We start from the raw sequence: 134,502 nt of genomic DNA, 5'->3' as shown, positions 1-134,502 counted from the left end.
GTTATGATATAACCCATGACCCAGTCAGCAGATTTCAATATGCCCCTCCATCCCATAATATGCAGGGAGGGCATCAGGGTGGGCATCAGGGAGGAGCATTAGAGAGGGCATCAGGGAGGGCATCAGGGAGGGCATCAGGGAGGGCATCAGAGAGGAGCATTAGAGAGGGCATCAGGGAGGGCATCAGGGAGGGCATCAGAGAGGAGCATTAGAGAGGGCATCAGGGAGGAGCATTAGAGAGGGCATCAGGGAGGGCATCAGGGAGGGCATCAGAGAGGAGCATCAGGGAGGAGCATTAGAGAGGGCATCAGGGAGGGCATCAGGGAGGGCATCAGAGAGGAGCATTAGAGAGGGCATCAGGGAGGGCATCAGGGAGGGCATCAGAGAGGAGCATTAGAGAGGGCATCAGGGAGGAGCATTAGAGAGGGCATCAGGGAGGGCATCAGGGAGGGCATCAGAGAGGAGCATCAGGGAGGAGCATTAGAGAGGGCATCAGGGAGGGCATCAGAGAGGGCATCAGGGAGGGCATCAGGGAGGGGCATCAGGGAGGGCATCAGGGAGGGGCATCAGGGAAGGCATCAGGGTGGGCATCAGGGAGGGGCGTCAGAGAGGGCATCAGGGAGGAGCATTAGAGAGGGCATCAGGGAGGGCATCAGGGAGGGGCATCAGGGAGGGGCATCAGAGAGGGCATCAGAGAGGGCATCAGAGAGGGGCATCAGGGAGGGCATCAGGGAGGGGCATCAGAGAGGGGCATCAGAGAGGGGCATCAGAGAGGGGCATCAGGGAGGGCATTAGGGAGGGGCATCAGAGAGGGCATCAGAGAGGAGCATTAGAGAGGGCATCAGGGAGGGCATCAGGGAGGGGCATCAGAGAGGGCATCAGAGAGGAGCATTAGAGAGGGCATCGGGGAGGGCATCAGGGAGGGGCATCAGAGAGGGGCATCAGAGAGGGGCATCAGAGAGGGGCATCAGAGAGGGGCATCAGGGAGGGCATTAGGGAGGGGCATCAGAGAGGGCATCAGAGAGGAGCATTAGAGAGGGCATCAGGGAGGGCATCAGGGAGGGGCATCAGAGAGGGGCATCAGAGAGGGGCATCAGAGAGGGGCATCAGGGAGGGCATTAGGGAGGGGCATCAGAGAGGGCATCAGAGAAGAGCATTAGAGAGGGCATCAGGGAGGGCATCAGGGAGGGGCATCAGAGAGGGCATCAGAGAGGAGCATTAGAGAGGGCATCAGGGAGGGCATCAGGGAGGGGCATCAGAGAGGGGCATCAGAGAGGGGCATCAGGGAGGGCATTAGGGAGGGGCATCAGAGAGGGCATCAGGGAGGAGCATTAGAGAGGGCATCAGGGAGGGCATCAGGGAGGGCATAAGGGAGGGGCATCAGGGAGGGCATCAGAGAGGGCATCAGGGAGGGGCATCAGGGAGGGGCATCAGAGAGGGGCATCAGGGAGGAGCATTAGAGAGGGCATCAGGGAGGGCATCAGGGAGGAGCATTAGAGAGGGCATCAGGGAGGGCATCAGGGAGGGGCATCAGAGAGGGCATCAGAGAGGAGCATTAGAGAGGGCATCAGGGAGGGCATCAGGGAGGGGCATCAGAGAGGGCATCAGGGAGGGCATCAGGGAGGGCATCAGAGAGGGGCATCAGGGAGGGCATCAGGGAGGGCATCAGGGAGGGCATTAGGGAGGGGCATCAGGGAGGGGCATCTTAAGGGACCATGGAGAAGTGGGTTGGCTGTCACAGCCAGAACTATCCAGATTCTGTTTACTATGAAAGTAGGTCAAGGATGCACACACACACGCACGTATATGTACACACATGAACACACACACACATATATGTATATACACACACATATGTGTATACACTATCCACAAACACACACAGATATAAACACCCACATATATATACACACACTCATGCACACATACCCACGCACACACACGCACACATTCATTTACATTTTGACATTTAGTAATTTAGCAGACTCTCTTATCCAGAGCGACTTACAGTAAGTACAGGGACATTCCCCTGAGGCAAGTAGGGTGAAGTGCCTTGTCCACGGACACACACACACACACACAAGCACACATACCCACCCACGCCCACATGCATACACGCAGGCATGTAGATGGTTGCCTACAGCCAGAGAGAACTGGCTGTGAAACAGCTTCTCCTGTTACCTGAGCTGTGCTGGGGAAGTCAGAGGAGCCAGAGGCCACAAACATGTGTGAGTGTGTGAGTGTGTGAGTGTGTGAGTGTGTGAGTGTGTGAGTGTGTGAGTGTGTGAGTGTGTGAGTGTGTGAGTGTGTAAGTGTGTGTGTGTGTGAGTGTGTGAGTGTGTGAGTGTGTGTGAGTGTGTGAGTGTGTGTGAGTGTGTGTGTGTGTGTGAGTGTGTGAGTGTGTGAGTGTGTGAGTGTGTGTGAGTGTGTGAGTGTGTGAGTGTGTGAGTGTGTGAGTGTGTGTGTGTGTAAACTTGACCTACATTTTAAATGTTATTAAATTACACAAAAAACACTGAATGACTGAAAACACTCCTTCAAACAGGCAGGGTGGAAATCAAGCTTGCCTGTCCAGGAGTCATGTGACAGTCCAAAACAACACAGTCATACATGTGATATCTGGTCATACATGTGATATCTGGTCATACATGTCATATCTGGTCATACATGTGATATCTGGTCATACATGTGATATCTGGTCATACATGTGATATCTGGTCATACATGTGATATCTGGTCATACATGTGATATCTGGTCATACATGTCATATCTGGTCATATATGTAACAACTGTCTAGCTGTGGTGTCCTGCAGTCATAATGTGCTACTTTCCAGTTGTCATGGGAAGTTGGAGACAGATGATTTGAGAGGGGATCCTCTCTCTGAGCTGTGGTGTCACCCAGCTGGGGACAACATGGACCAACTGCAAACATACAGCAGACACGGGAAACTGATGACATTGCACCTTTAGACTGTTCGGACACACAGGCAGACAGGCAAACAGGCAGACACACAGGCATACAAACAGGCATACAGACAAATAAACTATAAATGTTATCCACTTCCCACTGCCCACATACTTTCCTGTTCATCATACGTTTGTAAAACATCAAACAGTAACCAGACTTCAGACAGAATCAGACCTCAGTACAGCACAGCGTTGATCTAAGCTCGTTTATTAAAGCAGCAACATAACAAGAGGTCAGGAGACAGGACGAGGGCAGACCTTCTCTAAGCACAGTGCTAACACACACGCACACAGGTTACCAGTCTGTGCCTCACTCACGTCCTAACTGCTGAGGAGAGATGTTTGCCAGGAGCTCTGACTCAAACCTTCTCCTACTCAGGAACAACATCAACACTTAAGAACATCCAGAGATCATTCAGGGGATCAAACATTATATCTTGTCTTTTTACAGATCACTGATCACAGACACACACAGTCATGACACCATCTCATCATGCCTCACACCTGAGACTAGTATTCTGTCAAATGAACATTTGACATACAAAACATTGACAAAGGCATTTTTAAATATTTTCATTAAAATGTCATATCTAGTACACCCTTTGATCTGGTTGATGAGGGCCGGACTGTTAAGGTCACTTCTCTCGGAGGTGCTGTCCCTTCTCTCGGAGGTGCTGTCCCTTCTCTCTGAGGTGCTGTCCCTTCTCTCGGAGGTGCTGTCCCTTCTCTCGGAGGTGCTGTCCCTTCTCTCCGTGCGGTAAAATAGAAACAAGCCAGGAGACTTCTTCACCCCAGCGCTCCCTCCCTCCTCCCCATCCTTTTGTCTCTGTGCGAAATGGGCTGATTTTGGTGATGCATCACTGCCTGTCCAATGGGATGTCTTGGTTTGGGGTCGTGTCCTGTCCCGGCATGAGGGACTCAGGACTTGGGTGTTTTTCTGCCCAGTCATGTGGAGGTGGGCGTGGCAACAGGGCGGAGCCTGGACTATGGGCGGGGCTGGAGAGCAGAGCTCAACGAGGCTTGAGCCTGTCACACGGCATCACATCTGTCCCAGCACGAGCATGCGCCCAACTCTCCCTCTCCCCAACCTCTCCTCACCCCTTCCCCTCCCCCCTCCTCTGTTTCGTCTTGACATTACATGCATCTCTGGTTCTGAAGGTGCTTGCAGTTCCTTTATTGCCACCGTTCATTAGGCACCAGCCACTAAACTAACACTGACAGTACAAAACATAAAATACTAAAACAACCTCCAATAGGTTGAATCCTGTTGTGGAAGCTAAACAAATTGTACTTGAAATGTTCCAACATCACACAGACTCTCTCTTAATTGTGACTTACATCCCTGACAAAGCAAGCAAGCAACGATCCATTTCATTTCAACTTTCTGATATCATTCATATGCCTCCACAGCTCCACATCAAACTCTTCCAAAGTATTAAAACATCAAAAACGAAATGGGTGATGATCAACGAGGGCTCAGTTGAGGTAGAAAATGCATAATGTCCTCCTCATGTAGTCCCCATAACCCTTGTACATCTATAGCTATAGAGAACTGTCTCCACAGCACTTATATATCTGCAGCTATAGAGAACTGTCTCCACAGCACTTATATATCTGCAGCTATAGAGAACATACACACTAGTAGGCCAGGCTGCTGTAGATAGCATGCTGGCAAGATAACATTAGGCAGACAGGGAGGGTCACAAAATGATAACTAGCTGATACTGCTGCTAAACACCCCGACCTGTTCTACCCAGCCAGCCAGCCAGCCAGACAGCCAGCCAGCCAGCCAGCCTGGACTGCACTGAAAGCCCTTCTATACGAAAGACCCACATTCGTTGTCAGTCAGCCAGATGAGTGAGGCAAGAGGGTTTGCGGGCAGACTGGCACAGATTGACACCCCAGCGACAGGAAGACATCTGCTGTCTGGTCTGACCACTTCCTGTCGTGTGCAGAAGACACACTCCTGTTGATGGTAGAACTACCAATACTGGAAGTGGCTGTGGAGTTTGATCTGCCAGCTCAGCAGAAACCAAACGGAGCTTAGTACGAGAGAAGCACAGAACCTGACTTCTTATCAGGAACAGGATCTATAACCAGCAGGTTTTCCTCAGACTTTAGCACCCAAAATCATTACTGAAGTGCCACTGTACTTAGGGTCATTCAAATAGTCACAGCTTTATTTAATTATAATAAAATAAAAAAAACATTACAGAAATATACATTCATCTTATCGTTATTTAAAAAACCTAACAGACAGCAATTTGAAATCTGACGCATTAAGCTCCACACCCATGCAAAGTTTACTGATGGTTAGAAAGTGTTATAGCCTAGTGAATACTGGAGTTATAGGGATTATTTCAAGAAAGCCATATATCTTGAACAAGACTTAAAACGATTAATGCGTTACTTTTTGAAAAAATAATTGAAAACAAACAAAAACAAGGTAGTATTTTGGATCCTTCTACCTCCTGATGGGAAGTTACTAAAGTGAGTTTCACCAGTTGTGTTTGACTGTTTGCTGCCTACTAGATACTGAGCATGCCATGTCGAAAGCCTGCCTTCCATCATTCCAAGACACACAATGAGGAGAGCCTTCCCTTTAGAACTACTGTTGAGTTTCTCGCACTTGCTTTGAGCGTTGGCGGGATTCACAGTTACTTCAGAATAACCTTTTTTCCTGAGCTTTTTATTTATTTTTGCCGCCCCTTTTAGCTCAGAACAGTATCGACGGCGTCTCTCAACTTGTGTGTCTCTGCAACGACAGCAGCGCAAGCCCGGCTCCCTAAACCCAGGCCCACTAGGACCCTGGGGAACTCCCCCACGAGCCCGCCTCCCGGGGCCAGACCCTGACAAGCTAAGCTCCAGAAGCAGCTGCCCCCTCCCCCCACATGGTGAATTAGTGATCCAACAAAATCCAGTGTGAACTTGACTACGGCTGTGTGAAAGGTGCTGGTCTAGACCACTTCATTTCCTCGTCTTCTCCCTTCATCTGTCCTCCTCCTCCTCCTCCCCACCGAGGCTTTGGCTCGTTGTCTTAACGCGGGCACCAGGCAGCCCTGCTGGGGGGTGTTCAGGGCCCGGGCTGGACACGGACCGTCTCGGTCATCTGCCGTGCGCTGTAGTAGGACAGGCTGAGCCCCATGATGGCCAGCATCATGGCGATCTGGTTCACAGCCCGGTCCTGAGGCTGGGTCTGCACCTCACCTGCCACCTGCCTCTGCAGGGGAGCACAGCAGGGGAGCACAGCAGGGGAGCACAGCAGGGGAGCACAGCAGGGAACACCGTTAATAACAACAATAATCATAATAACAACAATCATAACAATCATGACCAACCATTTTTATAATACAAAAAAAATGATAATCGATTATTAGTACAAGTCATAATATACTACTGCTGCTACTGCTACTACACTACAGATAATAAAACCTTGTTTTTATTTAGCAGATACTTGTATAGAAAAAGCAACATAGGGGCAAGAAGAACTTGACCTCATCATCTACAGTGAAATACTCCAACACTGAGCAATACCCACCTGCTTAGCTGAGACATTATAACAAGGGACCAACACTGCATTGCTGCTTGATAAAAAAAAACGTTAAACTTAGATCAATATTAGTTATTAATCTTGCAGGAGACCTCAGAGTACCAGAGTCATGTGGACTCAGCCCCCTCCCCCCTTTCCCCCTCCCAGGAGGGGCCAGAAAGATACAACAGCAGCCATTTTGAGCTCATGTCTGGAATCTACCAACATTCCTCCTAAAAAAATGCCTCTGGGTCAAATCTCAACCGAATAAGGAGTCGTGTCATGACAACCATGGTTACATTCTCCATTATTGCTTTAAGGCAGACTGTGGGGTTGTCTTACGAGCTGAAAATGTTTCCAGTTTGTGACAAATCCCCCCAAAAAATCATCCGGAATGTTTTATAAAGTATTTAATATTTATAACTTCAGACCTGATGGATGTTGGCTACTTCCAACGTGTAAAAAACTGATCACATCACCAGGAAATATGAGCGATAACCCTAACCCAGCAAACATGAGCGATAACCCTAACCCAGCAAACATGAGCGATAACCCTAACCCAGGAAACATGAGATCCCATCATGGAACCAGTCGCTTTCATGAACACTCCGCTGGTCGTCATGGCATCCGGCGGTCTGAACAGGGGGCAACCATTGTCTTTCACTTAGCAGGAACATGAGGATGAACGCTGCAGACAAAGGCCGATGGGCGACCACATCCACGAGAGGCTGGCGACCAGCATTGAGAACAAAAGGAGTCAGGGAATATTATCGCTAGCTTTAGCGTCAGCGCTAATCATATCACTGGCTGCAGGGATGAGACGATGACGGGACACAGATGGGGGGTCCCCATACAGAGCTGCTACCCCCAATAAGACCCCATTATACAGCAGGCTGGGTCACTGCTGGCTAACGGTTTGAAAAGCCTAATCCAGTTTTAACAATTACTCCTGTTAGCCTGCTAGCATAGCTTCCGTTAGCCTGGCTAGCTACCGCGTGAACGCAGCCTGTCAGCAGGAGTTACCTAACAGTCTCCATTAGACGTCCACTCTGCCTCTGAAATTAGCAGTGTTTGATAATGAGGAAGTATTGTTCAGTAAGCGGTGAACACCAACACATAACCCCACTTCCTGTTGCTCCAAGCGTCCCATTCCTGTGGTGGGAATGTTTTTACACCATTTACATCAACTCACGCGAACAAAGACTTGATGAAGTCTGATCTGGCATTTCCTATGTCACATGGATTATAAAAGTTGTACCCTTCATAATGACTGAACACACAGACTCATCACAGTATTTCAGTCATCAAAGAACAGGGAAGTAAGACATTGGCAATATGCCAAATGCCTGATGGTGGAGGCACATGCATACAGGCCCATCAAGGACACTTACTGAACATGATCAAATATTCATGGAGCCAGCCAGCCATTCTGCAATATGTTCTACACTGTAGCATGAGTGTCCATTCAAATACAGCACTTCTCATTACTGTGCTTGGCATTCACCCCTCTGTAAACCTGCATTCAAGATCTCACAGTGGGACATGAATCAGTGGCAAATAGAGTCGTAAAGGTCTGTCCCTGATCTTTAAGGAGAAGGAAACCCTTTTAAGATGTCTGACAGAAGTGACTATACAAGTACACCGCTCATCACAGTTTAGGTTGTAGGTTTAGTTAAGGACCAAGCTGAGCTGATCGACAGCCATGGATGCAGGACATACCTGGAGGAGGCGGAAGTATCCAGGGGTCAGTCTGCCCAGTCTGATGATCATGTCTGGGAGGTCTGGGACGCCCAGGAGGGGGCTGCTTACACAGCACTGGAGACCTGCAGACAAGAGAAGAAGAAAATCTGTAGTTTGGTGGTGGTTTTGTTTCAGTTTATTAAGCAGGGGGTGGTGCCTCCTTTGTGTTAAGGTTAGAGCCATAGAAAGATGGTATTTTGAATACACACGACAATAAAGTAAAACTTGAACTAACTGAATTAGTTGTGAAAGGCAATCAGACGAAGAGACACTATCAATGTGTAAGAGAAACTCCAAGGCTGCCAGCGTGTTCAAACTGCAAAACTTCCAGAACCATGCATCCACAGAGTACACACACACACATGGAGCTGGTAACTGAGGTATCCCACTAGGAGAGGAGACCGAACCAGGAGCAAGGCTCTGGCCAGGAGACAAACTAGAAGAGTCTTAGTGTTTTATAAAAGACAGGAACTCTTCAAGCCCAAGAATGCAATAACCACAATCCTTGTTTCCCTGATTCAGCCTCGTCCAGTCAAACTGCCCTCACCCAGACCAGACCCGATCAAGAGGCAGCAAAATAGCTTTCTACATCTGGTAGAAACGTTCTGGATCGACCTACTTGGGAATGTTTCTGAGTCTATTATTTCAGTACAGCCCCTGGTTATTGAACGAGTCTGAACCAGAGCTACAGAGATTCTATTCACAGCGCCTTCAACACCATAAGCAGATCGTTTTTTTACATTAATTTCAGGTCCGTTAAAACTTTGAACATAATTAGATGTAACGAGCAAGCCTTAAACGATCACCTCTAGACTTTTCTTTCTAACTTACACAGCATTCCATGTCACCATATGTTACAAACGACGGGCGTTAAGGAACGAAAGCAAGTCTGAACAGTGTGAGGTGATGTTTGGAAAATGGTGGGACTCGCTACACTTTGACAGGAAGAGGTTTAGGTCAGGAACCAGACAGGGGAGAGGAAATCACCGATACAAATGACTGGTCTCACAACAACAAACTCAAAGCTAAAAGTAACAAGTCGGAAGTTGTCCGGACTTTACAAATCTCTGAACGTTACAACAGCTGGATAAGAGGAGATCGACAGGTGAGGAGGGGTTGTGCAGGGAAGGGCTGTGTCTGAGGGGTTTGTCTGCCAACCTGGTTGCGATTACACTCTTTAGTTCAGGTGGAAAAACTCAAAAACACCAGGTTTCCAAGTTGCTCCAGGGCAAGTGTCTGTCCGGAACGTGGCAGTCCACTGCGAGATCCTCCCCTCTCAGGGTCCCGGGAGAATAACCAGTAGATCTGATCCCAGTCTCAGAGCCAAACATCCACAGCCAAATGCCAACTCAAAGTAGTTTGGGTTTCTGAACCTGTGGGATGGAGACTGAGAGCTTCCCCTCTGTGCTCCTCCCTCTTATACTGCTGCCTCTCACCCAACCAGATCTACTGGCTTGCCCAACACACACCCCCGCTCCAAACCTCACACATGCGCACGGCCCCTTCCTCAGGGCTTTCACTCGCATGTCTACCCCATCTCACGCCACAACACAGCTACCAAACTGTCAGATGCAATTTGTTCATCCGGGCAGAAAACAGGAACAAGAGAAAAAACTGTTCATAAACTCTGTGTGTGTCTCCGTTGCAGCGCCGGATGACATGACTGCTTTGACATGCCCAGTTCATCTCCAACTGTAGCTGATATCAGTAAATCCAGAGGGGTGGGTTCCTATTCCAGGACCGACCAGCCCTCATCCCGAGGAGGTCTGGAAAGATGGAGGGTCTGTAAGGACACTAGGAACCAGCGATGGTTCCTGTCTTATATAAACCCCTTCCATTCCACCGGACTAATACTGTTGTTCCAGTGCCATCCGTAGATATCCCAAAGGGATGATGTAATCTTTGTTTGCTTTGCATAATCACTGAGTCTTCCTCTACAGATGGTAAAAAAGTGCCTCGGCGTTCATTCTCCAGACCGCCTCTGGAAATTTTCAATCAAATACAATTTGTTGAGCAAAATACTAATAATATCTACCAATCAGATTTGAACATCTTGGTGTACTGAAGTGTTTCATGGCCGAGGAGCGTGGAACAGCACGGGAGCGAGTTCTGACCAGACATACAGTCTGTTTTTAACCTATTGCAGCTGTCAGTGTTGTGAAAAGAGATGATGGAACCTGAAAATGCTCAAACCATTATTTGCTACAGGAAATGTTTATTCCTCTTTTCTTTTCCTTTTTAAAGAGATTTCAACTACTAATAATCATGACTCGGATAAACTTTATAGGCTGCGTCCTGCGATAGCCTACTGCATCTGTCCTGCACTTTAACAGCCTGGCTAGCGATCTAGCTAGCTAACCTTCACACTCAGTGTGAACAATAGAACTAAGCAAACTAACATCCAACACGACACATACCAAAATAAACACAAGTTTAACAATAGAAACTTAAACAATGCTTCCGTCAACAAAATTACCCCCCCAACTGACCCCCGTTCTGTCCTACCACAAGCCATGCTGAAAACCAAGAGCACAGTTGCGACCCTACATGAACACCGGTGCGAATACAACATAAAAACTACATTTCCCATTAATGAGTAGTTTGAACCCATCCACCATAGAGGACCTCATTCAGATCAGTACAGAGGCCCCCTCCCTGGAAATGTTTGATGCCTCTAAAGGTGCTGAAAACTGGCTGTCAGCTGGTAAAAGATCAAGACTCACATGCTACAAAGTTTGGCCAAGCCAGTCAGTTTAAAACAATGTTACAACGAATACAAAAAAGTAATAATGACTATGTAATGAGTAAGTAAGAAACCAATCCTGTTTACGGTCAATTTTGTGTCATCGGTTCAATAGTCTAATAATAATGAAATGTTTTCAAAAACAGAAACTGACTGTGCCCCTAAAGTTTTTCACTTGGGGGCACATGTGCTCCAGCAAAAAACAAGTTAGTGTAGAGCCCTGCATGGACCTGATCCCATGAAAGACCTCCGTCCTCTGGCTGTTAAAGCTCCCGGCAAAGCAGGGGCTGATAAACAACCTTAAATAAGCTGATTGCTCTGGCGTCTCAGGAACAAGCCGATTAAGAAGAAGTGAATTAAGATCACACCTTTCTCTGGCGTTAGAAGGAGCTTCCACACTCCAGTCCGGACCACATGCTGGCAGGAGATAGAGATCAGCTGAAGCCCAGACACAGACAAGGTGCTGGAAAAGGCTCTCCATCAGGGAGTGACCCAACACCACACAGACTCAGGGAGTGACCTAACACCACACAGACTCAGGGAGTGACCTAACACCACACAGACTCAGGGAGTGACCTAACACCACACAGACTCAGGGAGTGACCCAACACCACACAGACTCAGGGAGTGACCCAACACCACACAGACTCAGGGAGTGACCCAACACCACACAGACTCAGGGAGTGACCTAACACCACACAGACTCAGGGAGTGACCTAACACCACACAGACTCAGGGAGTGACCTAACACCACACAGACTCAGGGAGTGACCTAACACCACACAGACTCAGGGAGTGACCTAACACCACACAGACTCAGGGAGTGACCCAACACCACACAGACTCAGGGAGTGACCTAACACCACACAGACTCAGGGAGTGACCCAACACCACACAGACTCAGGGAGTGACCTAACACCACACAGACTCAGGGAGTGACCTAACACCACACAGACTCAGGGAGTGACCCAACACCACACAGACTCAGGGAGTGACCTAACACCACACAGACTCAGGGAGTGACCTAACACCACACAGACTCAGGGAGTGACCCAACACCACACAGACTCAGGGAGTGACCCAACACCACACAGACTCAGGGAGTGACCCAACACCACACAGACTCAGGGAGTGACCTAACACCACACAGACTCAGGGAGTGACCTAACACCACACAGACTCAGGGAGTGACCTAACACCACACAGACTCAGGGAGTGACCTAACACCACACAGACTCAGGGAGTGACCCAACACCACACAAAGACTCCCAGTGTGATGGAACAGAGCCTTGTTAAATCAAGGCACAGTTTAAAAAGTCTTTCCTGGCAGTTCTGAACTTTAAAAGAAAAAACGCCCTAATTTTCATGGCATTTGTAAAGTTTCTTAGCAATTCAAAGAAAGTAAAGTAGAATTTGCAAGTCTTTATGTTCACACTTATATTTACATGGAAAGCTTTGTATTTGTGTTCTTAGATCAACATACCATCCATCGTCATCAATATATATTGGATTTTATAAATCAAGGAACTGGTGATCAAACTGCTAAAACCAACGCAAAGTGAAAATCTATGACAATCACATTCCATCTCTCCACATCAACAACTACAGGACAACACAGTTAATCCTGATGACACCACACCTACATACCAAGTCATGAAGTCAGCGCATTCACTCCTCATGATGACTCAGCAGTACATGTCCTGTATGGAGCTAGAAAGCTGACAAAAGTATCTGAATTTGAATGTGAAAGATCTGAATTATTTGTATGTCGAATTTCATAAAACTGAAATATTTTACTGTTGAACATATAATATCTGAATTATTTGTATGCCGAATTAAACAAAACAGAATTATTTTGATCCAGAAATACAAATATCTAAAATTCAGATTGCAGGAATTCGTATTCTTGAAATTCAGATTGCTGAAATACAGATTGCTGAAATTCAGATTCAGATTTTGTCTGAACTAGGCCAAAGGTGAAACAGCTTGCCTTCACAGGGAAAAATAGACGATTTCAGAACGACCAAACTTTACCTCAGAACAAACCGAGTTGCTAGTTGGAGGAAGACCCAGATCACACATACGTTTCTGGGATAGCACACATACGTCCCGATGTGTAGAAGATACGTCGGCAAGATCTAGTATGGCATTTGATCGAAACTGACTTCCAGACGATGTGTGGACGATGAATCAAATCACACCCGGCCGCACTACAGATATATCCTGTTAACCATAGATAACTCCTTATATCTATGCTGTTAAATACTATGTCCGATCTCTCAGACAGCAAATATTTCACTATCCATAACCGATCTGAAATGTCACTTAGGAAATGAACATAGCCTATAGGCTGAACATTGACTTTGATAGGAATAAGGACAATGGCGGAGCCAGGGGGTGGCCAGGGGTGGCCACGGCCACCCCCCGTAGAATCTCGGCCACCCCATTGGCCACCCCAAGCACCACATCAGAGCGGTTAAAAGTTTTGACGGCTGTGGAAAAATGCGGAACCTTTCTCGCACCACTAGTACACTGTCGGACACTTGTCGCCATAAACTGAGGACATCTCTACTATAAAATAGAGTACCTTACTGTCATTGCATATCTCTACAACCATTGTTCGACTCAGTCGTACAATACAAAAAAAAACAAATAGCAATCGGTAAATCAACACAGTTTAAAACCAAGTATGAATACAGAATAAGTGTATTCTTTTTTTTCACCTGAATTCCGAATAATGTTGAGATGTTTCCTATATGTGTCTTAAATAGCTCTGCATCGCCTGGTGAGACACATGCTTGCCACCCAAAAATTATCACTGGCCCCATCCTGGCCACCCCAATGGAAATTCCCTGGCTCCGCCACTGAATAAGGATCAATAAAGAACATTCTTGACCATCCAAAATTGGCTATTAGCAATACAGTAGCTAGCTAGCGTGACTTGATTTAACCTCTACCCAGACGCTCCCACGTTACCCCGCTCCTCATCTCCCTCCACTGGCTACCCATAACGGCCCGCATCAGATTCAAGACCCTGGTACTGACCTTCCGAGCAGTGAACGGGACTGCGCCCGACTACATCAAGTCTCTCCTGCAGCCTTACACCCCCACCCGCCACCTACGGTCTTCTTCAGACAACCGCCTGGTGGTCCCACCTCTCAAGACCGCCCGGTCCCAGCACAAGCTCTTCTCCTGCCTGGCACCCCAGTGGTGGAATCAACTCCCCACCTCCATCAGAGACACGGACTGTCTCTCCACCTTCAAGAGAAGGCTCAAGACGCACTTGTTCCGGGAGTACAATGGTACTTAGGAATGGTTTGCTGAATCCAACGCTAGTTCCCTCAAGGTTCACAATGACTCTTGCCTAGACTGTTGCTCTTGTTGGTTAGTGGTAGCTGATTTAAACTGTTGTATTCTTCTTTTTTAGTTAATCCTATTTTTATTGCTTTCCTACAGGTACACCTGCACTTAGAGATTAATGTTGTGTAATTTTAACTTATTTAAGTACATGCTCTTATGGTTTCTTCCCTTTAGCACTATTTTTTGGTTGTTCACAATATGTACTTCTTGTTTTTTGACTACCCGCAATGCTGTGGGGCTATCTTGTTGTTATTATCAGTGACCTATGCACTTTGTGAAGCTCTCTCTTGGAAGTCGCTTTGGATAAAAGCGTCTGCTAAATGAATAAATGTAAATGTAAACCTGTATTTTCTGTGTGGATGTAATCATTAAGAGACACAATTGAAATTCATGATTTTATATCAGGCTGGATGTTGATGCCATCAAGCTCTTAAAAGAACTCCAACACAGAAAAAGAGAACAACGGAACATAAGTTGTTCCGCGTCTTCCATCGGTCTCCGCCGCCCTCCGACTGTCTCGACTCACTTGGTAACAGTAACTGCCGATTTTGGCAGAGGAGAAGACACAAGTTTTTACAAGTTTCATAAGCACTTGCTCCATACTCTTCCTCCAATGAGCAACTCTTCGTTTTTGTTCTGAGGTCAAATTCGGTCAGAAAATGTCTAGATTCGGTCGTTCTGAAATAGTCTACTTTTCCCTGTGAAGGCAAACAGTTTCACTTTTGGCCTAGTTCAGACAAAATCTGAATTTCCGCAATCTGAATTTCCGCAATCTGAATTTCAAGAATCTGAATTCACGCAATCTGAATTTCAAGAATCTGAATTCCTGCAATCTGAATTTTAGAAATGTGTATTTCTGGATCAAAATAATTCAGTTTTGTTAAATTCGGCATACAAATAATTCAGATATTATATATTCAACAGTAAAATATTTCAGTTTTATGAAATTCGACATACAAATAATTCAAATCTTTCACATTCAAATTCAGATACTTTTGTCAGCTTTCTAGCTCCATAGTCCTGCTGGCAACAGAAGGAACTGAGGACGCCTGGGCCTGCAGACCTCTCCTCACAGCTAGCTAGCACTACCTCCTTACAACAGCAGTCACAAGAAGACATGACTGGGAGCCACCTGACACCTGCGCCAGCCTCTACCTGGGTGCTGCTCGTAGAGAGTCCATGTCGACACGTTGGTAAACACGCAGTGCGTCTTTCAGATGCTTTCGTTTGCCGATTGTGGGAAAGCGACAGCAGATCACGTTCAGTGTTGAGGAGAAACCGATCCAGATTGAGCATTAAGGGATATTTGCAAATGAATCAGTCGATATTTGACCACATAATACTCTTTCAGGGAACGTAGAGGCGGTTCCTCTGGTTCAGGAAGAAGAAGGCCTCAGCTTGGCTTTCAGAGCACAGAGCCAGAGCGGTCTCAAACACACAGGATGGGAGGGAGGGAGGGAGCAACTCTCCACATATATAACCTCATTATCATCCCGTCATTCAACGCTAGCCCTTACTGCACCAGTCGTGTGAGTATTCACTAATCACAGCGTCACACTAAGCTATTAGCCAATGGCAGGCTGTCTGTGCTCCTTCAGCCCGCCCCCCTCCCCACCCCCCCCCGGAGCAGGGGGTCTCCGCTGGGTGCATCCTTACGCTGGAGAGGCGAGCTAGAAAGTCGGTCGCTAGGCGATTGAGCCGCCAGCAGCTGTGCGGGTGCCGTCACCGCTCAACACTAATCTGCCCTTGCTGCCTCCCATCTGATAGGCCAGTCTCTGGCTACATCACTCCATTAAATCACTGGCCGGACAGAGGATTGCACAACTGCACAGTCATCCTGAAGCTGGGTTTAAGACCCTCCCCCGCATCAGACATGACTGTAGCATGTGTGCGTGTGTGTCTGTGAGCACGCTAGCGCTTCCATGGTTTCCTAACATGGAACATTGGCATCCAGGAATCCCAGTTCCCATGATGCCGTTTGCACCTCTGACATTGGAGAGAGGGCCTCTATTAACCTCACAGGCCCCAGTCCCACAAAATGGCTGTTCAATTAGGTTCAGGAGGATGAGATTCCCTGGCCAATTGTGGGATTTGACACCTTCAACGCCTTAGAAAACCCCCCAAATCAACCTGATTTACACACAAGTCTTTTGTGTTTCCTCCGACACCCTGATGAGATTGGACACCTCCCTTGTTGTCGGAGGAGTGTACAAACAGCAGGACGACCAATGATGTGACTGGTCCCACCTCTCAGGGCACTGGTCACACCTCTCAGGGCACCGGTCTCACCTCTCAGGGCACCGGTCTCACCTCTCAGAGCACCGACAGACACATACTCAACTGGTGGAGAGGTCTACTACTACAGCCCACACACACTGCAGCGGACAGGAGCAGCCAGCGAGGCAGCAAGAGATGAAGAGCTTCCTTCCATGATGGAACAGAGTGTCCTCAGGGCAGTTCAGGGTCACACACACACACACACAACCCGGAGACACACACCCAGGACCCAGAGACACCAGCACACTGCTCCAGAAAACACAGAGTATGAGCAAACTAGGGCATGTTTTAGGGACATTCAGGCATGTAACATGTCAGATTTACATGTAACATGTCAGATTTACAGGAAAACTGTTTATACGACTGTTTATACTACAGCCAGGCCAGACGTGTCATCGGGCCAGCAACCACCACCAGCACCAGCACCAGCAACCACCAGCAGAACCAGCAGACACTGCTCGACACACCCTCTGGGCGCCCCTTTACGAGACCAGTTCATATTTAATAGTCTTTGTTCTCTACCCGCTTCCAATTCAGCGGTGAGTATCCAGCTGCTGCCCTCTGGCTACTGCTAGATGTGCGTGAAAGTCGTGGACAGTTGAATTAACGAAACTCTAACTCGCCCCGTCAAACTAACAGTTTCAATAGATGATGGAAATATTATAGGGAGCGAACGTAAAATAGAAAGAGAACATTTGAAGTTTCAAGGACTAGTCATTAGTTTTTGTTCTCCATCAAACTGAACTTAAACATTTGCAAGTCTAAAAATGGTGCCAAAGGATTCCTAAATGTTTATACCATACTTTGATATATTAGACAGACAACAGCTGAAGATACATTTTACATACATTTCAACAATCCCAATTTTGTCAGATAATTTGATCAAAGTTAGTTCTTTTAAGAGTATATATCCACCCATGCACCCCACAACTCAATATCAATTCAAACATGTCGTGGTAAGTCAGTGTGACCACAATACATTTGACCTATAGCTCAGTAAGAGTGCGTTTGTTCAACAGAATCCGACAATTGGTCAAAGACTAAGAATTTCAAATTGCTAATTACTTTTTAAATTAGAGGATATGTTGGGCAAACATGTAATTAAAGGTAGCAGTTAAACCTTACCTGCAAACGTGCTCGGTTTGAGCTCGTTAATGTGTTCCCAAGCAAGCTGAGAAGTAAAAGCACACAATGTTCATGTGGCAGACTATATAGGAACCCTGTCCTATAGACACATGAAGGGGGTGGGAGCTGCACGAGCCATTGAGCACACGCGCCAGTTGGGTGTGCATGTTAAACGTGTGCAGTGTTATCGTCTCGTGAGCGATATATGCAGTTTGTATTTGGTTTTCCTTAGTTTCATGAAATCATAACCTTTGACCATAATCCGTTTTAATAGTGGGGTTTCCAAACGTAAGAAAAGGTCAATACAATTTTTGGGAATGCACACTTGGCCCCAGAGACAATTCGTAACGTCAACCTTTGTAAAAAAAAAAAAGGTTTTTCCGCTTTTTATTCTTGAACTCCTCGATTATTTCGATTCGTTTCGTTCAGAGACAGTTAGACGTGACCCAGTGTGCAGATGTTGATGTAAATATTGTAAGTGCACGTGTAGCTCAGTCTCACTGGCTGCTTGATATGACATCGACCCCTCGCAGCCATATGATCTGCGTATTGAGCTGGAAGGTTGGTGGTGTTGTCAACACGAACCTTATACAAACCGCTGAACTCTGCCCCAGTCTCCTATACATCTCCAAGGCTTGTTGACTCCCCTTCACGTACAGGATCTTCTTCCAGCCCCCTATAACTGGAACTTACCCTTAGTTTGGTGTTTTGTGGAGTAGAGAGCGCCCCCTGCTGGGAACACAAGCCGCTTTAGCTGATTTCAGGAACTGACATAAACGGTTTATGCTGGTCTGACAGCTTAGCTCTGGGTGGACGCTGCCCCCTACTGGAGAGGAACCAGAACAGCACCTCTGTCTAGGCCCTGATGCTGCTAGCGTCTGGGCTGGTGTCCCACCATCTGGAGTCCCAACATCATGTGATCCCATCAGATTGACCTACCAGGGCTTGGGTGTGCACACCAAGGTGTAGGTGTAGGTCAGCTACACGGTAGGACAAATTGGACACAGTCGACCACCTCAGAGCCTAGACCAGGTTTTTGAGCAGGTGGAGCTGAGACCTGTCTTCTGACCTGTCTAATCTTTTGTACCTTAGCCGCATTCAGCTCATCACCCATCACAACACTCTCATACAAGCATTACAGCTCATCACCCATGTAAAATGTATATTTGTAGTGATGTGTAAGATACACACAATATTAAGAATGCAGTCAAACTGACTATTTTTTGATCATTTTATTCAAGAACATACATAACATTTGAATTCAAAGCTTCCTTCTTTTACAGAACATTATTTAATAAAACAAACAACAGAACATTTTCATCAGATTTAACAAATGATTACGTTCACATTATACATTTTATCTGGGTTGGATTTGGACTGTTTACCTAAAATGTGAATTATTGATAATCTTTTAACTGTTTCTAAATGTCAAGATCTCATGTTGGTACAGTTTTTTAAAACATTTTGGTTTGAATTAGAATATTAATATCAATATTACATGTAAAAAACTATAAGAGAGAGTGGCAAAACCCCTTCTCCCCTTAAACATTTTAGAAACACACTTTAGCTGCCTTATGATGCTATTTTGGTTTTAAAAGTAAATTTAAAATCCAAAATGTAGGAAAATATTTATGATATTCAGCAGTTAAAAAAAACGGGATTAGTTAAAATGGACGGAAGTCATTTTCTGAACATGGATATGGATGAACCCCCCCCACCACCCGGAACAGCTTTTATACATCAAGTGTAAGCCCACAATGAACTATAAATGATATTTAAATTTAATATAAAACTTGGTAAAAAATACTTATTTTAAACTGTACAGTCACCAAGTACACAGCAAGATCAACCGTTCCTTATTTGGCGTCGCCAGTTGCCTCAACTTTTGGTGCCTGTGAGTGAAGGAGACACAAGTTACTCAGTAATAATAGTAGCCCTCAGAGGTTCTGCTTAAACACACAGGACTCCTACACAGCACATACTAGGTATCATCATCAATCAATATCTTCATCAAGTAATCAACATAACTTGAAATGGACTGAACGTCTATAGCAGAAATGCATTTAGCATTATAAAACAAGGTGTTCTACACCACAGTAGCAGTCTCTCTGAGAGAACCAGGGTGTGCTACCACAGTAACAGACTCAATGAGAGGACATGGGGGTTACATATCACAGTAACAGTGAGAGGACCAGGTGGTTATACATCACAGTAACAGTGAGAGGACAGAGATGTTATATATCACAGTAACAGGGAGAGGACAGAGATGTTATATATCACAGTAACATGGAGAGGACAGAGATGTTATATATCACAGTAACAGGGAGAGGACAGAGATGTTATATATCACAGTAACAGGGAGAGGACATAGATGTTATGTATCACAGTAACAGCGAGAGGACAGAGATGTTATATATCACAGTAACACACCTGGTCTGACTTGGTATCCCCGTTCTCAGCTGGGCTCTTCTTTCCTTTGGGCTTCAGAAATAAACCAGTAAATACACTACATTACTAATGTCTGCTTTAGATACACTACATTACTAATGTCTGCTTTAGATACACTACATTACTAATGTCTGCTTTAGATACACTACATTACTAATGTCTGCTTTAGATACACTACATTACTAATGTCTGCTTTAGATACACTACATTACTAATATCTGCTTAAACAGGCCCTGAACAGGGCTGAACAGGACTAAGGCCTACTATCAACTGACCCTACATCACCTGAACAGGGCTAAGGCCTACTATCAACTGACCCTACATCACCTGAACAGGGCTAAGGCCTACTATCAACTGACCCTACATCACCTGAACAGGGCTAAGGCCTACTATCAACTGACCCTACATCACCTGAACAGGGCTAAGGCCTACTATCAACTGACCCTACATCACCTGAACAGGGCTAAGGCCTACTATCAACTGACCCTACATCACCTGAACAGGGCTAAGGCCTACTATCAACTGACCCTACATCACCTGAACAGGGCTAAGGCCTACTATCAACTGACCCTACATCACCTGAACAGGGCTAAGGCCTACTATCAACTGACCCTACATCACCTGAACAGGGCTAAGGCCTACTATCAACTGACCCTACATCACCTGAACAGGGCTAAGGCCTACTATCAACTGACCCTACATCACCTGAACAGGGCTAAGGCCTACTATCAACTGACCCTACATCACCTGAACAGGGCTAAGGCCTACTATCAACTGACCCTACATCACCTGAACAGGGCTAAGGCCTACTATCAACTGACCCTACATCACCTGAACAGGGCTAAGGCCTACTATCAACTGACCCTACATCACCTGAACAGGGCTAAGGCCTACTATCAACTGACCCTACATCACCTGAACAGGGCTAAGGCCTACTATCAACTGACCCTACATCACCTGAACAGGGCTAAGGCCTACTATCAACTGACCCTACATCACCTGAACAGGGCTAAGGCCTACTATCAACTGACCCTACATCACCTGAACAGGGCTAAGGCCTACTATCAACTGACCCTACATCACCTGAACAGGGCTAAGGCCTACTATCAACTGACCCTACATCACCTGAACAGGGCTAAGGCCTACTATCAACTGACCCTACATCACCTGAACAGGGCTAAGGCCTACTATCAACTGACCCTACATCACCTGAACAGGGCTAAGGCCTACTATCAACTGACCCTACATCACCTGAACAGGGCTAAGGCCTACTATCAACTGACCCTACATCACCTGAACAGGGCTAAGGCCTACTATCAACTGACCCTACATCACCTGAACAGGGCTAAGGCCTACTATCAACTGACCCTACATCACCTGAACAGGGCTAAGGCCTACTATCAACTGACCCTACATCACCTGAACAGGGCTAAGGCCTACTATCAACTGACCCTACATCACCTGAACAGGGCTAAGGCCTACTATCAACTGACCCTACATCACCTGAACAGGGCTAAGGCCTACTATCAACTGACCCTACATCACCTGAACAGGGCTAAGGCCTACTATCAACTGACCCTACATCACCTGAACAGGGCTAAGGCCTACTATCAACTGACCCTACATCACCTGAACAGGGCTAAGGCCTACTATCAACTGACCCTACATCACCTGAACAGGGCTAAGGCCTACTATCAACTGACCCTACATCACCTGAACAGGGCTAAGGCCTACTATCAACTGACCCTACATCACCTGAACAGGGCTAAGGCCTACTATCAACTGACCCTACATCACCTGAACAGGGCTAAGGCCTACTATGTATTTAAGTATTTCACTACTTCCATCTATGCTGACTCTGAGGCAGACAGAGAAACACACTACTGATTCTGAGGCAGACAGAGAAACACACTACTGACTCTGAGGCGGACAGAGAAACACACTACTGACTCTGAGGCGGACAGAGAAACACACTACTTCCTGGAGGATAAACTGATCTGAGTTTGCGTCCCACCTTTGGTGCAGCTTTGTCCTTCTTCGGCTTCGGGGCTGGTTTGGCAGCTGTAGGTTTCTAAAACATTAAATAAACATGTGTAAGTTACACGCATATTTACTACATTTCAGTGCAAAGCAATCCATGAAAATATAATGAGTCTTCACAAACAAAATTATTCACAAACACACAGCCTATAGACAACTGCTTCAACATTCTAAACATGATGCTGATATCAGCGAACATTCTAAACATGATGCTGAATTCAGCGAACATTCTAAACATGATGCTGACACAGAGCCGCTGGCACATGTGTGGTGAGCATGCATTTGCCCCACTACTTTTCAAAGTGGTAGGGCCTTGCCCCACCTCTTTCCACTCAGCTGAGTATTGAGCGCATTCAATGTATCTACTATTAAAAGACGTTCTTTCTTCTTGCAATTGAACAAGTTGATAAAATACTTCTCCAAATTTTGGCCCGTCTACTCTTGACTATAAGAAACTACTTCAAACGCTGACTGCAATAAGTGATGCACCTGTCAGTCACAGTGATCTCCTAGCTACAGCCAACCCTGGCCCAGAGGCAGAGCATCGACCACCCCTCTCAACAACTCATTACTGCTAACGCCATCGAGCATAGACTGTATTAAAAAACGAGTCAGTGCAGATAGTTCCCAAAATTTACCCCACCACTTTTGGACCTGTGGTGCCACCTCTGTGCTGACATCAGCGAACATTCTAAACACGATGCTGATATTCAGCGAACATTCTAAACATGATGCTGACATCAGCAAACACAGTTAAAACTTTGAAGGAACTTACAGCTGACAACCGTGCAGAGCGTCTGGAAGGCTGAGAGCAAAAGAAAGAAAGAAAAACAGTCAATTAAAAGTGTAAAAGTTACTCAAATGTGACTCAAACATATTAGATGATGAATCACAGCTTCAACAACACTTACCTCCTCCTTGCTCTTGGCTCCATCAGCCTGTTCAGAAAAAGAAGAGAAAAAACATTTTGTTTTGAATTAGGTTGGGGGAGAAAAAGTGACAGGAGTGTAAAGTACTGACTTAATCAGTGTTTGTTTACAGTGAGACTATGGACTAACCTACACCCTAGGCCAACAGGCCTTTGTACAAACTGACATTATGAGTCTAAGCCAAACAAGTGCACATCCCAAAGGAACACTTGCAACAATTGTTTATAAAGCCTGTTTATAAACATAACGACTATAATGACGTAATCAGACCGGCAAGTCGAGCTTTCCTGGAACAACTTCCGCTAATGCATGGTTTTGGCTCAGCTTTTTCTACAAGAACTTCCCGCGCTTATTCAAATTCAAATCTTGCTGTCATGACGACGTAACGCGCTTGACAGTTCGGTTCCTTTGTTTGCGTCAGCGCGCGTCGGACAGCTGTCATGAGATTACCATGTAGCAAATCTTTCCATCATCTTGTTGTGTGTTTTTAATGATCGTGTACGTAGGTATCCCCCCTCCTTCCACGTTTCCCACTCGCTGTTATAATTCAACAGAGGCTGATCTGATCGCGTCGTAGTTTGAACGACAACCAGATCCCCGCTGCAGGCAATGGCTATGCTTATCCCAATCGTGATGCGCAATTACGCATTGGTTGAGGATCTAGATCCATCTTAAGGTCTGGGGTAGAATATGAAATATTATGCCGTCAGTAATCACATGCCCCGAGTATGTATCTTAGAGCTACAGTTTAGCATGTTATATGCACATAGTCAGCTAACTTGCTTCCTAGTTGAAGACGGAAATAGGTTTCCCGCATATTTTCTTAATTTCTTGGAGGTTCACTTCTGGGCCTTAACTTCTGCCGTAAACATACAAAACCACGAGCTTTAGTTTCTCATTTTATTACATTTGTACATAATTATTGTCGAAAAGGAATGCGGTGTTGAAAACAATAAATATTTGGTAGAAAGTTCAGTTCAAGATGCGCATCACTGGCACAATCTGTCAAGCACGGAGTCAATCAAGGGGAAGCAGGGCGCGAGAATTGTCCTCGCCTAGAGACAGGTCACTTAACGAGCTAGCAAGCAAGTTTAAGATACATATACTTGATAAAAAATTATATTCATATAATTGCACTGCTTCAGGACTACTTTAGTATGTTGGCTAGCCGATTTGTTAAGTCGAAAACTTGTTAAATTCAAGGATGTCATCTGAAACGCTTGACCGCCATGTCTGCGATGACGTTCTTCTGATGCAAAATACAAACGGAATGCAACATACTCTGGCTAAAATACATGGCGGAGAATTTACCTAGCATTTTGTTAGTAAAAAAAAAACATTCTTACCTTTCTTTTGGGCATGTTGATTACAGTTTTGGAGTCGAAGTAGTAATTAAAAAAACTGTGTACCAAGAAGTTGTTTTTTCGCAAAGGGCTATGTGTGTCACAACGTGCCTTGTGTGCAAGTACAATGGTGAATGTTTAAGGCGACAGAAGGTTTATTAGTTTTTATATTGAAATATAAGATCGAAACCGGTTTGATCCAGTTCTGTATTTTGAAGCCAGGCATTGGATACAAATAAAACCACATGTTTGCAGGCGTCACCAATTTCTTAAAGTGACAGTGTACTCAATATTGAGATCAAGATGGCGTAGTTTTTCAAAATAGTTTTATGAATCATACAAGGAAAATGTATAATGAATGATATCGTTCCTGGCAGTTTGAACCAGATTAAACAAAACGATTGACAATGTGTGAAAAAAAGTATATTGGTTTTGAATGATAAAATTTAATATTTGAATGCGAGCTAATTTCTTTTTTGAATTCTTAATGTTTAATGAAAGTGCATTTCAATTAACATGACTGTGTTGAATTAAATACATTATTGTATGTTTAATTACATGTCAATATTAAAATAAAACTGGAGAAAGTATTTCACTAATGCAATTGTGTGACCTTACAATACATGGTAACTAGTAATCTATGGAGTCTGGTGAAAGTGTTGAAACCCCCGTGTCAAAAACCAGATGCTGGTCTATTACTATACCAGCCTGGTCAGGGATCTGTTACTGTACCAGCCTGGTCAATGATCTGTTACTGTACGAGCCTAGTCAGGGGCCTGTTACTGTACCAGTCTGGTCAGGGGTCTGTTACTGTACCAGCCTAGTCAGAGGTGTGTTACTGTACCAGCCTGGTCAGGGGTCTGTTACTGTACCAGCCTAGTCAGAGGTGTGTCACTGTACCAGCCTAGTCAGAGGTGTGTTACTGTACCAGCCTGTTCTGGGGCCTTTTACTGTACCATCCTGGTCATGGGTGTGTTACTGTATCAGCCTGGTCAGAGATCTGTTACTGTACCAGCCTGGTCAGGGGTCTGTTACTGTACCAGCCTAGTCAGGGGTGTGTCACTGTACCAGCCTGTTCAGGCTGTGTGTCACTGTACTAGCCTGTTCAGGGGTCTGTTACTGTACCAGCCTGGTCAGGAATCTGTCACTGTACCAGCCTGCTCAGGGGTCTGTTACTGTACCAGCCTGGTCAGGGATCTGTTACTGTACCAGCCTAGTCAGGGGCCTGTTACTGTACCAGCCTAGTCAGGGGTCTGTTACTGTACCAGCCTGGTCAGGAATCTGTTACTGTACCAGCCTGTTCAGGGGTCTGTTACTGTACCAGCCTGGTCAGGAATCTGTTACTGTACCAGCCTGTTCAGGGGTCTGTTACTGTACCAGCCTGGTCAGGAATCTGTTACTGTACCAGCCTGTTCAGGGGTCTGTTACTGTACCAGCCTGGTCAGGGATCTGTTACTGTACCAGCCTGTTCAGGGGTCTGTTACTGTACCAGCCTGGTCAGGGGCAGGGCCCGCAACTAACCTTTTTCCTCACTGTCCCAGTACCGTCCCAAAGTGCAAAATTAACCATCCCAAACTAAACTTGGCCTGTCCCAAAATGAAAATTATTGTTTTTGCATTTTGCCATTCTGACAAGGGTCTTGATTATTTGCAACACTATTTTAGTAATCCATACAGTCGTGGGGCTCAAATCAATATCTGAATTTCAATGTGAATACATACACAATAGAATACACAATTTTCTTGCTTCTTTCATGGTGTGGCTAACACAGTTCTTGGTGTGGCTAACACAGTTCATGGTGTGGCTAACACAGTTCTTGGTGTGGCTAACACAGTTCTTGGTGTGGCTGTAGTAGATAAGTTTCTAAAGGTTTTTAAAACCTGATGGGGGGTAAAAGTTTTGAAAGGTTGAAAAAATATTTTTGAAATCATTATTTAACAAAAATGTTTTGAAAAAGGTTTCCGAAAGTAAAAATTAGTGCTGTCAGTTTAACGCGTTATTAACGGCGTTAACGTAAACCCAAATTAACGGCGTCAATTTTTTTATCGCGCGATTAACACTCTTTTTGACCTAGCAAACTTTGTAGTTTTTTTTCACATTCTGTTGCAACAACCACTGACGTTAGAAAAACTACAATACCACACCGGATCTAGCTAGACCGGAAACAAAGCAACAGGCACGCCACACCCACTTGTTTGGGCTTGCGAGCCGGCTAAACAGTCGTAGCAGAGCCCGTTTACGGATATTAGACATTCTCTGGTAGTAGGCTAACGTTATGTTTTGAGTTGATTGCCAGCGCCAGACGCCGAAATGGATGCCAATAAGATTCTGAATGGAAAGTTTACTTTTAAAAGGTTGCCAAATGGTTCCATTGACAAGAACAAAGTGATCAGTGTGTTCTGTCGTTGTGAACTGAGCCGGAGGGAATGAGCTATCATCGCAGCACGTTGTGGAGTCGAAAATATAATTTTGATGGCACACAGCCAAGCACACAGCTGATGCGAATTCTCCGCCTGCTCGTCAAAGCCAGGCGATTGCAATGTTGTTTTCAATTTAAAAAAAAACATTTGCACAAAGCAATCCGAACCACTTTTCCATGTCGATAAGAGCATCACAATTTGAAAAAAGAATGGATGAAAAAGAAATCAAGGGACATTTAAAATAGATACAAATGCGCGATTAATTGAGATTAATCGCGAGTTAACTATGGCATTAATGCGATTAATCGCGATTAAATATTTTAATCGTTTGACAGCTCTAGTAAAAACATTTTATACAAAAAGTTTCAAAAGGTTGAAAATTTATTTGCACTTTCTTTTTAAAAATAGGGTTGCATCATTGATGAGTACTTGATGAGGACTCTACTAAAGCAGCACGCTAGTAGACAAAGGTGAATGCTGCCGTGTACCAGTGTCTACCACACTACTGAACAACAGACATATCAACTTAACCAGATCTTTTCTGTTTATTAGACTTATTTCGACTAAATACATAAATATTCCACATAAACTATAGCCCCATAGGGGTAGAAATTGCGCTCTCATCTTTGTACAAATAATTTATACAACATCCCCCCTTCTCCAGAGGCCTTGTTGGAAGATGCGGGTGGCGAGAGGAGTGTTCAAATCCAGCCATGTTGATGTGAGTCAGGGTTCTCCAGGTCAGAGTTCCCCGGGTCAGGGTTCCTGGGGTTTCTAGCCCTGTGCTGCGAGGGTGCTGAGGCTGGTGAAGAACAAGTCTCTCTTGAGCTGCAGTGCTCCCAGAAAGCTCTCCACCCTCTCCTCCCGGCTGGCCGTGTAGCTCCGCACGGCTTCCTGTCTTCTCTGTGCGTCCAGGGGCCCACCCTTCCCATGATGCACCAGGAGCTGTGCATCCAGGGGCCCGTCCTTCCCATGATGCACCAGGAGCTGGGACACGCAGGCTCGGTCCGCCTCCAGCTGCCAAAGACTCTGCTCCTCCAGGTGGAGTTCTCTGGCCTTCTGCAACACACACACATACACACACAGGCAGGCATGCACAAAGACATACATTAGCTATTCACAGTGTTCAGCATCACACACACATTCCCTCAACAGGAAAGTGACTATATTTCTGTCTTTAGACTGAATTGTGTCTCCTTTCACCACAATGCTGGAATGGTTTCCATAAATACAGCAGTTGCTATTAGTGTGTCTCAGGTATGCAGGTGTGTTCAACATTCCCTCCACAGACCTGGATAGATCTGTAGTTGAACTGGTACTGCAGGATTGCCTCACACAGGTTCCAGAAGGAGTACTCAGGCCACAGCACGGTCTGGAACACCAGGCAGGAGTGGGAGGTCTGCAGAACATGTTTACACTACAACATTACCTCACGTAACACTACAGTCTGCAGAACATGTTTACACTACAACATTACCTCATGTAACACTACAGTCTGCAAAACATGTTTACACCACAATATTACCTCACGTAACACTACAGTCTGCAGAACATGTTTACACTACAACATGACTTCACGTAACACTACAGTCTGCAGAACATGTTTACACTACAACATGACTTCACGTAACACTACAGTCTGCAGAACATGTTTACACCACAACATTACCTCACATAACAATACAGTCTGCAGAACATGTTTACACCATAACATTACCTCACGTAACACTACAGTCTGCAAAACATGTTTACACTACAACATTACTTCACGTAACACTACAGTCTGCAGAACATGTTTACACTACAACATTACCTCACGTAACACTACAGTCTGCAGAACATGTTTACACTACAACATTACTTCACGTAACACTACAGTCTGCAAAACATGTTTACACCACAATATTACCTCACGTAACACTACAGTCTGCAGAACATGTTTACACCATAACATTACCTCACATAACACTACAGTCTGCAGAACATGTTTACACCACAACATTACCTCACGTAACACTACAGTCTGCAGAACATGTTTACACTACAACATTACCTCACGTAACACTACAGTCTGCAGAACATGTTTACACCATAACATTACCTCACGTAACACTACAGTCTGCAGAACATGTTTACACCACAACATTACCTCACATAACACTACAGTCTGCAGAACATGTTTACACCACAACATTACCTCACGTAACTAGTGTTGCTTTCGTCAATGAAACGCATGAGACGCAACGTAAATGCTGGTCATGTGACGATGACAATAATTAAAGGTATAATGCAATATTGTTGACCAATAAAAACGAGACTAAATGTGGTTTACAAAATATAAACTATGCAAAGTTGCATCATCAGTCGCATTATCAGAGTGTCTTCCGTGTCTGGAATGGACGTGTTCTTGAGTCTATAAAATAACAATAATATAAGATAACCTTGTTTGAAATGGGTTTGGCAATAAAATGTTCTTTGTTTCGTCTATACTACTAGGTACTTGTACTATATTGACTGGGTTAAATAGAATTGCATTACTAAAAAGAAACGAAAATACAATTTTCATTGACCAAAACTAGACTAAAATATGATCAGTTTTTGTTGACTAAAACTAGACGGAAATAGTCATGTAAAATTCAGACTAAAATAAGTAACTAAAATTACTATACTAAAACTAAAATTAAAACGGACCGCCAAAAACAACACTGCACCTAACACTACAGTCTGCAGAACATGTTTACAGTTTACTCATTTATCAGACACTTCGATCTGGAGTGAGGGTACAGCAGGAAATCAAGGCTCAGAAGTGCACAGTTCTAACAATATTTAGGTGGTTAAGAGTCAAGGAGTGATCTACGTTTACTGGGCAACATCTCAGCAACACAACATTACCTCATGTAACACAGGATACAGTATGAGCAGTTGATAAGCATCATTAGTATGTCAGGTCTACATTATAAAGGTGGTTAGGGCTGGAGGAAGATACTTGTGTTAGTCCTTGTGTTAGTCCTTGGAGGATAAACAGGAAGTTGTTACCTGCCAGAGCAGGAAGTCGCTGAGGCGGACCTCTCCTGAGGTCCTGATCAGCAGGTCAGGGTTGGGGGAGTTTCTGCTGTACAGACACTGGCTCAACAGGCCCTCCGACACGTCGCTACACAAAAACAATCATGGGTTTGATTTAAAGATCCTGCAAAGCAAATTCCATGATTTGCTTCTCAGTACATTATATACGTGTGAAATTAGTTCCTGAAAGCATGTGCAAAGCGAGAAAACTTTGTCGCACTGAAATGTGGAGTTAGACCGTTGAACAGTCTCTCTTCCGTTTTCAGCTCAGGTTTTGTATAGGCGGAACCAAAACCTAACCTATCCACGTCACAGCGACCTATCTACGTTAGATCACAGCTGGTTACATTCTGTTACTCAGCTGGTACGATGCAAAGACAAAGTAATTAACACATAAAACACTCAGAAACTGCAGGTATGGCTGTTCTGATATCTGCAATTGATTTAGTTAGTGTTGCTGTAAATTCAATAAATTCAAGGGGGCGGAGCTCCAGCTCCTTCAGACGACACGCCCCCCCAGTCTCAAGCAGAGAAGACTGATGATTTTCTCACGATTTCAAAGCCACATTTAACATACTTTTTCATTCGAATTTGGATGGGTAGTAAACAACACATTCTTCTGTGGTGTGATAAACTTAAAACCTATTTTCAATTCCACTTTACAGGATCTTTAAAACGACGTACAGGAGGTTTGAACCTGACATTTTATTTTATTGTATATTTTATTTTATTGTATATTTTATTTAAATTGTATTCCACTTAGTATTGCTAGTTTATGTATCCTTAGTATAGTTAGACCATATATCTAAATTTAAGATTCCTATATGTTTATTGTATGCACCTTCCTGCCAAAGCAAATTTCTTGTCTGTGCAAACTTTCATGGCGAATAAATCCCTTTCTGATTCTGATTTTCTGATTTCTGACAGCTTTTGTTCTGCAATCAAATGCTCTAGAAAAGCTGTACCCATGTTCTACCACTGAGCTATACCCATCCCCATGTTCTACCACTGAGCTATATCCATCCCCATGCTCTACCACTGAGCTATAACACTGAGCTATACCCATCCCCATGTTCTACCACTGAGCTATACCCATCCCCATGTTCTACCACTGAGCTATACCCATCCCCATGCTCTACCACTGAGCTATACCCATCCCCATGCTCTACCACTGAGCTATACCTAACCCCATGTTCTACCACTGAGCTATACCCATCCCCATGTTCTACCACTGAGCTATACCCATCCCCATGTTCTACCACTGAGCTATACCCATCCCCATGTTCTACCACTGAGCTATACCCATCCCCATGTTCTACCACTGAGCTATACCCATCCCCATGTTCTACTACTGAGCTATACCCATCCCCATGTTCTACCACTGAGCTATACCCATCCCCATGTTCTACCACTGAGCTATACCCATCCCCATGTTCTACCACTGAGCTATACCCATCCCCATGTTCTACCACTGAGCTATACCCATCCCCATGTTCTACCACTGAGCTATACCCATCCCCATGTTCTACCACTGAGCTATACCCATCCCCATGTTCTACCACTGAGCTATACCCACCCCCGAGTTCTACCACTGAGCTATACCCATCCCCATGTTCTGCCACTGAGCTATACCCATCCCCATGTTCTACCACTGAGCTGTACCCATCCCCATGTTCTACCACTGAGCTATACCCATCCCCATGTTCTACCACTGAGCTATACCCAGTGCCAGCTGAGGCAGGGTGTGTCTTGGCAGAGGCAGCTGAGGCAGGGTGTGTTGGCAGAGGCAGCTGAGGCAGGGTGTGTGTTGACAATGGGAGCTGAGGCAGGGTTGGCAGTACCTGGACTTGAGGAGGCCCTGCTCCACCCCCCAGGCCATCTCCCGGACGGCGTTGGTGATCTCGTACCTCGAGGTGTAGGCAAAACACACGTTCAGGAAGCATCTGGAGGAGGCGGAGTTCACATCATGTTTACTTACTTACTCACACATCATGTAAGTAGTACTTACATGACATTTCACTGCAATGTTTTTTTTTTGTGCTTTTCATATTATATCCTTGTGTATATTGGTGTTTTTGTGTATGTGTGGTATAAGCTATTGCATGCTTAAATTTTCCTTGGGAGGGACAAAGAAAGATTATTTCTGTCTTTTTTTCTTTCGATTGACCAGACTACCTCTGGGTCAGCCAAACAGCACCTCTTCTTCATCTTGAGGTGCTTGTGAGCGCAGCGTGGGAGCTTCCGGTCTGTGCAGGAAGCATGTCTGGGGTGAGAGGAGGCACGTACTTGTTGTGCGTCCTGGTGGACACCACAGCTCTGGCGATGGCTTGCTGTAGGTCCAGAGGCAGCATGTTCAGGTCTCCCAGCACACGGATGCACACACCATGCTTCTCTAGGTTTTCCCTGGTGGGCACACACACACACGCCAACACATACATTTAGCAGACGCTCTTATCCAGAGCGGCTTACAGTAAGTACAGGGACATTCCCCCCTAGCAAGTAGGGTGAAGTGCCTTGCCCAAGGACACGCCATTTGGCACGGCCGGGAATCGAACCGGCAACATTCTGATTACTAGCCCGATTCCCTAACCGCTCAGCCACCTGACTCCCTACACACACACACACACACGTTAACAGCCATGCAGATAACCCTTACATGATCTAGGTGTCAAATCTAGACCAACTTAATAAATAAGATATACATTTTAGGGGTGTAACGATACACTCAGCTCATGATTCGATCATGATACGTATTACAATACTGGGTTCACGTTAGGATATGTATCTAGATATGTTGAACCCCCCCAAAAAGTTTTAATTTAACAACTTCAAGAATGTGCAATATTTCAGGATTTTATTTATGTATGTTAAGTTACTATGTTTGTGTGTTAATTTGTGTTTCACTGAGCAACAAAACTGATATTTTACATGAAATTAGAAGACAGCTGCATGGGTTCTAAATATTTCCAACGGTCCCCACAGCGCAAGTTATTTTCCCAAAACGGTAGCTAGCTTTAGTTAGCTTCTGGCCTTTGTTACTTAGCCTAATTCTCGTAGCAATGCTACTACCATGCTAATGTTACTTGTTAGCCTTCTCATTAGTAAGCCATACTAAAGCGTTTGTCGCATAGTTTTTGTCTATCGGAAAATATTCAAAATCACATATTTGTGATATTACGCTGTGGGACCCACATTCGAACGATAACATATTTGTGACGCAACTCATTAATGGGTTAAAGCAGTAAAAGAGAAAAAACTGTTCTGTTCAAGTACCTTAGTTCGATCAAGTAAGTTAAACTCAACATAAAAGGCTTTCAAGCATTGGGTTTGTTTGTTTGGGTTACGTACTGGTTACATTTTTGCACCACAATGTATCGTACCACGATACACCCTAATAAATATGTAATGAATCTCACAGTTAATCAGATCACTGCCACACAGCCTTTCCTGTGTAAAAGACCCTGAATGACTCACTGTTCTTCCAGAAGCTTTAGGAACTTCTGCTTGGCCAGCTCCATCAGCCCGTCCACTTCCTCCTTGGAGCGCTTGAAGTTTTCGATGCTGAAGGCGTAAACCGTCACCTCCGGGATGTTCAGGTGCAGACACCAGCGGAGCGTCTGGACACACACACACGTCAGGTGAACACACACACATCCGGTGGACACACACACCCTCGCCAGTCCCCACTCTCATCTCCTAGGGCCCTCACCTTCTCCCTCCCATCCTACCTCCCTCCCTCCTAACTCCCTCCTCCCTCCTCCCTCCCTCCCTCCCTCCCTCCCTCATCCCTCCCCCCCTCCCTCCTCCCCTCATCCCTCCCCTCCTCCCTCCCCTCCTCCCTCCCTCCTTCCCTCCCCTCCCCTCCTCCCCTCCTAAGTCCTCCCTCCCCTCCTCCCCTCCTCTCCTCCCCCTTCCCTCCCTCCCCTCCTCCCTCCCTCCCCTCCTCCCTCCTTCCCTCTCCTCCCTCCCTCCCTCCCCCCCTCCTCCCTCCCTCCCCTCCACACTCACCTCAGCCAGCTTGTCAAAACCCTGTGTGTGCCCATCCTGCCGCTCCACATGTTGCTTGCGTGCATAGCGACGGTTGCCATCCATGATGAACGCTACATGTTTGGGCATACTGGGGCCTGCCTAGGAGACACACACAACATCAACAAACACAACATCAACACACACACAACATCAACACACACACACAACATCATTTCACACACACACAACATTAACCCACAAAACATCAACACACACACAGCATGAACTCACACACAGCATCAACTCACACACACAACATCAACACACATATCATAAACATGGGGACTGCTTGTGACTGCATGGAGACAACATCAACACATCACAACAGCAACTGGTTGGCTAAGTCTGTGTTCTGTTTTATAAGGCAAAATATATAAACATAGATTCATATGAATTACATTTGCTTTAAATCACTTCACATAATTTAAATAGTACACTACAAGATGTACTTGAAGGAACTTAAATGGTATTCTTCCTACCATCAGTATGTTGGCTGAAAGCTTTTCAAGGAGGTTGAGTTCGCCTTCCCTTATCCACGACATCTTGAGTCTTTAAACCTGAAAATCAGAGCGGCATCAGTGGGTATTTCAGCATCAGTTATGAAGCTTTAAACGGCTAGTTGTTTTTCTAGGCAGTCCGACGAATTACTGTACGCCTGTACCATATTACAAAGAACACTTAGCTAAAGCAAAGCGTTGACATGCGTGTAGTGAGACTAACTGTTATAGGAAAGGATAGTGTTGTTACCCCGTTAAAAGAAAATAACTCACACGAGAACGGTTTGAGACTCGATCGGTCTAAATCTAATCGGGGCGATAGCTACTATGTTCCAGTTTAATTCATTAACAAGCCTGCTGCGGTGTTTTAGTCCACAGCCAGGCGGCTTGCAAGACGTTGCTCATAGCCTGCTAGCCTAGACTAGAGAATGTCGCAATGGAACTACACACAGGAACAAATAACACATTTTACGATTTTAAGATTTTGCTAAATGTACATTTACGGGTAAAGATGTATGAGCAATAATAATTGCCGAGTTTATTCAATCCAATGAGAGAGTCACTGATTTGGCGATAGTAAAACTGATAGTTTGACATTTTTCAGACCTTCCAACTCACAGTTTATGATGACGTCCTCTTCCTCATCACGAAGTGACGTAAGACGGGGAATGATCACTTCCTCCGTTGAGAGTGAACGGTTTATAGATTTAGAACATAATGCGGATTGATAAAAAATATAGCACACTCTTTTATCTTATAGAAAAAAAAGACAATGCTTGTGTTTTGACAGGGATACGTGAGAAGTAATTATCTTTATATACCACACTGAGGATCTCGAGCCACTTGATATTTGTATGTCACATGTGCAGTCGCTTAATCCATTACGGCCGCCAACCGTTGGAGGGCGACTGCAACATGATCGCCCTACATCCATCAAGGGCGGAGAAGAAGTTTCAGAATTAGGGGTGAGGGCTGGCCTTTTTTGTTCCGCTGAAGAATCCTGCTCGAACGGTGAGCAGGAGCAGATCAGACTAGCAGGAACAATACGACCATTCCAGCCCTGCTGATTTATATCGACGCCAAATACAGAAGAGAGGAGAGCAGCTTCTACCCATCTCTCTGACAACTGCACCTGGATCCCTACACAGCTACCGTCGTTCACCGTGCGGGTCTGGGGGTTCCAGTAGGGGCAGGGGGCGGGGGTACAGCGAGTACGGGAGGCTGTTGGGAGAGGAGAGGGGGCTGGAAGTCTGAAACGCTTCCAGCCTGCGGGGCCGGCGCTGTGGCCACATAACCCTGGTCTAGCTAGTAACGGCACGGCCAAGTGGATGGGATGGAGCCGGGACCGTCAGGCGCTGGTAGGTCTCTTGCTCTTTCTTAATTTCAATGGTGGTATTTGGGATGTGAACATCATGCTTTGAAGATGGATCATTACGACCATAAATCTCTAGAATTTGAAATTGGGGCACCTTGGCCTCGAATCACAGAAGCCAGAGGTGAATTTGAGATTGGGGTCTAAAACCATATACGTTAACGTGCTGTTGGCTCTTTTCAGGCGCATCTCTTGCACTCAACAGAATTAGTTATCTGAATTTATAGCGAGAGACGGGTCTTTTGGTCCTCTGACAATGTACAGGGTCAGGGGCGGGGGCAGCGGGGTCGTGGGAATCTCTAGCAAGGATACACGAGGTAAAGCCCGCCTTCTACCACCGCAGCAGCTGGCTCAAAGTCCCACACAGCCCAAACCCAGCCCAATCACAGCCCCACGACCCCCGCAGCGCGGCACGGCTTTACGGCAGAAAAGGCAGCATGTGTGATGCCTTTCGAAGCCGAGTTTTAAATTATAGATTTTCCTTCAACCAAAAATGGAAAATAATAAAATAAATCTTTCACATGACAAAATGTGTTAGACCTGGCACTATTCCCATGTAATTCCCATTGTGGAACGGCACCTGCCTGTGTTATGGGTGTGACGTCCCTAGATGTTAAATTAGCCAGCACTTTCCCTATAGTTTGCTTCTGATATCGTGAAAAGCTTTAATGTCCTCTGCCGACTCGCTGTTGCCCATTCATGTAGATACTATAGACATCACTATGACCTGGCTTCCCCTGCTGTGTGAACTAAAGTCCAGTCTGTCTATAGAATACACAATAAGCAACTTGGATAAAAACTGTCCTTCAAAATGTGGTTGGTTTTCTGAAAACTTTTCAGTTTAAGAAGCTGGTTTGATGATGATGAGTGGTTATGTCATAAGTTAGTTAGTACACAAATGCTGGTTTGGAACACAGTCTGGCCAGTCTGAATATCTAAACTAAAGGTTTCTGAACACCCGAGTTCTGTATGGAGTCTTGTACAGAGTCCTCCTAGCTCTCATCAACACTGAGGCTGGAAGTTTGACCAGGATGTTTTTTCACAGCTGAAATCAGACATTTAGAAAGAGAAGATACTTCATCCAGTAGAGTAGAGGTGGGGCAGTAGATGTGGGGCAGTAGGGTAGAGGTGGGACAGTAAGGTAGAGGTGGGACAGTAGAGTAGAGGTGGGGCAGTAGATGTGGGGCAGTAGGGTAGAGGTGGGACAGTAGGGTAGAGGTGGGACAGTAAGGTAGAGGTGGGACAGTAGAGTAGAGGTGGGGCAGTATAGACAGGACCGTAAAGATGGGGGAGTAGAGACAGGGCAGTAGATACCAGGTGGGGCAGTAGAGATAGGACGGGGCAGTTGGGTAGAGATGGGGCAGTAGAGACAGGACAGTGTGTGCAGACAGGGCAAGCAGCTTCTGAAAGCAGAGGGCTGTTTAGTCCGGGGAAACACTGCTGTTGTCTGGGCATGTCCTGGCTCAACTTCTCACCATCTGCCTCCCCTGGCATGGGAGAGACGTGTGTGATCACGTGTGTGTAGTGCACGTGAGCACAGAAACACACACGTTGCACACGAGTAGTCTGTGCTGGTCGTGACTGTTGAGGTATGTGATGCTGCAGCGATACTTCACACAAACCTCACTGCCTGTCATCTTCCCAGGAATGTGGGATGGTGTCATTCTGCCCGCAGGACTAGCGGTGTGGAGTGCTAGCCAGCTGTATGGAGAGCTAATTAGCTAGCTGTGTGGAGGACTGCATAGCTATATGGAAGACTACATAGTTGTGTGGAGGACTACATAGCCGGGTGTGTGGAGTTGTGTGGAGCGCTACATAGCTAGCAGTGTGGAAGACTTGTAATGGGGTAGGAGACACAGCTAGTCCTTCACTCAGGGTAGGAGACACAGCTAACGCTAACCCTTTACTCAAGCTAGGAGACACGGCTAACGCTAACCCTTTACTCAGGCTAGGAGACACGGCTAACGCCAACCCTTCACTCAGGGTAGGAGACACGGCTAACGCTAACCCTTCACTCAGGGTAGGAGACACGGCTAACGCTAACCCTTCACTCAGGGTAGGAGACACAGCTAACGCTAACCCTTCACTCAGGGTAGGAGACACGGCTAACGCTAACCCTTCACTCAGGGTAGGAGACACGGCTAACGCTAACCCTTCACTCAGGGTAGGAGACACGGCTAACGCTAACCCTTCACTCAGGGTAGGAGACACGGCTAATGCTAACCCTTCAGGTAGAGATGGATGACAGGAGCCTAATGTGGAAACATGAACTCTCCCTGCTGCTGCCACCCCCAACAACCATTTTTATTTGTCCGGCCACACACACACACACACACTCCCCCCTAACACTCACATGGGTATCCTGATCTCCATGACAATACTATGTTGCTGTGGTGTCTCCATGGTGAGACTGGGAATGTTGGGGGCCCCGTGTGTGTGAGGAGCAGGGCAGCTGGGGTCTTTGTTGTGGTGGGGTCTGTTCTCAGGGGAGACAGAGGTTAGGTCTGAGGCCCCTCAGACAGGAGTCATGGCAGGCTTGGAATCTAGCAGGACCCCCTCTCTGACCTCCTCCCACTCCTGAACTTAGATGAACAACTTTTTGCGTAAATATGCTGAACTGCTACTTCTCCAGATGGCAGGCCGCTGGCTGTAGGCCTCTGTAGGCAGCATGTAGGCAGCATGTAGGCCTCTGTAGCCCTCTCTGCTACTTGTTGTTTTACTAAACGTGTTATCCAGGAACACCTTCTAAAGTAGTGGTCATCATTTTTCTATGGTATTCACAGTATCATCACCAGCTAGCTCCCAAATAAAATGTGGAATTAAATTATGTAATCTTAGCTGGATGCAGACTAACTCGATTTTTATCTTGAAAACTGTATTATTATTTATATTGTTCTCTATCTCTGCCTGGCCTTGAGTAGAGCATTATACTAATGTATTCTCGTTCTCCCCTTGTCCATTAACTCTCATTCAACTACTCCTCTTTTCTGTCCCCTTTCATTCATTCACACCCTCCCTCTCCTCCCTAATCTCTTGGTTTCTGCTCCCTCTCCCCCTCTCATCTTCCCTTCCTCTCCCCCTCTCTTCTCACCCCTCCTCTCCCCCTCTCATCTTCCCTTCCTCTCCCCCTCTCTGCTCACCCTCCCCCTCTCATCTTCCCTTCCTCTCCCCCTCTCTGCTCACCCTCCCCCTCTCATCTTCCCTTCCTCTCCCCCTCTCTTCTCACCCCTCCTCTCCCCCTCTCATCTTCCCTTCCTCTCCCCCTCTCTTCTCACCCCTCCTCTCAACATATTCCTGTCTTCATAAATTGTTTTACTTTTCATCTGCATCCTTCTTCTGCATCCGTCTCTTCCTGTTGCTTGACTTCCTGTTGCTATCTTTACTGCACTCTCTCTCCTCCTCACTGCCCTCTTTCTCTCACACCTGCCTCCTCCCCTCCTCTCTACTTGCCCTCCTCCTCTCTACTTGCCCTCCTCCTCTCCTCTCCCTGCCCTCCTCCTCTCCCTGCCCTCCTCCTCTCCCTGCACACTCCTCCTCTCCCTGCCCTCCTCTCCCTGCCTTCCTCCTCCTCTACCTACCTGTATCTGCTATCTGCCCCCCTCCTCCCCTTCCTGCCGCCTCCCTCTTCTATCTACCCTCTCCTCCTCCCCTCCCTCCTCCAGTCCCCGGGGGGCCGTTCCCCCCCCCCCTGCAGCAGGTGTTCCAGGCACCCCGGCGTCCGGGCATGGGTACTGTGGGCAAGCCCATCAAGCTGCTGGCCAACTACTTCGAGGTGGAGATTCCCAAGATGGATGTCTTCCACTATGAGGTCGACATCAAGCCTGACAAGTGTCCTCGCAGAGTCAACAGGTACTGAAACACTTTACCTGAAGGTTACGTTAACCACCATGTAACTGCATAGCAGCACTTTACATTAAGGAACCAGCCCATTCCCCAGATCTCACACCAGCCCTCACACCAGCCCTCACACCAGCCCCACACACCAGCCCACACACCAGCCCTCACACCAGCCCCACACACCAGCCCACACACCAGCCCCGCACCCCAACCCACACACCAGCCCTCACACCAGCCCCACACACCAGCCCTCACACCAGCCCCACACACCAGCCCTCACACCAGCCCCACACACCAGCCCCGCACCCCAGCCCCGCACCCCAGCCCCGCACCCCAGCCCCACACACCAGCCCACACACCAGGCCCACACACATGCCCCGCACACCAGCCCCACACACCAGCCCCGAACACCAGCCCTCACACCAGCCCCACACACCAGCCCTCACACCAGCCCTCACACCAGCCCACACACCAGCCGACACACCAGCCCTCACACCAGCCCTCACACACCAGCCCCACACACCAGCCCCACACACCAGCCCTCACACCAGCCCTCACCCCAGCCCTCACCCCAGCCCCGCACACCAGCCCTCACACCAGCCCTCACACCAGCCCTCACACCAGCCCTCACACACCAGCCCCACACACCAGCCCCACACACCAGCCCTCACACCAGCCCTCACACCAGCCCTCACACCAGCCCCACACACCAGCCCACACACCAGCCCCGCACCCCAACCCACACACCAGCCCTCACACCAGCCCCACACACCAGCCCTCACACCAGCCCCACACACCAGCCCTCACACCAGCCCCACACCCCAGCCCCGCACCCCAGCCCCACACACCAGCCCACACACCAGGCCCACACACAATCCCCGCACACCAGCCCACACACCAGCCCCACACACCAGCCCCGCACACCAGCCCTCACACCAGCCCCGCACACCAGCCCTCACACCAGCCCTCACACCAGTCCTCACACCAGCCCTCACACCAGCCCACACACCAGCCCACACACCAGCCCTCACACCAGCCCTCACACACCAGCCCTCACACCAGCCCTCACACACCAGCCCCACACACCAGCCCCACACACCAGCCCTCACCCCAGCCCTCACCCCAGCCCCGCACACCAGCCCCACACACCAGCCCTCACACCAGCCCTCACACCAGCCCTCACACACCAGCCCCACACACCAGCCCTCACACCAGCCCTCACACCAGCCCTCACACCAGCCCTCACACCAGCCCCACACACCAGCCCACACACCAGCCCCGCACCCCAACCCACACACCAGCCCTCACACCAGCCCCACACACCAGCCCTCACACCAGCCCCACACACCAGCCCTCACACCAGCCCCACACACCAGCCCCGCACCCCAGCCCCACACCCCAGCCCCACACCCCAGCCCCACACACCAGCCCACACACCAGGCCCACACACAATCCCCGCACACCAGCCCACACACCAGCCCCGCACACCAGCCCTCACACCAGCCCCGCACACCAGCCCTCACACCAGCCCTCACACCAGCCCTCACACCAGCCCACACACCAGCCCTCACACCAGCCCTCACACACCAGCCCCACACACCAGCCCTCACACCAGCCCCACACACCAGCCCACACACCAGCCCCGCACCCCAACCCTCACACCAGCCCTCACACCAGCCCTCACACCAGCCCACACACCAGCCCACACACCAGCCCTCACACCAGCCCTCACACACCAGCCCCACACACCAGCCCCACACACCAGCCCCACACACCAGCCCTCACCCCAGCCCTCACCCCAGCCCCGCAGCCCCACACACCAGCCCCACACACCAGCCCCCACACCAGCCCCACACACCAGCCCCCACACCAGCCCCACACACCAGCCCCACAAACCAGCCCCACACACCAGCCCCACACACCAGCCCTCACACTAGCCCACACACCAGCCCCACACACCAGCCCCACACACCAGCCCTCACACCAGCCCCACACAGCAGCCCCACACACCAGCCCTCACACCAGCCCCACACACCAACCCCACACACCAGCCCCACACACCAGCCCTCACAGCAGCCCCACACAGCAGCCCCACACAGCAGCCCCACACAGCAGCCCCTCACACCAGCCCCACACACCAGCCCCACACACCAGCCCCTCACACCAGCCCCACACACCAGACCACACACCAGCCCCGCACACCAACCCCACACACCAGCCCCACACACCAGCCCTCACGCCAGCCCCACACACCAGCCCTCACACCAGACCACACACCAGCCCTCACACCAGCCCTCACACCAGCCCTCACACCAGTACTCACCCCAGCCCCACACACCAGCCCCACACACCAGCCCCACACACCAGCCCCACACACCAGCCCCACACACCAGCCCACACACCAGACGGAGTCTACATTTGTTTTGTTGGCTCAAGACCAAAAATGTGGAACTCAGCTGTTTTATTTCCGACCATAAAAAAACTCCTGACCCAGAAAAGCAGCCCTTCGTACATCCCTCTCTCCCTCTCCATCTCCCTCTCTCTCCTACTTACCTGATTAACTAACGAACGGCGTCCCAGCCCTGGGAGTGGTGGTGGGGGCAGGGGATGGCTGGGGCAGGGGAGGGCTGCGGGTTTGTTCTGGGGGGCAAAGGTCTACTCCCAGGGTCGGACAAAGGCTCTTAGGAGGAACCCAGGGGTCAAACTCTGGTGACCTCTCCCTTTCAGTTGGCTCTCCTCCCCCTCGCTAATGTGAAGTGCAAGGCAGCTTCTATTGAGGTGTGAGTCCCTGAACCTTCTGTCGTTTTCCCTCCTCCTCCCCCACACCCACCTCGCTCCTCCTCCCCCACACCCACCTCGCTCCTCCTCCCCCACACCCACCTCCCTCCTCCTCCCCCACACCTCCCCCACACCCACCTCGCTCCTCCTCCCCCACACCCACCTCGCTCCTCCTCCCCCACCTCGCTCCTCCACCCACACCTCCCCCTGCCCCACCTCGCTCCTCCTCCCCCACCTCGCTCCTCCACCCACACCTCCCCCTGCCCCACCTCGCTCCTCCTCCCCCACCCTGTGTCCTGCATGATCAATAATAACCAACAAACTCTCTACCCCGGAAACAAGCATCCTGATGGCGCAGAATTTATTTAGGAGATCTGTTGTGCTACTGTGTGTGTGTGTGACAGGGCAATGGTGTGATGATGACCCTGCTCTGTGTGTGTGAGATGGTGCGGTAATGACCCTGCTCTGTGTGTTCGATGGTGTGGTAATGACCCTGCTCTGTGTGTGTGTGTGTGTGTGAGATGGTGCGGTAATGACCCTGCTCTGTGTGTGTGTGTGTGAGATGGTGCGGTAATGACCCTGCTCTGTGTGTGTGAGAGGAGATGGTGTGGTAATGACCCTGCTCTGTGTGTGTGAGAGGAGATGGTGTGGTAATGACCCTGCTCTGTGTGTGTGAGAGGAGATGGTGTGGTAATGACCCTGCTCTGTGTGTGTGAGATGGTGTGGTAATGACCCTGCTCTGTGTGTGTGAGAGGAGATGGTGCGGTAATGACCCTGCTCTGTGTGTGTGTGTGTGAGATGGTGCGGTAATGACCCTGCTCTGTGTGTGTGAGAGGAGATGGTGTGGTAATGACCCTGCTCTGTGTGTGTGAGAGGAGATGGTGTGGTAATGACCCTGCTCTGTGTGTGTGAGAGGAGATGGTGTGGTAATGACCCTGCTCTGTGTGTGTGAGATGGTGTGGTAATGACCCTGCTCTGTGTGTGTGAGATGGTGCGGTAATGACCCTGCTCTGTGTGTGTGTGAGGAGATGGTGCGGTAATGACCCTGCTCTGTGTGTGTGAGATGGTGTGGTAATGACCCTGCTCTGTGTGTGTGAGAGGAGATGGTGCGGTAATGACCCTGCTCTGTGTGTGTGTGTGAGATGGTGCGGTAATGACCCTGCTCTGTGTGTGTGAGAGATGGTGTGGTAATGACCCTGCACTGTGTGTGTGTGAGATGGTGTGGTAATGACCCTGCACTGTGTGTGTGTCTCCCCCTGCAGGGAAGTGGTGGAGTACATGGTGCAGCACTTTAAGCCTCAGCTGTTTGGAGACAGGAAGCCTGTGTACGATGGGAAGAAGAACATCTACACAGTGCTAGCTCTCCCTATCGGCAGTGAGAAGGTGTGTACTGGCGGCTGGCAAATTAATGGTGGATTTTCAGAGTGCTTCAAAAATACACCCCCCCCACCTCTTTTAACCCCTTCCCTGTACCCCTCCCCCCTGTCTCCTCGACCTCCCCCCTGTCTCCTTGCCCTCCCCCCGGGTGCAGGTGGACTTTGAGGTGACCATCCCAGGTGAGGGGAAGGACCGCATCTTCAAGGTGTCTATCCGCTGGCTGGCCAAGGTGTCATGGCGTCTGTTACAGGAGACGCTGGTCAGTGGACGACTCCCGGTGCCTCTGGACTCAGTCCAGGCCCTGGACGTGGCCATGCGACACCTAGCCTCTATGAGGTACACACACACACACATAGACATGCGCACACTCATAAACACGCACACACACTCTGACCCTGTGTAGCTTTTCCCATACGATCAGATGAGGCAGATTTCCTGGAAACCCTGAGGTCATGCCGAGTCATCTTGACCCCCCCCCGTCTCCCCCTGACCAGGTACACTCCGGTGGGGCGCTCCTTCTTCTCCCCCCCTGAGGGGTACTACCACCCTCTGGGCGGGGGCAGGGAGGTCTGGTTTGGCTTCCACCAGTCTGTACGGCCGGCCATGTGGAAGATGATGCTCAACATCGATGGTGAGTCACACCAGGATGATGTCACCAGTCCAGATCTTACCTCCTGACAGAGGGTGACCACTAAGTCTATCAATGATTCATTTGGCACTTTTATTCACTTAGCAGACCCTTTTATCAGAAGCGAGGTACAAATAAGGCACATAGCAAGTACAGCAGAAGTGCAGAGTTCTAACAGTCTGTATTTACCATAGACAGAGTAGAGTAACCACAAATCAGCTACAAGGCACCAGTGCTGAGCACCCCTTCTGTGGTCTGTCGCCCCCTAGTGTCGGCCACAGCCTTCTACAAGGCCCAGCCCGTGATTGAATTCATGTGTGAGGTTTTGGACATCCGTAACATCGACGAGCAGCCCAAAACCCTGACTGACTCCCAGAGGGTTCGCTTCACCAAGGAGATCAAAGGTGGGCCACTGAACAGTGAGTGAGTACCTTCAACACACCATGCAGCCTCTCCACCTTCCATCCCCTCTCTCACATCTCCTCACTCCTCCCTCACCTCCTCACTGCCTTTTAGTCTCCTCTGTCTTCCCTCACCTCCAGACCTTGCTCCCATCTCCTCACTCCTACCTCACCTCCTCACCACCTTTTAGTCTCCTCTGTCTTCCCTCACCTCCAGACCTCGCTCCCATCTCCTCACTCCTACCTCACCTCCTAACTCTCTCTCCCCTCACGCCTCTCATCTTGTCTCAGTCCTCTTCTCTTTATCTCACCTCCTCTTCAGTGCCCTCTCTGTTCCTCCCTGTCTCTATGGTCACCCCAGATTCAGACTGAGTTGATATTCCTGGGGAGACAGACCACTGTTTGAGTTACTCATCCAGAAAGTTCTACTTCTAAATTATGTCTTAGATTTCTTAGTGGGACCTCGGTAGGCTAGACTGGTGCTTATTTGAGGTTCTTCCTGGTGTGTGGGTTACAATCTGTTTGTGTTATAATATGTGTGGGTTACAATCTGTTTGTATTATAATATGTGTGGGTTATAATCTGTGTGGGTTATAATCTGTGTGGGTTATAGTCTGAGTGGGTTATAGTCTGTGTGGGTTATAATCTGTGGAGTAAGATTAGTTCCATAATTCACAAACAAATGTAAAACGATTCACAAATTTATTTTGTGATTCACAAATAAATGTATTTCGTTATTCACAAATAAATGACCCCATTGCTTTTTTTGCAACCTGAAGAACACGAGTTACAAATCGGACGAGCACGAGTTACAAATCCCTGCAATTGTGTGGATTTTTGGAACTTTCCTGACGCGCTTAGATTTACAAATGCATTTTTTCTAAAAGATATTCTCTGCAGCCCATCACGTGTCTTCCAATTTTAGCCAATCACATTAACGTGTCTATGTGGACTTCAAGAACCTGCCATAATAATGGACATAGTCTCCTTCAGATTACGAGCAATGTCGTCTGGTAGCATGTTGGTGAAATATTGCTGGTTAATCTTACTAAACCGATTAAAATACGTGATTGAATATTCTTGAGAATGGCAGGATCCATGTTTAGTCATTTTAAGTGTTTCCTAGGCTACTGTTTAGCAAGCCAGCTGTGATTGGCTAAAATTGGAAGAGACATCTGATGGGCTGCAGAGAATATATTTGTGAATCCAGTTATGTTTGTTTGTGAATTATGAATCTAATCTGACTCCATAATAGTTTGTGTGGGTTAGGAGCTCCAGTGTGAGTTGGTACCCTGCTCTCCCTGAGTCTGTGTGGAGTCTTATCTGTGTGTACCTGTATGTCTACGTGTGTGTGTGTGTGTACGTGCGTGTGTTTGTGCCCCGCTGTCGGTGGGCGTTGCCAGGCCTGAAGGTGGAGGTGACGCACTGCGGCCAGATGAAGAGGAAGTACCGTGTGTGTAACGTGACTCGGCGCCCGGCCAGCCACCAGACGTGAGGGTCCAGCTTTGATTAACCCTAGTCTTACGTTATGTATGTCCATCTGGGTGATGTAGAGGGGGGAGCTTCTTGGCAGGAACATTAGGTGTGTTTGACTTCATGCAGCGCTGGCGTCGCCTGCAGTCGCCTGCAGCCTGGCTGACTTGAAGCAGCCAATGGCATTCTCAGCTTCAAGGCAGCCAGCTGTGTGCACCGCCGGCGCTGCATGAAGTCGAACACACCTAATGTTATTATGGGATGTCAGCCAGCAGCCCATGTGACTGATGCTCACTTCCTGCTTCCTGATCATGTGACGTCTGCCCTGCCCCGCCCCCAGGTTCCCCTTGCAGCTTGAGAGTGGCCAGACCGTAGAATGTACGGTAGCCCAGTACTTCAAACAGAAGTACAACCTGCAGCTGAAATACCCCCACCTGCCCTGCCTGCAGGTGGGCCAGGAGCAGAAGCACACCTACCTGCCCCTGGAGGTGAGGCCCTGGAGGAACTCTGCTCTGCCCTGCCCCACACTCTCAACACCTTGTTCTGCTACCTTAACACTGGGTCTCCTGTGTGTGTGTCTCTTTTCAGGTGTGTAACATAGTAGCAGGGCAGCGGTGCATCAAGAAGCTGACAGATAATCAGACCTCCACCATGATCAAAGCCACAGCTCGCTCTGCCCCCGACAGACAGGAGGAGATCAGCCGGCTGGTGAGGAGCGCCCCCTGGTGGCTGGAGGCTGCTGTGCTGCAGCGTCTCTGAGGCTAATGTCTCGTCTCTCCACAGATGAAGAATGCCAACTTCAACCTGGACCCCTACATCCAGGAGTTTGGGATCAAGGTGAAGGACGACATGGCGGAGGTGACCGGCCGGGTGCTTCCTGCTCCGATCCTGCAGTACGGAGGCCGGGTGAGGCACAACTGCTACCCCACGACTCTCATCTCCCTCAGCGGCTAACTCTGTCAACAGACTAACCCTGTCAACAGACTAACAGTTCCTCCCTCTTCCCTTTTCCAGAACCGCGCCATAGCCACTCCCAACCAGGGTGTGTGGGACATGAGAGGGAAGCAGTTCTACAACGGCATCGAAATCAAAGTGTGGGCCATCGCCTGCTTCGCCCCCCAGAAGCAGTGCAGGGAGGAGGTCCTCAAGTAAGACCTGAAGAGACACGGGCAGCTCTAAGGCCCGTTCCAGTCCTGTAGAACAGACCTGTAGACCAAGGACACCGGAACGGACGGACGGACAGAGGCAGACACAGACACAGACACAGAGAGAGAGAGAGGAGAGAGAGAGAGAGAGAGAGAGAGAGAGAGAGAGAGAGGAGAGAGAGAGAGAGAGAGAGAGAGAGAGAGAGAGAGAGAGAGAGAGGAGAGAGAGAGAGAGAGAGAGAGAGAGAGAGAGGAGGAGAGAGAGAGGAGAGAGAGAGAGAGAGAGAGAGAGAGAGAGAGAGAGAGAGAGAGAGAGAGAGAGAGAGAGAGAGAGAGAGAGAGAGAGAGACTGGTACTTCTAGAGAGACCAACAGGTACTTGTATACATTTTCCTAAGCATCAGTTTCTTGTCTCTACTGTCCAGGAACTTCACCGACCAGCTGCGTAAGATATCCAAGGATGCTGGGATGCCCATCCAGGGCCAGCCCTGCTTCTGTAAGTACGCCCAGGGGGCCGACAGCGTGGAGCCCATGTTCAGACACCTGAAGAACACCTACTCTGGCCTGCAGCTCATCATCGTCATCCTGCCTGGAAAGGACCCCCGTCTACGGTACCAGTCAACACATCCTCATCAGAGCGTGCGTAGAGACAGCTCGTGCATTGGGACTACGGTGCCTCTAAACGCTGCTTGTTTGGTCCTGTAGCGGAGGTGAAGCGTGTGGGAGACACTCTCCTGGGCATGGCCACCCAGTGTGTCCAGGTGAAGAATGTGGTGAAGACCTCCCCCCAGACCCTCTCCAACCTCTGCCTGAAGATCAACGTCAAGCTGGGGGGCATCAACAACATCCTGGTGCCTCACCAACGGTAGCTGCCTCCTGTCTGCCCTCAGGGCGTCTCTGTGATCCTGGTGCTCATGTCTATGAACTGACCCCTCCGCTCCCCCCTCCTCTCCCCCTATGCTCCCCCTCCTCTCCATATCTCCCCCCCCTATATCCCCAGATCTGCAGTGTTCCAGCAGCCCGTCATCTTCCTGGGAGCCGACGTCACCCACCCTCCTGCTGGGGATGGGAAGAAGCCCTCCATCACTGCTGTAAGTAGGCCTCTCTTTACCCTACACCAGGCCTGAGGCAGTCAGGCAGACGCAGACAGTCAGACAGTCAGACAGTCAGACAGTCAGACAGTCAGACAGGCAGACAGGCAGACAGGCAGACAGGCAGACAGGCAGACAGACAGGCAGGCTGGCAGACAGGCCAGTCTCTCAGGGCGGAGGTTCAGCTGTGTGTCGTTCAGCAGGAGCAGCAGACAGGCTACTTAGTAGAAGGCTCAGTGCTGATGTGGCCCCGCCCACGGGCTCAGTGCTGATGTGGCCCCGCCCACGGGCTCAGTGCTGATGTGGCCCCCGCCCACGGGCTCAGTGCTGATGTGGCCCCGCCCACGGGCTCAGTGCTGATGTGGTCCGCTGCGTCACGGTGGGCTAACAGTGCAGAGGTGGAGACATGGAGGGGTTGAAAGGAACAGGCATGGGTGGGGTGGAGAGAATGGCTCAGTGGTGACTCATGAGAGGAGGAAATGACGTCACTGCAAAACATCCAATCCCACAACTCCCCGCCTTGCTGTGGTTCGCTGTGTGGTTGCCAGGCGATAATGACAGGTGGTTGAGTCAGAAAGAGAAAAGAGAAGAAAAGCGATGTGTGTGTTTTTGTCTGCTTTTGGTGACATCACACCCCCTCTTCATCTCCTCTGGGGCAGCTGATGCTACATTTATGTGAACTGGTCAGAGATGAACCACACATGCAGAGGAGCACTCCAATGGTCTCATATCTCTCTCTCTCCCTCACTCTCTCTCTCTGTCTCTGTCTCTCTCTGTCCCTCACTCCCTCTCTCTCTCCCTCACTCTCTCTCTCTTTCCCTCACTCTCTCTCTCTGTCTCCCTCCCTCCCTCCAGGTGGTAGGCAGTATGGATGCCCACCCCAGCCGGTACTGTGCCACGGTTCGGGTCCAGAGGCCCAGGCAGGAAATCATCGAGGACCTCTCCTATATGGTGAGAGAGCTGCTGATCCAGTTCTACAAGTCGACCCGCTTCAAACCCACCAGGATCATCTTCTACAGGGACGGAGTTCCGGAGGGCCAGCTACCCCAGGTACCCCTCTCTCTCTTTCTTTCTCTCTCTCTATCTCTATATCTCTCTCTATCTAAACTAACAATCTGAATGATAATTCTTATAAATCGTTGGCTAATTTTGATCTTTTGAATGCGACCGGAATGTAAATAATAACACTTACCACATCATTGAAAATAGTTTTGTGTTTATATGACTAATTTGCGTCGATGCTCAAACGTAACTGGTCGACGCCATGTACAATAGCTAACTAAACTGTCGCAAAATTACAGGCTAACTAGCTTTAATAATTGAGTGAACTAGGGGGGTGAATTAGAACACGGCTAATTTGCTTTCTCTGTTTAGATCCTCCACTATGAGCTGCTGGCTATTCGCGATGCCTGCATCAAGCTGGAGAAGGACTACCAGCCCGGCATCACCTACATCGTGGTGCAGAAGAGACACCACACCAGGCTGTTCTGTGCCGACAAGTCTGAGAGAGTGAGTTATCACAGAGGATGCTGCTGTGTGGCTTGTGTTACTTCCTAGCTAGGTACTCTGTTACAGCTCTCCCAGCATGTTTCCTAACAAGCTTCTCTATTACAGTACAGCTCTCCCAGATGGTGTCCTAGCTAGCTTGTCTGGTACAACTCTCCCAGATGGTGTCCTAGCTAGCTTGTCTGGTACAGCTCTCCCAGATGGTGTCCTAGCTAGCTTGTCTGGTACAACTCTCCCAGATGGTGTCCTAGCTAGCTTGTCTGGTACAGCTCTCCCAGATGGTGTCCTAGCTAGCTTGTCTGGTACAACTCTCCCAGAAGGTGTCCTAGCTAGCTTGTCTGGTACAACTCTCCCAGATGGTGTCCTAGCTAGCTTGTCTGGTACAACTCTCCCCGATAGTATCTCAGTGAGTTTCCTAGCTAGTGTGCTAGCTAGCGTCCTAGCTAGTGTCCTAGCTATCTTGTCTGGTACAACTCTCCTAGCTAGTGTCCTAGCTAGCTTGTCTGGTACAACTCTCCTAGCTAGTGTGCTAGCTAGTGTCCTAGCTAGCTTGTCTGGTACAACTCTCCTAGCTAGTGTGCTAGCTAGTGTCCTAGCTAGCTTGTCTGGTACAACTCTCCTAGCTAGTGTGCTAACTAGTGTCCTAGCTAGCTTGTCTGGTACAACTCTCCTAGCCAGTGTGCTAGCTAGTGTCCTAGCTAGTGTCCTAGCTAGCGTCCTAGCTAGTGTCCTAGCTAGCTTGTCTGGTACAACTCTCCTAGCTAGTGTGCTTGCTAGTGTCCTAGCTAGTGTCCTAGCTAGCGTCCTAGCTAGTGTCCTAGCGTGTGCTGACGTCCCACTGCCCGTTTGCTTTTCTCCAGATTGGGAAGAGTGGAAACATCCCAGCAGGGACCACAGTGGACACCAGCATCACACACCCCTTCGAGTTTGACTTCTACCTTTGCAGCCACGCAGGCATACAGGTGAGACTGGCCTTGATACAGGTGAGACTGGCCTTGATACAGGTGAGACTGGCCTTGATACAGGTGAGACTGGCCTTGATACAGGTGAGACTGGCCTTGATACAGGTGAGACTGGCCTTGATACAGGTGCTGGGGGGTTTCTGGGACATCGCATTTGGACAAAGGAACAGAATGTGTTCCTGTTGTTTTCCAAGACACAGGAGCGCATCAGAGAGGTTCAGTCTCTTAGTGCTGTTGTGATCTCTCCCCAGGGCACCAGTCGCCCCTCTCACTACTACGTCCTCTGGGATGACAATCGCTTTACTGCTGACGAGCTGCAGATCCTCACCTACCAGCTGTGCCACACCTACGTACGCTGCACGCGCTCAGTCTCTATCCCTGCGCCAGCCTACTACGCCCGCCTAGTGGCCTTCCGTGCCCGCTACCACCTGGTGGACAAGGAGCACGACAGGTGAGCCCGGATTCACTGTGTGGAAACGGTTGCTGACCTTCCATAAGGTCTGGTGTGTGTTCTGCGAGGAGGGGTGTACGTATCGTGACCTTTAAACTCTGGTGTTTCTGTGTCCTGTGTAGTGGGGAGGGCAGCCATGTGTCTGGACAGAGCAACGGCCGGGACCCCCAGGCTCTGGCTAAGGCCGTGCAGATTCACCACGACACTCTGAGGACCATGTACTTCGCCTGAGCAGCCCTCCTCCTGTCTCACACACACACACACCACCCCCTCTCTCCCACACACACACACATACTCATCTCCTGTCTCAATCTCTCTCTCTTTTTCACACACACACACACACCCCTCCTTCTCATGTACCACCTATTCTCACTCTCACACACCCACGCTTCTTCCTCACACACCACCTACACACACATACATACACACACAACACCACCTACACACACATACATACACACACCACACCACCTCCTCCATTTATACACACAAACACCTTCTCCTCACACACCACCTCTTCCCTTGACTCTCAAACACACTTACACAATCTAACACACACAACCCCTGGCCCCACCTCAGATATCTTCTTTCCAGTTGTGACCAGGATCCCTCCCAGGCTCCCAGGTCCGTGGTGCCCCAGCCACTGTCCTGGCTCCTGGCCTCCATGATGCCTGTCATCACCGCCATTCGGTTTTTACTTCACAAGGACTGAGGCTCTGTTTTTGTTGTACTTTTTAAAAAGTAGGTGTTATAATTACTGTAGTGTATGCTACCTTTTACACTCCTGTGTATGCAATACGGAGCGGAGAAAAACAGGCGCAAAAAAAAAGATATTGGGGGGGGGGGAACTATTTTGACTGCCACCACATCGCTGCCTCTCTACCCATCCGAGTGACAGATGCCAGTGTTCCAGAGCCGCAAGTGTGGCCCCCTGGGGAGACCAGTGGAAAAACACACGTACTTTTAACTTTGTGTCATGAACGGCATTCTTATGTTGTTACTTTCTTATTTTCTTTCTTCAAATGAAGTTATTTTTGTAAATGGCCTTGAATAGAAGGTGTGTGGTACATTAGCACTTAGCGTTAGCATGTACCCGCCGTGGGGCCTTCACCTGCCAGTAGTTCCTGAGGAAGGCTAGCTTTCTGGGCTGTCAGCAGAGGTGTAGCGTGTCTTAGACACAGGAACAAGTCCTGCTGTTTGTGCAGGTTGGGGAGTCCCTTAGAGAATTAGCCTGTAGGCGACCATAGAAACCGATAGAGGGACCATTGCATAGCGTATATCAGTTATAGCCATGCACCTAAACCAGCGTTTTAACCAGCCAAATCTGATGCCAACCAGTAGTAATGGGGCACTTAACAAAGCTATTTGTTTCTGAATTTGTTTCTCTCAAGGAAATTATGAGGCACTTTTAATCTACCTAGTTTGTGTTACTTCACAATAAGGAGATCCTCTCTCTCTCACACACACACACACACACACACACACACACACACACACACACTGCTAACTCTGAGCTTAGTGAGCCAGGAGAAGAGAAAGCAGTCCAAGGTCAGCTCTTGATTGTAGGAGTCAGACAGGCGCAGCTTCAGCGCCCTACAACACTACACATTCAGCGCCCTACAACACTACACATTCAGCGCCCTACTACACTACACATTCAGCGCCCTACTACCCTATACATTCAGCGCCCTGCAACACTACACATTCAGAACCCTACAACACTACACATTCAGAACCCTACAACACTACACATTCAGCGCCCTACAACACTACACATTCAGCGCCCTACAACACTACACATTCCCTCACTGTCAGAGGAGATGACGCACACACGCGCCTACACACACACACACATTGCCTCTGTCCAGTTTGTACAAAGCTCTTTCTTCTACTGTGTACACATGTAAGAGTCTGTACACTACAGTGCTCAGATGACAGCGCCAACACAAGCACACCCCTGTGCCCCCCCATGCAGGCTGAGCACTTGCTCCCCACCCCATATAGCACCTTCACCTCCATGCCTCACCCTCTGCTCCGCCCCCAGGGCTGTGGTGCTCGCTCCCTATTGGTGCGCTGTGTGCATGGGCAACACAGATTGGGGCGTATCCCACAGGTCTCCGGGGTTCTCACTTAATATTTCCTGCCTTCACTTTTGGTCACTTTTCTGGCTTTATGAAATGCATGCAACTATTTTAAAATGACTGGATATTCTGAGCCACCTTATTTCAGTTCCCTAGAGATAGGAGCCCCTTTGCTCTTCTGCCTGTCAGTCATGCCTCGATTGTGTAACGGTTCAAGACCGTTTTTGTTTAGTTTCTGTATTATCGTGTGTAGTGTCACAGTGTTTCCTGAAGAGGGCGCTGAGGAGACATGTAATCTGCCTCAAGCCCCAAAGGGCAGAGCTCACTGAGGTGTTAGTAGAGCCCCTTTAAGTTGAGTGGCCGGTTATAGAGATTTGATGAAATGCAGATTTTGAATTTTGAATCATGTTTAAGAACTTGGTAATCAAAATGCCTTTGTATACCCGGTTTTACTGATACTCATATTTAAGGTGATTTGTATATAACCTGTCATGTAACCTATCTTGGCTCACTAGTAGCAGGGCCGCATCTGAACTCCGTAAGTCTGTGTTAAAGGTTTAAAAGGTTCAAGCTCTGCTTCAGATGCAGTTCTTTACTTACTGAAACCACAAGCACCTTGCGAGGGGGAAGGAGAAGATGGAGTCACCATCATGGAGCATAGCGTGGACAGGAGTCCACCCCACCCAGCCTCACCGACTAAGCAATATGAAACCACTGACCACAACAACAGTCCATGTTATAGCACTTCCCAATAGGTAACATGAAAGAACATTGACGCAACCCGTTTTGTGTATGTAATAGTATGAGCACTCTGTTGGGGAGGGTTATTTTTTAAAGAAAATAAATTTGTTTTTTATCAACTTGTTTTTCTTTTTATGAGTTATACACCCACAACATGTACACAGTGCGATGACGTTTGAAAGGTTATTGTTACGACCATAGTTACGTTTAAACTCTGGGGTTTTCTAGTTGATGATGCTCAGAGTAGACAGATGATTCACATTCGTTTGTTTCACAGCAATGAAAATATACACGCTGGATAACTTAATAGTTAACAATAGTTTGTCAATCGTTTATTTGCCAAGACATATGGAAAATACATTACTATAAATGCGTTTTAATCACATCGTTCTTGAGTAAAGGCGGAGTTAGACGCTTCCAAACCGACGTATTAGAAAGAGCCCACCTCTTCCTGTCGGAAAGGCAACTTCTCCATATTTAGCTGGCCAGAGCCCCGCAGAGTTGATCATTGTGTCAACCGGGCAAAAAAATCTGACATTATCGGGGAATACAACCGACGCTTGACAGCTCTAGTACAACAAGATTGCCCGCATGACAGCTGACATCTGGGGAGACATTACGGTGGAACACTACACACCGTTACCGGCGGCAAGCTCGCGACAGCGGATTTTGAGCAAGTAAAGTGTCCGTCGTCTGTCAGAATTCGAGCTAGCTAACGTTAGCTTGCTAATTACCCCAGTCTATGGGTACTGGGTCTAGCTACATTGTCTTTTTGTTTTCTGTGGAGGGGTGATATTTCAACAAAAGTCTAATAAATTTACTATTATGATATCTTGACAGTTTCTTCCCGTCCAGTCCTCGCAGTAGTTGGCTAGCCGTTAGGTAGCTAAGCTAAAACCGCTGTCGTTAAGCAACTATCGCCGTGGCAGTGAAAGCTGATTGGATACTTTGGCCGTGTGAACGACTGGGCAGACACAGGGACACGGAAGACCCCCTGACAACCCCCGGCCAACCGGACACTAGAAAACGGTTAGACAGGGCCTTTGACAGAAAGAGTGCTGTAAGGGGGCTCGCGAGGGACTTCGACTAGCGCCGTGAGGCGCAGTGTCTCCGCTGAGGTACCAGATTCAACTAAGCAATAGTCCCTGACATTTGACAATTGAGATCCGGACAGGGAACCGGACAGGGACCTCATGAATGGAAATCGGAACTACAGGTAAGTGTACAAATACAGTGGTGAAACAAGCGCAAACTATCTTCCAAATTATCAAGTTGTTTGCATGACATTTCAACACGAGCAGCCAAACCTCTGTCTTTACTCAGGACAGCAAAATAATTTGAATAGTGGCTGAAGTAGGTAGGCTAGCTAACTAACGGAATACATAACGTAACCGCTTCATGCCCCGAGGTTAGTCACGATTAATCATAGTTGACGCACGTTCTGGTGGGGGTTAACGCCTCGTGCTCAGGTGTGTTTGACAGCTACCGGAAAGCCGTGAAGGGCCACCCGTAGCTTTGTTCAACTGTAACCAGGGAGTTTCACTCTATTGTGCTGGAGTGAGTCACAGTTGAAACGGTGTCATTGAATTTCTCCCCCTATTCGCCATGTGTCAGGGCTCACTTCAAGAGACTGTTCTGAGTTAGATTACTCTGTGGCTTGCAATCTCCAGTTTATACTTCTCGGCGTTCCTTATTAACTTGGCTTATTACTATTCCATGGTACTGTATATTCGGCTCATAATTAAATCACCATGGTGATGCGTGACAAGTATATTCATTCATATTTAGGCTATCTAGGTCGGTTGGACAGATGACAGGGGCAGTGATAATCGCAGTTTATTATCGCAAGATTCCCTCTAACAGACCATGAATGATGGACAACATTGGTCATCCCAATAGTCATGATTCCACTGTTCATTCAGCAAAAGTTGGCCCATAATAAACAATAAACAAATTAATTACTTTATTACAAAGTCTGCCTCTGTGACCTTAACAGTGACAGTTAGCCGTTAGCGTTTGGCTTTGTGTGAGCAGTAAGGGAATCCCTCCACCTGGTGCTGTGGTAGTAGCAGTTAGACATGTGATACAGCTCCACTCCACCTCCTCTCCCCTGGTACAGCTCCCCTCCTCCCCCCTTCCTCCTCCCCCCCCCCCCCCACCCCTTCACGTCAAGGCTTGCCCCCAGGTGTGGCAGTTCACAGGGGGGCAACTAAACGCCAGGGTTTTCCCCATCAGCTGCAGAACGGTTAACAGACAGATCAGTTGGTATACGTGTGAGAGTGTTTCTGTGCGTCTGTGTGTGTGTGTGTGTGTGGGGGGGGGAGGTCTCTCAGTGAATTAATAAAAGGTTGTCAGTCAGCTAGCCAGTAGCTATGAAAGTGTGGCGTGAGAATATGGTGATGAAGTGCCAAGTGTGTTTGTGAGGGAACAGCCCCACAAGACACAGGTCTATCCTGGTTCTGTGGCTGACATGGTTTTAATAAGCTTGGCCTTTTCAGACATGACCAGTATGTGATATAAAGTGAGATGTGAAATGTTGTCAAGAACAATTGGACATCTTATTCTATTATTTATATCACATGTACATGTGGGTTTCAAAGTATACTTAATCATATAGGTTATTCATTATTATTACAGGTTTAGATGGGCTGCTAAGTAGGGCTGGGCAATATGGGTAAAACATTATCGGTATAGATATTTATATTTACATTCGATAACGATAATAAAACAATACACAGATCTGTAGTAGCTAAATAAGTTTCCTCCTCAACTTTTTCCCTACACTCGGCATCAAGTTTAGGCAGAGCGGTGTGAGAGAAATGTTTGCGGCCAGGGAGCACGTACCTGGGGTCAAGTAACTTAAGCTTTTTAAAACCTTGCTTTTTGTCAATAGCCTACTTATCAATACCTTGGCGCAAACTCACACTTTCTGCATGTTCCAACGAGTGATTTAGCTTCAGGTGGTAAAAAAGGTTTCATATATATTAGTATTATAATTGGACCAAAACGCTGTTCTTATATGTCCAGAGACGTTCTAAAAAATCCGCAAAACCGATTTACGGACCTAGGTTGCCTTGGAGATGTTGACAACATGGCGTCTGCACCAGATTCGTCGTTTTTGATTTGTGATTTTCCTACGTGTTGTTATATTATATAAAAAACGAATATGGACTTTCAACAGATCTACCAACACCTTTGTAAGCAGAGGTTTGTTAAAACGTTTGTTAACCGAGACCGTAGGTCGAGTAGGTGCAGTTTGTCGTATTACCATTACAAACCACCTGTTTGTTTACTAAACCAATTTGCACCGGACTTTGCTCTGCTCTTTGTCGGATTTCAAAAAGCCAAACAACTTCCAAATAACTGAAAAAGATTATTTTTATCAACAATTTCTTCATTGGAAGTTGCTCCCTCGCCATGGCTGTCGCTGCCACTGTTTTCGGCAATAAGACTAATTTTCCGCGGTTAACATTAGCTACTCCACTCGACGTGCTCAGTATAGTTTAGAGAGCGTAGGCTACCATTTCTCCGCAACTTCCTGCTGCATCACAGAAATTGAATGGACTGCTGTTCCTAATTAATCTCTATCGACATTATCGATATTATTGAATATGAATGTTACGATATCTTTATCGAGTGAAGTCATTACCTCAATAGTTATTTTTATCGATTTATCGCCCAGCCCTACTGTTAAGGATTGTTAAGAGGAACAGGGAATTCCTGTACCTGCACTTATTACAAATGGCAATAAACCTAAACTAAAGAGGCTGTCAGATATCCTGGAGGGCTGTAGATGCTGTCAGATATTGGAGATGCTGTCAGATATCCTGGAGGGCTGTAGATGCTGTCAGATATCCTGGAGGGCTGTAGATGCTGTCAGATATCCTGGAGGGCTGGAAATGGTGTCAGATATCCTGGAGGGCTGGAAATGCTGTCAGATATCTTGTAGGGCTATAGATGCTGTCAGATATCCTGGAGGGCTGTAGATGCTGTCAGATATCCTGAAGGGCTGTAGAGGCTGTCAGATATCCTGGAGGGCTGTAGATGCTGTCAGATATCCTGGAGGGCTGGAAATGGTGTCAGATATCCTGGAGGGCTGTAGATGCTGTCAGATATCCTGGAGGGCTGTAGAGGCTGTCAGATATCCTGGAGGGCTGTAGATGGTGTTCAGGGCTCCACATCCCTAACCCTGCTCTTCTGTGTGGACCAGCTGGCATGGTACTACTTCATGTTGACCTGTATGTTGGTGAGGGCAGTGTACTTAACATGCACGCACAGCACACATGCACGCACACACACACGCACACAAAGATGGTATTTACTAACAGCTGATAGGTGATTATCGGCAGCAGTAAAGGGAATGCAGCAGTAAAGGGAATGCCCCAGTACTTGTGAGTCACTCTGTGATTCAGAACAGACATGGTAGAGTCCCAGCCACACGCACACACGCACACGGACATGCACACACACACACACACACACACACACGCATAAACACACTCAGTAGAGAGACCTTGACACACACCTGTCTGATGGGGATTCCTGGTGGTGTGTGTGTGTGTGTGTGTCGGGGGGATGAGTGCAGTCTAGTCTAAACAGATAATATTCTGTCTACTGAGCTGAACTCTTAATATATCCAGGGGACAATAGACCTGGAAGGTAGTCTCTCATGTTACTCTCCTACTCTCTCTTCTACTCTCTCTCTCTGTCAGTTTTCCCGCTCTTCCTTGCTTCCTCTCCCTGGAGATGGTGTGTGAGTGTCTGTGTGCAGTGGCCAGCCTCCCAGAGGCAGGTGGCACATTGGTGCAGGTTTCTATGGAGAGTGCAGCCAGCGGCGCGGGTCATTGTATCTGATGGAGTTACCGTTGGTTTGTTTGTATGGGGCGAGACAGGGAGCCCCTAGTCCCTTTGATTGGTTGAAGCAGCCTCCTGGCTAAGCCTGTCCTGCTTGTTGTGTTCTGGGACACATTCCACCACACACACACACACACACACACACACACACACACACACGCACACACAGCGGAGGGATGCTGGTGATCTTCACACATACAGCTTAACTTCTGAGCCGATGTTTGAGCGAGCGGGGCGTGACCTTGTGGCCCCTGGAGGAATGTTCCCAACTGTTGATGAAAGCAGCCATGTTTGTGAGTGGAGAGACACGGCTGGCCTGCCTGCCTGCCTGCTGCAGAGAGGACCACCAGCCTGTTCATGTGAGGGGGCTTTGTGAGGGAGTGGGGGAGGGGAGGGAGGAGTGTGGGGGGGATGGAGGAGTGTTGGGGGGAAGGAGGAGTGGGGAGGGGAAGGAGGAGTGGGGAGTGGAGGGAGGAGTGGGGGAGGGGAGGGAGGAGTGGGGGGAAGGGAGGAGTGGGGGGGAGGGCAGGTGTGGGGGAAGGAGTCGGGGAGGAAAGGGAGGAGTGGGGGAGGGAGGGGAGGAGTGGGTCTTGGATGACTGAGAAGGAAAACTCAGATTCTCCCTTTCTTTTCTCTTCTTTTTCTGCCTATCCTCCTCCTCGCCTGTCCTCCTCCTCCTCCCTCTGTCTTCCCTCTGTCCTCCTCCTCCCTCTGTCCTCCTCCTCCTCCCTCTGTCTTCCCTCTGTCCTCCTCCCTCTGTCCTCCTCCTCCCTCTGTCCTCCTCGTCTTCCCTCTGTCCCCCTCCCTCTGTCCTCCTCCTCCCTCTATCCTCCTCCCCTGTCCTCCTCTCCTGTCCTCCTCTCCTGTACTCCTCCTCCTCTCCTGTCCTCCTCCTCCTCTCCTGTTCTCCTCCTCCCCCTGTCCTCCTCCCTCTGTCCTCCTCCTCCCTCTATCCTCCTTTCCTGTCCTCCTCCTCCCTCTGTCCTCCTACTCCCCCTGTCTTCCCTCTGTCCTCCTCCCTCTGTCTTCCCTCTGTCCTCCTCCTCCCTCTGTCCTCCTCGTCTTCCCTCTGTCCTCCTCCTCCCTCTGTCCTCCTCCCTCTGTCCTCCTCCTCCTCCCTCTGTCCTCCTCCTCCCTCTGTCTTCCCTCTGTCCTCCTCCCTCTATCCTCCTCTCCTGTCCTCCTCCTCTCCTTTTCTCCTCCTCCTCTTCCCTCTGTCCTCCTCCCTCTATCCTCCTCTCCTGTCCTCCTCCTCCTACTCCCCCTGTCTTCCCTCTGTCCTCCTTCTCCCTCTGTCTTCCCTCTGTCCTCTTCCTCCCTCTGTCCTCCTCCCTCTGTCCTCCTCCCTATATCCTCCTCTCCTGTCCTCCTCCTCCCTCTGTCCTCCTCCCTCTATCCTCCACTCCTGTCCTCCTCCTCCTACTCCCCCTGTCTTCCCTCTGTCCTCCTTCTCCCTCTGTCTTCCCTCTGTCCTCTTCCTCCCTCTGTCCTCCTCCCTCTGTCCTCCTCCTCCCTATATCCTCCTCTCCTGTCCTCCTCCTCCTCCTCCCTCTGTCCTCCTCCTCCCTCTATCCTCCTCTCCTGTCCTCCTCCTCCTCCCTCTGTCCTCCTACTCCCCCTGTCTTCCTCCCCCAGAAAGAGAGAGATCCTGGGTCATGCACCCTTAATCTCTTACCTTACCTGTAGGGCTGATTATGTCGTTTTTTGATGTGAGTTCCCGCGTTTTTGGTCCCCAGGCTGGGCCTCTCTCCCCTACTCCTCTAGCCTCTCTCCCCTACTCCTCCAGCTTCTCTCCCCTAGTCCTCCAGCCTCTCTCCCCTGGTCCTCCAGCATCTCTCCCCTACTCCTCCAGCCTCTCTCCCCTACTCCTCCAGCCTCTCTCCCCTACTCCTCCAGCCTCTCTCCCCTGGTCCTCCAGCCTCTCTCCCCTACTCCTCCAGCCTCTCTCCCTTGGTCCTCCAGCCTCACTCCCCTGGTCCTCCAGCCTCACTCCCCTGGTCCTCCAGCCTCACTACCCTGGTCCTTCAGCCTCACTACCCTGGTCCTCCAGCCTCACTCTTTGATCCTCCAGCCTCACTCCCCTGGTCCTCCAGCCTCACTACCCTGGTCCTCCAGCCTCACTACCCTGGTCCTCCAGCCTCTCTCCCCTGGTCCTCCAGCCTCACTCCCCTGGTCCTCTAGCCTCACTACCCTGGTCCTTCAGCCTCACTGCCCTGGTCCTCCAGCCTCACTCTTCGATCCTCCAGCCTCACTCCCCTGGTCCTCCAGCCTCACTCCCCTGGTCCTCCAGCCTCACTACCCTGGTCCTCCAGCCTCACTCCCCTGGTCCTCCAGCCTCACTCCCCTGGTCCTCCAGCCTCACTCCCCTTTTCCTCCAGTGTCACTCCCCTGGTCCTTCAGCCTCACTACCCTGGTCCTCCAGCCTCACTACCCTGGTCCTCCAGCCTCTCTCCCCTGGTTCCCCTGCCTCTCTCCCAGGCAGGAAGTTAGAGGATCCAGGAGATGAGAGACTGATAGAGTTGCTCCTCCATCCTTCTGAAACACACCCAATCATTTGACCACACACACACACACTCAGATTACTGTTCTGGTAGGATAGTTGATAGGCTGCTGTCTGTGCCAGCTGTGGGGCATGTGTGGCTGTGTGTGTGTTGGAGGGGGGGGGGGGGGCTAATTAACCCTCCTCCCACTCTACTTCATCCTTCTCTCCCTCCTCCATCCTTTCTCTCTCCATCCTTTTCCACCTCCCTCTCTTCCTCCTCTCCCTCTCTCTTCCTATTCTTTCCTGCATCCACTCCCACAGTGAGCTCAAAGGGGGGCTCAAAGGGGGGCTGTGTTTATGTGAGAGAGAAAGAGAGAGAGCCTGTGTTGTCTGGCTGCGTGAAAACTCCTGTCTGTTGTCTGTGTCTGTTAGACGTGAAGCTCTGTCTCACAAGTGTCTCTGAGGCCCCCTTGGGTCATTTCCATCACAAAGGTGTGTGTGTGTGACTGTCAGGGGAACCAACCGTGCCTGGAATTCCAGAGTCCCCTGTCTCTCCTCCTCTGCTCTGATTGTGACCCTTCAAAGTCTCGCCTACACACTCAACCCCCTGCCCAGGCCCCCTCCCAGGCCCCCTCCCAGGCCCCCTCCCAGGCCCCCTCCCAGGCCCCCTCCCAGGCCCCCTCCCAGGCCCCCTCCCAGGCCCCCTCCCAGGCCCCCTACCAGAGCTCAGAGGGTTAGGGTTAGCTCGGAGGGTTAGGGTTAGCTCAGAGGGTTAGGGTTAGCTCGGAGGGTTAGGGTTAGCTCGGAGGGTTAGGGTTAGCTCAGAGGGTTAGGGTTATCTCGGAGGGTTAGGGTTAGCTCGGAGGGTTAGGGTTAGCTCGGAGGGTTAGGGTTAGCTCAGAGGGTTAGGGTTATCTCGGAGGGTTAGGGTTAGCTCGGAGGGTTAGGGTTAGCTCAGAGGGTTGAGGTTAGCTCAGAGGGTTAGAGTTAGCTCAGAGGGTTAGGGTTAGCTCAGAGGGTTAGGGTTAGCTCAGAGGGTTAGGGTTAGCTCAGAGGATTAGGGTTAGCTCAGAGGTGACAACAGGGGATGCAGAGGAGGAAGATGGAAAGAGGAGAAATAAAACACTGATATTGATAGTAGAGAGTTGAGTACTGCTCTAGTCTCTACTGCCTTTAGAGAGTAGAGTAGAGGCAGTAGAGAGTAGACTAAAGTCTTGAGTAGAGGCAAGTATAGGCAGTAGAGACATTCAGTTCAAGTCTGTGACTCTGGATTAAAGTGACTCATGTGCCAAAAATTGTCTATATGGGGGTGGTGGTGTAGTATGAATGACGCACCGCTGCACACCCACACACGCGCACACACACGTGTCTCTTGTGTTTGGTTTCTTGAACATGTTTGAAGCCCTGGGACTCTTCTTCTATTCTGAGTGCAGCTCTGCCACTATATCCTACCTCTGTGTTATTACTCTGCTGAATAACAAACAAGCACTGTTTGTCCTGTGGTCTCCCCCTGCCCTCCTCTTCCCCCTCCTTCCCTCCCTGTCCTCCTCCTCCCCTCCCTGCCTTCCTCCTCCCCTCCCTGCCCCCCTCCTCCCCTCCCTGCCCCCCTCCTCCTCTTCCCCTTCCCTCCCCTCCATGCCCTCCTCCTCCCCTCCCTGCCCTCTCCCTGCCCTCCTCCTCCCCTCCCTGTCCTCTTCCTCCCCTCCTTGCCCTCCTCCCCTTCCTGCCCTCCTCCTCCCCTTCATGCCCTCCTCCTCCCCTCCCTGCCCCCTCCCTGTCCTCCTCCCCTTCCCTCCCTGTCCTCCTCCTTCCCTCCCCTCCCTGCCCTTCTCCTCCCCTCCTTGCCCTCCTCCTCCCCTTCCCTCCCTGTCCTCCTCCCCTTCCCTCCCTGTCCTCCTCCTTCCCTCCCCTCCCTGCCCTTCTCCTCCCCTCCTTGCCCTCCTCCTCCCCTTCCCTCCCTGTCCTCCTCCCCTTCCCTCCCTGTCCTCCTCCTTCCCTCCCCTCCCTGCCCTTCTCCTCCCCTCCCTGCCCTTCTCCTCCCCTTCCCTCCCTGTCCTCCTCCCCTTCCCTCCCTGTCCTCCTCCTTCCCTCCCCTCCCTGCCCTTCTCCTCCCCTCCCTGCCCTTCTCCTCCCCTTCCCTCCCTGTCCTCCTCCCCTTCCCTCCCTGTCCTCCTCCTCCCCTCCTCTCTTCTAGGAGTCGTTGGGGCCCAGGCCCTGTTCTCCGTCCCCCGGCGGCCTGGCTATGGCACCATGGGCAAGCCCATCAAGCTGCTGGCCAACTGCTTCCAGGTGGACATCCCCAAGATGGACGTCTACCTGTACGAGGTGGACATCAAGCCTGAGAAGTGTCCCCGCAGGGTCAACAGGTGACGCTGGCACCCTCAGCTGGTCTGGAACTGGGGTACAGGGGTGTTGGGTAGAGGGCGTGGTAGAGGGGTACAAGTTAGAGATGTGTGTCTGCAGGGAGTTGGTGGGTAGAGGGTGGGGTAGAGGTGTAGAGGTGAGGCTAACAGGTGTGTGTCTACAGGGAGGTGGTGGACTCCATGGTGCAGCACTTCAAGGTCACCATCTTCGGTGACCGCAGGCCAGTCTACGACGGGAAGAGGAGCCTCTACACAGCTAACCCCCTGCCTGTAGCTACTGCAGGGGTGAGACACACACACACTTACAGACCCACACACACACATATATACACATGCCTACAGACCCACATACACACACACACACTTACAGACCCACATACACACACACACACTTACAGACCCACACACACACATATATACACACGCCTACAGACCCACATACACACACACACACACACACTTACAGACCCACATACACACACACACACACACACACACTTACAGACCCACATACACACACACACACTTACAGACCCACACTCATACACACGCACATACATGTGTGTAACCCCGCCCCCTCTTTGTTCCCATAGGTGGACCTGGATGTCACTCTGCCGGGGGAGGGGGGTAAGGACCGCCCCTTCAAGGTGTCCATCAAGTTTGTGTCACTGGTGAGCTGGCACATGCTGCACGAGGTTTTAACAGGTCGCAGTGTTCCTGAGCCCCTGGAACTGGACAAGCCAATCAGCACCAACCCTGTCCACGCTGTGGACGTGGTCCTCAGACACCTGCCCTCCATGAAGTGAGTCGCCGCCCTGGTGGCCTGGGGCAGCATAGCCTCCCTCACTCCCCTAGCATAGCCTCCCTCACTCCCCTAGCATAGCCTCCCTCACTCCCCTAGCATAGCCTCCCTCACATAGTTTTGTAGTCCTGTATATGTTTGTAGTTCTCTCTCTCCTCCAGGTAGGTGACCTCTGACCCCTCCATGTGTGTGACCCTCAGGTACACTCCGGTGGGGCGCTCCTTCTTCTCCTCCCCGGAGGGCTACGACCACCCTCTGGGCGGGGGGAGGGAGGTCTGGTTTGGCTTCCACCAGTCTGTACGGCCGGCCATGTGGAAGATGATGCTCAACATCGATGGTGAGTCACACAGCTGGTCTTTACATTTACATTTATGCATTTAGCAGACGCCTTTCTCCAAAGCGACTTCCAAGAGAGAGCTTTACAAAAGAGCATAGGTCACTGATCATAACAACGAGGTAGTCCCAAACATTGCAAGCAGCCAAAACATGAAGCATACATTTTAAATCCGTTATAACTAACCAACAAGTCTCTCAATAAGTCATTGTGAACCTGGAGGAACCTAACATCAGTGTTAGTTTCCCTGAGTGTCCCTGACGGAGGTCTTTATAGATCAGATGTTAGGGGAAGGCCCTTTATCTCCAGCGAGGTTAGCCAAGGACACCAATCTGGACAAGGAGGGTGCAGTACCTCTAGCAAGCACCAGAGGGGGGCAGGAGAGCAGGTCTAGGCTGATCAGGTGTAGGCTGATGGCGTGTGTGTGGTTAGGGTTAGGGTTAGTTAATAGAACAGGATCATAGTAACCCCCTATTTACACCGGCAAGTGACCATCCAAAATGGTCAACTGACCTTTGTAGGGTCATCACCCTCAGAAATAATTTGTACAGATAGCCACCTGACTTACTATAAACAATCCCCCAACAATTGCAAACACTTTACAACCTCTCAACCTTCTACAACCTCAGCTTAATTATCTCCCCTTCCTGCAGACAACATGAGTTGTTGTTCCCGACTCTGGTCCTTAGCCCTTGTTGTGATTGCAGTAGTAGTAGTTCCCTGTGTTGACCTGGTCCATCCGGTGCTGTGTGCTAGCTGTGTGCTCTCTGTCGCCCCCTAGTGTCGGCCACAGCCTTCTACAAGGCCCAGCCCGTCATCCAGTTCATGTGTGAGGTCCTGGACATCCACAACATCGACGAGCAGCCACGCCCACTCACAGACTCCCACAGGGTCAAGTTCACCAAAGAGATTAAAGGTAAGCAGCAACCTGTGTGTGTGTGTGGGTGCCCTGTGTGTGGGTGCCCTGTGTGTGTGTGTGTGTGTCCTGTGTGTGTGTGTGTGCCCTGTGTGTGTGTGCCCTGTGTGTGTGTGTGTGTGAGTGTGTGTGTGCTTATGCTCATCAGCCTGCTGTGTCTCAGGTCTGAAGGTGGAGGTGACACACTGTGGAACCATGAGGAGGAAGTATCGAGTCTGCAACGTGACCCGCCGTCCGGCCAGTCACCAGACGTGAGTCAGCCTGCACGTGTGTGTGTAGCTACGGGGTCTGGGGTGTGTGTGTGTGTGTGTGTGTGTGTGTATGTGTGTGTGTGTGTGTGTGTAAATGCCTGAGGAAGGGGGTTAGGATATTCACCCAAACCAGTGTCTGACTCATTATCGGCTAAACAGTCCAAAGACCTTAGTCACCAGACACACATACCTTACACGCTCGCACACACACACACACAAAAGACCCTGTCTCCCTGCAGCACCAGGGTTGTAAACCTGGTTCTCCTGGTTCTGCTTAGGTTCCCCCTACAGCTGGAGAACGGCCAGACAGTAGAACGTACGGTAGCCCAGTACTTCAGAGAGAAGTACAACCTGCAGCTGAAATACCCCCACCTGCCCTGCCTGCAGGTGGGCCAGGAGCAGAAGCACACCTACCTGCCCCTGGAGGTGAGGCCCTGGAGGAACTCTGCTCTGCCCTGCCCCACACTCTCAACACCTTGTTCTGCTACCTTAACACTGGGTCTCCTGTGTGTGTGTCTCTCTTCAGGTGTGTAACATAGTAGCAGGGCAGCGGTGCATCAAGAAGCTGACAGATAATCAGACCTCCACCATGATCAAAGCCACAGCTCGCTCTGCCCCCGACAGACAGGAGGAGATCAGCCGGCTGGTGAGGAGCGCCCCCTAGTGGATAGATGATGGTATTGCTTTTAGAAAAGATTCAGCCTCTACATTGTAATGAAGGTATACATACACAGAAACCTCTTAACCTCTTTAGATTATATCAATGAATCACAGATTAGGTAGTAGGGTTGAATAATAAAGTTAGTGCAAGTAGTAGTTGGAACAAACCAACTGAAATATTCAGAAGGGAAATTTAACAACGTGAACATCTCTAGTTGGACCACACAACACTGTATCATCACCTGGATAAATGACCTCCTTTCTGCCTCCATCCCTGCCTCTCTCTCCCTTTCTCTTTCTGTCTCCATCCCTGCCTCTCTCTGCCTCCATCCCTGCCTCTCTCTCTCCCTTCCTCTCTGCCTCCATCCCTGCCTCTCTCTCTCCCTTCCTCTTTCTGCCTCCATCCCTGCCTCTCTCTCCCTTCCTCTCTGTCTCCATACCTGCCTCTCTCTCTCCCTTCCTCTCTCTGCCTCCATCTTTGCCTCTCACTTTCTCTCTCCCTTCCTCTCTATATCTATCTTCCTCTCTTTATCCCTTCCCCTCTCTCTCTCCCTTCCTCTCTCTGTTTCCAACCCTTCCTCTCTCTTTGTCCATCCTGCCTCCTCCACCCCTTGCAGGTGCGGAGCGCCAACTACGACGCAGACCCGTTTGTTCAGGAGTTCCAGTTCCGCGTGCGTGATGAGATGGCCCAGGTGACCGGGCGCGTGCTGCCCCCCCCCATGCTGCAGTACGGTGGGCGGGTGAGCTCTGAACACTTTATGGTACCTGCCTTTAAATCACGCCATCTCTCCATCTGTCTGTCTGGAGCATCACACTGTGTGTGAGTGTGACTGTATGTGTGTAGTATCTCACTGTGTGTGTGTGTGTGTGTAGCATCACACCGTGTGTGTGTAGTCTAAGTGTGTGTGTGTGTGTGTGTGTAGTCTCACTGTGTGTGTGTAGTTTCAGACTGTGTGCATCGTTGTGCATATAAATTACATGTTGAATGTGTGTTTTGCATCAACCACTGAGCTGGACACGGGGCCGGAATGAACACAGGGCAGGAATGAACACAGGGCAGTAATGAACACGGGGCAGTAATGAACACAGGGCAGGAATGAACACAGGGCAGGAATGAACACAGGGCAGTAATGAACACGGGGCAGTAATGAACACGGGGCAGGAATGAACACGGGGCAGTAATGAACACAGGGCAGTAATGAACACAGGGCAGTAATGAACACAGAGCAATAATGAACACGGGGCAGTAATGAACACGGGGCAGGAATGAACACGGGGCAGTAATGAACACGGGGCAGGAATGAACACGGGGCAGTAATGAACACGGGGCAGTAATGAACACAGGGCAGTTATGAACACGGGGCAGGAATGAACACGGGGCAGGAATGAACACGGGGCAGTTATGAACACGGGGCAGTTATGAACACGGGGCAGTTATGAACACGGGGCAGTTATGAACACAGGGCAGGAATCGACCTCAGCTGTGCATTTATTACAAAAGACAGGCAATTAACAATAAATGAGATTTGGTTATGTCATATGACAGGTCACTTTGTATGTTAATACACACTTTGAGTTGGTGTGTATCAATTAATTTGATATGTTTAACGCTTTAAAAATAATATAGCGCCATTAACGCAAGACAATTTTTGCGTCTATTAAACCAGAAAGTGCTCAAACCATTATTTGCAACAGGATACGTTTATTCCTCCTTTTTTAGAAAGATTTCTCTCTAATAATCATGACTTGGGTAAACCTCATAGGCTGCGTCCTGCGATAGCCTACTGCATCTGTCCTGCACTTTAACAGCCTGGCTAGCGATCTAGCTAGCTAACCTTCACACTCAGTGTGAACAATAGAACTAAGCAAACTAACATCCAACACGACACATACCAAAGTAAACACAAGTTTAACAATAGAAACTTAAACAATGCTTCCGTCAACAAAATTACCCCCCCAACTGACCCCCGTTCTGTCCTACCGCAAGCCATGCTGAAAACCAAGAGCGCAGTTGCGACCCTACATGAACACCGGTGCGAATACAACATAAAAACTACATTTCCCATTAATGAGTAGTTTGAACCCATCCACCATAGAGGAACTCATTCAGATCAGTACAGAGGCGCCCTCCCTGGAAATGTTGGATGCCTCTAAATGTGCTGAAAACTGGCTGTCAGCTGGTAAAAGGTCAAGACTCACATGCTACAAAGCTTGGCAAGCCAGTCAGTTTAAAACAATGTTACAATGAATACAAAAAAGTAATAAATGACTATGTAATGAATAAATAAGAAACCAATCCTGTTTCCGGTCAATTTTGTGTAATTCATTCAATAGTCTAATAATAATGCAATGTTTTCAAAAACAGAAATTGACTGTGCCCCTAAAATGTTTCACTTGGGGGCACGTGCTCCACCTGTCCAGTATTTTTGATAACCTTCAGGGTTTAAACTTTAATATTCAACGTGCACTTAAACACTTTGTGTTTATACAGTTGCTGCATATATTTGATGGGAATGACTATTCTGTACTTCCCAGGAGAGACTGTTTACAGTTCACGAGATGTCATACAATGTTCTATTTAAAATATACTTGTGTTCATTGATTTAATTCAGTGTTTTACATGATGATAACGAGCTTGGGGAAAATGCGATTAATTGCGATTAATCACAGCATATTTTGCGATTAATTAGTTTAAAACATATAATCGATTCCCAGCCCTAATATATAGATATTTCCTCCAAACACATTAATATCTATGAACTAAAACATTATTCCAGCCCACGTTTTTCAGTTACAGTAATATACAAGCTGTACACTCTACTGTTCTTTAAACACCTCAACACAGACAGGATTCTCAGAATTTGAACTTGTACAGTACAACAGTAATTAAGAGTTGTGGTGGTTATGTAAAATGCCCAGTGATGAGGCCAGACAGGGCTAATTTAGCAATACATGTAGCACTTGACATCACTTTTAGTTGTTTTGAAAGACATATACATCAAATAAACAGTCCAAATAATGTATCTACTGGTGTTCATATGGTTGACATTCCCCATTTCATCAGCGCCAAAAACGTTTTTTTGCTACTAATTAAGGAATCCTAGCTATGGAGACGTGACGGAAAATTGTTTATTGGGGGTAAAGTAAGAAAAATGCTAAATATAAATAATCCAACAACAGCCAATATGTTTGTAGTCTCCATCCAGCTGGCTAACTCAAGAGCTGGACGATATGTCCCATATCCTTGGGGGCAGAACATTTTCTTTAGATCGAAACTCAGTCAACAATACAAAACAAACAGGTGAATAACGATAAGTGAAATACGCTTTTGAATGAACTTAAATGTAATTATATTTGTTTGTTTTAACTTAATAACCTATTTAAAATGTCAATATAAGTAGGGATAAAAGTGTTCTTGTATTTGACCTTATTCACCAGAGGTACTTCACCTCGTCTGCTAGGTGGAAGTATCAGAAATGAATCATGAAGGGGGGGGAATATCCATGGTAATAGCAGAGGCCTTTTGACTGCCACAGTCTAATCTACTTCTAAAATGTTTACTGTTCAATTTCCTGTCCCCCGCCAATTTTGAAAGTATCTTTGTCGCCAAACAAAGATTGGATAAATGGAAACATTTATTTAATTAATTGCGCAGCCCAAGTGTGTGTGTGCATAGAGGTTTGTGTGTGTGTGTGTGCATAGAGGTGTGTGTGTGTGTGCATAGAGGTGTGTGTGTGTGTGTGTGTGCATAGAGGTGTGTGTGTGTGTGTGCATAGAGGTGTGTGTGTGTGTGTGTGTGTGTGCATAGAGGTGTGTGTGTGTGTGTGCATAGAGGTGTGTGTTTGTGTGCATAGAGGTGTGTGTGTGTTTGTGTGCATAGAGGTGTGTGTGTGTGTGTGTGCATAGAGGTGTGTGTGTGTGTGTGCATAGAGGTGTGTGTGTGTGTGTGCATAGAGGTGTGTGTGTGTGTGTGTGTGCAAAGAGGTGTTTGTGTGTGTGCATAGAGGTGTGTGTGTGTGTGTGCATAGAGGTGTGTGTGTGTGTGTGCATAGAGGTGTGTGTGTGTGTGTGTGTGCATAGAGGTGTGTGTGTGTGTGTGTGTGCATAGAGGTGTGTGTGTGTGCATAGAGGTGTGTGTGTGTGTGTGTGCATAGAGGTGTGTGTGTGTGTGCATAGAGGTGTGTGTGTGTGTGTGTGTGTGAGAGCCTGACCGGCAGCAGGTGACCCCTGCTCTGTGTTGCAGAACCGCACGGTGGCCACGCCCAGCCACGGGGTGTGGGACATGAGGGGGAAGCAGTTCCACACAGGTGTGGAGATCAAGATGTGGGCCATCGCCTGCTTCGCCACGCAGAGACAGTGCAGGGAGGAGATCCTCAAGTAAGACAGCTGAGAGGTTCCCTGCAGTACCTCCCTCGTCCTGCATAACGACCAGGCCATAACCAACCCTAACCCTAAATCATCTCCTTCATGTTATAACGGCCTTCCCGGGCCATCTTTCTTAGGTCTACTCTAAGCAAATGACTCTCTTAACACATCCCTCTCTTCCTGCCTCTACCTGTATCTCTCTCTCTCTCGCCCTCTTCCTGTCTACCTGTACCCCTCTCTCCCTCCTTTCCCCCTCTCCCTGCATCCTCTCTGTAGGGGCTTCACCGACCAGCTGCGTAAGATCTCAAAGGATGCTGGGATGCCCATCCAGGGCCAGCCCTGCTTCTGTAAGTACGCCCAGGGGGCCGACAGCGTGGAGCCCATGTTCAGACACCTGAAGAACACCTACTCTGGCCTGCAGCTCATCATCGTCATCCTGCCTGGAAAGACCCCCGTCTACGGTACCAGTCAAAACGTCCTCATCAGAGCGTGCGTAGAGACAGCTCGTGCATTGGGACTACGGTGCCTCTAACGCTGCTTGTTTGGTCCTGTAGCGGAGGTGAAGCGTGTGGGAGACACTCTCCTGGGCATGGCCACCCAGTGTGTCCAGGTGAAGAACGTGGTGAAGACCTCCCCCCAGACCCTCTCCAACCTCTGCCTGAAGATCAACGTCAAGCTGGGGGGCATCAACAACATCCTGGTGCCTCACCAACGGTAGCTGCCTCACACACTCTGGCTCTGTCTCATACACACAGATCAGCCAACAGATATATTGTTGTCCATATGAGATGAGATCCGTTGTCGCAAGGGAAGGTGAAAAGTCGTTAAATCTAGCGACAAAGCTGATTGGCAACACTGTTCCCAGCTTTAAGAGGCTGTGTTGAAGGGCTTCTGACCCCTCCTCTGACCCCTCCTCCTCTCTGCCTCCCCCTCCTGTCTGCCCCCCCCCCCCCCCTCTGACCCCTCCTCCTCTCTGACCCCTCCTCCTCTCTGCCCCCCCCCTCCTCTCTCCCCCCCCCCCCCCCAGGCCCTCAGTGTTCCAGCAGCCCGTCATCTTCCTGGGAGCCGATGTTACCCACCCTCCTGCTGGGGATGGGAAGAAGCCCTCCATCGCAGCGGTGAGAACACCTTTCTCATCTGGCAACTCTTACTTACTCTAAAACACATTATTTTTACTCTTTAATCATGTTCTCTTCTTCTTCTTCCTCCCTCCTTCCCTCATTTTCCTTCTGTCATTCTCTTCATTCCTCATCCTCCCTCCCTCCAGGTGGTGGGCAGTATGGATGCCCACCCCAGCCGGTACTGTGCTACGGTTCGGGTCCAGAGGCCCAGGCAGGAGGTCATCCAGGATCTGGCGTCCATGGTGAGAGAGCTGCTGATCCAGTTCTACAAGTCGACCCGCTACAAACCCACCAGGATCATCTTCTACAGGGACGGAGTGTCTGAGGGCCAGTTCAGACAGGTCTGTGTCACTGCTACTGGCTCTCTCTGTCTCTCTCGACAGGTCTGTCACTGCTACTGTCTCTCTTTTTCTCTCTCTTTCTCTGTCTCTTTCTCTTTCAACAGGTCTGTCACTGCTACTGTATCGCTTTCTCTCTCTCTCTCTTTCTCTGTCTGTCTCTCTCTTTCTCTGTCTCTCTCTCTCTCTCTCTTCGTCTCTCGTTTAGGGTTGTGACCCCCTATTGTCCAAGGTCGTGACCCCATGGTGTTTAGGGTTGTGACCCTGTGAGGTTTATGGTCTTGACCCTGTGATGTTTAGGGTCGTGACCCCGTGATGTTTAGGGTCGTGACTAGTGTTGGGGGTAACGCGTTATGTCATATAATAATAAGAAGACTTTATTTCTATAAAACATTTCATACAAGAATTGCAGCTCAAGTTGCTTTACATAAAAACAATAATACAAGTGATAAAAGGAATAATACAAATACAAGCCGCAGTCTTTGCAGTATCTCGAGCCACAGTCTCACAGCATATAACGCGTTACATACTATTATTACTTGAGTAAGTAACAAACTAATAAATGCGTTACTTTTTGACATTGAGTAATATTATTACAGTTAAGTAACTTGCGTTACTTGTCCAAGTTAGTGCATGAATTCAACAAATGACCTATAGATAGCAAATAGCCTTATAAATACAGATTGAAAAATGCACTTAAAACCATAAAAGAGATGGCGACCCGTTTCCACAACTCGCTACTAAAAGTAATAATAAAAGCAGAGTGCAAATTATACAATGGTCAACTTCTTCTGCAGGGCGTAAAGTAATATTTACGATTACAGGTAAGCGCGATATATAAATGTATCGACCCCCCCCGACCTGTTGTGTTGACCTCTTTTGGGGGGGTCCAAGTCTTAATTAAGGGGGTCAAACCCCCCCGTAATTCGCACACTGAGTAAAAGTAATATAATAAGTAGTAATATTACTTTGTACAGAAAGTAATAATGTAACTTATTTTACTGAACAGTAATAACTAATATATCACTTTTTTGAGTAACTTCCCCCAACACTGGTCGTGACCCTGTGATGTTTAGGGTCGTGACCCTGTGATGTTTAGGGTCGTGACCCCGTGATGTTTAGGGTCGTGACCCCGTGATGTTTAAGGTCGTGACCCCGTGATGATCAGGGTCATGACCCTGTGATGTTAAGGGTCACCAGGCCCAAATGTAATACGCAGATTTTGTTCACATTTTCTGCGGTTATTCAGACTGAAAATATTAAATAAATATTTCCACTAGCTTTCTGTTCTTATGTCGGAGCAACCGAAGATGTTCCACAACAGTTTGATTGTGAATATGGTTGATTGAATGTTGACAGACTTTGCAAAAAAGTATTGATCCATCCTCATAAAGATCGGCTGAAAACTCCCTGGCCCTGTCTCTTGCTGTAAATTTGGTCGAAAAGACCAAGTTTCCATTTAAATTCCCATCATTGTTGGCTAACGTTTTAATAATAGAGACGTAATACGAGTTGAGAAGTTTATTTACATTTTGCCTCAGACAACTTTTTTTGAAAATCTGTGGGTTTTCGTCGGAATTCTGTGCCTGCATATTCCGTTTGGGCCTTGTCATGACCCCGTGAAGATCAGGGTCATGACCCCGTGACGATCAGGGTCATGACCCTGTGACGATCAGGGTTATGACCCCGTAACGATCAGGGTCATGATCCCGTGGTGTCCCGTCCTGCTGCAGGTGCTGTACTATGAGCTGCTGGCGATCCGAGAGGCCTGCATCAGTCTGGAGAAGGACTACCAGCCCGGCATCACCTACATCGTGGTGCAGAAGAGACACCACACCAGGCTGTTCTGTGCCGACCGCAACGAGAGGGTGAGCCTGTTACCACACACACATACTCACACACACAGACACTTGTGTGTCTTACTGGGTCATCAGGCTGGGAGCTCAGCCTGAAGCCCTCCTCCCCAACACACTACTCTGCTAACGCACTGATGGAGGGAGCAGGCAGTTAGCAGCCTATAAGCACTGCTCATTTGAACAGACAACCCAATGATTTTCCCTCGCGTTGTCAGTTTCATGCGCTTCTCTGGAGGGAGTTCAGAGGTCGACTCAAAGCAGGAGGAGATGGGAGGACTTGTTACTTACCCAGAATGCTTTGCTCCCATGCCAGGTTGGACGTAGTGGCAACATTCCTGCCGGCACCACTGTGGACACGGACATCACTCACCCCTACGAGTTTGACTTCTACCTCTGCAGTCACGCTGGGATACAGGTACCACGTGTGTGTGTGTGTGTGCACTGGATGTTGGTCAACAATTGCTTTATTGGTGGCCAAGCCGCGAAGCGGCGAAGCCACCTTAAGTGTTTCTACGTATTCTTATTATTATTATTATTATTATTACACATCTTCTTCTGCCATGGGAGTCTATGGCAGCCCCTAGAACCAAATGGTCAGAAGTTGTGAATTTTGGCACACTATTTGGGACCAGTCCCCTCATCAATTTCACCAAGTTTCATGTCTCCCATTCCAACCATCTAGCGCCACCAATGGGTCAAAGTTGAAGGTGTGTTTACACATGTTACTTTTGAACCATATGCCCCATTGTCCAAAATGAGGTATCGTTGGATTCCCTGGATCAAGACGAGTTCAACGCACTCTATGACATCATACCCAGCTCTATAGATTCTCCGCCATTTTGAATGTAAAGGAAAAGCGTTTTTTCGCTACTCCTCCTACAATTCTTGTCGAATCTTCTTCATTCATTGCCACATATGATCTTCAGACCAAGCCTCACAGAAATCATCCCCTGGAGCTTTAATTTTCGCAACCGTTGCCGTTGTTAGTTACAGCCACATCAAATTTATGTGGCTGAATTGATGTGGCCGCCATTTTGAATATAACGTTTTTTCGCTACCTCTCCTATAAGGTTTGTCCAATCTTCACCAAATTTGGCACAGATCATCTTCAGACCAAGCCACACAAAAGAAATCACATGTTTTTTAGACTTTCTACACTCGACTGGAACAGCCAATCAAAGTCATCAGCCAATCAAAATCGTCAACCAAGCCACCATAAAAGAAGTGAGGTCATATCTCAGCACCTCTTTACTGCATTGACAACAAATTTGGTATAGGGACGAGGGACCCTGTTCTAAAGAAGTCCAAAATAGGTCATGCCATTTCACCTCTAGGTGGCGCTGCAATAGGCAAACATTTTCAGACCAAGCCTCACAAAAGACATCACATGGCGTTTTGATTTCTGCAACCGTTTGTTAGTTACAGCCAATCAAATTGAGCAACTGATCCGGAAAAAGGAAGTGAGGTAATATCTTAGCCAAGCTTTGATGCATTGACTCCAAACTTGGTGTATGGACTCAAGGCCCTCTTATTAAGAGGTTTGAGACAGGTAGTGTCATTTGACCTCTAGGGGGCATTACAATAGGTAGGATTGTGTTTTGACCAATAACTGTTGATTTGTTTGGCGTATTTAAGTCATTCCTATGTCTCGTGATATCTTAGGAGATCCCGCGTCTGATGCATGTTAACGCGTGATACCAGACGAATTGATGAGGCCGCCATTTTGAATGAATGAATAAAACTTTTTTCCTTACTCCTACACAATGTATCCAATATTCACCAGATTTGGCACAGATTATCTTCAGACCACAATCACCTTGCCATGTAAAAATATGACTGAATTACAGCTGTTTAAACTCGGGCCAAATCTGACCATGCGTGCCACAGGAGAAACGGCTTCCTTTTTGTATTCAGTAACTGTACACAGCAATTCCCATTGCTGATAATGGCTCACTGGGATAGACTGGCTCCGTTGAAGTGCAAGGTCGTAGGTTCGAATCCAGGCAAAGTCTCAGGCATGTCATGATACTGGTTTATCTGTTTAGTGAAGCCAGGTATGTGACAGTAGCTGTCGAGCAGTATAATCATAATGGCCACGATAATGTTTCATTCTCAGGGGATTTATACTCATGAAGAATCCGATTTATTGTGCTTTGTAGATATAGTGAATCTACATCTAGCCAGTGCATCGGATTTCTTGCATCATAACTTCTGAACAGATTTGTCATAAATCACAAGATTGGTCTCTTCTGATTCTACGTGGCATACCAAGTCGAAATATATCACATTGTCCCGTGTCCACCATTTTGGGCGTCGGCCATTTGGAATTTTCATAAAAACATACTTTTTTGAACTCCTCGTTTGCCGTTGCTCCTATTTTCATGGACATGTAATCAAATCATTTTCAGACTACAATCACCTCGATTTGTCAAAATATGACTGAATTACAACTTTTTATACTTGGTTCAAATCTGACAACGCTTCCCACAGGAAAAACGGCTTACTTTTTTTTACATAGTAACTGAACACAGTAATTCCTTGCACTGAGAATAGCTCACTGGGATAAGACGGGTTCCTCTGAAGTGTAAGGTCATAGGTTCGAATCCAGCCAAAGTCATCACGCATGTCATGATACTTGTTTATCTGTTTAGTGAAGCCAGGTATGCCACAGTAGCTGTCTAACAGTATAATCATAATGGTAATGATAATGTTTCAATCTCAGGGGATCTATACTCAAGAAGAGTCAGATTTATTGTGCTTTACAGATATGTGTCCTCTAACCTCTAGGGGGGCGATCCCATGTCTGACACATGTTAACTTGTGATACCAGCCAAATTGATGCCGCCATTTTCATTAATTAATAAAACGTTTTTGTCCTACTCAAAATGTATCAAATATTCACCAACTTTTACACAGATTATCTTCAGACCACAATCACATTGACATATCAAAATAGGACTGAATTACAGCTGTTTAAACTTGGGACAAATCTGACAACCGCTTGCCACAGGAAAAATTCTTTATATTTTTACGCAGTCACTGAAATCTGATTTCCAGCACTGAGAATAGCTCACAAGGATAAATTGGTGTCCTGGCAACGTCAGAGGTTCAAATCCAGCCAAAGCTGACAAGCTTGTCATGTCTCTGATTCTCTGTTTAGCGAGACTATAAGCCACTGCAAAGAAAGCCAGGTAAACCGCAGTCACTAGATGTCGAAAGTTTCTTCTGGGTCATCTGACCTGCTTGGCCACCACATTGCTGCTTGCAGCTATATTCTTCTTATTATTATTATTTACACCAATAATAAAAAGAATAGTTTTAAAGAGTCCATTAGCAGAGAAGCTCCTTGCTCCATGTAACCCGCCTCCTCCCCCCTCCCCCCAGGGCACCAGTCGCCCCTCCCACTACCACGTCCTCTGGGACGACAACTGCTTCACGGCTGATGAGTTCCAGCTGCTCACCTACCAGCTGTGCCACACCTACGTACGCTGCACACGCTCAGTCTCCATCCCTGCGCCAGCCTACTACGCCCACCTGGTGGCCTTCCGCGCCCGCTACCACCTGGTGGACAAGGAGCACGACAGGTTAGGGGGCGGAGGGAGAACACCGAGTTTACATTCTCTGCGTGCTACACCGTCACGCATCACATCCTCTCTCAAAGGGAGAACCCTTAAATTGAATAACATCTGTAACATTCTCTCTTTCCTCTTCTCCCTTTCCCTCCCTCTCTTTCTCCCTCCTTCCCTCTGTTTCGACCTCTCTTCCTATCTCTCTCCCCCTCTGTCTCCATCCCTCCACCTCTCCCTCCCCCAGTGCGGAGGGCAGCCATGTGTCTGGACAGAGCAACGGCCGGGACCCCCAGGCTCTGGCTAAGGCCGTGCAGATTCACCACGACACTCTGAGGACCATGTACTTCGCCTGAGCAGCCCTCCTCCTCCCACACACACACCACCCCCTCTCTCCCACACACACACCACCCCCTCTCTCCCACACACACACTACCCCCTCTCTCACACACACACACACCACCCCCTCTCTCACACACACATACCTCCTCTCATTTACCACCTTCTCTCTCTCACATACACACACGTACACACACACCTCTTCCCTTTACTCTCTCTCACACACACACACACACACACACACACACACATGCTTGGCCTGCCAGTCAAATATGGTGGTCCCCCTCCCCCCTCAACCACCACACCATCCAGTACATCCAGACCTGACACTGTGCGAAGACATGGAGAGGAATAGGACTAGAGGAGGAGACACCCACCTTGAGTAAGACGACTGGAGGAGGAGGACGACTGGAGGAGGAGGAGGAGGACTGGAGGAGAAGGAGGAGGAGGAGGACTGGAGAAGAAGGAGGAGGAGGACTGGGGCAGAAGAAGGAGGAGGACTGGAGGAGAAGGACTGGAGCAGGAGGAGGACTGGAGGAGAAGGAGGAGGAGGACTGGAGGAGGAGGACTGGGGGAGAGGGAGGAGGAGGACCGGAGGAGGAGAGTCCCCACCTTGACGAGGAAGACTGGAGGAGGAGGAGAGGAAGGAGAAGACTAGGATGCAAACGCTGCTTTAAAACCCCACAGGAGCTCAGGGGCACTATGCAATATCAGCCAGAACCAGCCAACTGCTATCTGTGGGCATCCTGACCCCAACACCACCTCCCAACCCCCCCAACACCACCTCCCAGTCCCCCCAACACCACATCCCAGCCCCCCCAACACCACCTCCCAGTCCCCCCAACACCACCTCCCATCCCCCCCAACACCACCTCCCAGCCCCCCAACACCACCTCCCATCCCCCCCAACACCACCTCCCAGCCCCCCCAACACCACCTCCCAGCCCCCCCAACACCACCTCCCATCCCCCCCAACACCACCTCCCAGCCCCCCCAACACCACCTCCCAGCCCCGCCAACACCACCTCCCATCCCCCCCAACACCACCTCCCAGCCCCCCCAACACCACCTCCCAGCCCCCCAACACCACCTCCCAGCCCCCCCAACACCACCTCCCAGCCCCCCCCAACACCACCTCCCAGCCCCCCCAACACCACCTCCCAGCCCCCCCAACACCACCTCTTGCAGTCTTGTGAAATGTAAAACTCTCACCCCATCCAGCCATCTTGCCTTTTACCCCCACAGACTCTCATCTTAACTGCCTGGGTGGAGCTGATGGGGGTGCTGGGTGGAGCTGATGGGGGTGCTGGTTGGAGCTGATGGGGGTGCTGGGTGGAGCTGATGGGGATGCTGGGTGGAGCTGAAGGGGGTGCTGGGTGGAGAGTTTGGGCTGTGTGTGTGGTTCCTGGCTCCTGGTCCTCTCCCAGCTGATGGTGACTTAACCAAGTCATGAAGAGTGTCGATTGACCAATGCATGTGTACGAGAAGGCAAGCTGCTGTTGTTGAGGTGACACAGTGCCCTCTGTTGGCTCACATGTGAAAAAGCTCTTCAGATATCTAGACCTGCCTGAAGGCTTCATTCTTAAGGTTTTCTTTACTTTTTTTTTCTTTTTTTTACTTGTGTAGAACGACCCGCCATGTGCTCTGTGTAACCATGGCATCTGTGTAACTATGGCGTCAGTGTTACCATGGCATCTGTGTAACTATGGCGTCAGTGTTACCATGGCATCTAGTCCGCGATGTTGTGCTGTATGTCCCAAGGGCCAGCCTGGGCTTCGGGAGAGAGGACTTTTGTAATTATCTTTGATCTGTTTTTCTTTATCATTCATACATATGTTTCTTACCGCATCCATGCCAGTAATGTAAGATGACGTTGGTGATTATGGCTGTGTTTACTCTGATCCTCGAGGATCCTCCAGTCCTCTCCGAGACAGGCTGGGGGTTGACGAGCCACAGAACACCATGTTCCTTTCCTCTAGTGCAATAATGAGGATGAGGGGAGGGCAGGGGGAGGGGAGGAGTAGGGGAGGGGGAGGAAAAGACCACCCTTAACAGGAAGCTACATATTTAAGTAATCAGCATTTCTGCCTCCCAGTGGAGCAGTTATGTGCCCAGGGCGGTTGGCGAGGAGGCATGCCATGCGGGGGGTCTAATCAAGTGCCTGGTCTGGGAAAGGAAGGTAGGGGTGATGTGTTGTGGATGTCCTCACCTTCGCCGTGCATGCTGGGAAGCAGAGCAGCTGACACAGACAGTGTCACAACCAGCCTTCTGTCACAGCTTTGAATCAAGAAGACCCCAGACAGGCGGACTTCTGCACACAGTGCATCTCATGGAAGTCCTCCTGGTTGGAACGGGTGTCTTCGCTCGGCAGCCGTGTCCAAGCACACCTAGCCATACTGAACTCTGCTTATCCTGGTTAATATACGAGAATATAGCTGCTATTCTACTGGTCCTTGGCGGGTGAGGAGAGCCTGGCCCAGGAGGGTTAGAGTCCAGGAGCGGACCTGTGTCAGATAGCACACTCAACATGAACTAAGCCTTCATTAATACGTTAGCTTGTCAATGTTCCTCCTGAGTTGGTGTGAAGTATTGTGTTGCCTGTCCTCGGCTCCTGAGTGTCAGGCCTGGAGCTAGTCCAGTCGGACCTGGAGCTAGTCCAGTCGGGCCTGGAGCTAGTCCAGTCGGGCCTGGAGCTAGTCCAGTCGGGCCTGGAGCTAGTCCAGTCGGACCTGGAGCTAGTCCAGTCGGGCCTGGAGCTGGTCCAGGCTAGTCAGCGTTACTCAATCTGCACTAAGAGAAGCGTGTGTGTTGCTGACGCATCTGGTGCTATTCTCACTGATGATGAAGGGTCTTCATGGTGTGTGTGGGGGGGGGGGGGGTTGACCTAGTTGACCTATCTCTCCTCTCTATCTCTCCTCTCTATCTCTCCTCTCTCTCTCCTCTATCTTTCCTCTTTATCTCTCCTCTAACCCTCTATCTCTCTCTCTCCTCTATCTCTCCTCTCTATCTCCTCTATCTCTCCTCTCTATCTCTCCTCTCTATCTCCTCTATCTTTCCTCTCTATCTCTCCTCTAACCCTCTATCTCTCCTCTCTATCTCTCCTCTATCTCTCCTCTCTATCTCATCTATCTTTCCTCTCTCCTCTAACCCTCTATCTTTCCTCTCTCTCTCCTCTCTATCTCTCCTCTCTATCTCTCCTCTTTCTCTCCTCTCTATATCTCCTCTAACCCTCTATCTCTCCTCTCTTTCTCTCCTCTCTTTCTCTCCTCTCTATCTCTCCTCTCTTTCTCTCCTGTGAGGGAGGATGAGAAGGTCCGTGTTCAGTTGGAGTACGTGAGTGTGTGATGGATGTGAGTTGCCAGTGAGACTGTGTTCAGAGCGATACTGTGCTGCGGAGCCCAGCAGAGCCCTGTCTGCTGTCCTGTTCTCATGTACAGACGCCAACAGACTTGAGCCTTGACGATTCTCACTAGTGTCCTAAAGCCTTTTTAAAAGCCAGATTGGAAGTATATTTGTAATTATATTTAAAATGATGTAATGCACACCACTTATTTTTTCTAACAGAATTATGACAAATAGTAGTGTAGATATTAATCATAAGTAATATCATAAAGTAATGGTTATGAATCATAACGATTTAAGTGTTGCAATAGACTGTTGACTTGTTCCCGTGACGATGTGTAGTGTTTCTGTGCTTGGCAGTGGGGTTACTGACAAGGAGCGCGACGGTTATGGATCGGTCTGTTCCGATATGAAGAAGAAAGCTGGAGGACAGGGAGCGCTTCAGCTTGTTAGAGTTGTGCGTCTGAGCTGTTAAGAGGTGTGTGTGTGTTGGGTGTGGGGGGGGGGGGGGGGTGTGGAGGTGGTTCCACCTGGTCCAGGTGTGTCTGGAGGTGGTTCCACCTGGTCCAGGTGTGTGTGGAGGTGGTTCCACCTGGTCCAGGTGTGTGTGGAGGTGGTTCCACCTGGTCCAGGTGTGTCTGGAGGTGGTTCCACCTGGTCCAGGTGTGTGTGGAGGTGGTTCCACCTGGTCCAGGTGTGTCTGGAGGTGGTTCCACCTGGTCCAGGTGTGTCTGGAGGTGGTTCCACCTGGTCCAGGTGTATCTGGAGGTGGTTCCACCTGGTCCAGGTGTGTGTGGAGGTGGTTCCACCTGGTCCAGGTGTGTGGGGGGCTGTGTGCTGTGAAAGGAAGATGGTACGAGTATGTGTTACGGTCACCTGTTTCTGAGTTTCTGGCTGTTCATCCAAATGGACGTCTTCGGGTTAGTAGAACACATGTTTACATTTAGCAGATGTGTTTGCCTTGCTAAGAACCCCTGAGATGTTACTGGTTTTGTTTTTGTTGAAGTTGGCTTATGGCCAAGTCCTTGTCTCTGGAGCCTAGCATCTCACAGCAGAGTGAAGGCTTTTATTGTTTGCTAGAATCTCAAGCTATCCTGGGTTCTAGATGGTTCTGGTGGAAGGTTCATGGTGGAGAGGCGGTTCCCACGAGCCTCGGGCAGAAAGTGCCTTTTCTCTTGATGGTGCTGTACGAGTCCAACGTCAAATCAAACCAGTCAAACGGTTTAAATCCCTTTGCAGTGCAGCAGCAGCTGTGTTTACAAACCCGCACAGAACTCACCTCCGCTTTCATTCAGACAGCAGGAGGGGGCGGGAAACCAACACAACTCACACGCACACACAAACACAGACTATATGCCAAGTATGCTTGTGGTTTCACTTCCTGGCTGCAGACGGGTCAGTAGGGCGGAGCCTGCTGAAGGAGGAGGGGGTCTGCCTGGCCTCTGGAGGGTGAACCCAGCACAGCACTTTATAGATAGACTGCCACCTCACTCAGACGACAGGGGGATGCCCATCTGGGCTGCTGCGACCCGCCTGCTCCCTCAGTGCTACACTGGGAGTTCTCCACACCACACTGGGGGATGCTCCTTGGTTACGGGTCTCCTTAGTGATGGGTCTCCTTAGTGACTGTGGCAGCTGGGTGGAGCTTGCGTGTGTGTCTGAGGTCCATCAGCAGGTTAGCCCCGCCCCCCTGGCGTTGTCCTAGCAGCCAGACTCTGTTCCTGTGATGGAAGAATAGGGGGCGCTGTTCAGCATTCTGAGGCTGTATGGTGCAAACTGATAGGCAATGGTAGTCATGGTTACATGTTGGGGGAGGGGGTTGTCCGGTGGGTACCTGTAAACGAGAGATCTCAGAAACAGCTCTCGTACCTTGCTATGCTGCATATGTTCTACCACAAGTGAGGAGCTGCAAATGTCGCTTTGATTATTACGGTGTAAAGCTCAAGCAATGCCTGATTACATTGTTCCTATAACTATTTTAGAGACAGAAGTATAACTAAGATATTCTCTTTTCTCGTATCCCACTTTGAAAGTTGTTCTTCATTGAGCCGACTTTTAAATTTTGTCCTATTTAAATGTGTTGTTCCTTTTAATATATATATGAAATATATATGCGAAATATTTTATGGTTTATTTATTGAGTGCATAGAAGCGGCTGGAGTCTCCGCAGAATCTGGCAACAAGCTGGGGGGCGGAGCCAGAGAGCTGAGGGTTTGGCCCCTCCCCCTCTTTGTGCTGGGGGCGGAGCCATAGAGCTGAGATCTTGGCCCCTCCCCCTCCCTGTTGCTGCCTTATTCTACCCACAACACAAGCACAATGACACGGTGGGGGGGGGGGGGGGGGGGGGGGGGGGATAGGCAGACCCTTGGGTCTAGCAATCTGATTGGTGAAAGTGAAGGGTGCAGCCTCCATATCCAGTAGGGCTCCGTGCATGGAGAGTCCATCCAAGCCTTTACAGAAGGTCACGTGTCATGTCCCAGAGAAACTAGCCTCGGCCTTAAATGTGTTCCTGCATCCCAGGACTCCTGGAGACGTGGGAGCGAGCCTACTCTACAGCCCTCTTGTAACTACGAACAGAGCTGCACGTGTTACCATCTGACGGTAGGAAAGCCTTTACAAGTGGTCCCCGCTCCCAGACTGCGATTAAAAATAAAAAAGAATAAAATGCATTTTTATTTAAACTGCGCTTCATTGTAAAGGCGATCACACCGCGTAGGAGGTTGACAACAGGACCATTGTGAATGCTTCTCATGAAGAGAGCTCGGTGCTGTAATGAATCGCTCTTTCATTTCCCTGCTCTGTCCGACGGTCACCTGAAGGTTAGAGGCGTGGGTGCCTGTCCGTCCCGTGCACGGATACACGCGCCGTTTTTCATTAAACATCTTGAACCGTCTGCTCTGTGGGCGTGCAAATATTGCTTGTTTTCAATTCATTTGCATTCCAGTTAGGATAACGAACCAAATAATGCAGAAAGAGATTATCTGACGCTGTCTTTCCCCCCACTTTGTACACCGTGTAATGACAGACTGAGAATGTTGACCTCTAAATTTCTTTATACAAGTTTTCCACTGTGCAGACTTTAGTGGTTTAGCTGTTGTGCAGCTGTCAGCGTTGTCGCATCACAAGTGATGTCGGACCAGACGACTCGTAGACACCGCTGAATGTCACCAGCTGAATGTTAGACGACAGCGACCAGCCGCCCGCGTCTCACCCCGACCGCTCTATGTGTTTCAAATACTCTGTTGTAGGCTACAAACGATTCTTATTTTCAGTTTTAAATGTATATCTCTGTTTTATAACTATATTTTAGGTTAACGGCCTTAGTGTTGCTTTGCTTCAGTTTGAAGTGTATATTTCACTAATACTTGCAATAAAAAGCATTGCTTTACTCTGACTCTTGGTGTATTTATTACAGGGAAACACATTGGTTCTGGTGTCCTAATTTGTCAGACTGTCCAACCGGGGATTACTGCAAATTGACAGATGTCTTCAAAAGTCTCTTCAAGTAGGACCATAGAGTAGGTCAGAAGACAATATCGATGCGCAGTCGCATGTAGTCTGCGTAATGTCTATGTAGCCTTTATTAGGGCGACAAATGGACATGTGTCTCCACTGCCAGGGTAGTGTGTATAATGTAAACTTTGTCAACTAATTCCACCACTGACAGTTGCGATCAATTATGACCTAACAGTACCCGTCGTTGCCTGGATACGCACGCGGTGTTTACAGGCCAGTTCAAGACGTGGCAGGTGTCGCATAACTGCCTTGTTAGCTTTCCGCTGGTGAGTAACAAAACATTAAATATTCATGTTTGATAATGGAGTTTTAGATAATGGGGTTTTGTAAACTTATTATGAATTAATCATATTATAAATTGGCGTGGGTTTGGGTATTAATGGTAAACGAAGCAGATTAAATATTAATCTCATTGACGCGCTACAACCTAGCCCTAGCACCATAAGTATATAATAAAACCTAACTTCAGTTCACAATTTACGATACAGTACCGGAATGAACTGAACCAATAAATGCCTAGGGTGAAGATGGATTAAATTAGGGTGACCAGACGTCCTCTTTTACCCGGACATGTTCGAGACCTAAAAAATGCGTTTAAAAAATTACGCCCTTACAAATTTTGGAAAGGGTGTCTCCCGTACTGTACCGTACGTTCCACCTTCTTGCGCAAGCTCTGACTGCAGAGAGAACTGTCATTTTGATCAGATAGTGTGGCATGCAATACACGACCAGCACGAAAGGGAAGACGAAGTGTCCTCTTTTTCACAAACTCATATCTGGTCATCCTAATTAAAATGAATATAAAAAAAAAATTGGCATGCACATTTATCCTTCCAAAAATCCCAAAAGCATTTAACCGCACCTCACGGAGCACAAAAAGCCTTTCACAGTTGCCTCTCATTCACTCTTACACACACTGACAGTGACCGAGCAGACATGCTCTGGCACGGAGCAGTCATGCTCTGGCACGGAACGGACATGCTCTGGCACGGAGCGGACATGCTCTGGCACGGAACGGACATGCTCTGGCACGGAGCGGACATGCTCTGGCACGGAGCGGACATGCTCTGGCACGGAACAGACATGGTCTGGCACGGAGCAGACATGCTCTGGCACGGAGCGGACATGCTCTGGCACGGAGCAGACATGGTCTGGCACGGAGCAGACATGGTCTGGCACGGAGCAGACATGCTCTGGCACGGAGCAGACATGCTCTGGCACGGAGCAGACATGCTCTGGCACGGAGCAGACATGCTCTGGCACGGAGCAGACATGCTCTGGCCTGCTCATCAGGAGCAACATGGGGTTCAGTGTCTTCTATCTAGCCCAGGGACACTTCCAGGCAAGGAGAGGTTGGGGAACCAATAACCAACCTTGCGATGAGTGGACAACCCTCTCTACCTCCCGAGTCACGGCTGACAGTCCAACACAGTCTCTGGAACAACTGCTGTATGTTTTAGATGAAAGTATCTGCTAAATGAATCAAATTTAAAGTTTCAGGTGCATGTGCCACTCCACAGGTTAATTACACAGTTTCGAGCATGGCCTCGCTGAGCAGAAAACCAGGCCGTGGGTACAGCATGACAGACTGGGACACCAATAACAAGCTGATCTCAGACGCCACAGAACACCACCGCAGCCAATCAGAGAGGGCGCGGCAGGAGGGGCAGGCCCTGACAGCTGAGACAACCTGCAAGGTAGACTATGACATCACAGGGTCATGATGTCACACATACTCCCCCTACCCCATCAAATCAAACAATATTTATATAGCACATTTCATACTAGGTGGCAACACAGTGCACTTCACAGAAGGGAGGGGGGGAAGGGAAATCAACACTGACGTTTGACACTAATTTTCCAGAGGGAAGCATATAAACAGATCAATATAGGAGAAATGTAAAAAATCTTCCCTGACCTCTCTAAAATGAGACGGATCAAGCACTTTCCTGGAGAATGTGAACTGGCAACATATTACAAAGCACACACATAGCATGACTGAATACTACACCACAGGGAACCTGACATGTTATGCAAAAAATACAAAAAAATAAACAAAGCCTAAGTTAGTCCAGTGTATAAAACACCTTTCACACCTAGGTCACAAACTGCGTCGGAAATGTAAAATGGTTAAAAATAAGACCACAAAAACAGTATAAAAGAGCAGACAGTAAGTGTGGCAGCATGGGTTTCCCCGGTGTGTCCTCCAGGGCGTGTGCGGTGAGCGGGACTTCAGCGGGCGTCTTGTGATCCGGCTCCAGGAGGTCTCCCAGCAGAGGCACGCCCTGCTGCGCTGCTCCCACCACCTGGACACAGAGATCCACGCTCTCACTCAGGTGCTCAGAGATCCACGCTCTCACTCAGGTGCTCAGAGATCCACGCTCTCACTCAGGTGCTCAGAGATCCACGCTCTCACTCAGGTGCTCAGAGATCCACACTCTCACTCAGGTGCTCAGAGATCCACACTGTCGCTCAGGTGCTCAGAGATCCACACTCTCACTCAGGTGCTCAGAGATCCACACTCTCACTCAGGTGCTCAAAGACTCCCTGCTTACTCAGCATACGCACACTCACACACACACTCACACACACTTACACACTCACACACACTCCCACTCACTTCCCTGAATGATGATCTCACTACACCAGCATCCCTCTTTGTTAGTTTCCCTCTGTCTCCTCCTCCCTCCCTTTCTCTCTGTCTCCTCCTCCCTCCCTTTACCTCTCTCCTCCTCCCTCCCTTTCCCTCACTCTTCCTCCCGCCATCTCCTTCTGTCTCCTCCTCCCCCCATCTCCTTCTGTCTCCTCCTCCCCCCATCTCCTTCTGTCTCCTCCTCTCTCACCTCCTTCTGTGTCCTCCTCCCCCCCATCTCCCTCTGTCTCCTCCTCCCCCCCATCTCCCTCTGTTTCCTCCTCCCTCCCTTTCTCTCTGTCTCCTCCTCCCCCCCTCTCCCTCTGTTTCCCCCTCCCCCCCATCTCCCTCTGTCTCCTCCTCCCTCCTTTTCTCTCTATCTCCTCCTCATTCCCCATCTCCCTCTGTCTCCCTGTCTTTCTGTGTTTCTGTCTCTTTTCCTCCCCTCCTCTCTTCCTTTATTTCTCTCTGCCTCCTTCAGCTTTTGAGGGGGTAATGGGGGACTAGTGTAGGTTATTCAAACTGTAATGCTGGCTTTATGCCACTAGGGGGCAGTCTGGTCACTGACTGACCCGGGGGGGGTCATAAATTTCGTCATTTAGCAGATGCTCTTCCCTACATACAATCATTGTGACTATGGTAACAGCCTGCCTGTTGACACTATATTTTCAGAAGTTGGAATGTCAAGCAGGCTAGCCCCGCAGACGTGACCAAACCAGAACATCGTTTCTAAATGTTTGTCCTTTCAGTCTCGTGGCGGGTAGCGTCCCTCTGAACCACATCACTGGTGGAGGACAACATGTTTACTGTTTTGCTTCTGCTCCCTCTCTTCCCCCCTGTCATATGTCTCTCTCTCTCATACTCTAACTCTTTCTCTCTGCCCCCCCCGTCTCCCCTCCCCAGGCGAGAAAGGAGTTAGAAGAAGTGATGATGGGGCTGGGCGCTCGTGTGGAGGTGGTGGAGGAGTGCTGGGCGCTGGGGGAGGGGCGGAGAGGAGGAGAGCTGATCTCTGACCGTGTGGAGGCGGAGCTGAGGAGGGAGGCGGAGCTTATTGACCTCACACAGCAACAGCTGCAGGAGCTCAGCAGCCAGGCCTTCCTGGTGCTCTGGTGAGACTCACACTCTCACGCATGCACACACACACTGACACACACACATGTATGTTAGTATTGCTAAGCTACATGTGTTATGGACCATTAGCATCGCTAAGCTACACGTGTTCTTCAGCCGCCTCCAGGAGACTCGCCAGCTGCTGACCTTTGACCTTAACAACAAGGTGGAGGCCCTGGATGTGGACCTGGCCTGCCTGTCTGTCACAGACCAGACCACAGGCCTCTCCCTCAAGCCCCGCCCCACCCGCGGGCCTGCAGGGTGAGGAGGCAAAGCCCCAGTCAGATCTTATTACTTTACACTATGTCTGGTAGCTGAGATGTTACTGTACACTGTGTCTGGTAGCTGAGATGTTACTTTACACTGTGTCTGGTAGCTGAGATGTTACTTTACACTGTGTCTGGTAGCTGAGATGTTACTGTAAACTGTGTCTGGTAGGTGAGATGTTACTGTGTCTGGTAGCTGAGATGTTACTCTGTCTGGTAGCTGAGATGTTACTTTACACTGTGTCTGGTAGCTGAGATGTTACTTTACACTGTGTCTGGTAGCTGAGATGTTACTGTAAACTGTGTCTGGTAGCTGAGATGTTACTTTACACTGGGTCTGGTAGCTGAGATGTTACTGTAAACTGTGTCTGGTAGCTGAAAGGTTACTTTACAGTGGGTCTGGTAGCTGAGATGTTACTTTACAGTGTGTCTTGTAGCTGAGATGTTACTTTACACTGTATCTGGTAGCTGAGATGTTACTGTACACTGTGTCTGGTAGCTGAGATGTTACTGTGTCTTGTAGCTGAGATGTTACTTTACACTGTATCTGGTAGCTGAGATGTTACTGTACACTGGGTCTGGTAGCTGAGATGTTACTGTGTCTGGTAGCTAAGATGTTACTTTACACTGTGTCTGGTAGCTGAGATGTTACTGTACACTGTGTCTGGTAGCTGAGATGTTACTGTGTCTGGTAACTGAGATGTTACTTTACACTGTGTCTGGTAGCTGAGATGTTACTGTAAACTGTGTCTGGTAGGTGAGATGTTACTGTGTCTGGTAGCTGAGATGTTACTCTGTCTGGTAGCTGAGATGTTACTTTACACTGTGTCTGGTAGCTGAGATGTTACTTTACACTGTGTCTGGTAGCTGAGATGTTACTGTAAACTGTGTCTGGTAGCTGAGATGTTACTTTACACTGGGTCTGGTAGCTGAGATGTTACTGTAAACTGTGTCTGGTAGCTGAAAGGTTACTTTACAGTGGGTCTGGTAGCTGAGATGTTACTTTACAGTGTGTCTTGTAGCTGAGATGTTACTTTACACTGTATCTGGTAGCTGAGATGTTACTGTACACTGTGTCTGGTAGCTGAGATGTTACTGTGTCTTGTAGCTGAGATGTTACTTTACACTGTATCTGGTAGCTGAGATGTTACTGTACACTGGGTCTGGTAGCTGAGATGTTACTGTGTCTGGTAGCTAAGATGTTACTTTACACTGTGTCTGGTAGCTGAGATGTTACTGTACACTGTGTCTGGTAGCTGAGATGTTACTGTGTCTGGTAACTGAGATGTTACTTTACACTGTGTCTGGTAGCTGAGATGTTACTGTAAACTGTGTCTGGTAGGTGAGATGTTACTGTGTCTGGTAGCTGAGATGTTACTCTGTCTGGTAGCTGAGATGTTACTTTACACTGTGTCTGGTAGCTGAGATGTTACTTTACACTGTGTCTGGTAGCTGAGATGTTACTGTAAACTGTGTCTGGTAGCTGAGATGTTACTTTACACTGGGTCTGGTAGCTGAGATGTTACTGTAAACTGTGTCTGGTAGCTGAAAGGTTACTTTACAGTGGGTCTGGTAGCTGAGATGTTACTTTACAGTGTGTCTTGTAGCTGAGATGTTACTTTACATTGTATCTGGTAGCTGAGATGTTACTGTGTCTGGTAGCTGAGATGTTACTTTACACTGTATCTGGTAGCTGAGATGTTACTGTACACTGGGTCTGGTAGCTGAGATGTTTCTGTGTCTGGTAGCTAAGATGTTACTTTACACTGTGTCTGGTAGCTGAGATGTTACTGTACACTGTGTCTGGTAGCTGAGATGTTACTGTGTCTGGTAACTGAGATGTTACTTTACACTGTGTCTGGTAGCTGAGATGTTACTGTACACTGTGTCTGGTAGCTGAGATGTTACTGTGTCTGGTAGCTGAGATGTTACTGTGTCTGGTAGCTGAGATGTTACTTTACACTGTGTCTGGTAGCTGAGATGTTACTGTAAACTGTGTCTGGTAGCTGAGATGTTACTTTACACTGTGTCTAGTAGCTGAGATGTTACTGTACACTGTGTCTGGTAGCTGAGATGTTACTGTGTCTGGTAGCTGAGATGTTACTTTACACTGTATCTGGTAGCTGAGATGTTACTGTACACTGTGTCTGGTAGCTGAGATGTTACTGTGTCTGGTAGCTGAGATGTTACTTTACACTGTATCTGGTAGCTGAGATGTTACTGTACACTGTGTCTGGTAGCTGAGATGTTACTGTGTCTGGTAGCTGAAATGTTACTTTACACTGGGTCTGTTAGCTGAGATGTGTTTTTTTTTTTTTATGCTGATCCCTGATGTTACGCTGTACTTTCTATATTTATTCATGTACTTATTTAGCTCATTATTTTATACAAAGCAACTGCAACCTTGTGATTTGCAGTTTACTAGTTGCATATTCCATGCACCAGTTGTGTGTTGCTTTGAATGAAGGTATTGTATAGGATTATATTGTAAGAAAAAGTTTAATAATTATTAGAACTCAAATTAAGGAGGTGATACACCTCTCTCTACACAATGACCCTGATTTGACCAGTTTTTTTGTCTCCTTCAGTTCTTCCTCCCACCAAGAGTGGTCACTGTTTAGCCAGCGCAACATGAGCCAGGCCCAGGAAGAGATGCAGGCATCCCTGAGGCTGAGAGAGAGCCTGACCTCCGCCAGGGCACAGGTGAGAAGCACAGGGGACAGCTCAGTGGTAGAGCATGGGGATGGGTATAGCTCAGTGGTAGAACATGGGGATGGGTATAGCTCAGTTGTAGAACATGGGGATGGGTATAGCTCAGTGGTAGAGCATGGGGATGGGTATAGCTCAGTGGTAGAGCATGGGGATGGGTATAGCTCAGTGGTAGAACATGGGGATGGGTACAGCTCAGTGGTAGAACATGGGTATAGCTCAGTGGTTAAAGCATTAGATAGAGATGACCATTTGAAAATCCTCCCTGATCGTTTTACACATTATTATGACCATGAGCGATGTGTGTGTGTGTGGAGGGACTCATGTTGATAGTGCAACAGGAAGTCAGGCTGGGGTGTGTTTGGCAACTCCAGGGGTCCCTTCAGGACGACAGGAAGTGAGGACGTGAGGGCCGCTGGGCGTGCAGCGTAGTTCCTAGAACACCAGGATGTTTATGGCTCTCTTTAACGATGCGTGTCATGTTAGCATGTCAACCATGAATACGTTTGACGTTCCTGAGTAGGATGTTCCTGTGTGTGTTGATGACTATCCTGTGTGTATGTGATTTTCCTGCTGTATGTGTGTGTGTGTGTGTGTGTGTGTGAGAGTGACGTTCCTGTGTGTGTTTATGTATGTAACATTCCTCTGTGTGTGTGTATGTGATGTTCCTGCTTTGTGTATATGTGATGTTACTGCTGTGTGTGTGTGTGTGTATGTGATGTTACTGCTGTGTGTATGTGATGTTACTGCTGTATATGTGTGTGTAGAGCCAGGCAGACCTGGAAGCCCAGAGCAGCAGGTCAGGGTTCAGCCTGCGCAGGAACACCCACCTCCTCCACCAGGCCTTCAACCACCTCCGCTGGGAACACCACACGGTGAGTACTGACCTGGTCTGAACTGGACCTGGTCTCTACTGACCTGGTCTGAACTGGACCTGGTCTGAACTGGACCTGGTTTCTACTGACCATGTCTCTCTACTGACCTGGTCTGAACTGGACCTGGTCTGAACTGGACCTGGTCTCTACTGACCTGGTCTCTCTACTGACCTGGTCTGAACTGGACCTGGTCTGAACTGGACCTGGTCTCTACTGACCTGGTCTGAACTGGACCTGGACTGAACTGGACCTGGTCTCTACTGACCTGGTCTGAACTGGACCTGGTCTGAACTGGACCTGGTCTCTACTGACCTGGTCTCTACTGACCTGGTCTGAACTGGACCTGGTCTGAACTGGACCTGGTCTCTACTGACCTGGTCTGAACTGGACCTGGTTTCTACTGACCTGGTCTCTACTGACCTGGTCTGAACTGGACCTGGTCTGAACTGGACCTGGTCTCTACTGACCTGGTCTGAACTGGACCTGGTCTGAACTGGACCTGGTCTCTACTGACCTGGTCTGAACTGGACCTGATTTCTACTGACCTGGTCTCTACTGACCTGGTCTGAACTGGACCTGGTCTGAACTGGACCTGGTCTGAACCGGACCTGGTCTCTACTGACCTGGTCTCTACTGACCTGTTCTGAACTGTACCTGGTCTCTACTGACCTGGTCTCTACTGACTTGGTCTGAACTGGACCTGGTCTCTACTGACCTGGTCTCTACTGACCTGGTCTCTACTGACCTGGTCTGAACTGGACCTGGTCTGAACTGGACCTGGTCTCTACTGACCTGGTCTTTACTGACTTGGTCTGAACTGGACCTGGTTTCTACTGACCTGGTCTCTACTGACCTGGTCTGAACTGGACCTGTTTCCACCGACCTGGTTTCTACTGACCTGGTCTGAACTAAACCTGGTCTGAACTGGACCTGGTCTCTAATGACTTGGTCTCTACTGAAATGTTCTGATCTGGAGTTAGTCTGAACTGGACCTGGTCTGATCTGGACCTGGTTTGAACTGGACCTGGTCTCTACTGACCTGGTCTGATCTGGACATGGTCTGAACTGGACCTGGTCTGAACTGGACCTGGTCTCTACTGACCTGGTCTCTACTGACCTGTTCTGATCTGGAGTTAGTCTGAACTGGACCTGGTCTGATCTGGAGTTAGTCTGAACCGGACCTGGTCTGAATGATGTTAGCAAAATATGACCAATTACAAACATGGACAAGTTGTACTTTACACACGAAGAGCAAACATTGATTTTACACAGATACAAAGAGTTTAAGAGCATAATTAAAGCGAAAGGCAACACCGTTGCTGCTTCCAAAAAAGAAAGGGATGTTGGGAGAAAATTGCAGACTCTGTGTATGCGTAAGTTAATGGCCTTCTCAATATCACTCATAAGGCAGTAGTAGATCTCACTCTAAATACAATAGTTTTTTCCATCCAATTAGATCCACAGGATCTTCGGCAAGTGGTGATGCCATTTTCCAAGATGATTTTGGTTGGTCGGTAGGCTGTGCTTTTATACGTGTTGATCTGTTATCTCAAACATAACTTGCTACGGAGCAGGTTAGGTGTGCAGCATGAGTTACCATGGTGATCTATCCTGGTAAGAAGTGAACTACCGTCGTTATGAAGCTGAAAATCAGTAAAACCTGAAGTTACCTTGCTAACCCTAGATCCGGCTTCATAGGGTAGGGCTCTGGTCCTTACAGTCTGCTCCTGTGTGGACCAGCTCAGTCTGGCCCACCTTCAGAGAACTCATGGTCTGACTTTAAAGACAAGGCCTCTCTCTCTTACATGGATAAGCAGAGCTCCTTGAGGGTTAAAGATAATGTAGCTCCTGTGTGTGTGAACTCAGTGACCCTCTAACCCCAGCTGGGCAGCAGTACAGTATCTCCACAGACATGAGTACTTGTCCTGGAGAGGAAGTCCTGGACTCTAACAATAGCAGCGCACGGAGGGACCTAAGAGACACAGCACAGTTAGCGCTCTCATGGCTGTGTGATGGGTCACTACTCCAGCCTGTAGAGCTGACTGAACCCAGAACACACTGTCACTGAACCCAGGACACACTGTCACTGAACCCAGAACACACTGCCACTGAACCCAGAACACACTGTCACTGAACCCAGGACACACTGTCACTGAACCCAGAACACACTGCCACTGAACCCAGAACACACTGTCACTGAACCCAGGACACACTGTCACTGAACCCAGAACACACTGTCACTGAACCCAGAACACACTGTCACTGAACCCAGGACACACTGTCACTGAACCCAGGACACACTGTCACTGAACCCAGAACACACTGCCACTGAACCCAGAACACACTGTCACTGAACCCAGGACACACTGTCACTGAACCCAGGACACACTGTCACTGAACCCAGAACACACTGTCACTGAACCCAGGACACACTGTCACTGAACCCAGAACACACTGCCACTGAACCCAGAACACACTGTCACTGAACCCAGGACACACTGTCACTGAACCCAGAACACACTGTCACTGAACCCAGGACACACTGCCACTGAACCCAGAACACACTGTCACTGAACCCAGGACACACTGTCACTGAACCCAGGACACACTGCCACTGAACCCAGAACACACTGCCACTCAACCCAGGACACACTGCCGGACAGGGGTGATGGAGGGGGAAGCGTGTGTGTGGGTAAGGATGTGTAAGGACTAGGACTACAGACAGCCTACATACTGAAGAGGTCACACTGAGTGGTGCTAGGCATGAGGAGGTTTAAAAACTGTCCTCTAACAGAATCCCCCCTTCCTTCTCTGGTGTGAATCTCTGCTCATTGGGGTCTGTCTCTCCTGCCAGACCAAAGAGGAGATCTCAGAGCTGGAGAGGGCGATCCGCGGTGTGGAGCAGGAGCTGGTGGCCAGAGATGCCCACCTGAAGCTGGTCCACACCAGGCTGGACAGCAGGACCTACCGGCCTGGCACGGAGCTATGCATGGACCAGGTGTGTGTGAGGGGGTGTATAAGGATGTGAGTAGGATGATGCGTGTGTGTTTACACTGTGTCTCTAATCATGAAGACCGTGTGTGTGTGCGTGTGTTTACTCTGTGGCTGATGACCAGGTGCAGTCCAGCCTGGTGGATGAAGCCCGGCAGCTGGAAGTCTCTACTGCAGCTCTGAAGCAACACCGGGCCCAGTGTCAGTGAGTACCTAGAACATAGAACCTATAACCGGGCCCAGTGTCAGTGAGTACCTAGAACATAGAACCTATAACCGGGCCCAGTGTCAGTGAGTACCTAGAACATAGAACCTAAAACTGGGCCCAGTGTCAGTGAGTACCTAGAACAAAGAACTTATAACCGCGCCCTGTGTCAGTGAGTACCTAGAACATAGAACTTAAAACCGGGCCCAGTGTCAGTGAGTACCTAGAACATAGAACCTATAACCTGGCCCAGTGTCAGTTAGTATCTAGAACATAGAACCTATAACCTGGCCCAGTGTCAGTTAGTATCTAGAACATAGAACCTATAACCGGGCCCAGTGTCAGTGAGTACCTAGAACATACAACCTAAAACTGGGCCCAGTGTCAGTGAGTACCCAGAACATAGAACCTATAACCTGGCCCAGTGTCAGTTTGTATCTAGAACCTGGCCATATTCAGTGAGTGCCTAGAATCAAACCTAGAACCCATGACCTAGTGTCTAATCCAGACCTCCTAGTACCTAGTCCAGTACCCATTTCCTCCTAATACCTAGCCCAGTGACTAACTACCTGCTGTGCACCAGACACACCCTAAAGACCCTGGAGGAACATCTTGCACGTCTGGAGTTCAACCTGGACCTGAAGCACGAGGCGCTGGAACTGACCCTGCGTAGCAACCAGACACGGCAACGCCTGGAGCCCCACCCCTCCTCCCCGCGCCCAGACACCCCCCCGCCCCACCCCTGGGATTCTGCTGGAAGGCTGCTCTCTCATAAACCCTAAACACAACATGCTGCCTTTGAGGTGTTTATTAAAAACAACATTGTTTTTAAACGATTTATACAAAAACAACCCAATATACAGAAATGATAACTAAGATGTGGGTTTGTAAGTGTATATAAATATATAAATGTCAAATGTTGGCCAATATACAGAGGCCAGAGAGTAAAAAAAGTCAGTGTTCAGAAGTCTTCATCGTCCAGTTGGCAGGTCTTTTCACTGTTGCAGCACTGAAAGGTCATGTTGATCACTGGACAGGAAGCTCCTCCAACGGCTCTGCCCTCTTCTTGTGCTGCCTCAGCCTCTCAGTGGGAGGGCTGGGGAGGTGGGCGGGGCTACAGGTTTTCATCCAGGTGTTCCTGCAGCCTTTCCCCCTTGCCGAGCGCCTGCCTCTGTCTCCTGAACACAAATAATCCATTATCAAGCATTGCCCACAGCTAGACTAAACACAACGATTACCTTATCATCAAGCATCGCCCACGGCTAGACTAATCACAACGATTACCTCATCATAAAGCATTGCCCACGGCTAGACTAAACACAACGATTACCTTGTCATCAAGCATTGCCCACGGCTAGACTAAACACAACAATTACTTCATCATCAAGCATTGCCCACGGCTAGACTAAACACAACGATTACCTCATCATCAAGCATTGCCCACGGCTAGACTAAACACAACGATTACCTCATCATCAAGCATTGCCCACAGCTAGTGTGTGTATATACTGTACGTGTGGGTGCGTACACGTGTGTGTATATGTGTGTGTGTGTACACGTGGGCATCATGTGAGTGTATTCATGTGCATATGTGTCTGTGTGTGTGTATACTTGTGCATATGTGTGTGTACAGATGTGTGTGTGTATACTTGTGTGTACGTGTGTGTACCTCCACAGCAGGAAGGCCAGTCCTCCTCCGAGGACAAGCAGCACCAGCAGACACGCCCACACCGCCGCCCCTCCCCCGCCCTCTCTCCGGCAGGGATCTGAGGACACATACCACACTCACGGTTAACTCCAGGACAGCTCTGCAGCTATGTTTGTACAAGTGTGTAGGTCTACAGGGTTCAGGTCTACAGGTGTGAGTCTCCAGGAGCATACCTGCGGTGTAGGTAGCAGAGCTGTGGCCCAGCCGGTTGCTCACCACGCAGGTGAAGTGTCCGCAGACGGGCGTGGAGGAGAAGAAGAGCGTCTTCCCGTCCACGGACACACGGCCCAGGGCTGTTGTCACGGCAGCATTGTCATGGAGCCAGGTGAAGCGGGGCTCGCTGCCCCAGGCCTCAGCACAGAACAGGGAGGCGTGGGAAGCGTTCACGCTCACAGACACGTGATGCACCGCCACTGAGGCCCAGAGACGGGCAGATAGGGGTCAGAGGTCAAACAGAGGTCAAACAGAGGTCAAACAGAGGTCATACAGGGCAGACCCGACTCTGACAAGTTGTTTGGACCGAATACTGAAAGCTTGCTGAACCTCCGGTGAGAGTCTAGGTTCATCCTACCATATTCTGTAACCATGCACTCCGCCGTCGCCATGGCACCCGACTGGTCGGTGACGGTAACCGTGTAGCGGCCGCTGTCTGCCGGTGTGAAGCCCTCCAGGCTCAACACCGCCCCCTGCTGCTCCAGACGAACACGCCCGCTGGAGGGGTTACCTAGGTGGGGCATGTCGAGCTTAAAGGCAGGGTAGGTAAGTTTTGCAAACCTACCAATTTTGTCTTGAGTTTGAAAGGATTCAAACCAAAATATCTCACCCTTCCCTTCAAAGCCACTCCTCCAAATACATGAACGTGCTGCCTGACTACTGCTAGGAGGTAGGTAAACAAGTATCCTGTCCAATAATTGCATTTGGTCTGAATGCCATCTAATCATTAATTACCGTTATCTGATTTATTTTTACTAAAGTTTATTTCAGAAAATATGACAAAAAGTGCATCTCAACGACACCTCCACCCTACTTTTAAGACAACGACACCTCCGTCCTGCCTCTAAGACAACAACACCTCCACCCTGCCTCTAAGACAACGACACCTCCACCCTACCTCTAAGACAGCGACACCTCCACCCTGCCTTTAAGACAACGACACCTCCACCCTGCCTTAAAGACAACGACACCTCCACCCTGCCTCTAAGACAACGACACCTCCACCCTGCCTCTAAGACAACGACACCTCCACCCTGCCTTTAAGACAACGACACCTCCACCCTGCCTTTAAGACAACAACGTCATCACAGTGCAGAGACTCATCGGATAAGCGGTCCCTCGTCACCCACGGCAACGGAACCCCTAAAACTGACCTAAAACTGTTGCTCCTAAAAAGAAAGAATAACCATGCGAATGATCGTACAACCAAGTTATCAAACATTAAGCACATTAAGTTGACTTCCTCAACTACACAAAGGCTCACGCATTTGAACGGTTTACCTGGGAAGACAGCCAGGGTCACCTTCCCCCCCTGGCTGCCATGTTCCGGCTCTCGCTCCCAGGCCACGCTGGACACCTGGGGGCTGAGCTGGGCCTGGAGCAGCAGCCTGGAGGCTGGGAGGACATGCACCGGCTGGGGGGTTTGGATCTGGACAGACACACTCTGGGCACCACCTGGCACTGTGGAGACAAGCAGAGATACTGCTATCCTATCCTGCTAGATGCTAGACCCCATGTACTATACTAGACCTAATGTACTACACCTTCTGTACTAGACTAAAGCAATAGCCTTCGATAGGGTGTGGGTTCCATGTCTATAGTTTTCAATACATGGTGAAATCAATATGTGAGTCTCTTGACTAAATTGTCGTCTATCACTATTCCAACGCAGATACGGGCAGATGAGCGTTGCTGTGACAACACTGGCACAGTCATTTGAATCAGCTTGTTTCTTTCCAAAATTAAATGTTTGCCAGCTAACTAGCAGCAAGACAATATAAATATAAAGACTCTTTGTTTTCTGTAGAGATACGGTGCATGTTATCTAGGTGCAGTAATGCACCGTAATATCTCTAATCAAACTGTGGGAATAAGTACTGGCCCTGCAGTACTTATCAGACGGGAGGCCCTGCAGTACTTATCAGACGGGAGGCCCTGCAGTACTTATCAGACGGGAGGCCCTGCAGTACTTATCAGACGGGAGGCCCTGCAGTACTTATCAGACAGGAGGCCCTGCAGTACTTATCAGACGGAAGGCCCTGCAGTACTTATCAGACGGGAGGCCCTGCAGTACTTATCAGACGGGAGGCCCTGCAGTACTTATCAGACGGGAGGCCCTGCAGTACTTATCAGAGGAAGTAGGAACCAGAAGGCAGCTGGAGATAATCATGCTCAGCAGCAGCCCTGGAGATAATGGCTGATGGCAACAATACTGCACAGTTGGGGCCCTCCCCCTTCCACTCGCCGTTTACAGAGGAACACTGACTGTGTAGCCTCAGATAACCTCCCCCTCCCCTCAGATAACCTCCGTCCTCCCCCTCAAATAACCCCCACACCCTGCTTAAAGACCGCCCCCACAACCTGTGTGTGGTACTAGTGCTATCTACAGTACTGTACTCAGCCTGTGTGTGGTACTAGTGCCATCTACAGTACTGTACTTAGCCTGTGTGTGGTACTAGTGCTATCTACAGTACTGTACTTAGCCTGTGTGTGGTACTAGTGCTATCTACAGTACTGTACTTAGCCTGTGTGTGGTACTAGTGCCATCTACAGTACTGTACTCAGCCTGTGTGTGGTACTAGTGCTATCTACAGTACTGTACTCAGCCTGTGTGTGGTACTAGTGCTATCTACAGTACTGTACTTAGCCTGTGTGTGGTACTAGTGCCATCTACAGTACTGTACTCAGCCTGTGTGTGGTACTAGTGCTATCTACAGTACTGTACTTAGCCTGTGTGTGGTACTAGTGCCATCTACAGTACTGTACTTAGCCTGTGTGTGGTACTAGTGCCACCTACAGTACTGTACTCAGCCTGTGTGTGGTACTAGTGCTATCTACAGTACTGTACTTAGCCTGTGTGTGGTACTAGTGCTATCTACAGTACTGTACTTAGCCTGTGTGTGGTACTAGTGCTATCTACAGTACTGTACTTAGCCTGTGTGTGGTACTAGTGCTATCTACAGTACTGTACTCAGCCTGTGTGTGGTACTAGTGCTATCTATAGTACTGTACTCAGCCTGTGTGTGGTACTAGTGCTATCTACAGTACTGTACTCAGCCTGTGTGTGGTACTAGTGCTATCTACAGTACTGTACTCAGCCTGTGTGTGGTACTAGTGCTATCTACAGTACTGTACTTACTCAGCCACAGCAGAGCCACAGCCCAGCATAGACAGCACTGCAGCCTCATACCACCTGCTGGGAGAGAGAGAGAGGGGGGAGGGAGACAGACAGAGAGGGGGGGGAGAGGTGAACTCTATCTTTACTATCACCCATGGAGGTAAATTCAGCAATGGAGCCTAAGCTGTCTCCCTAAGAAATGTGTGAAATGGTGTCATCTGTTTGACTTAAAAAACCTCTGGTCCTGCATGACCAGACCAGGGTTGTGTGTATTTGATCAGTTGTATTTCGCTGGTTAGCCCCAGTGGGAAGTCCACTTACCTCCCCGAGGGTTCTACACACAGCAGTCACTTCCTGCTTCTCCCAGTGTGGCAGGAGCCTCTTCCTTCACGCTCCCAGAGTGCTGAAGGTCAACGTCACCGTCCAGAACAAAGATGTTCCACAAACACCGTAAAACGCCCGTCCCGTCTGATAATACAATGTTTCTGGAGAAGCTGAGAGACCCAGCTGAGCTACACACGGACGTGTGGAGAGTGTCTGGAGAGGCACGTCCAGGAAGCAGGGTCTGCTCACGGTCTGGTCTGTGAGAGGAGAGTCTGTGAGAGGAGAGTCTGCTCGTGGTCTGGTCTGGTCTGCTCTGTGAGAGGCGTGTCTGCTCGCGGTCTGCTCTGCGAGAGGCGTGTAGGCGTCACCTTGTTTTCAAGCGGTGCAATTTCCTCTTTCCACTTCCTGTACAGTAAATGCTGCCACTCAGGGTTAAAAAAAATTGACTTTCTATTGTAGATCATCTCTGATTGGCCCTCCCCCCCCCCTTCTCTCTGTGTCCCAGGCACCTTCTGTCACACTACAGAGAGTCGTCTGAGTGATGTCACACCAAGGTTGGCACACTGTTGTCAAACAGAGCAGACGTGTCAATAGAAAAGCATTCACTCTGAAAGGAAGTGATCAACAATGCTGAATGCTACAGTCGACAGACTTTCACATGAGCTCAACTGGTGTTTAGTTTTTAGTTACAGACTAGCATTCATATTCCATTGGAATGCTTTTCTTTAGAAATGCTGATTAAGCCATATTCAACCACAGAATAATACTGTGTCGGGCCCTCCTCTCCCTATCTGCCCTGTGTTCCATGTCGCTGTTCAGAGAGATATGAGACTAAGTTTGACTGACATGCATGTTGAATGGGGTAGGCCTACCATATTCATGATATATGGATGAGTTAGTACCATAAAGCAACAAGACAAACTGCATTAACAAACAGGCAGGCATGCACCAATCAAAATCAAGCTTTACAATCACTTTATAATGAACTCATTGTTCAGTAATTGAATAAGGACTAGTCTACTTTTAAAAAGAATGATAATGAACCACATAACTAGGATAACAAGGATGTTCTGAACTTGTGAATACAAAAGTCCGGCTACTAAAACAGCAGAGTTCAGAATGTGTTACTTTAACCGTCCTATAATAGCGTCCTGTTGTTTGTCAGGAGAGATATTTGGAGTTGTGGTTTGTCAGGGAGATGTTAGAAGCCGTGGTTTGTCAGGGAGATATTAGAAGCTGTGGTTGGATGTTAGCCCTTCTCTTGCTGCTCTCACATGAGAAGAGCTTGTTCAAGGCTTCACATGGCAGTAACGTCTCCTCCATCCTCTGCAGCTGAACTGCTACAACACAGACACTGTAAACCCTGAAAAAGGGAAGTTTCCTCACATTGTTTGATTAAATAAGAAGTGGATCGGCCGTTTTTCCCAGTTAGCTATCCATGCAGACGACTATTCCAAGGATGATGATCCCCAGAATGTTACAGGTAATCCATGCAAACCCGCTCTAGGTGAGTAAAAAGGGATCATAGCGCTGTTATAAACTCCTAAATAGAGTGAGTTTGTTTCCTTTTTACTTGATCCAGAGCAGGGGTCAGTTACTGTACGTCGCTGACTCAGTTAGCTGATTTTGATTATCCGATTTGTCATTATCTTGGATTTTTAGGTTCTTCGACGCTCATCCTAGACTTGCTGTCACAGCAACAGGTCCGTAAACCTAAACCTGCTCGGGAGCAGGTTTATTTGACATAAACAAGATTAGATTGCGGCTTTATAAGCAAAGGTGATACAGGAAGTCTGTCACTGCAATGCCTTGTGCGTTTTTACGACAGCTACCTGTTGCAAAAGGTGCAAGGATAATTTAACCCGAATTCATCGCGTATTAGGCCGCAAAGTGAACCACGAAACGTCTTTTAGAAAATGATTCCCGCTTCATAGTCTGGCACAGGGGCGTAACTAAAGGGGGCAGCAGGTGCACCTGGGCCCTTGGGGTGTCTCGGCCACTGTCAGGTCCAAAGACATGCATTGTCGCGCGACCGGCCCTCTCTCAGTACAGTACTCCCTAGATATATTTATTTTCAAATACATGCTGTTAATAATGCAACAGTAGTGTCAAATGTTCTTTATACACCAAAAATGCTAACTTATCTCATTCATGGTTGTTATTATGTTTTGGGTAAAAGTAGCAATTTATACCAAAATCATACGCTTATCCTACATGTACAATAAACCTATCAAAAAAATATTCAATGAAATGAATAAGTTCTTATTTTCTTTGGTATTTTTGTGATTAGCAATGATGATTGCTGGGTAATATGTATGTTGTTGTCCAATGTCAAGTCTCTATTTGATCATGTGACGATACAGTTACACCAATTCGAAGGTCACGACAACGCAGTTCATTGAGCACAGCACAACTGATCGTGTAGCAATGCCTTTTAAGCATAAGAGTGGAAGCAGGAAAAGGCAAGAGAAAACAGAACAAGATGAGAAGGCGGCAAAGCTGCCGAAATTAGATTCTTTTTTAACTAGACCATCAACTAGTCGCCAGCCCACGAAGTCTGACACGGACGATGCCCCCCCCCCCCACAGACGACCCCGACACGTACGACCCCCCTTCTAGCAGCAGTGCAGCAGTTCATCTGGGATCAGTATCGCTGCCCTCAGACAGGTAACCTACGGCTACTGTGATAGATATACATTTCAAGCCAAGTTATAGCCTACATACATTATGGTCGGGCAGGATAACTAAGATACAAGTTGGGTAAATAGTGGTCACTACTAGGTGGATAGCAAATGATTATGTTTAGCTATCCAACGGCCTAGCAGGGTGCAAGGGAGGCTATTCCTAGGAGGGGGAGGAGAGCCAAATGTAACAAAGTGTTTCCCCATCTATTCCAATGTAAAACGTACCTGGGCCCGTCGTTAATACGTTACACCACTGGTCTGGCATCTACACAGTCTTTAGCTCATAAAAAAGAACGAGTCGTGCTAAGCTACTGTCGTAAAAAACAGACGTCCTTATGGAAGGAAGAGTAAAAAACAAGAGGCAAATATCTTTCAATGGCTCAAGGCAGCTCGATGGTTTATTCGGCAAGGCAATATGTGTTCACAACACAAACAGGAGAGAAGACCAAACACAAGCCCCAGAATCCCAGTCTTATACTCCAAATGAGGATAATTCCCCGCCCTGGGAACTACTATGACGGTATCACTCTGACACTTTTCTTTCCCTGTGCTTGGTGTTTTGGCTGGTAATATTGTTGATGAACTTTGTACAACAGCTGAGGAGCCCATAGACGCTGACTCCCCCTCACAAGTCCTAGGCCGGGGTCCTTAAGTAGCACTTCAACTCCCATTGACCTGAACTATCCTATCCTTCATCCAAAGTTCTGGCACCTCTCATACTTACTATTTCCCAACATCTAAGTGTTTTTTACCAGAATCCAGCTGTTCTTACTTATGTCCTAATGGTCCGGTAAAAAACAGTCTAGAGAATGGTTTTTAGTAACTGCGTAGGTTTCTAACTGTGTAGTTAGTCAGCCATCTTAGGCCCATCAACCTGACCTGTACCCTGCCTAGGTTTCTTGCCTCGCTGCCCCCATAATCATTAAAATCCCACGACACTACCCCCAAAAAATCTGTCGCTAAACTTCCAGTCGATTGTCGATGTGTCTATGTTTTATGCAGAGCTAGTTTCTTTAGAGCGTAATAGGATTTTGGTGGCACGGTTCGAAACGTGATCGTTCTACACCAATAAGGTAGCTGCTTTTTGTCAACATGGATGGATATGGTTGGCAAATAGAGGATGGGACCTTGAAATTCAGCGTTTTGCAAAGGGGCGTCGTTGGACCCTTTTTACTGGGGCCCAGTATAAATCTGCTGTGCCCCAGTATAAACCCGCTGTGCCCCAGTATAAACCTGCTGTTCCCCAGTATAAACCTGCTGTGCCCCAGTATAAACCAGCTGTGCCCCAGTATAAATCTGCTGTGCCCCAGTATAAATCTGCTGTGCCCCAGTATAAATCTGCTGTGCCCCAGTATAAACCTGCTGTGCCCCAGTATAAATCTGTTGTGCCCCAGTAAAATCTAAAGTTTGAGTTTTAACAATTTACTTTGTTAGTCAAAGCATTAACTTAGATTGATAATCCCGAAAAAAATTAACGCAGTATCCCAATCAACGCTTAAAAATTAAAAACGCGTAAAATTAAAGCAGTTTAATTGAAAACAAACTGATGCATGCAGAATTCCATGTAAGCGCGCTCTACTGAGCTTGCCAAATAGCCACTGCAGCACGCAAACGGTAGTCCAGATGTCGGACTTGGCACACAAGTCAGAATTGACAGGCTAAGAAAACATTACAAAACTAAAGAAAGTTTACAACAACAACATAAGTCTGTGCAACACATTTCTGCAGAAAAACAGGAACATCTGCCTGTCTCACAGGCACTTTTGCAGCCGCAGTGTATTACATGCAAAACACTGTCAGGGAATTTCCGAATTTCTGGTCATCCAGGTGACGTGCAAGGTCCCATCCTCTATTTGCCAACCATATCCATCCATGTTGACAAAATGCAACCCTAGTTCTGCATAAAACAGACGCATCGACAATCGACTGGAACTTTTAGCGACAAACCTTTTTTTGGTAGCTTAGCACGACTCTGTAGGTTGTGTAGATGCCAGACTGTGAAGCGGGATGAAACAATAACAGGGTTCACCTTACGGCCTATACTGCGTGATAGACAGGATCATTTCGCACAGCGCGATACTATACTTTTTAAGAGATATTGGTTTTCTCTTGAGGGTGTCATTCACATCATTAATTTGATGGAACCACATATTAAATTAAATGGTATTAAAGATGATAAACAAAGTAATTATGAAAATATATTTATTTATATATATATATAAATATGAAAATACAAAAATATGTAGGCTAGTCTACTGTAATAAGTGATAAAACATCTATGGTCACCACTAGGGATGTCACGAGAACCGATACTTACGGTACCTTCCGATGCTAAAATAACAAAACACCGACGATGCCCATTTTTTTGAAGCACCGTAAGTACCGTGAGCGCCGATGCCAGATGTTAGCATCGGTGCTGCGCCTTCAGGAGTGTTCCAGTCGACGTTTACATTAAGAAAAACAAGATAACAACTGCTGCTTTAGCGATCGCCCCGCTTCGACTTGTTGACAAGAAAGGCAAAAAAAGTAGTTTGCGTTTGAGGCAGATGACCGTGGCGTTATAATTAATCCGCAGAAGCCATTATGCAAAAAATGCTACCGCAGTCTTCAGACCAAGGGGGAATACTTCCAATTTAGCTAAGCACCTGAAAGATCGTCATCTGGATTTGTTTAAAGAATTCAAGGCAAGTTCTGATTTAGTTCCAGAAGAGGCGCAGCACCGATGCTAACATCTGGTATCATACAAAATAAATCAATGTTCGTTGAAGTCGCGGCGAAATTCTGAATACATCCAAAGAATGCTCTTTTTCTGTTTGTTTAATCTGTCATACTAAAATACACGTTACATGATGTTTGAGATGGTGGGCACGTGTGTTACAATGGCCTATGTACATAGTTTAGGTTAGCTGTAGTTTTAACGTTAGCCCATAGCTTAGAAGGTAAACTCATGTCATGTTCATCTTGTTAGCTGAATGGCTTAATTGCACTTTATTATGTTGTGCTATGCTCTATTGCACATGTTTTGTATGTCTTTGTAGGACATTTTGCTATTTTTCAAATATTTTAAAGAAGTTCATGGTTCAAGTAGCCTACATGGAATCTTAGACAATCCTCTTTTTTTTACCATGGTATCGAAATTGGCATCGAGAATCGTGTTATTTTAATGGTATTGGCACCGACTACTGAATTTTTGGTATCGTGACACCCCTAGTCACCACTACACATGTAATTTGTCTGCTACTGTTTGCCAGCCCTCTCTCCTGGCCTTTGCATACTTTAAGGTGTTCCCTGGCGTTTTAATTAAATCTTCAAATTCGGATTAACCTCGAGCTCGAGAAAAACTGAGCGCGCTCCTTGGCCATGATGAGCAGCCAATAGCAGCGTTGCTGATCAAGGTTTCTATATACACAGCTTACAGACTTAAGGTAAACATTTACTTACATGCAATAGGAATACACCTAAAGAAATTATGTTATTATGGTCATATCTAGACCTTCTCTTGCCTTAAGGGGTAGCGATAAGCCAATTGGTAGGCAAAGCCTATATGCATGCAGTGTTTCCGCTATGTTGATTTTTCCATGGGGGCCCGCCACGGTTAAATTTCTGCCGCCACGGTATCAGAAATAAGGCTGTACAAAATGTTAGTCGTGCATTGTGGGTAGCGAAGCGACGCAACAGAGTTGAGATTTTCTCAACTTTATGCAAATGAGGAACGATTTTCGCTAGCGATGGCCAATCAGAGTGTTTTTTTGTTTCTCGTAACATAGCAACCATGGTAAACATTTGTAGCTTTCTAGGTTTCAAGGTGGAGGAGAAACTAATCGTTTGTGTGGCTGCTTACCCAGTCCTGTACGATACATAGCTGTATTTGTACAGAGATGTTAGTTAAAAAAAAACGATGCATGGCGCAAGGTGGTCGAAGTTGTGGGTGCTTGTACTTGTCAGTTTAGTCACATTACGTAACTTCGTTCTGTGGTAACTAGCTAGCTAGCCCGGCTGGAACTCCCTATCGTATCGACAGAGTAGCAGAGACTTTGAGTAATATAATAAAACGTTTTTTACACATGTCAACGTGTATGTCTATTACACAGTTTTGTATTTTGTATACAAGTTGTATTTTGATCGATGTTGTGAGTACGTAAACCCAAGTCTGCACACTTGGCCATGACAACTACAACAGTGACTTTAGAGGACTACATTCTACATGAATCTTTATTAGGTGGACAGACCTGCCCCCACTGCAAAAAAAAATCTGAGAGGAAACACTGGCATGCATTCACACAGTTGGCAATTGTTTTAGTCTACTGCTGGATCGATTCCCCGCCGTGCCAAAATGACGTTGTGTCCTTGGGCAAGGCACTTCAGCCTACTTGCCTCGGGGGGAGGCACTTGCCTCCCTGGCACTTGCCTCCCTGTACTTACTGTTAGTCGCTCTGGATAAGAGCGTCTGCAAAATAACTAAATGTACTGCTCTTGGTAGTAGTAGGCCTAACCAGGGGCGGTTTAGGGTTCAGGGTTAGTGTGTTTGGCGCCCTCTGCTGGACAAAAAAGGAACAATTGCAGTTGTGTTTGTGCCACTCTCCCGGGGCCGCCAAATGTGCTAGGACCTCCACTGGGCATAACGGTGTTCTTAGCCTGAATTGCGAGTCTGCAACCACCTCCTTCTTACCCTTTGATATGTGTAGGATAATATTCATGTTATATGGAATATTTCAAACTGAAAAAGCAGTTACAAGCAAGATGTCCATCTGGCTGTTGCGTGGCAACGATTTATGTAGGAATTATACTTTGTAGTAGCGGAAGAATGACGGTTTATTATTAAACTATTTGGTTTCTAATTGTTTTTATTGATGAAATCATATCAAATATTTGTAGATTTTAGAACAGGTAAGGGGGTTTTCGGCACTCCGCTTCGCGTCGTGCCTAACAACTTCCGTTACCTGTTCTAAAATCAGCGTAAACCACGGCCTCTTGGGGCTTATTGCTTAATTATTGGCACTGGCCTACCTGACCCAATCAAATCCTGGAACCCCCTTCCCCTGATTCATAATATCGCCTCCCGCAGGCCCTGAGACACGAGCTGTTGGCTAATACGGATGCTGGTTGAGCATCGTTAATGTGTGGGAGTAGGCAAATTAACAGAACTCTCAGCAAGAAAGGGGGGCTGTGTGTGTGTTTTATGTGCACCCAATATGAATCTTACAATAGTTAAAATGAACAGTAAACTGTTTTTTCTAAGGTGCTGAGCCAATATTAAGCAAAATAATAATAATAATGACAATACAATATCAAATATCAATAACAGTAAAAAATACCATAAATATACAAATCATAACTCTAAGGATTAATTAATTATTTAATAAGATCAACAGATAAGTCTTGAGACCCCTCTTGGAGGATCCAAAACGATCACATCAACACAGAACACTAGGCAACTCATATCATAGAATGCAGCACCTTTTAAGAGGGCTGTCTGCAGGGAATGTGTCTGACCAGTCACGGTGGGTGTGGGCCGCTTGGGCCCAAAATGCCAGGGCCGATTTTTTGTCCCAGTCCAGCCCTGGTGTTTATGTGCTGTAGTCCACTGGGAAACAAGCACACTCCGTCCTCAGCGACGGACACGCCTCTGTGAGACAAATGATATAGCCTACCCACTTTCACCTTTCAAAAACAAACTAAAACAAAGAAGGTTCAGTGCGTTGTAAGAACACATTGCCTAATGGCCACACAATCGCAATGCAAACAACAAGCCATATCTGGATATATTTTTCAACCTTTCAAAACGTTTTATCAAAACTTTTATCAAACACAACACAAACACGTTTCAAGTTTAGTTTGTAATTCTTGTTTGTTACTTTTTGTCAAAAATATTTTTAAACCTTTTGAAAGTTGTTTTCACACAGAGTGAAAGAAGAGAAGAGAGAGAAGACAAAGTCAACAATCAAAGGGAGTGTGGGTTACTGATGTGGTGACGGCAAAATGTAGTGTGCATGCTGAATGCAAAAAAATCATGACTAGAAATCCGCTCTCACAGCAGAAGCCACCCTAATACCCCCTGGGGCACACCTGTATTTGGGTCTTTTAGCAGATGCTCTTATCTTATCCTTTGCGCTGGTGTAGCTCAGACATGGGGCCTGTACTACGACGGTAGTGGAGCTCAGACCCTTGGAGGCCTAGCGTTACTATTACACCAGTGATTCTCAACCCTGGTCCTTAAGTACCCCCTGTCCTGCATGTTTTAGATGTTTCCCTGCTCCAACACACCTGATTCAAGTGAATGGTTGTGAGCAGGCTTCTGCATAACTAGATAACGACCCATTCATTTGAATCAGGTGTGTTGGAGCAGGGAAACATCTAAAACATGCAGGACAGGGGGTACTTGAGGACCAGGGTTGAGAACCACTGTATTACACAATGTATGTGGCTGGCCACTTTATCCAGTGATTAATTTGATATTGATGAGTTTGCGCGACGAAGCAACAAAACAACATGAATGAACATAATGCCGAACTCCCACTCTGGAGTCAATAAAGATTTGTTGATTTGAATAAAACAAGATAATAGTCAGGGTTAGCAGGAGACAGCTCCTCTCCCGCCAAGTGCCAAAATACTTCCCAAAGATGTGCTGGCCCTTTAACAGGGAGCGGTCTCCCGGCACGTTCACAGGTATGCTCCTGAAACAGGAAGTGATAGAATGACTCCTCTCTCTTGAACATAAACAAAGCTTGCTCCGGTTCTGAGACGTGATTACAGACATGAAGGTGGAAACTAAACAGGTGGCCATGTGTTTTGTTAGTTCCTTTCAGGGCGTCCAGACCGAGAGATGAGCCCTTTCCTGCCTCTCCTGTTGTGGTTAGCAGGTAAGACCTTTCTGCCTCTCTCCCACACTTCTATCTTAGTGGCTTCAAGTAGAGTCCAGACTGTATAAATGGATAAAAGAAAAATGAATTCATTGTAAATGTAGAGAGAATGAAAGTGTGTGACGAGGTTTGGGGTTTAGATGTATGACGGTTTTATGAAGGAGTGGTCATAATGGTTTGAGATATTATTAGTGCAAATCCTGCTCGACCTGCTTGACAACATTTTGGTGTGCGCTGAGCCATGTCACTCAAAGGTGTGTCATTTCCTGCCTCCTGGTTGTCACTTCCTGTCCTGTTAGCCTGCTACAGTTCAGCATTAGAACACTGCTGTTGTTTGCCAGACAAGACCCCTGCCACCTGTCCCCATGCTTATCTAGTTGGCCTTCTCTCTCCCTCCTCCCTCCTCTCTCCTTCCATCCTCTCCCTCCCTCGCTTTCTCCCTCCTCTCTCCTTCCATCCTCTCCCTCCCTCGCTTTCTCCCTCCTCTCTCCTTCCATCCTCTCCCTCCCTCGCTTTCTCCCTCCTCTCTCCTTCCACCCTCTCCCTCCCTCGCTTTCTCCCTCCTCTCTCCTTCCATCCTCTCCCTCACCTGCTCTCTCCCTCCTCCGTCCTTTCTTCTTCCATCCCCTCCCTCCCTCTCTCCCTCATCTCTCCTTCCATCCTCCCCCTCGCTCTCCCTCCTCTCTCCTCTCACCTCCCTCCACTCTCTCTCCTCAATCCTTCCCTCCTTTTCCCTCCACCTCCCCCCTCCTCCCTCCCTCCGTTTCTCCTCCTCCTCCATCCCCTCCACCTCCTTCCTTCCTTCCTACCTCCTCCATCCCCCCAGTCCTCTCTCCAGCAGTGTTTCCCCAGACTCCGGTCCAGATCCAGTTCGAGCCCGACCCAGTTCTGGTCCAGACCGGCACAGACATCGTCTTCACCGTGAAAACCGTGTCCCAGGTTCTTTCCATCAGCTGGGGGTACCCTGGGGGCGGGTCTCCCCTGGGGGTGTGGACCGCGGCCGGCCCGGTCACCAACGCGCCGCCCCAGTACCAGGGCCGGGTCAGCATCAGCGCCACCCAGCTGCGCATCAGCGCCGCCCTACTGAAGGATGCAGGGAACTACAGCGTGGAGGTGAACCCTCTGACCAGCACAGGGTTCACAACCAGCACCAGAACCATCCTGCTCAGGGTGTTTGGTAAGGGGAGGGAGGAGGGAGGAGGAGGAGGGGTAGGGGTGGGTGGGCGGAGGGAGGGAGGAATGGCTGGAGGGAGGGATGGGTGGAGGGAGGGATGGGTGGAGGGAGGGAGGGACAAGGAGACATACTAAACTGAAGTGATTACAGAGAAAGGATCCCGGTTCTCTGTTGTAATTCCTGGTGTCTGGAGTGGAGAAAGGAGAGTGATCAGAGCCTCTTGCTTGTTCCTGTCTGTTGTCTCTGCTCTTCACTCACCCTTCTCTTCCTGGTCCAATCATGTGGCTGTGGACTCCGGCCAAATGGCACCACCACCCTGTGTCCTTGAAAGCTCCATCTGTGACTGTGTGTCTTCCTAAACCCTTCACATAGCAGGGCTTTACAGGCCCACATTCCCCCTCCTGCTCCTCCCTCTCTCCTCCCTTCCCCCTCCTGGTCTCTCTCTCTGTGACAGACATGCAGCATTGGTGTCTCTCTCTGTGATGGACTTGCAGCACTGGTCTCTCTCTCTGTGATAGACATGGAGCACTGGTCTCTCTGTGATAGACATGGAGCACAGGTCTCTCTCTCTGTGATAGACATGGAGCACTGGTGTCTCTCTCTGTGACAGACATGCAGCACTGGTGTCTCTCTCTGTGATGGACTTGCAGCACTGGTCTCTCTCTCTGTGATAGACATGGAGCACTGGTCTCTCTGTGATAGACATGGAGCACAGGTCTCTCTCTCTGTGATAGACATGGAGCACTGGTCTCTCTGTGATAGACATGCAGCACTGGTCTCTCTCTCTGTGATAGACATGCAGCACTGGTCTCTCTCTCTGTGATAGACATGCAGCACTGGTCTCTCTCTCTGTGATAGACATGCAGCACTGGTGTCTCTCTCCCTCCCTAGATGCCGTGACGGGGGTGAGTCTCTCCGTGCCTTCGGTGTCATTGGAGAACCAGAATGTGTCTCTGGTCTGTTCCTGGGCCTCTGGCACGGAGGCCAGTGTTCAGTGGAGCAAGGACGGTGCTGCCCTCCCCGCCAGCGCCCGCGTCACCATCTCCCAGGGTTCCCTGCTCATCTACCCGGCTCTGAGGGCCGATGCCGGCAGCTACGCCTGCGTCGTTAGCAACCCTGTCAGCGCTGGCACCGCCAGCAACACCCTCACCATCTACTGTGAGTCCTGCTAGCTTAGCTAAGCTGTCTGCCTTAGCTTAGCTCTCTGCCTTAGCTTAGCTCTCTGCTTTAGCTTAGCTGTCTGCCTTAGCTTAGCTCTCTGCCTTAGCTTAGCTCTCTGCTTTAGCTTAGTTGTCTGCCTTAGCTTAGCTCTCTGCCTTAGCTAAGCTAGCTGGCTCATGTTGAACCCTTGATCTAAGCATTAATGTCTGCCCATCCTTCCTCCATCCCCCACCCTTCCTCCCCCCCCCCCCCCCCCCCCCCCCCCCCCCAGATGGCCCTGACCCCCCCCAGATCACCAAGTCCTCCCCAGCCCAGTGTGTGGGGGGTGTGGACGCGGTCGTGGGCCAGACTGTTCAGCTGGCCTGCTCGTCCTCCTCCTTCCCCCCCGCCCTCTTCTCATGGCTTCTGAATGGACAGCCCGTGGCTTCCAGCCAACCAGACAGCAGCGTGCTGACCCTGCAGACCTTCTCGGCCAATCAGAGTGGCCGGTACAGCTGCGTGGCCAGGAACGGGATCACAGCGGGCACGTCACAGCAGGGCATAGACCTGGTCATCACAGGTGGGTTCTGGAGTACTCCGTAACTAGGAGGCACTGCTTAACAACACAATGATGCATGTGCATTAGAGACATAGGAGAGTCTACGACGGTGGCTCATGTGCACGCTTACATTCAGTTTGAGTAAAGAAGTAGTTACCAAGTCATTACATGTGTACAAGTCTGCTTTATATTACAGTCACACCATTACACTATAAGCAACATAATGTGTAAATTGACCACTTTGTATGGTAAGCTTGTAGTGAGACATCAAAAGTATGGTTTATAGTCCGTTAGCACAAACAGTTTGACGTATATTTCGAAAAAGTTTACAGCCGGTTCTCCCATTCAAAAATTGCAGTGGGGCAGTTATGCAACAATCAACAAAAAAGCTGCAAGACACCCAAAGCAAGGGGGGGGGAGTCAGGGGGGTCCGATGGCTGAGCGGTTAGGGAGTCGGGTCACCCGTGCCCAAAACCGCTACTGACCGGGGGTGAGTGTGCGTATCCGTGCAGCCTTTTAATGCCACCTTATTGACCGGCTAACACAGGTTAATGAGCTGATGACACCCGCTGCCCGAGTGCCACGCCTGAAGTAGCTTCGCTCATTAGTGTCACATTTCAGACACTTACAGATTAGATTTGAACATTTATTGGATGCTGCTTCCTTAGTTCCTCCGCAGGTGGATACAGGAGCTCCCAGGCAGGCTGCATGCTGGGGGCTCCCAACACCGCACGCCGCACACCTCACACCGCACACCTCACACCGCACACCGCACACCGCACAGTAAACTCAACACCTGATACCAGTGCTTTAATAGATGAAGGATGCAACACTGCATGTTGGGTATTGTGTGGAAGGTCGCAGGCAGCAGCACAGATCAAACAGCAACCGGCGTGAGTGTGTGCATATCTGCGCAACCTTTTAATGCCGCCTTATCGGATGTGGCCCAATGGGCTTGACGGGCTAACACAGGTTAATGAACGGATGAAGCGTGCTGCCTGTTTGCCCTGAACTGCCAGAGTGCCCTGAACTGCCTGTTTGCGCTGAACTGCCTGTTTGCGCTGAACTGCCTGTTTGCCCTGAACTGCCTGTTTGCCCTGAATTGCCTGTTTGCCCTGAACTGCCTGTTTGCCCTGAACTGCCTGTTTGCCCTGAACTGCCAGAGTGCCCTGAACTGCCTGTTTGCCCTGAACTGCCTGTTTGCCCTGAACTGCCTGTTTGCCCTGAACTGCCCATGTGCCGGCAGTGTACCCTAACCCTTAGCTCATGAGTTCTCCACCTCATCACTCTTTCGTTTCCCCTCCCTCCCTCCCCTTTCTCTCCCTCTCTCCCTCGGCTCTCTTCTCCTCCCCCCCCTCCCTCCCTCCCCCTCCTTTCCTGTCCTCTTCTCAATCCCCTCCCCTTTCTCCCTCTCTCCCCATCTCAGCCACCTGTCTCAGTCCAGGGGCTGTGGCAGGGATAGTGATCGGCTGCGTGGTTGGTTTGATCTTAATCATCGTTGCCATTATACTGCTGGTGGGCTGGAGGAAGGGTGAGTATGTGATGGTGTGTGTGTGTGAGAGTGTGTGCAAGTCTGTGAAAATTAGTGTGTGTTAGTGTATGTGTGTGTGTATGAATATGTGTGTGTTAGTGTATGTGTGTGTGTATGAATATGTATGTGTTAGTGTATGTGTGTGTGTATGAATATGTGTGTGTTAGTGTATGTGTGTGTGTTAGTGTATGTGTGTGTGTATGAATATGTGTGTGTTAGTGTATGACTGTGTGTATGAATATGTGTGTGTTAGTGTATGTGTGTGTGTTAGTGTATGTGTGTGTGTATGAATATGTGTGTGTTAGTGTATGAGTGTGTGTTAGTGTATGTGTGTGTGTTAGTGTATGTGTGTGTGTTAGTGTATGTGTGTGTTAGTGTATGTGTGTGTGTTAGTGTATGTGTGTGTGTTAGTGTATGTGTGTGTTAGTGTATGTGTGTGTGTTAGTGTATGTGTGTGTGTTAGTGTATGTGTGTGTGTTAGTGTATGTGTGTGTTAGTGTATGTGTGTGTGTTAGTGTTAGTGTGTGTGTTAGTGTATGTGTGTGTGTTAGTGTATGTGTGTGTTAGTGTATGTGTGTGTGTTAGTGTATGTGTGTGTGTCAGTGTGTGTGTGTGTTAGTGTATGTGTGTGTGTTAGTGTATGTGTGTGTGTTAGTGTATGTGTGTGTGTTAGTGTATGTGTGTGTTAGTGTATGTGTGTGTGTTAGTGTATGTGTGTGTGTTAGTGTATGTGTGTGTTAGTGTGTGTGTTAGTGTATGTGTGTGTGTTAGTGTATGTGTGTGTGTTAGTGTATGTGTGTGTGTTAGTGTATGTGTGTGTGTTAGTGTATGTGTGTGTGTTAGTGTATGTGTGTGTGTGTAGTGTGTGTGTTATGTGTGTGTGTGTAGTGTATGTGTGTGTGTTAGTGTATGTGTGTGTGTTAGTGTATGTGTGTGTGTGTAGTGTGTGTTAGTGTGTGTGTGTGTTAGTGTATGTGTGTGTTAGTGTATGTGTGTGTGTTAGTGTATGTGTGTGTGTTAGTGTATGTGTGTGTTAGTGTATGTGTGTGTGTTAGTGTATGTGTGTGTTAGTGTATGTGTGTGTTAGTGTATGTGTGTGTGTTAGTGTATGTGTGTGTGTTAGTGTATGTGTGTGTGTTAGTGTATGTGTGTGTGTTAGTGTATGTGTGTGTTAGTGTATGTGTGTGTGTTAGTGTATGTGTGTGTGTTAGTGTATGTGTGTGTGTTAGTGTATGTGTGTGTTAGTGTATGTGTGTGTGTTAGTGTATGTGTGTGTGTTAGTGTATGTGTGTGTGTTAGTGTATGTGTGTGTGTTAGTGTATGTGTGTGTTAGTGTATGTGTGTGTTAGTGTATGTGTGTGTGTTAGTGTATGTGTGTGTGTTAGTGTATGTGTGTGTTAGTGTATGTGTGTGTTAGTGTATGTGTGTGTGTTAGTGTATGTGTGTGTGTTAGTGTATGTGTGTGTGTTAGTGTATGTGTGTGTTAGTGTATGTGTGTGTTAGTGTATGTGTGTGTGTTAGTGTATGTGTGTGTGTTAGTGTATGTGTGTGTGTTAGTGTATGTGTGTGTTAGTGTATGTGTGTGTGTTAGTGTATGTGTGTGTTAGTGTATGTGTGTGTGTTAGTGTATGTGTGTGTGTTAGTGTATGTGTGTGTTAGTGTATGTGTGTGTGTTAGTGTATGTGTGTGTGTTAGTGTATGTGTGTGTTAGTGTATGTGTGTGTGTTAGTGTATGTGTGTGTGTTAGTGTATGTGTGTGTTAGTGTATGTGTGTGTGTTAGTGTATGTGTGTGTTAGTGTATGTGTGTGTGTTAGTGTATGTGTGTGTGTTAGTGTATGTGTGTGTGTTAGTGTATGTGTGTGTTAGTGTATGTGTGTGTGTTAGTGTATGTGTGTGTGTTAGTGTATGTGTGTGTTAGTGTATGTGTGTGTTAGTGTATGTGTGTGTTAGTGTATGTGTGTGTGTTAGTGTATGTGTGTGTGTTAGTGTATGTGTGTGTTAGTGTATGTGTGTGTGTTAGTGTATGTGTGTGTGTTAGTGTATGTGTGTGTTAGTGTATGTGTGTGTGTTAGTGTATGTGTGTGTGTTAGTGTATGTGTGTGTTAGTGTATGTGTGTGTTAGTGTATGTGTGTGTTAGTGTATGTGTGTGTGTTAGTGTATGTGTGTGTTAGTGTATGTGTGTGTGTTAGTGTATGTGTGTGTTAGTGTATGTGTGTGTTAGTGTATGTGTGTGTGTTAGTGTGTGTTAGTGTGTGTTAGTGTGTGTTAGTGTGTGTTAGTGTGTGTTAGTGTGTGTTAGTGTGTGTGTGTGTTAGTGTGTGTTAGTGTGTGTTAGTGTGTGTGTGTGTTAGTGTGTGTTAGTGTGTGTTAGTGTGTGTTAGTGTGTGTTAGTGTGTGTTAGTGTGTGTGTGTGTTAGTGTGTGTGTGTGTGTAGTGTGTGTGTGTGTGTAGTGTGTGTGTTAGTGTGTGTTAGTGTGTGTTAGTGTGTGTGTGTGTTAGTGTGTGTTAGTGTGTGTTAGTGTGTGTGTGTGTTAGTGTGTGTTAGTGTGTGTGTGTGTGTGTGTGTTAGTGTGTGTGTGTGTGTTAGTGTGTGTGTGTGTTAGTGTGTGTGTGTGTGTGTGTTAGTGTGTGTGTTAGTGTTAGTGTGTGTGTGTGTTAGTGTGTGTGTAGTGTGTGTGTGTGTGTGTGTGTTAGTGTGTGTGTGTGTGTGTGTGTTAGTGTGTGTGTGTGTTAGTGTGTGTGTAGTGTGTGTGTTAGTGTGTGTGTTAGTGTGTGTGTTAGTGTGTGTGTGTGTGTGTTAGTGTGTGTGTGTGTTGTGTGTGTTAGTGTGTGTTAGTGTGTGTGTGTGTTAGTGTGTGTGTGTGTTAGTGTGTGTGTGTGTTAGTGTGTGTTAGTGTGTGTGTGTGTTAGTGTGTGTTAGTGTGTGTTAGTGTGTGTGTGTGTTAGTGTGTGTTAGTGTGTGTTAGTGTGTGTTAGTGTGTGTGTGTGTTAGTGTGTGTTAGTGTGTGTGTGTGTTAGTGTGTGTGTGTGTTAGTGTGTGTGTGTGTTAGTGTGTGTGTGTGTTAGTGTGTGTTAGTGTGTGTTAGTGTGTGTGTTAGTGTGTGTGTTAGTGTGTGTGTTAGTGTGTGTGTGTTGTGTTAGTGTGTGTTAGTGTGTGTTAGTGTGTGTGTTAGTGTGTGTGTTAGTGTGTGTGTGTGTTAGTGTGTGTTAGTGTGTGTTAGTGTGTGTTAGTGTGTGTTAGTGTGTGTGTGTGTTAGTGTATGTGTGTGTTAGTGTGTGTGTGTGTTAGTGTGTGTTAGTGTGTGTGTGTGTTAGTGTGTGTTAGTGTGTGTGTTAGTGTGTGTGTTAGTGTGTGTGTGTTAGTGTGTGTGTGTGTTAGTGTGTGTGTGTTAGTGTGTGTGTTAGTGTGTGTGTGTTAGTGTGTGTGTGTGTTAGTGTGTGTGTGTGTTAGTGTGTGTTAGTGTGTGTGTGTGTGTTAGTGTGTGTGTGTTAGTGTGTGTGTGTTAGTGTGTGTTAGTGTGTGTGTGTGTTAGTGTGTGTTAGTGTGTGTGTGTGTGTGTGTGTTAGTGTGTGTGTGTTAGTGTGTGTTAGTGTGTGTGTGTTAGTGTGTGTGTGTTAGTGTGTGTGTGTTAGTGTGTGTGTGTTAGTGTGTGTGTGTTAGTGTGTGTGTTAGTGTGTGTGTGTGTTAGTGTGTGTGTGTTAGTGTGTGTTAGTGTGTGTGTGTTAGTGTGTGTTAGTGTGTGTTAGTGTGTGTTAGTGTGTGTGTGTTAGTGTGTGTTAGTGTGTGTTAGTGTGTGTTAGTGTGTGTTAGTGTGTGTTAGTGTGTGTGTGTTAGTGTGTGTTAGTGTGTGTTAGTGTGTGTGTGTTAGTGTGTGTTAGTGTGTGTTAGTGTGTGTTAGTGTGTGTGTGTTAGTGTGTGTTAGTGTGTGTTAGTGTGTGTTAGTGTGTGTTAGTGTGTGTGTGTTAGTGTGTGTTAGTGTGTGTTAGTGTGTGTTAGTGTGTGTTAGCGTGTGTGTGTTAGTGTGTGTTAGTGTGTGTTAGTGTGTGTTAGTGTGTGTTAGTGTGTGTGTGTTAGTGTGTGTGTGTTAGTGTGTGTTAGTGTGTGTTAGTGTGTGTGTGTTAGTGTGTGTTAGTTAGTGTGTGTTAGTGTGTGTTAGTGTGTGTTAGTGTGTGTTAGTGTGTGTGTGTTAGTGTGTGTTAGTGTGTGTTAGTGTGTGTTAGTGTGTGTTAGTGTGTGTGTGTTAGTGTGTGTTAGTGTGTGTTAGTGTGTGTTAGTGTGTGTTAGTGTGTGTGTGTTAGTGTGTGTTAGTGTGTGTGTGTGAGAAAGTGATGTGCGCATGGGAAAGTATGTGTGCTCATTTATGAAATAGTGCTGACATGTTGCTTATTGCAGTGAACCAGAAACTGAAGGATTTGATTCGAAAGAATCCCCCAGATCATCTTATAGTAAGAAAGTCCTTCTAGACTAATACATAGTCTTTTCAAAATCTATTTTATTGTGCTTACACACACCTTTTCTTTTGCACATCCTCTTCTTCCCCCCCCTCTCCGCCTTATCTCTCTCTCTCTCTCTCTCTCTCTCTCTCTCTCTCTCTCTCTCTCTCTCTCTCTCTCTCTCTTGTATCTCTCTCTCTCTCTTGTATCTCTCTCTCTCCCTCTTGTCTCTCTTTCTCTCTTCTCCCCTCCCTCCCTCCGTCTCTCTCCTCTCCTCCGCTCTCTCTCTCCCTCTCTCCCTCCCAGGTTCAGGGTCCGGTCTCTGCAGGAGCAGGGATAGAGAACCCAGCCCGTCCTCCAGAGCCTCCACTGCACAGTTCGACGCCCCCCCACGATAACCCCAACCACCCGCCCCACTGCTACACCATTCCCCTGGATGTGCTGAGAAACACACACACACTCCAACGGAACAGCCACAGCAACGACCTTCCACACAACACCCACACCAGTTCAAACCCACAGCATGGCCACCCCGACACACACACACTCAGTGCCCCCCCAGACCCAGCATCCCAGCAGCAGCCCAGCGTAGTGATCCAGGCAGGGGAGGGGGGCACTGTGCCCCCCACCGTGCAGGTCAGCCTCAACGCCCCGCCAGCCTCCAGCCAGCAAAACAACAATGCTCAGATGCCCAGCGTGATTGTTAACCTCACCTCCTACCCTGCCAACCTCACCTCCAATCCTGCATACAACCCTCAAACCAGCCAGCACACACAACTGTCTCATAACCAACCACAGCTGGCCCAGCTACCCCACAGCCAACAGGAGAGCAGCATCCTAATGAGCCATGTGACCAGTGGTCGGTCTGGTGTTCAGAACAACCACCAGGACTTCCTGTCTGACGGGGTGCGGGGTAGGACGGGGGGCGAGCCCTACCCGCGCAACCTCCCGGAGGCCCACCCTCTTGTTCCTACTGGCTACACACACTCCGTAGGCCACGCCCACTCCCGTCAGAGCCACGCCCACTCTGGAACTTCTCGCGACAGTCGTGGCGACCACGGCAGCTCTGCCCCCTGCAGTGCCCCCTCGCCCCCCCGCCAGCGCCCCTGGGACCGCCTGATGGGCACCCCAGCCTACCCCAACCCCCCCGCCCCCAGGGAGCACTCACCCCCCTCCCGGCTCCGCAGCAATCAGACCCCCCCTCGGAGGAGAGCCCTCCCCAGAGAGGAGGCCCCGTCGCTGGGCAGACGGACCCAGACCAGCCCCTCCACCTCTGTTGGGACGGAGGTTCAGAGGGACAGCAGTGTCCCCCAGCCCGAGGCAGCAAGTCACACACACGCCAGCGGTGACAGAAGGAGGCAGCGAGGACGGCAGCGCAGTGGGGATCAGTCTGCCTCCGGGCACACACACACACACAACCCACAAGACCCAATCCAGGGGCCTCACAACAGCAGGCAGCTCTCTGCTAACCACGTAGCTGCGTCACTGGGCCCAGCTCCACCACAGGGCCCATCAGCTCCACCACAGGGCCCATCAGCTCCACCACAGGGCCCATCTCCACCACAGGGCCCATCTCCACCACAGGGCCCAGACACTCGAACACTGGCAGACCCAAATCATATCCCACAGACACTCCGCGCTGTACAACATGCCACACACACCAACACGCCACACGCCAACACGCCACACACCAACACGCCACACGCCAACACGCCACAGACCAACACGCCACATGCCAAAATGCCACACGCCAACACGCCACACACCAACACGCCACACGCCAACACGCCACAGACCAACACGCCACATGCCAAAATGCCACACGCCAACACGCCACACGCCAACACGCCACACACTGGACATGCCTCACAGAGACTGCCCCCCACCTCCACCCAGATCCCCCAACGCCACAGCAACCTCACCCAGGCGGCCCTGGCAGTGCACACGCAAACCACCCACAACCCCTTTCACAGCCGCCACCAGCAGACCCAGGCAGCCCTGCTGCACTCCGCGGGCCAGACGAAGGCGCCCCCGCCCCCCCCCGTGCTGCCCCTGGCCCAGTTCCAGACCCTGCCCAGAGAGCGCGTGCAGAAGCCAGACCAGGGGCCGCACCCTCTCCACCCCCCCGTCAACATGCCCCCAGCCCAGAGACAGTCCCATCCACACCGTCTCCCTGGCAACATCCACAGACCCCACAGACCCCACCCTCACCCCCATGCCCACACCAGCCAGCCACACCCTCGCCGCTAGCCCTATGACCACCTCCATGCACATTCTCACACCAGGTGAGTGAAACCCATCAGTTTTATAGCAGATGTTTATATCCCTGTGTGTGTGCATGTGCTTGAGTGTGTGTGTGTGTGTGTGCTTGTGTGCTTGTGCCGTGTCCAGAGCCTGTAATGTGTCCTGCAGGAGGCTGGGAGGTAAGTAGCTTTTGGCAGAGCAGCAATTATTCTGAATGACAAGCTGTCTGCCTCCATCCTGCTGGTCTGTTTAGTGTGCGTGTAGCTGTCTGCCTCAGCACATTGTTTGACTGCATCTGTGTTTCACTGGCCAGAGTGTGTCAGCGTCAGTGGAGCGTGTTAAGATAGATGTGTGCTGTGTAATGACAAGCTCTCTGTTCTCCAGGGACAGGGGAACCCAGGAGAACCTAGGAGAACCCAGGACAACTCAGGAGAACCCAGAAGAACTCAGGAGAACCCAAGACAATTTAAGAGAACCCAGAAGAACTCAGGAGAACCCAAGAGAACTCAGGGGAACTCAGGAGAACTCAGGAAACCTCAGGAGAACCCAGGAGAACTCAGGAGAACCCAGGAGAGTCCATGACCTGTGGCGGGGGAGGTTCTGGCTCGCTGACCCAACCTCTTGGCGTCTCCATGGTGACGAGGGAGAGAAGACGGTGGACGTGTTTATTTGGCTGCTGTGTTCAGAGTCTCTTGTGTTCAGAGTCTCTGGATGCTGATTAGAGGGATTGTCCTCGTGCTGAACAGGAAGTGCTCCAGTAGCTATGAAGGGGACCCGACGAGGGCTTATTAATTAAGCACTTTTATGTGACTTAAATGACTCGGAAAATAATCCCTACGGTGCGTGAAGGAGGAGAGAGAGAGAGAGGGGGAGAGGGAGACAGTTCTGTTTAAACAGTGTGTGTGTAGCCGACAGCGGTCTTACATGCTCTGCTTCTGAATACAAATACACAGTCCAACTGTCTGTGGCTGACTGCTGCAGTGTGTGTTAGCTAGTGTCTGTGCTGTGCATATCCAACAGTGTGTGTTAGCTAGTGTGTGTTACCCAACAGCTTGGGTCCGACTGCACCCATTTCAGTAGATGTTTTATGAGTCCACATGTTTTATTGAATATAATAAAATATTTTGATGACCCCTCGTTGTCTGGGTAGGGCGTTCTCTATAAAAGTCGTGTTTAAGCTGAGGGGCTGTAAGGACAGCGGTGTCTACAGGGATCACAAACTGCCCTGTGCCAACAGTCATTATGTGTACTTACTCATTTATACGGTTATCTCCTTCCTTGTGAGTTGATCTTGAGGACTCAGGAGGTTGTTGCTGAGTCAGATTGATAAGACAGGGAGAAGATTCTCTGGCTCTGCCTGGGAACAGCAGGAGATAACGAGGACGTGTTCACCTACCTGTCAGATCACCTGTACAGAACTTCCTCGTCTTCAGTCATGACTCGGTGTGTTATAGCTCTGGCTCTGTTCTGGAACATTCTGACACTTGGTAAGTGAGATTACTACGAGAACATAATGACTATAATGACTCTGTGTGTAGACTCAAGTCCCTACAGGTAATGTTTGACCGCCGACATGCTTTTAAACTGCTTGTTTCCATCTTGCTGAAAATGCAGAGCATCAGGGCCTTGTAATTGTGAGCCACTGTGTATCTGTATGAACCACTGTGAATCCTTGTGAACCACTATGAATCAGGGTGAACCATTGTGAACCGCAATGAACCAGTGTGAATCATTGTGAACCTGTGTGTTTTTCCAGTGTGTTATGACGCCACAGGGAATATGTCTGGACCAGGGCATGATTCAACCCCCCCACCTTACTCTTTCAGTAAGTTACTGGAGAAGAAGTTACTGTATGTTCATCTACTGGAGATGAACCTACTGTACGTTCATCTACTGGACATGGGAGGGTATCTCCAGGAACAGGGTTGGAGTGTAACTCTACAGGAGGGTATCTCTCCAGGAACAGGGTTGGAGTGTAACTCTACAGGAGGGTATCTCTCCAGGAACAGGGTTGGAGTGTAACTCTACAGGAGGGTATCTCTCCAGGAGCAGGGTTGGAGTGTAACCCTACAGGAGGGTATCTCTCCAGGAGCAGGGTGGAGTGTAACCCTACAGGAGGGTATCTCTCCAGGAGCAGGGTGGAGTGTAACCCTACAGGAGGGTAAATTACTCTGTCTGGGGCGTTTCTGTTGAGCAGCCAGGAGGATAATTCCCTGCTTGCTGATGCTGCTTCCTGTGGTTGATTTGTATGTAAATGTATAGTAGCTATGCTCCCAACCAGAGATGCCCTGGCTGGCCCAGTAATTCGATCTGTCTGGGTAGTCCTCTGGAGTTATAAATAAATGAATAAATAAAGGGATAAAAAAGGAATCTCACAGAGGATGTAGAAGCTGCATTTGTTCTGAGAAATGTTGGTGTGGTTGTGTGTTTGTTGTTTCGTCTCAGCCACCATCAGCCCACCGGCCTCAGATTTGCCAGTGATGTTGATTGTGTGTGTGATTCTGGCTGTCGTCGTGGTGATTGTCTTTCTGGGTATCTACTATGCCTTCCAGCGCCGCAGGTAAAACCTTCACCCACCCCTTACCCCCTACACCACCCTTCACCCACCCCTTACCCCCACACCACCCTTCACCCACCCCTTACCCCCACACCACCCTTCACCCACCCCTTACCCCCACACCACCCTTCACCCACCCCTTACCCCCACAACCTCCTTCACCCACCCCTTACCCCCACACCACCCTTCACCCACCCCTTACCCCCACACCACCCTTCACTCACCCCTTACCCCCACTACCCCCTACACCCCACCCTTTACCCCCTACACCCCCCCCCCCACTCTTCACCCTTCCTGCCACTTCTTTCCCCTGCCACCTACATCCACCCTACACCCCCTTCACTAACCTACACCACCCCCCCTACACCCCCTCTACACACACCCCAACACCCCCTGCCACCTACATCCACCCCACACCACTCTACCACTTATACCCACCCTACACACACCCCTGCACACCACTCCACCCTCTGTCCTCTCTCCCCAGGTTTCAGAACAGCCCTGGGCACCTTACCAGCACTCAACAGGACAGGTACTGAACTGTCTTCCATCCAGCCCCTGGAGGTCCCAGAGCAACACTAGCATCCAGCCTACCAGCCAGGGATGAATACCTTCAGGGAGCTGTTGTACCTTTTCCTGCCACCAGAGGGAGCCAAGTGTGAGACAGAATAATCCTATCGATTGCCAACCTCTCCCCTCACTTCTAAAGACCTTTTCAATTTGTGCGGCTGCCCAACATTGCTTGTTCAATAACATAAAATTAAAACACGAAACATGAGCCAAAGGCAAAGATACAATTGGCTGTCGTCCAGCAGATAAACGCTCACAGGAACACTTGCTGCGCTGCGTGCTGTAACTCAGATCCTCCATCTGACACTGCCTGAAAACGCTCACAGGAAAATATTGATTCCAGCCACAACAGAGAAAACAGTCAACCCAGTAGCTGTATCCTGTCTGAAGGAACCTCGAGCACGACACAGCAACTAGTGTTGTCCTGCACTGCTGCACACATTCAGCAAAGCAGAAGAGTTGGATAAAGACTAAACAATGGAAGATAAAGTAACGTGCAGTAACCAGCCAGTAACCACAAGCCTGTAACAACCAGCCAGTAACCACAAGCCTGTAACAACCAGCCAGTAACCACCAGTCAGTAACAACCAAGCAGTAACCACCAGTCAGTAACATCCAGCCAGTAACCACCAGCCGGTAACATCAAGCCAGTAACCACCAGCCAGTAACAACCAGTCAGTAACCCCCAGCCAGTAACATCCAGTCAGTAACAACCAGTCAGTAACCACCACTCAGTAACAACCAGCCAGTAACCACCAGCCAGTAACAACCAGCCAGTAACCACCAGTCAGTAACAACCAGCCAGTAACCACCAGTCAGTAACAACCAAACAGTAACCACCAGTCAGTAACATCCAGCCAGTAACCACCAGCCAGTAACAACCAGCCAGTAACCACCAGTCAGTAACAACCAAACAGTAACCACCACTCAGTAACAACCAGCCAGTAACCACCACTCAGTAACAACCAGCCAGTAACCACCAGCCAGTAACCACCAGTCAGTAACAACCAAACGGTAACCACCAGTCAGTAACATCCAGCCAGTAACAACCAGTCAGTAACCACCAGCCAGTAACAACCAGCCAGTAACCACCAGTCAGTAACAACCAAGCAGTAACCACCACTAAGTAACAACCAGCCAGTAACAACCAGCCAGTAACCACCAGTCAGTAACAACCAAGCAGTAACCACCAGTCAGTAACATCCAGCCAGTAACCACCAGCCAGTAACCACCAGCCAGTAACCACCAGCCAGTAACCACCAGCCAGTAACAACCAGCCAGTAACCACCAGTCAGTAACAACCAAGCAGTAACCACCAGTCAGTAACATCCATCCAGTAACCACCAGCCAGTAACAACCAGTCAGTAACCCCCAGCCAGTAACATCCAGTCAGTAACCATCGGGCAGTAACATCCAGCCACTAACCACCAGTCAGTAACCACCACTCAGTAACCACCAGCCTGTAAACCATCAGCCAGTAACCACCAGTCAGTAACCACCAGTCAGTAACCACCAGACAGTAACCACCAGTCAGTAACCACCAGTCAGTAACCACCAGACAGTAACCACCAGCCAGTAACCACCAACCAGTAACATCCAGCCAGTAACATTATTTGTTTATTTGTTTGAACGTTTATTAAAGAATGACAAAGAACATAATTTCTTTTCTTTTTTTTCTTTTTTTTACAAATAGTCACCAATCAAACATCCTAAATATCAATGGGATCTTAGTGCTTGAACATCTATCATTTGGTGCCTGACAATGATTTAGGAAAGGCACACACACACACACACACACACACACACCATTTCTACCTAGCTATGTTTCAACCTCTTCCCCTCCAGAGACACAGTAAGTCAACATGACACCTGCTAGACAGATTTGATACACACCCTCGTGTTCATCAGCTATGGAGGCTGGGGGCTGTGGGTTAGGAGCACCAGGCTGGGTCTGAGTGGAGGTGTGAAATGTAAACTGATATTATTCTATTACGAAGATGGTCTCCATGGTTCTGCCTTTATGTGATCTATATTTGATTTGTCTTTTAGAACAGAGGCCCATAGAAGCTGCTGTGGATGTTTCCCAGTAATCCTCGATAAGACTTCTCATTCTCTATAGAAAGCCTGTCTATTTAACGTGTTTGTATGTGTGTGTGTGTGTGTGTGTATGTGTGTGTTTTGCCAGCTTGCAGGTGTGGACTTTGTTCTGTTTAGGGTTACAGTTAATGATTAGTGGTGACTAACTGTTGTCATGGCGAACACACTTGTTCCATGACCCAGAGGAAAACAATGTTCTTGGGAGAACCCACGTATGATGTCACAGCAAACAGGAAGCAGCATGGCTTAAGCCCACCATACATCCCTCCAGTCGTTACTAAGTTATAGAATGGGAGTTAAACGGAACGGAAGTTAATAGTATCTTGTTTAACTACATGCTCTTATGGTTCTTCCCTTTGGGACTTATTTATTTTTCACGTATTTCAAGTATGCTTCATGTTTTGGCTACCCGCAATGTTTGGGGCTATCTCCTTGTTATGATCAGTGACCTATGCACTTTTGTAAAGCTCTCTTTTGAAAGTCGCTTTGGATAAAAGCGTCTGCTAAATGCGTAAATGTAAATGTAGTTCCATAGATAGATGACAGTCATTCCATAGTTACATGACAGTCATTCCATAGTAACATGACAGTGATTCCATAGTTACAGGTCGTCTGGCCTTGATCCAGATGGCTGTGTCTCTCTGTGTTTGAAGCAGCCATCGACCCTGTCCTGCTTCTGGAAGCCAGACTGCATGTTAAGTGTCCAGCTCTGGGAATGTCTGCAAGCAGCCACCTGGCCCAGCACTGGGTGTCCTTCAAAGGTGATTATCAGAGCTGGACTGATGTCATCCAGCCACAGAGAGCAGCATCTGACACGGAGGATGAGTGTTGAGCACACTCAGCGTGACCTCATCATGGATGGAATGCTGGGTGAGCTGGATCATAACCAGACATCACAAAGCTGTCAAACCCTGTCCACCAGCCCTCTCTATCTAACACCTCACCCTGTCCCCCAGCCCTCTCTGTCTAACACCTCACCCTGTCTAACACCTCACCCTGTCCACCAGCCCTCTCTATCTAACACCTCACCCTGTCTAACACCTCACCCTGTCTAACAGCTCACCCTGTCTAACACCTCACCCTGTCTAAAGCTGTCCCCCCCTGTCCACCAACCCTCTGGTTATAGGTAGCTATACAGTCTGGCTATAGGTTGCTATCCAGGTATAGATAAATAACTTGGTAAACAAGTACAACTAACTAACTAACCGCACTGACGCCACATGAGCTGTTTTACTTTAATTAATTAGTGTGTGTTTTCTCCCGGGAGAGAGTGAGAGAGTGTGTGTAGACAGAGTGGTGTGTGTACAGAGTGTGTGTGTGACCGAGTGTGTGTAGACCTGGTGTTTGTGGACAGAGTGTGTGTGTGGACAGAGTGTGTGTGTGGACAGAGTGTGTGTGGACAGAGTGTGTGTGTGGACAGAGTGTGTGTGTGGACAGAGTGTGTGTGTAGACAGAGTGTGTGTGTGGACAGAGTGTGTGTGTGGACAGAGTGTGTGTGTGGACAGAGTGTGTGTGTAGACAGAGTGTGTGTGTGGACAGATTGTGTGTGTGGACAGAGTGTGTGTGTGGACAGAGTGTGTGTGTAGACAGAGTGTGTGTGTGGACAGAGTGTGTGTGTGGACAGAGTGTGTGTGTGGACCTAGTGTGTGTGTGGACAGAGTGTGTGTGTGGACAGAGTGTGTGTGTAGACCTAGTGTGTGTGTGGACAGAGTGTGTGTGTGGACAGAGTGTGTGTGGACAGAGTGTGTGTGGACAGAGTGTGTGTGTGGACAGAGTGTGTGTGGACAGAGTGTGTGTGTGGACAGAGGGCTTGCGCTGATATGGACCACACGTGTGTCAGCTTGTGTGGAACTGGCATGAACATAAAGCATTTGGTACAACAGCGTTGGACTAATCACTCTGTTCGGATGTTGTCTGGGAGTATATTGTCTCCTGTTTACTCTGATTATTGATGCCCTTGGGCTCACTTATTGGCCTTGACGATCACACTGCAATAAGCACAAATGAGCTGCCATGCCATAGTTGAGTTGGTTGAGAGCGGTATCAGGTGCCTAACAACGACCCCTAGGTGTTCTAAAATCACCGTAAATCACAGCCTTAAGTGGCCTATTGCTTTTGTAAAACAGTTACTACAGACTACTAAGTAAGATTTCACACAACACTCAGCCTCATAAAATGTGTTCATTTATTGAAAACAATTCATCATTCCTTCGCCAAGCAATGAAGTTCCCAAAGACAGTTAAATGGTTGCCAAGCAACAAGCAACCAGATTGAGGTGATTGTAGAAAATGTAGCTGGACATCACCATGAATTGGACTATACAATTGTTGAAATAATGTTGGGTCATGTTACTGCTCTTTGATGGAGACTGGAGTCTAGACGGTGTGCAGAGCCAGAAACAAGGACATCGCTTCAACTTCTTGGCTCATTGTAGTTTATTGTAGTTCGTCATAAAGCTTTTTTGTTTTCCTCATCTCTACGGTAACCGCATCATGCACTGGATGCTAACTGTGGGATTAGTAGGTTACTCAGGGAGACTCAAACCTGTCAACCACACATGAACCACAGACTCAAACCTGTGGACTAATAACACAAATAACTTTTTATTTTTAAGATGGTTTCTTCATTTGCCGTGACATCACAGAATACCAGGATGGATTAAGACCAATGTTCTTCTTCACTGACTCAGCGTTCCTCACAGGCCGTGGAGGTTGCCAGGAGCAACACTAGCATGGTGTGCCTCTAACGTACCTCCCAGATGACAACACATCTTTAGAACCAGGCTCATGTGGTGCTGGTGGGGGGGGGTGTCATTGTCTTGGTGACAGGTTACCTAGACAACATTCTGGCTGTCCACACCTTCATCAGGAAGTTGTGCCAGAAAGAGATAAATATACTCCACTCATCCTGACCATCTCCTCCTCCTCCTCTTCCTGCCCTTTCAGTACAAGAGGGTCATGGATGTCTGTCTGTATACAGGTGTATTCTGGATGCTATTCACACTCAAAATAATAACAACCCCCCCATGATAAGTTTCTACTACCAGCCTCCAGCCTCACTCCACCAGCCTCCAGCCTCACTCCACCAGCCTCCCCCTCAAGCCTCATCCCACCAGCCTCACTCCACCAGCCTCCAGCCTCACTCCACCAGCCTCCCCCTCAAGCCTCATCCCACCAGCCTCACTCTACCAGCCTCCCCCTCTAGCCTCACTCCACCAGCCTCCAGCCTCACTCCACCAGCCTCCAGCCTCACTCCACCAGCATCCAGCCTCACTCCACCAGCCTCCAGCCTCATCCCACCAGCCTCCAGCCTCACTCCACCAGCCTTTTAGCCTCACTCCCACAGCCTCCCCCACTAGCCTCCAGCCTCACTCCACCAGCCTCCAGCCTCACCCCCCCTTCCCTCCAACCCACTAGCCCTCTCAGACAGCAGGTCAGAGCAGCGTCGCCATGGAGACTGTTTGGAGAGGGCGGGAGATTGCAGTCATATATGCAGGCGCTAATCTGGTGGCTAATCAAATCAAATTTCCACAATCTTAACGTGAGTGTTTATACTGCAGAGTTAACAGTGCATATACTGTCGAACAGATGCTTTTGGGTCACTGAAAGACGCCTGCAGAACGAGAGCAGAGAGGAGCAGAGCTCCGACAGAACAGCTGGAACACTCACGAGATCTGGAACACTCTAGAACACCCAGACACACTCCGGAACACTGGAACAATCTAGAGCACTGTGGAACACTCAGACATGCTGGCGCTGAGGTAAGACTATGGTCTGCTCCTTCACAGAGTACAACACAGTAGTATGCAGTAAAAATAATCAAGATTTAAACTGAAGATGCTGTTTTGTTCAGTTTACCCCTCTGACATGGTCGAAGATATTGTCTTCAATGAGGAACATTCAATGTGCTTGCTGCTGTTCCGTAAACCAAGTTGTGCATTCAGCTCACAGTAGAACCATACTCCAGTGTGTTGGCATAGACCTCATGTGGTTGTTTAGAACCCTAGAGATTCTTCACCATGTCTGGATGTCTGATTCAGTGATAAGATATATTTTTTAAAACAACTCATCTGAACAACACAAATAAAATACTAATAAACGATGTCTAACTTCCATTCCTAATCACCCAGGTGCAGACTTCATCTGGCTCTGTGGCCTGCACGATGACACGGTGAGTTCTGCTGTTCAATACATATACAATTACAGACACTGCTTTATTCCAAACGCTCATTCACTGACCTTGCTAAACTAAATTCACAGTGTAAAAGGTTCCATTTGTGGTTTGACTCAGTGAATGTGGCCTCAGGAGCTAAAGGCATCGCTGGTGTGCAGGAGGCTGCTGTGGAAGCAGTTCTGTTCACGGCAATGTGTTTGCGTGTTAGCAGTAATATAAGGACTGTAGCTGTGTTTGTGTGTTTGCAGTTTAAAACAAGTGCTGTAACATTATGGGCCTGTTTGTGTACACAACCATGAAGATGATTTGTTCACAAATTAAACAATCATATAGAATACATAGAGTATGTACACTAATGTTAACAGAAACAACGGTACTCTAGTAACAAGTCGGTACTCAACCCCCCAAAACAGGGCGATACCAGAATTACTGAAGTTACGGTAGACCTGAACAGGGGCATCACTAGACCCTCTTACCTGGGGCACAGGGGGCTTCACTAGACCCTCTTACCTGGGGCACAGGGGGCTTCACTAGACCCTCTTACCTGGGGCACGGGGGGGTCGCTAGACTCTCTTACCTGGGGCACGGGGGGCTTCACTAGACCCTCTTACCTGGGGCACGGGGGGCTTCACTAGACCCTCTTACCTGGGGCACGGGGGGCTTCACTAGACCCTCTTACCTGGGGCACGGGGGGGGGGTCGCTAGACTCTCTTACCTGGGGCACGGGGGGCTTCACTAGACCCTCTTACCTGGGGCACAGGGGGCTTCACTAGACCCTCTTACCTGGGGCACAGGGGGCTTCACTAGACCCTCTTACCTGGGGCACGGGGGGGTCGCTAGACTCTCTTACCTGGGGCACGGGGGGCTTCACTAGACCCTCTTACCTGGGGCACGGGGGGCTTCACTAGACCCTCTTACCTGGGGCACGGGGGGGGGGGTCGCTAGACTCTCTTACCTGGGGCACGGGGGGCTTCACTAGACCCTCTTACCTGGGGCACGGGGGGGGGGTCACTAGACCCTCTTACCTGGGGCACGGGGGGGGTCACTAGACCCTCTTACCTGGGGCACGGGGGGGGTCGCTAGACCCTCTTACCTGGGGCACGGGGGGGGGGGTCACTAGACCCTCTTACCTGGGGCACGGGGGGGTCGCTAGACTCTCTTACCTGGGGCACGGGGGGCTTCACTAGACCCTCTTACCTGGGGCACGGGGGGGGTCGCTAGACCCTCTTACCTGGGGCACGGGGGGCGTCACTAGACCCTCTTACCTGGGGCACGGGGGGGGGGGGGGTCGCTAGACCCTCTTACCTGGGGCACGTGGGGCTTCACTAGACCCTCTTACCTGGGGCACGGGGGGCTTCACTAGACCCTCTTACCTGGGGCACGGGGGGGGGGGGTCGCTAGACCCTCTTACCTGGGGCACGGGGGGCTTCACTAGACCCTCTTACCTGGGGCACGGGGGGGGGGGGTCGCTAGACCCTCTTACCTGGGGCACGGGGGGGGGGTCACTGGACCCTCTGTGGAAGAGCCATGTATGGAGAAACTTTGGGTGTGAGGCAGATAACAATGAGAACATCGTCCATCACCAGAAACAAATTAGCAAACATCACCGTTCATGTCATCATAGATGACATAGTTTGCCAAAATATGTGTTTTTGAGTTTTGGATGTATATTTACTTTGTGCATGTTGCGCGGCAAACTTTTAAGAGCCCCATGAAGCGCGTTGAATCCACTTATTCTACCTCTTATAAATGATGTTCAAGTCCCAAAAAATATTTTTGAGCTCTACTGATCTCTAAGTCATCTCCTGAGTTATCTTAATGTCTACACTCAGTCCACACATGTTCTGCCTTTAGGCATGTGATTGTATTAATGATCTGTTGTTGTCATAAGTAGGCTACAGCCTTAGATATAGTAGCTGACCGTTACTGTCAAAGAATTAGAGTTGTTCAGTAACCTTTTTTAGTTTTTTGCTTTGGTATCAAAATTACACAGCTACTATTGTTACCGTGACAACACTAACGTACACAGTAAACTGAACGTTCTCAGTGTGCTATTCTGCTCTGCTGTCTACAGCTCATGAGGATCTGGAAAGAAGACCAGCCAGGACAGGAAACCCACCAAGGCTGAACCTCACCCAGGAAGCAAACTTCCTCCCAGACACAACACCCCTCTATCCAGACACAACACCCCTCTATCCACACACAACACCCCTCTATCCACACACAACACCCCTCTATCCAGACACAACACCCCTCTATCCAGACACAACACCTCTCTATCCAGACACAACACCTCTCTATCCAGACACAACACCCCTCTATCCAGACACAACACCCCTCTATCCAGACACAACACCCCTCTATCCAGACACAACACCTCTCTATCCAGACACAACACCCCTCTATCCAGACACAACACCCCTCTATCCAGACACAACACCCCTCTATCCAGACACAACACCTCTCTACCCAGACACAACACCCCTCTATCCAGACACAACATCTCTCTACCCAGACACAACACCTCTCTATCCAGACACAACACCCCTCTATCCAGACACAACACCCCTCTTCTCCAGACACAACACCCCTCTATCCAGACACAACACCTCTCTACCCAGACACAACACCCTCTATCCAGACACAACACCTCTAGCCCTGACAGCACCATGCAGGAATGCCACACAGCTCTGTGTCTGTCAGTTTACGTGGTCACCTTCCTGTCTGGCTTCCCGGCCAACGCCCTGGCCTTCTACACCTTCAGCCGGAAGGTGAGGCAGAGAGCCACGCCCATCGACATCCTTCTTCTCAACCTCACCATCTCCGACCTCCTCTTCCTCCTCTTCCTGCCCTTCAAGATGCAGGAAG

General features: G+C 48.6%; 7 protein-coding genes and 3 long non-coding RNA genes across 14 annotated transcripts in view; 6 read left to right on the top strand and 4 right to left on the bottom strand.

Annotated features, from left to right (window-relative positions):
* Positions 1 to 18,959: 18,959 nt before the first annotated feature.
* On the bottom strand, positions 18,960 to 24,718 carry LOC124480429. Its single transcript, XR_006957548.1, has 6 exons — positions 24,506 to 24,718; positions 23,142 to 23,168; positions 23,006 to 23,035; positions 22,205 to 22,261; positions 20,173 to 20,223; positions 18,960 to 19,634 (listed from the first exon to the last, which is right to left on the bottom strand). It is a non-coding gene; the product is annotated as an uncharacterized LOC124480429 (long non-coding RNA).
* Positions 24,719 to 27,443: 2,725 nt separating this feature from the next.
* Positions 27,444 to 35,164, bottom strand: dhdds (dehydrodolichyl diphosphate synthase). 3 transcript variants are annotated; one of them, XM_047036674.1, is made up of 9 exons: positions 35,130 to 35,164; positions 34,494 to 34,571; positions 33,994 to 34,113; positions 33,460 to 33,602; positions 32,272 to 32,388; positions 31,827 to 31,928; positions 29,959 to 30,073; positions 28,214 to 28,321; positions 27,444 to 27,981 (listed from the first exon to the last, which is right to left on the bottom strand). In XM_047036674.1, exons 2-9 carry the CDS (start codon positions 34,554 to 34,556, stop codon positions 27,697 to 27,699), a joined length of 1,053 nt encoding a protein of 350 aa, XP_046892630.1. In that variant the 5' UTR covers positions 34,557 to 34,571; positions 35,130 to 35,164; the 3' UTR covers positions 27,444 to 27,696. The 3 variants fall into 3 exon arrangements, with proteins under 3 accessions (XP_046892630.1, XP_046892632.1, XP_046892631.1); XM_047036676.1 differs by having other exon boundaries at positions 35,118 to 35,138; XM_047036675.1 differs by lacking the exon at positions 35,130 to 35,164 and adding an exon at positions 34,785 to 35,111.
* A 169-nt stretch (positions 35,165 to 35,333) lies between these two features.
* ago1 (argonaute RISC component 1) lies at positions 35,334 to 51,842 on the top strand. Its single transcript, XM_047036673.1, is given in 20 exon segments — positions 35,334 to 35,869; positions 39,546 to 39,732; positions 43,761 to 43,881; positions 44,030 to 44,211; positions 44,370 to 44,506; positions 44,773 to 44,907; positions 46,308 to 46,395; positions 46,718 to 46,865; positions 46,966 to 47,085; positions 47,161 to 47,283; positions 47,392 to 47,525; positions 47,947 to 48,118; positions 48,120 to 48,132; positions 48,227 to 48,386; positions 48,522 to 48,612; positions 49,468 to 49,662; positions 49,987 to 50,121; positions 50,979 to 51,080; positions 51,332 to 51,531; positions 51,654 to 51,842. Coding segments are annotated over 20 exon segments (2,577 nt in total). The 5' UTR covers positions 35,334 to 35,844; the 3' UTR covers positions 51,763 to 51,842.
* Positions 51,843 to 54,816: 2,974 nt separating this feature from the next.
* On the top strand, positions 54,817 to 78,694 carry LOC124479892 (protein argonaute-3). 2 transcript variants are annotated; one of them, XM_047038848.1, is made up of 19 exons: positions 54,817 to 55,569; positions 63,884 to 64,055; positions 64,217 to 64,337; positions 64,646 to 64,854; positions 65,055 to 65,191; positions 65,970 to 66,104; positions 66,268 to 66,355; positions 66,634 to 66,781; positions 66,882 to 67,001; positions 67,633 to 67,755; positions 71,259 to 71,392; positions 71,657 to 71,841; positions 71,935 to 72,094; positions 72,408 to 72,498; positions 72,648 to 72,842; positions 74,573 to 74,707; positions 75,009 to 75,110; positions 78,080 to 78,279; positions 78,509 to 78,694. In XM_047038848.1, the coding sequence occupies exons 1-19, from the start codon at positions 55,551 to 55,553 to the stop codon at positions 78,615 to 78,617; spliced, it is 2,583 nt and encodes an 860-aa protein (XP_046894804.1). In that variant the 5' UTR covers positions 54,817 to 55,550; the 3' UTR covers positions 78,618 to 78,694. The 2 variants fall into 2 exon arrangements, with proteins under 2 accessions (XP_046894804.1, XP_046894795.1); XM_047038839.1 differs by having other exon boundaries at positions 67,633 to 67,776.
* Positions 78,695 to 80,499: 1,805 nt separating this feature from the next.
* Positions 80,500 to 81,505, bottom strand: LOC124477379. The gene is made up of 2 exons (XR_006957136.1): positions 81,330 to 81,505; positions 80,500 to 81,287 (listed from the first exon to the last, which is right to left on the bottom strand). It is a non-coding gene; the product is annotated as an uncharacterized LOC124477379 (long non-coding RNA).
* Positions 81,506 to 82,547: 1,042 nt separating this feature from the next.
* Positions 82,548 to 97,954, top strand: LOC124476849 (tektin-2-like). 2 transcript variants are annotated; one of them, XM_047034254.1, is made up of 10 exons: positions 82,548 to 85,724; positions 86,979 to 87,155; positions 87,669 to 87,794; positions 88,994 to 89,199; positions 89,318 to 89,461; positions 92,055 to 92,169; positions 92,943 to 93,050; positions 95,905 to 96,048; positions 96,167 to 96,246; positions 96,830 to 97,029. In XM_047034254.1, the coding sequence occupies exons 2-10, from the start codon at positions 87,000 to 87,002 to the stop codon at positions 97,026 to 97,028; spliced, it is 1,278 nt and encodes a 425-aa protein (XP_046890210.1). In that variant the 5' UTR covers positions 82,548 to 85,724; positions 86,979 to 86,999; the 3' UTR covers position 97,029. The 2 variants fall into 2 exon arrangements, with proteins under 2 accessions (XP_046890210.1, XP_046890218.1); XM_047034262.1 differs by lacking the exon at positions 82,548 to 85,724 and adding an exon at positions 97,880 to 97,954 and having other exon boundaries at positions 86,779 to 87,155; positions 96,830 to 97,049.
* Positions 97,040 to 104,729, bottom strand: si:dkeyp-97a10.2. The gene is made up of 8 exons (XM_047034274.1): positions 104,519 to 104,729; positions 101,607 to 102,014; positions 101,307 to 101,363; positions 99,449 to 99,628; positions 98,526 to 98,678; positions 98,128 to 98,367; positions 97,916 to 98,012; positions 97,040 to 97,424 (listed from the first exon to the last, which is right to left on the bottom strand). The coding sequence occupies exons 3-8, from the start codon at positions 101,353 to 101,355 to the stop codon at positions 97,361 to 97,363; spliced, it is 783 nt and encodes a 260-aa protein (XP_046890230.1). The 5' UTR covers positions 101,356 to 101,363; positions 101,607 to 102,014; positions 104,519 to 104,729; the 3' UTR covers positions 97,040 to 97,360.
* Positions 104,730 to 121,771: 17,042 nt separating this feature from the next.
* Positions 121,772 to 123,370, top strand: si:dkeyp-97a10.3 (glutelin-2). Its single transcript, XM_047035727.1, has 2 exons — positions 121,772 to 122,278; positions 122,622 to 123,370. The coding sequence occupies exon 1, from the start codon at positions 121,809 to 121,811 to the stop codon at positions 122,241 to 122,243; it is 435 nt and encodes a 144-aa protein (XP_046891683.1). The 5' UTR covers positions 121,772 to 121,808; the 3' UTR covers positions 122,244 to 122,278; positions 122,622 to 123,370.
* A 338-nt stretch (positions 123,371 to 123,708) lies between these two features.
* LOC124477744 lies at positions 123,709 to 124,808 on the top strand. Its single transcript, XR_006957175.1, has 3 exons — positions 123,709 to 123,724; positions 123,994 to 124,062; positions 124,683 to 124,808. It is a non-coding gene; the product is annotated as an uncharacterized LOC124477744 (long non-coding RNA).
* A 9,495-nt stretch (positions 124,809 to 134,303) lies between these two features.
* The window catches only part of LOC124475464 (free fatty acid receptor 2), a 1,023-nt gene continuing 824 nt past the window's right edge, over positions 134,304 to 134,502 (top strand). Inside the window, exon 1 of the mRNA XM_047032091.1 lies at positions 134,304 to 134,502. This exon is cut by the window's right edge and continues 824 nt beyond it. Within this exon, the coding sequence (XP_046888047.1) occupies positions 134,304 to 134,502 (199 nt within the window).

This window comes from Hypomesus transpacificus, chromosome 2 (assembly GCF_021917145.1).
Source record: "Hypomesus transpacificus isolate Combined female chromosome 2, fHypTra1, whole genome shotgun sequence".
Classification (NCBI taxonomy): Eukaryota; Metazoa; Chordata; class Actinopteri; order Osmeriformes; family Osmeridae; genus Hypomesus; species Hypomesus transpacificus.
Note: the sequence above shows the minus strand (reverse complement) of the source record. Positions and strands in the feature narration are given on the sequence as shown.

Coding starts and splice junctions, on each gene's coding strand:
- dhdds (XM_047036674.1), bottom strand. CDS start 34,556: ATGTCGTGGATAAGGGAAGGCGAACTCAACCTCCTTGAAAAGCTTTCA. Junction 30,074..31,826: donor CAGGGCCTCCTCAAGTCCAG/GTACTGCCAACC, acceptor GTTTTTGTGTAG/CGACGTGTCGGAGGGCCTGT. Junction 28,322..29,958: donor GCGACTTCCTGCTCTGGCAG/GTAACAACTTCC, acceptor CATGTTCTGCAG/ACCTCCCACTCCTGCCTGGT.
- LOC124479892 (XM_047038839.1), top strand. Junction 64,855..65,054: donor AGACACCTGCCCTCCATGAA/GTGAGTCGCCGC, acceptor TGTGACCCTCAG/GTACACTCCGGTGGGGCGCT. Junction 65,192..65,969: donor GATGATGCTCAACATCGATG/GTGAGTCACACA, acceptor GTCGCCCCCTAG/TGTCGGCCACAGCCTTCTAC.
- LOC124476849 (XM_047034262.1), top strand. CDS start 87,000: ATGGCCTCGCTGAGCAGAAAACCAGGCCGTGGGTACAGCATGACAGAC. Junction 92,170..92,942: donor TGACCTCCGCCAGGGCACAG/GTGAGAAGCACA, acceptor ATGTGTGTGTAG/AGCCAGGCAGACCTGGAAGC. Junction 93,051..95,904: donor TCCGCTGGGAACACCACACG/GTGAGTACTGAC, acceptor CTCTCCTGCCAG/ACCAAAGAGGAGATCTCAGA.
- si:dkeyp-97a10.2 (XM_047034274.1), bottom strand. CDS start 101,355: ATGAGGCTGCAGTGCTGTCTATGCTGGGCTGTGGCTCTGCTGTGGCTG. Junction 99,629..101,306: donor TGTGGCTCTGCTGTGGCTGA/GTAAGTACAGTA, acceptor TTGTCTCCACAG/TGCCAGGTGGTGCCCAGAGT. Junction 98,013..98,127: donor CTCTGCTACCTACACCGCAG/GTATGCTCCTGG, acceptor ATGTGTCCTCAG/ATCCCTGCCGGAGAGAGGGC.
- si:dkeyp-97a10.3 (XM_047035727.1), top strand. CDS start 121,809: ATGCCACACGCCAACACGCCACACGCCAACACGCCACACACTGGACAT.